The sequence below is a fragment of the Sus scrofa genome, chromosome 14, assembly GCF_000003025.6.
Source record: "Sus scrofa isolate TJ Tabasco breed Duroc chromosome 14, Sscrofa11.1, whole genome shotgun sequence".
NCBI lineage: Eukaryota > Metazoa > Chordata > Mammalia > Artiodactyla > Suidae > Sus > Sus scrofa.
The window spans coordinates 98,869,997-99,003,425 of record NC_010456.5 but is presented as its reverse complement, the minus strand read 5'-3'; the positions used below and the strand labels follow the sequence as shown (position 1 = coordinate 99,003,425).

The window sequence follows — 133,429 nt, the reverse complement described above, 5'->3', positions numbered from 1 at the left end:
CCACATATAAGTGGTATCACATGGTATTTATCTTTCTTTTTCTGATTTACTTTACTTAGTGATGACAGTAAAGATAATCCAATGCTGTTTTATTATTGGAATATCTCTGGAGTTCCGCAGCTCTATTACTGTCTGCACATGCTCCTTGGCTGTGCTTGCTTTTTCCACTCTAAGAAATACGCTACCAAAGAGGCCCCCTGCTTCCCTCACTTAGCCAGTAGCTACCGCCTTTAGTTTCACATTGTTCCTCTGTGGAGAGTTTGTACAACTTGATAATGAGTGACCAACAAACCCTCTTGTCTTTGTAGGAATTGTTCCCTAATATTTTTCAATTACCTGAGTCATTGCACTGTCACGAGCATTCCCTTGCAACAGGGCATTCCCCAGGTCAGCAGCTGTGACATCTTCAGCAACTGGGCTGCTACCTCTTCGAGAGATATTCTGTGCCCTACTTTCTCTTCAGGATGGAGTCAACACTGCCATTTGTGTAGTGAGTGAGCCTGTCTTAACACCTCTTAATATTGCCTGTTTTCCTGGACCACTTCTGGTATCAGGTGTGTCATCCAAGAAATAGATACCAAGGTGAGATTAGATATGCAAGAGACTTCTTGGGGAAATTGCCTGTTGAGGACCTAGGGGAAGGGAGCAGAAGCAGGTTAGACAGTCTTCAGACTGTGGTGCAGATCTGACATGTGCCAAAAAAGAGAGGGAGGGAAAGAAGGATTGCATCAGGAGATCCAAAGACCTCAGTGAAGTCTTGAGAAAGTCTGGGTTAGGCTGGTAGGGAATCTCTGAGCAAATGTTGCTTAATAGAGAAGTGCTGTGCTGGGCAATGATGGCCTGGTTTTAACATCTCATTGTCTGGGAGCAGTCCAGGGGAAGTGTGGCCTCGTTATGAATGACATGGTGGAGTCAACCATGCTTGCTCTCCTCTTAAAGAAGGTCTGAGTGGCGTCCCTCCATCCACCACAGTGGATCCACATCAGCTCTGGATCCAAGGTGCCAGGGCTTGAAACTAGGCTGTGTCACTTTTTTGCTATGTTATTATTGTCAAGGTAGTTCATTTCTCTTAGCCCTAGTTATCACATCTTAACTCATGAGGTTTATAGCAACTATCTCACAGGCAAGCTATGAGACTTAAAGGGAATAATAATTAGTAAATGAATTGAACACAGATTCACATACAGAATAATAAATGGTAGGTAAACAAAACAGGATTGGTGGATCTAGAACCTGTTCTCATCTTTTCCTTGAATCTACATATTGCTTTTGGAAATATTGCATGGTGTCCACTCTATTCCTATTTAGTTATTTCACAAGTATTTACTAAGAGTCTCTGATGCACAGCATGTAGTGTTGCTAATTCTTGCAGCGCTATTTTAGAATCTATACAGCTCAGGAGTTAGTTCTCTGAAATCCTCATAAACTTGAACTGTGTGGCTACACAGGGTCACTTTTTAGTTCTTTCCTTCTATGGTCGTTATAAGGTAGAGGAAAGTCTCATTTGTGTACGCCAGCACCTCTTGTAGTTCTTTCTGAGTTTGAAATTTAAAATTGTTTCTACCTCCTGATACTATACAAATCCATATTAATTCATGTGTATTTTATTTCATTCCTCAAATGTTTATTGAGCACCTAGTTGCTGATGAAGCAAATGAGGATAAAATATATCGTAAGATGATGATTGAAACACTCAGAAGCCCTAATCTCCAGGGGAAGATGGATAAGGGGATTACTCACAATGCAGTCTGAAAAGCCCAGTTAGGAGGTAGGAAGAGCCATGAACAAAGCCAAGGAGATGTAGTGAGAAGTTTCTTAGGAAACTTCAAGGAAAATAGGGGGCAGGGACAAATCCAAGATCACATTTAGAGAATGTCAGGAGACTGCCCGACTGAAGTTCAGGCATCTCAGAAGCCTTTACAGCAGTAGCAAATTCCTCTTAATATATTTTTTTTCCAAAATCTCTTTGCAAATAGTATCCAGGGAACAGTGCTGCGGATGCTGTGGCTTGCAAAGAATACATAAAGTGTCTCTGATAAGAGGTGAGGGTCATATGTGTAAATAGATGTAACATAATATAGCAATACAAATAGTATGTGCTTTTCAGGTTTGTTGGTGATATTGAGCACCATTTTAGCTCTAAATTATTAACCAGTCATCCTGCTATCATTTATGCAGAGGTGGAGTAAAGAATTCCTTGTTAGAATGAACAAGAAATGAATGCAAACCATCTTACACCCAAAGCTGGCATGGAGTAGCACTTGTGGAAATGATACTGCCATAGATTAATAATAAAGTCCCTGGAAAGGAGTTCCCACCCTGGTGCAGTGGGTTAAGAACCCAACTGCAGCAACTCGGGTCACTGTGAAGGCAAGGTGTTCGATTCCCAATCCGGGCGCTGTGGGTTGAGGATCCATTGTTACTGTGGTATAGGTTGCAGCTGCAGCTTGGATTCAATCCCTGGCCTGGGAACTTCTGCATGCTGCAGGTGTGGCCAAAACAAACAAACAAACAAACAAACAAACAAACAAACAAAAAACCCAGTGAGTTCCTGTAATGGCTTTGGGATAACAAACCAAATTATCCAGAAGGGTATAGGTTTGATCCCTGGACTCAGTGGGTTAAGGATTTGGTGTTGCCTTGAGCTGAGGTGTAGGTGGCATATTCGGCTCAGATCTGGTATTGCTATGACTGTGGTGTAGGCTGGCAGCTGCAGCTCCAATTCGACCCCTAGCCTGGGAACTTCCATATGCTACAGGGGCAGCCCAAAAAGACAAAAATAAAATAAAATCCCTGGAAAGCACTGAGTTCTGTGCCAGATATAGGCTTTTTACTTTTCCTAACTGGCCCAGTACAGAGCAATTCTCTAATTACATTACAAGGTAAAGGGGCCTGGGCAGGGCATTTCTTTCCATTTCAAAGGAAATTCTAGATAGATATTCCTTAGGAGAAAGAAATAAATGAGGACAGGACCCTGAACAAAATTACTACATTCACACGATTATTTTCATTCTTCTAGATGATCAGGTTTTTCTTGACTCAAAGTGTTAAAAGATGAATTGAAGCATTTTTATAATCTTTTTGACTTTTTAAAGTTGGTTTTATTTTTATTTTTTAAATGATTTCATTTTTTCCACTATCGTTGGTTTACAGTGTTCTGTCAATTTTCTACTGTACAGCAAAGTGACCCAGTCACACACGCATATATATACACACACATTCTTTTTCTCATATTATCCTCCATCATGCTCCATCACATGTGAGTAGATATAGTTCCCAGTGCTATAACAGCAGGATCTCATTGCTTAGCCATTCCAAATGCAATAGTTTGCATCTATTAATCCCGATTCCCACTCCATTCCACTCACTCCCCAGCATCTTTATAAATTTTTAGCATTTATTTGAGCAAAAATTAATTGGAATTGTGCAGCACAACACTGGAGATGGTTAGGCGCTCTCTGCCCCCCAGGGGCCAGGAGAAAGGCTTACAGAGAGAAAGTCTGGAAGGAAATTATTTGATTGTCTACACCTTAAAGCCTGGTTGAGTGTTTGTAATTGGTTCTGTAAGTTTCTATTTCAAATCTAGGCATTTATAGCCTTAGATTTTGGTTGGCTTACGTAGACCACTATAGCATTAGAGCACCTCAGTCCAATGGCCTCCTTGTTTAATTTAGCAGAGAAAAATTTTACTTCCAAGGTGTTCCTATTGGTGTTTTTAAATTTGAAAGGTACCAGTCTTCAGGAAAGAATCACTTTTACACTAATCGTGGTCTAGATCACCTGTGGAAACTACTAGGTGTGTCTTTGAAGAGGTTTCTTAGTTAAACTGATCTTTGTTGAAGTTGTTCACAAATTGGAAATGCCTCTGCAAGTACTTCAAAGAGCAGTTGTAATACATAAATAAAATAATTTAAGTAAAACCATTTGGCAAATAATCTAGGTAAAGGAGATGCCCCAGAAATGCTAGTTCCATTCCATTTGATAATGAACATGGCAAAATCTTGGCTAACTAGAATCTAGCTTCCCAGAAAGCTCCATTAACTACATCCTCCATCTTCATTTCATAGAAAAGCTTATATATGGTATAAATATTAGTTTATAATGTTCAAGCCCAATTTTATACATTCTAAGCTTATGTAATTACCAAAAGAAAGAAAGAAAGAGAATTCTTGTTGACCATGGAATCTTTAGCACTTAGAACTCTCTGGCACATAGTAGATGCTCAATAAATATTTGTTAAATGAATAAGGACCCAAAACACTTCAAAGATACTATTTTTTAGGAGTTCAGAGATGCCATAAGTCAGCAAAACAGAAAAACTCATTTTACAGAGGTTTTCAATGAAGTGTTGCAAGTAAAACAATTACTGGAGATTTCTCTGAGTTTCTCTGAAATGCTTAATTTAATAGGGCAACTCATCGGTATTCAAAAAGTCATCAGTGTTTCTCATTTAATTACTTCGTGCAAAACAGAGCAAGATATATAGTCCCTTTTCTCAAGGAACTCAGAGTCTAATGGGGAGGTAGAGCATGGGGAGGAACAATTGAAATGTCAGGTGTGATTGAGAGACAGCAACGTGAGAGAATGAATGAATATGAACCAAAGACGCAGAGGTAATGCAGTAGAATTCATTCTTAAGGAGAGGCAGAGGGTGTTCTTTGAAGGGGAGATTTTATTGCATTTGAGTTGAACCATAAAATGGTAACTTTTGACAAGTGATAGTGACTAAAATGATAAAGAAGGAAAAAAGGGGGAGTTCTTGGCTCAGTGGTAGCTAACCCGACTGGTATCCATAAGGATGAGGGTTCTATCCCTGGCCTCGCTCAATGCATTAAGGATCTGGCGTTGCTGTGAGCTGTGGTGTAAGTCGCAGACAAGGCTTGGATCCTGATTGCTGTGGCTGTGGTGTAGGCCCGCAGCTGCAACTCCAATTAGACCTCTCACCTGGAAACTTCCATATGCTGCAGGTGCCCTCTCCCCCCAAAAAAAGACAAGAAGGGAGGTGGGTTGGGAGAGAAATTCCAGGCAGAGGACAAAGTGTGGTGGGTAAAGAATCAGAGAAAGTTTTCCTAGGGGTTTTGAAGAGCTAGATCCCAGAGGAGTGTGTGAGAAAATAGGACAGGTGATACTTTTTGCTAAGATTAGTGTAGACTTTACATTTGAATGCCCTTCACTTGGGAAATACAAAGAGTGAAACTCCTTACACTTTGCTTCTTGAGTTGACTCTGCTCTGAGGCTGAACTGAAAGGGACTAGATTTTATCAGGGCAAAACAAGAAAGAGGCAATAAAAATAGTTCTTATCTGGGAATAGTGCCCCCATATTTGTAGCCTAAACCAAAGGCTGTTGGTAGAAGAATTTCTGGCCAGACACAGATGTCATCTGACTCCTCTCAAGAGTTTAGAACATGGCAAACCAAAGCCAGTCTTTGAGATAAGCTATTTAACTGCAAAGAAAAGGTTCACTCTATTTTGGATGTTAAATCTTTCTAAATTAGATTATGTATTTCCTTACTTGATTAAACATAGGACTCTAAGAATAATTTAGTTGATCTTAATGATGCAGAATCATCATTATGGACATTAATTATTATGCCAGATCACATAGAGTGAGACCTTTGGAGTTTAAAGTGTGTCAGACTTTTTGACCCTGATTAATGGTACCAACTACATGTTCAAGTTTTTAAAAATTATTATTTTGCTTTTTAGGGCCACACCTGTGGCATATGGAGGTTCCCAGGTTAGGGGTACAGTTGGAGCTACACTGATGGCCTACACTGCAGCCACAGCAATGCCAGATCTGAGCTGCGGCTGCGATCTACACCCTAGCTCACAGCAACACCAGATCCGTGACCCACTGAGCAAGGCCAAGGAGCGAATCCACATCCTCATGGCTCCTAATCCAGTTTGTTAACCGCTGAGCCACTATAGGAACTCCTAAAAATTATTATTAGTTGTTCTTTTATTGCCTTTCTGCTCCCAGCTCCTCATATAAGCAGTTAGAAAGCTCGTTTCTAATCTTCCAATGGTCATTGTTGGGCTTTTCTCCAAAGGAAAGCAAAGGGTCTTTATTGTCATGGTTTGTATTTCAGAGGCTCTAATGGAGGTAAAAGTTGTTTCTGTTATGGGTAATTAATAATGGAAAAATTAATTGGTGCTCTTCTCTAAGACGGGCTTTGGCCTTAGCCCTTTCCCTAGTTACTAGCTAGCTTTTTGGCATCACTTAACTTTCCTCTAATTTCCACATTGAAAAAAGAGAGAAGGGAGTCCCAATTGTGGCTCAGCAGGCTGCAAACATGGCTAGTATCCATGAGGATGCGGGTTCAGTCCTGGCCTCATTCAGTGGGTTAAGGATCTGGTGCCTCCTCAAGCTGTGGCATAGGTTGCAGACATGGCTTGGATCCTGTGTTGCTGTGGAGGTTGTGTACGCCAGCAGCTGTGGATCTGATTAGACCCCTAGCCTGGGAACTTCCATATGCTGTGGGTCCAGCCCTAAAACGTGGAAAAACAATTGTTTTGAAAATGTTTTCTCTAAAGTCCCAGAATGATAGATGCATTATGGATGCAGGAGTTGGACTGTATTTACAATTGCTCACTTGCAAGCTTGGCACGTTACTTGGGCAAGTTGTTTAAGGTCTATGCCTCCTTCTGTTTCTTTTCCATTTTGGTGGATAATAATATTGGTCTCACTGTGGAGTGTGGTGCCTGGAACCCAGGGAAGAATGCTTGTTAGTGCCTCTTCCCTTTCTTCAATTGCATTCTTTTCAGCAAAATCAAGTGCCTAAGAGGTCATACAATTCCCCAGGCTATTTGAAAGTCTTCAAGTGTTATTAGCCCAATAGGCCACTGGATGTCACACTTGATCTAAGCTACCACATACACCTTGCCCAGTGCACTTTGGCTTGGACAGTCTTCGGCTTTTAGAGCCGAAGTGGATGTTAATGATCTTTGACTCAGAGTTAGAGCCAGAGTCTGAAAACTGCAGGCCACAGCCAAGTTTGTTTGGAGCACGTTTTCTTTTGTTTCATTTTAATGGAATTTGAATGCATTCAGGCAGAGGGTGGAGTGTGTGCCCCTCTAGAGTCCTGCTTGGGCCCTTCACTCAGCAGGATGCCCACCTGGCACTCAGGACAATGGAGTGGAGAACGCCTGGTCTCCTTTTATAGAGGCAACTGACCACCCAGACACCTTACCTGTTTGACCAAGGACACAGGTGAAGTTGGCAGCAAATCTGGGTCTAGAACTTGGGTCACTTGACTCCCTGCTTGGTCCCTGTCATTGAGCCAAGTATGCTAGAGACACATCAAGATAATGGCCCTTTAGGAAATTTCTACTTTACAGAAACAGATGCGAAGAACACTTATCTGGCTCCAACTCTCTCCTAAACTCTGTTCAATTGCAAGCCTTGAATATTTTGACTTCCACAACAGCCCTAGAGTCAGAGTTTTAACTCATGAATGTTTTATCTTGAGAATTTGCTTGGGGGGTGGTGGTTATTGAGACTGTGGTCGGACACTGGAACATGTTTCCCAAAGCACTTAGCAGAGACACATTAGGCTAACAATAAAGTCCACAACCTCTAACAGGAAATCGGGAAGACAAGCCAAGGGTCATGATTTATCCCAGCTCTTATCAGAAAAAGCAAGCCAAGAGAGCTCACCCTGAGTACTAATAAGTTATAATGTAACCACACACACACACACAAACATGCACACACGTGGGAGTTTAAATTTTTGTAACTACCAGATGGAGGATATAAACTAATATTGCTCACATGCTATTCACCACCTTTGGAAAAACCAGATCAGAGAGGGTAATTATCTCTCAAATTTAGATTTCCCTGGTTGTGTTCTCACTGAAACAGCAGAAGATTACTTCTGGGTTGATATCAGCAGGATTGCAGGCCTGCAGGAGATACCAAGATAAGAATAAATCAGGTTTCCCTTGAATATTTTTTTTACTGTCTCGGGCACTTGTTCTGAGATCCTTCGCAGTTTGGAGCCGGTGTGGTCCCGTCCTGGGACCGAAAGGGTGAGCATGCCTATCTTTTCAGTTGGTAAGGATCTTGAAGGTTTTTAAGGAAGCTCACTGGCCAAGTCTACTTTGAAAAACCTGGATGTTAGAGATCAAAAATAATCGCATAGGAGTTCCCATTGCAGCTCAGAGGAAACGAATCTGACTAGCATCCATGAGGACACAGGTTCGATCCCTGGCCTCTCTCAGTGGGTTAAGAATCTGATGTTGCCATGAGCTGTGGTGTAGGTCACAGATGCAGCTCGGATTCAGTGTTGCTGTGGCTGTGGTATAGGCCAGCGGCTAAAGCTCTGATTCAACCCCTAGCCCGAGAACCTCCATATGACGCAGGTGAGGCCCTAAGAAAACAAAAAAAAAAAAAAAGAAAAATAGTAGCATAGCCTGTTAGAAGTGGAAGAAATGTTGAAGAGCATCAAGTCCAACCATGTGCACATCACAGAACCAGAAATGGGAGCCCAAGGGTGACAGAGTACTTGATGTTTACACAGCAATGTAGCTGTACCAGTACTTTTTTCCTTCTGTCACATGCTTTTTTGGACCCAGACAGATCATCAAAATCCTCATCTTTCTGATTTCTTTAATTACCCTGCTTGCTTTTAGTATTTAATAATTTTTTATTGATGTCTTATTTACATATAATAAGCTACACATAAAAAATTGTACAATATGATACATGTTGCTATATATACTCACAAAGTCATCACTGCATTGGATCCACCACCCTCTGAAGTTTCCAGCTGAGCTGCTGTTGGGCAATCCATCTCTCCTGCTCCTCCCCCAGGCAACACCTGACTTGCTTCTTCTCACTGCATGAGAGTTTGCACATTGTGGAGTTTTATGTAAATGAATCTCTTTTGTCTCTTTTACTTACTGTACTTATTTTGCGATTCATCCTTGTTGTAGCATGTGTCAGTTGTTCACCCTATTTCCTGCTGTGCAACCATTCCTTGTATGAATGTACCACAATGTGTTTAATCCATTCATTCATTAATGTTTGGGCTTTTTCTGGTTATTGACTGTTACAAATAAATCTTCTATGAACATTCATGTACAGATCTTTGTATGCATATGTACTTTGTTTCTCTTGGATCAGTACCCAGGAATAGAATGACTGGATCATATAATAGGTATGTATTTAACTTTTGAAGATACCCTCCATCAATTTAAGGAAGTTCTCTTTAATTCTTAGTGGGCTGAGCATTGTTATGACTATAAGGTTTTCTTTTAAACGTTCTTTTTCTGATGCTAGTATTGGGGCAAGGATGGCCTCAAAGAATAAGCAGGGAAATGTCACCTTCTTTTCAATTTTATGGAGTAGTTTGTATAAATTATTACAAATTAAAATAATGTAAATTGAACTGGTATTATTTCTTCCTTAAATGTCTGGCGACATTCTACAGTGAAGCCATCTGGACGTGGAGTTTCTTTGTGTGCAAGTTTTTAATAGCTACTGGGTTATTCCAGTTATCTATTTCTTTTTGATTAAACTTTGGTAGCTTTATTGATTCTTACCATGTACTCTTATGTACATAATCTCAATTCTCATAGTAACCATAGGAGGGGGACATCACAGTTTCTCACTAATGGATGAAGGAACAGAATCAGGTAGTTTAAGCCATTTCTCCAAATTCCCAACTGTTAGTAAGTGGCAGAGCAGACTTAGTTCTGACTGGCTCCAGAGCTTGTGTTCTGAGTGACTCTGCAAGGCAGCATGGGGTTAGAAAGAACGATTGGTTCTGTGTGTAGGGTACCTTCAATGCTAGAGTAGAAGATCTCATTCAACAAACAAAAGCACTAAAGAAAAAGAAAAATAGTTTTATTTTTCTGTAACTCAGCTTGATTTTTGCCTGGGCTCCCATTTTGTAGGATAGCTTGCCAAGGTTCATCCTCCCCTTCCTGAGATTCTGCCAAATCTTTGGTATCCTATGCAGCAGTAGGAATGGAGGCATTGTCCTCATTACTGGGCCACAGATATAACTTCTGAGATGTCCATTGTTTCTGTTGCTGTAGCCCCTTTCATTTACTTTGAGAAGTCTTAGTTTCGTTTGGGGCATGGGTATGTATTCAAGCCTGCCTGAATTTGCTCTGCAGCCATTCCTCTCTAAAATCTCATTACCTTCTGGCAGGTGTTGCTTGGATGCAGAAACCAAATTCCTTTTGTCCTTGATTTTCCAGATCTTGTTATTCTCTGTTTCCCCAACTCCATTCTCCTTTGGAGATCAGGGCACACATCATTCCTCTTTCTTCTCTGTGATACTCTGTCTATACTAAGAATCACTGTCTCCTACTTTCTAACTTCCACAAAAAAAAATCCTGTAAATTTTTTAAGTTGATAAAGCTTTTGGAAAACCACAGCCATAAAACCTTGCATGGAATTTCTGGATGATGTTTGGCCAGATACCTTTATTGAAGCCATGGTAGACAGAGAGACCTGCTGAGAAAGGGGGATGATACAGTGAGAGTAGAAGTAAGTTGATATCGTCCTTTCTCAGAGTTTCTTGGTCGCCTAGCTGGTTAAGGATTCAGCATTGTCACTGCTGTGGCTCAGGTCACTGCTGTGGTGCTGGTTCCATCTCTGGCTGGGGAACCTCTGCATGCTGTGGATGTGGCCAAAAAATATCTTCCTTTCTTTCCCTTCCTCGATTTCTCTATCTCTCCCTCTCTCTCCCTTTCTAGTTTCCTCCATCCTTCACTCTCTCCCTTCATCCATCCCTCCCTTCCTTTCTTCTTTCCACTCAACCAGCATTTTTGAGCACCCTCTATCACGTATCTCCACCTTCCTTAGGTTTTACCCTCCCTGGTATTGGGCATATGCGTCCTGCATAAGGATATCGGTGACAGTTATTCATTAACTCAAGAATTGAGTTGGTTTCTCTGATTTTGCATAACAGCTCCAATGACTCTCAGATAATAAGCACATTTGCATTCACTGTAACTTTGTAACTTTTCACTGTTTTATAAATTATCTATTGCTTCATAATAAATTATCCCAGACTTTAGCAACCTAAAGTAATATTTATTACCTGATGTGGAAGAGGAGTCCAGATTCAGTTTAGCTGGATCTGCTTCAGAATCTCTCCTAATCTGCCATTAACCGTGTTAGCCTGGGCTGTGGTACTGTCAAGGTTCTATTGAGAAGGAATCTGCTTCTGGGCCTGTGGTTCTTGGCCCGGCATTGTTCCTCACAGGCTGTTTGGCTGGAAGCCACCTTCAGTTCCTTGCCATATGGCCTTCTCCATAGCACAGCCCACAACATGCCTGCTGGCTTCATCAGAGGGAGCAAGCAAGAGGAACTCGCAAGATACCAGCAAGATGGAAATCGTAATCTTTTATAACTTTATCTTAGACATGCTATCACATATTCGATTTATTAGAAGTGAGCCACTTGGTCCACTCTGCACTCACAGTGAAGGGGCGATTTACAGCGTGAATACCAGGAGGTGGGATCAGTGGAACCATCCCTACCACAGCTGTATGTTCAATGGCTGACAGTACTTCAAGGATTCTGAGGTAAATTGACAAGTTTCTTTTTATTTGGTGAAGGGGAGAGAACCAAGATTCTTAAGCCTCCAGCATGTGCCAAGCCTAGTGCTGAATGCCTAAATAAGTCCCTTACTTATTTAACTCTCACATCTTTCCTGTGATGGAGGTATTTGTGGCAGATTCCATTAGCTTTCTCTCAATATTCATTCTCCCCTTCTTTCATAATGAATTTAGTAAATAATTTTTAATGGTTGCCCAGATGAAGACTGCATTTCCCTCCCTTTCTTGCAGCTAGAGGTAGCCATGGCCTAAGTTCTAGCCAGTGGGACGGAAGCCATAGCATTGTGTGGCAGCTTCCAGTAAGTCTCCTTTAGGAAAAGCTAGTAGGTGTCCTTTCCTCTTCTTCTTCTTTGTCCTTCTTCTGTCCTTCTATTTGGCATGTAGGTGCCACCATTTAAGATCATGAGATTGAGACCATGCAGGTAAAGCAGCAAAATGAAACCTTCTATTCATGACACTGTGAAGCACAAAATTCAGGTACGTACTGCCTTTTGGGACTTTTGGGTGAAGAACAATAAATTGGTATCTTAAACCACTTCTATTTTGGGTATTACCCCTGGCAGCCAAACCTGATTCTAAGTAATTCAGAAGCTGGTGCCTAGAAGTGGGATGCTACCTGTAGAAGTCAAAATGTGTGGTATTCACTTAGTGCAGGGTTGGCAAATTTTTTGTAATGGGTAGGATGGTAAAATCTGTAGTCTTTGTGGGCCATCTATGGTCATTGTCACAAATTCTTCCTTTTTTTTTTTTTCAAAACAACTTTTTTTTTTTTTCTTTTTAGGGCCACTCCTGTGGTATATGGAGGTTCCCAGGCTAAGAGTTGAATCGGAGCCACAGCTGCCAGCCTACACCACAGCCACAGCAACATCAGATCTGAGCTGCATCTGCGACCTACACCACAGCTCATGGCAAGACGGGATCCTTAATGCACTAAGTAGGGCCAGGGGTTGAACCCGCAACCTCATGGTTCCTGGTTGAATTAGTTTCATACTGTGCCACAATGGGAATTCCAAAACAACTCTTTAAAATGTAAAAACTACAACAACAACAACAAAACTTAGCTCAGTCCTTTAAAAATACAACAAATACATGTAGCTTAGGGAAGAATGAACAAAACAGAGGCAACTGGATTTGGTCCTCCAAGGATGGTTTGGGGACCTCTGCTCTCATCCATTAAGGGATCAGCAGATACCCTCAGGATAAATGTTGACTTCAAAGCCCACTTACCTTTCTGGAGCCGTGTTTTCTCATTATTTTTTATTTCTGAGTATTCCTCTTATTTTCTCTATTGATTGGAAAATAATGGATTCAATCATAACAGTTACATTTACTCTCAGAAGATACATCAGAGGGAACTTGCATAAAAAATGTTAATGCAAAGAAGTCGCCTAAAGGACATGATCATTATGGATCATTAATATTTAGATATTTACTGGAGTAAAACTAGTTTTTAGGAAAGAGAAAAAATGAGTCAGCAACACATGTTGATACTTTTTACAACTTTATAATGGTGCTTGAAAGTTCAATTAAAATCATTTTCCCATCCTGGAATTACACTAGTCATCACAATATTGCATTATTTCTCACTGCATGTGATTTATGATTCTACAGTGCCCATTATATCTTCCAAACCAATGATTATTTTCTCAGTGAATGAGTGTTGTAATTTTACTCAGCATATTTAAATAGATCAGAGTTTTATACATCATCGTACTCAAAGTACAAAAATAAGTGCTTCATGCACACTCTTTAATACTGTTTTTGTTTCTTTTGGTACCTCAGCTAACTAATGCCACATAAATAATGTCAATAATAACAAAAAGGAAAAGAAGCAAGAACTTGTTTAACACCTAGAAACTAGAGATGCATTTTGCTGATAGCATGCTTTTCATTTAGAGATAACACTACCTGGCTATGCTGCAGTCAGAAAAGCAGGAAAAAAAAAAGAACTCATGAAGAAATAGGGATAAAAATACCATTAATTACATTACATATTTAAACTAGTGATGATGACATTGATGTAAATAGACTTATCAGCAGCCAGTGAGCCCCCAAACACCTTATGAATTATTATAAAAAATAAAATTTACTGTTGAAAAAGGATATATATGTCTTTGTAAATCATTTATTGCAAAAATATAGGTATAGATAAGGCTTGTTAAGCAGACTTTTAATGTTATAAACACAAGTATGCTTAGAAAATAGAAATAGTTAATAACCAAAATATGTTTTTTTTGTCTTTTTAGGGCTGCACCCACGGCATATGGAGGTTCCCAGGCTAGAGGTCAAATCAGAGCTGTAGCTGCTGGCCTACCCCACAGTCACAGAAACACTGGATCCAAGCTGTGTCTGTGACTATACCACAGTTCATGGCAACGCTGGATGCTTAGACAACCGAGAAAGGCCAGGGATGGAATCTGAGTCCTCACAGGTGCTAGGTAGATTTGTTTCTGCTGAGCTATGATGGGAACTCCCCAAAATATTTTTAGGTAAACAAAAAGCATGGGTTCCTGTTCATTAACATCATTAATCAGGATGTGAATTTGTCAGCTCCATGTGCTAGAGCTCCTCTGAGTCTCTAAAATTTTTTTCTTCTTTTTAAATATTTGACTAATCTGTTATATTTCTCCTGGGGAAAATATTTGAAAACTCATTTTACTTAAGTAGCAATAATAATACATCAAGAGTTAAATTCATCTTTAAAAAGGCTTCCTGTGACTACTTAGTGTTTGGCAGTAATAGTGGAAACAAAGTTTAGAACAGAGATGATTTATTTTGGGGATTCTGACTAAGTGACAAACCTACCAGCTGATGCACTTAAATATGTGCAATTATATTCAGTTTTTAAAAATGCAGAATGGATCACTCGACTGTGTACCCCATTGAGGAAAGAAGTTAAAAAAATGTATTCACAGCTTCTGGCATAAGAGAAGGTGTAGAGTAAACACAGACTGATCATACATTCTTTGAAGAATAGTTTTTTGGGTTAATAGCAAGAGAGACTGTAAAACTTGTTTAATTTTCAATATTGGTAAAGTGAATAAAGGAAGAGTGAAAAAGGAATTTCTATTAAAAAGGACACCATCTGTCAATGTTATTTTCCATTAAGAATAATAAAGCCTTCATAGGAGATTTTATAAGGATTTGGGGTGAAGAATAGTTGAGCAACCATAATGGTTAAATGCAAGGGAACTGGTGTTTGAGCAAATTTGTAAAATACAGGAAGGGAAAAGACAATGTGCCTTTTAATGTGAAGATTTACGTAGGAAGTCTTTTCCGATTTGAAGTGTAGATCAAAGGTTCAAGGAAGAAAGAAATCAGCAAATGCTCTAAGACCCTACTAATGCTCTGTGTGTGAATCTTGACAGCACATGTCCGCATGAGCTATTTTTCATCTTTTCTTCAGTATAACCTGGCCCAGTGGCTACGAGCTCTGTTAAAATGAAGGCAGAACTCAGGACCCAGAGCCCAGGGGCAGTGGGAGGAAATGTAGGACCAGAGAGGGGCTATAGATGGACAGCTAGAGGGGGAATGGATGGAGGGAACTCATGGAGGAGAAGATGCATTCCTCTGTGTTCACCATGTGTCTACCTCAGTCAGAAAGGAGTGGCTAGAGAGAATAAAGCCAAGTCTACAATGTCAAAAAAACAAGAGCCATCAAGATAAAGCCAATACATAATCTGTTCTCTAAAATGAGACACGTTTGAGAGTAAGGGGGACAACTGTTCATTTTAATTGTTGATTGTTAATATTTACAGTGGGACAACAGATGTAAGCTGTTGCTGTCTTTGCAAACCAGGATGTATTGTCACCTCAGAGCCATGATGTTAAATCATGAGCAGGGTGGGGCTCCCCAGTCTCCAAGAAGCAACTTTTGGCTGCTGATTTTTTTCTCTTAATTGCTGTTTCTTGGTATTTCCTCTCCCCTTAGACAAAGTAACGTATATGAAGAGAGAATGTGGCATATTCTTTTTCTTGATTTCTCCCTCAAAATGGAAAAAAAGGCCACAAAGGAGAGGTAGATGAAGAAGTGTTCTATATCATATTCCAGGCACTTTGGAGTGAATGAAGTCTTCTGTTTTCCTAATTACTTTTTACTTCTAGATTATTTATGAATTTCTCTTCACTATTAACTAACATACAAGGTGGGGATGCATAGAGTCTGCTGTCTCCTATGAATAAGTCTCTGTGTTCAAGGTTTGCATTGCTGTCCTTCTGAAACCTGCACATCCTATATTCTGTATTAACATTGTAAGAAGCTGGCTTATAAAATGTTGGACATTTGGGGGGCAATAGAATATTTCATATCTATTTTTTTTTTTGGGTCTTTTTGTCTCCTTAGGGCTGCACTGTGGCACATGGAGGTTCCCAGGCTAGGGGTCCAATCAGAGCTGTAGCCACCGGCCTACACCACAGTCACAGAGATGTGGGATCCGAGCAGTGTCTGCGACTGACACCACAGCTCACAGAAATGATGAATCCTTAACCCACTGAGCAAGGCTAGGGATCGAACCAGCATCCTCATGGATGCTAGTCTGTTTCGTTAACCGCTGAGCCATGATGGGAACTCCCGTGTATTTTTTTTTTTTTTTTTTTTTTGTCTTTTTGCTATTTCTTGGGCCGCTCCCGCGGCATATGGAGGTTCCCAGGCTAGGGGTCTAATCGGAGCTGCAGCCACCAGCCTACGCCAGAGCCACAGCAACGTGGGATCCGAGCCGCGTCTGCAACCTACACCACAGCTCGCGGCAACACTGGATCATTAACCCACTGAGCAAGGGCAGGGATCGAACCCGCAACCTCATGGTTCCTAGTCGGATTCGTTAACCACTGCGCCACGATGGGAACGGCCCTTGTATCTATTTTTTATTGAGTAAAGATAAAGGATATGAGGGTCAGAAAAAAAATTATTTTCCTAATAGTTTCAATAATTGCAGCAGGACTTGCTTTGCTTTGTTCTAGTGTTGGTGAATTCAAATATATAGGCTGGTGGATAACTTACACTTTCTATGAATATATTCTTATTAAACTGAGATCATTTTAGAGATGTCAGTAATAAAGTGAAATTTCAACCTCAGCTCTGACCATCAATTTAGCAAAACCCAGCAGATGGCTATTGCATGTCAGGTAGGAATGTTTGTCACCTCGTTTCTCTTTCCATAAGTATATTAAAATTCCTAAATTGTGCTACTCATATTTTCTCTTAAAAATATTTGGAGCAACATTCACTTGTGGTGTCATATTTGAAACTGAATTTTGTCTTTAACTGATGTCTCTACTATATGTAAAAAGTGTATCTACAAAATATAAAAAATACCAAGTTTCTAGGTTTAGTTGTAGCTATGTTTTTACTCCCTGGAAAAGTCTATAAGACTGCAAATAGGAGATACACGATTGTGGCTTCGTGTGAACATTGGGGCCCCTTGCTCAGTTTTACCTGTAAGTTACTTTTGGGAAATCTAGGATTGTGCTGGTGTTGCACAATAACTAATTTTATCAAACTTTGTAGCTTTGAATACAAAGATAGCTTAGGGAAAATCCTAATTTTCTTCATTGACCCTTATTCTGCAAAGGAAACTTTCCCTTTTACCATGGATTCACACTGTGACCCATTTGCCCAAGAAAGAACTGCAGAATAGTCATTTAAAAATAGAGTGAACATTAGCATAAATTAGAAACTATGTTGAGGTAATATTTCTGGAAAGCTAATCTATGGGGTGGGAAGTTTTTAAAAAAAATCTTTTGAGAAAAACTAGAAGTAGTTTTCTGCTTAGCTATGATCAATACATAGCTAAAATTTAATTTCCATCCACCATTAAGAATTTAAGGACACATGGTTTGGAAATATGTTCTCATTTGTTAGGTATTTTTTTGAAGTAAATGTTTTCTTAACATGAGGTAGCTTTCTAGCAGCATTTTGGGTGCTGTCACCCAACACAGTGTGGTTTGGCATGATACCAGGTCTGGACAGGGGTAGATGGGTGTGGATGGTCATCAAGGAAAGTTATATTTTGTGGCAGTTAAAGATGGTCTTCTAGCTATGTTAACGAAGTGGGAGAGGGATACGGCAATTTAAGGAGAGGCAGCGTTTTTATAGGCAAGAAAATTGATATCTAATTTCACTGCTATTTCATTTCTTCCTAAGCAACATAGAGCTGATTTTAATTCTCACTAAGCTCTTAATTACCCAAATTTAGAAACCCAATTCTAATCTAATAGAGGTTTCTAAATTATTGGTTTGGGTATTTTGTTAGCATCACTTGGTGGGTTGACTCATTTTAATTTTGTTCTATTAAGCAATAATGTGAGAAATAGAAAAATTGATATTGTTGTACAAGGCATAATAAGTATTAAATAAGTGCTAATTTCTGAAGACGATGGAGTCGTCTTCTATAAGAAATTTTATACTCCTTGAAAAATAGAAACATCATGCAAAAAAAATCTTTGGTTCTACACTTGCTTTAAAAAAAAATCCCAATTTTTTAAAGTTTCAAACCCATCATAGTAGAATTTGCTCTACATCACTTAATTTTGGCAAAGGAAATGCAGACATATGGTATGGCAAACACATTGATACTTTCTATGATTTATATTCTAAATGGGATTCTCTAGATTTTATTAGAATAAAGTAAGAGTTCAAATATAAATAAACCTATATCTTCTCACTTGGATAAAATTAGTCCTTAGGAAGTAAATGCCATGAATAGTTGTGTTTTTCCTCAAGCAAATAATGAGATGATGATATTCCAGTGGTAATTTTCTTGATATTTTGGTATTATTGCATATTTATGTATTTGCTCTTGACCTTTTAAAAAAGTGATTATGATTTAATCTGGAATAATATTTTTTCTCATAAAAACATTCCTGTATTAACTGTTCATTTTGATTAGATTAAAATCTCCCCTGGATTATACCTTCTGTTTTGCATATACTAGATATGCAGAGTGAATGTTTCTGTTTATTTTCAAAGATTTTAAAGAACATTAAAACTTTTGTTCTTGGGATTTGGAAGGCTTCTTTGGACAGAGTAGAAATTTGCCTGCCCTTACTGTACTGACTCACCTTGAGTATGAAAGCAGGTCTATGGGGAAGTGTAAATTTAGGACTTAAGAATTTCTTAAGGAGGAATTTTTTTACCACTTCACATTTAGAATTTGTTTGGTCCAAGAATTAATTTGAAGCTAATAGGAATTGTATTCACATTCATATTTTCCATGAGATGAATGTATGTAAAAATGTGATCTGGCTATTTGTTATAACAGAGAATTTTTTCTTGCATTTTTCTATTTAATGAAAGTGAAATAAAAAAATATTAAGGTAGGACATAAGAACAAAGAATACAGCAGTTCCCAAACTTAGTTGCACATTTGAATCATCTAAGGATCTTTAAAAAAAAAAAAAATTGATGTCAGGTTCTGATCCCAAGACATCCTGATGTAATTGTCACGAAGTGTCATCTTGGCATTGGTGGTTTGAAAAGCTCTCCGGGTGTTTCTAATGTGCAATCAAGTCTGAGAAACACTGTCCTAGGAAATATGAAAAGCAAAACAGAAAGCACAAGGCCTTTCAGAGTTTCAGTCGTAGCCTTGAGGCTTTGATATCCTGACTGGAGTTACAGAACTGAAAGGTTACAAGGACTCTTTAATTGTTGTTGGAATTTGCCTGATTTTGATTGGAATTTGGCCTGTTTTTAGATCAAAATTCCATTCAAGAGTTAGCTAATTTTTTTTTCTGCTTTGGTATTTATGATTTCCCTTCCGTATGCAGAATTTTACAAAAGCCAAGGGGTTTTTAAAAAAGGAAATCTGGTACTATATTTCTTAAGCTACTAATGAGACTGGAGTGGTAAAAGATATTTGGGATTTAAACTGATTATTTCTGTTTTGAACAAAAAGCCATCATTTATAAGTATGAAAAGAAAGTGGTGCCTTTCACCCCTCCCCATCTCAGTTTTTGCAGCAACCTCACCTCAGATCCTCTAGAGAAGAGACCCAAAGCTCTAGGGGATTTTGACAAGTGACACTCTTGCTGAGTGTCTGAAGAATTGCCTCAAATAATCAGTGTGGACATGAGATTCTCCTGTGATAACTTCACGACCAAAGGACTCTGATATGGTAAAACTATCTTATACTTATTGAAAGTAAAAGGAAGAGAAGGCAGTGGATTTCCTGGCAGATTTAGTATAAGTGGGTTAGACAGTCCCAGGCTGAACCCAAGTTAATATAATTGTCTCTGAATGCTGGACGGTGGTCTGGGTGCTGCAAAAACAGCAACTAAGTGAGAATAAATCTTCACTTCTTCCTTTGTTTGAAATGACTTTTCAGCCAGTTTGCTGAATAGGAGAAAGTATCATAAATCATGTTCTGTAGATTTAATTTCTTACCATCTTAGAGATGAGTAAAATGAGATTGAGGTGAAAATAAATCAGTAAGGACAAGAAAAATGTTTAAAATAAGAAAAAGTCATTTCAAATTGGCATGATTATTATGTTGCGGGGATACTTGGGGAGGGTAGGAGTTCTAGGGGAAAAGAGGTGTGGGCTAATGAGTTTAATAAACAAGAGGCTTGGGTTTCTTATAACTATAGGTGTAACATGTCACATCAATTTCCAGTTCCTCGGCGCGGGGAGGGGGGGGCTGTAGGGAATGAGAAGATGCTGACCTATGACAAACTGACTGGTCAGAATCTCAGACCGAAATGATGCTGACTCCATTGTAACCTGGACGGTCCCTCACGAGCTCCAGCCTGTGAACATGCCCCATGCAGTGGGCAAAGGGAAATGTGTTTGGAGAAGCATCTTCTACCATCCCTCTGCCTTTTGTAATTTTTGAGTATTACAAAAGCCAGCTGTGAGTCAGGGGTTAAGTTTCTGGAATTACTTGGCTTCCTTGATTGCTACTGGCTGCCCAGGTCTGCTGAGCTCCTGAATGCTTGCTGGCTAAAAGATCCTTCTCCCCTCTGTCAGGGTTTGTAAACATACTCCCAAGACACTCAGGAACCTTGGAAGAACAGCGTTTGGGGGCAATTGCTCTTTAGCTTTCTGTTAGACAAATGGCTTACCATTTGATTTCATTAGGAATAAGATTCTCATGTCATGATTCTACAATTAGTATATGCTGCACAGTCTCAGGCAAAGCATCACTTTGGGAAGAGCATTACTTGTGATCAGTAGGGGACTGAGTTGGAGGTTAATTTCTTCTCGATTTAGTTTTGTGTGTTTTATTCTTAAATTACAAGGAAGATTTCTTCAGAAGGTTCCATATCCATCCCCTCGGGTGGTCACTGCAAAAGTGGGGTAGACCTCATACGTTGTATATGCTGCTAAGTCTTGTCCCAGGGTCACTGCTTGCTTCAGCTGGGCTGCGGACACAGATGCAGTTGGATTAGGGACAGCGTAACCTGGAGGAGGAGGCAGAAAAAAAAAATTCATGAAAGGGATTCAGATTTGTTTCTTTTTGGCTTATTATCTTCTTTGAGAAATATGAAAATTTAGCATCTTGCTTAACACCAAAAGTTAATATGTGCATTTAAAAAGGCACCCTCAGGGGATATCATATCTGGACTCATTGATTAGGAAATGGTGTTCCTTAAAGTGGGGTCAGCCACTCCTGTCAGAATTATTTCACTCTTAGAAAACTGGAAACATTGTTTAAACTCCAGGAAACCGAAATTTAACTCCAGGATGATGAGTTGACTGGAGCCAAACATTTAGAATTTTTTCAGAGGGTCTCAGAACTTATAAAGGAAGGGAGGTAAGTGATGAGCCGGCAAGGCCTGGGGGATGGGCCCTGTGGGTCTGGTCCTGCGGCACCTCCACTGCCACAGAAACAGAATGTTAAAAGCTATTACTTTTACTCAAGGAGGACTGTAGAGACTGGGTAGACCAGTAGAGAGAAATATTTAAAGTAGTTTTAGCATGTTTCTATAGAGCACTATAAAAGCAAATGCCTATTGTGGATTATTGTTTTTTTTTCTTTTTAGAATCACAGGTGCACCAGATGGAAGTTCCCAGGCTCGGGGTTGAATTGGAGCTGCAGATGCCGGCCTATGCCACAGCCATAGCAAGGGGTGATCCGAGCTGCATCTGCAAACTACAGAGCTCACAGCAAAGCTGGACCCCTGACCCACTGAGCAAGGCCAAGGATCTAACCCATGTCCTCATGGGTGCTGGTTGGATTCATTTCTGCTGCGCCATAATGGGAATTCCTGTGGACATATTTTGACTGAGCCAAACAGGGCAAAAATGACCTCACGCCACCATCAAGCTGTCTTAGGTGTATCTGGAGGCCTTGATGCTGGTCCTCGCTGTCAGAGAACTAAGGGATTTGAGTGATAAGGAAATCATCCTGGGCATTCACATTAGTGTTATGTCTAGTTATGTCTAGTGATTAATATTCACTTTTGAAGAAAAGAGTATAATAGCTATGATCTAAAAACAATATTTTCCTGTTAATGTTTTAGACCCAAACCCAGTTATTTCTAAGATGATCCCCAAATTGTGAAAGATAACAAGAAAATGGGGAATGTATACTTAAGCAATGGGGACTTGAAAAGCCCATTTGGTTGATAGGCTATGCAAGTCTGCCCAGCCCCAGACACATTGATTTTGTTTCTGGTGGCTTCTCAGGAAATGGTGGTGGGAAGCTGGCTGGACTAGTTTTTAAGAAATTGAATCTACTCCTTGGCTCGTGCAGTTTGGGCAGTAATGCTGACTAATGTGCCAGTGAAGTTTGGTGTGTTTTCCAAGGATATGAGAAATGTGTTAACAATTACTTTCATAATTTTGGAAATAGTATTTCTAAAGTTAAATGAGTAAGTAAAATACATGTGTGTGCATGCTTGCATGTAGCATAGATCTTATCTTTAGGGATTCTGAATTTTTTTTCAATTTGGCTAATATCTTAAGCTCAAGAGCATTTTTGTTTCAAATAGATTTTTCCCTTAGAGCCTATTATTGTGTTTGACTCCATAGAAAGTTATAAAAGATGCTTTCAAATTCTTAGGCATTCCCAAGACAGCCTTCATGTGCTAAATAATTTTTTATTTCTTGTAGGAGCAAATAAAAGTGAGGATAAGATAAAACATTTTTGGGTAAAAGCAAATCCTTTCCAATGTGAAAGCAAACTTTAAAATTCTCCTGCCAGTGGTTCATTTATTTTTATAATACATTAATTAGGTGTCTCTGGGGTACAGCTTTCTGTTAGGCAGGCACTCAACTTTCTCTAAGAACTGAGAAGCCTGTCACAAATCCCCAGAAAGAGGATGTGTCAACACCCAGTTGTATGGAAAGCAAGCACTGAGATGATGGCCCCAGCACAGTCCAGGAGGGACCTTGGCCTTCACTGGGCAGCTGTTGCCCTAGTAATCTTGAAGGGGGGGCATCATACATCTTTTCCACATTCTACAGGACAAAGCTGGAATTGAGGTCACATTTACATTCATGTGTGAAGCATGACTAGTTTCAAGTTCACTTGCCAACATGGAAGACATATTCCCAAGTTTTAAGAAATAAGAGAAAATGAGAGCATGCCCAGGTGTTATGGATGTGAGAAATACAGCAGTTCTTATGCCTAAACATGACCGATATATGAATTAATAAGCTGATAGCAATGTCCTAATTCTAGGTCTAGTCAGAACTCTCTGATTTGGGCTTATGGAGGTCTGCCAACATGATGACAAGTCAGAATGACAGATTTCTTTGAAAGACATAGACTTGTATTACTAAAAAAGAATGGAGTTACTCAAGCTAACTGCGGAGGGAAAGTTTCCAAAATACATTTCTTGTCTGGTCCTCTTTAATCTCTAGAAGATTCATCTTGAATTATTAGCATTTGTTGCGGGTTTATAATAAATAGGGAAAAGTCTTTTAAATGTGATCCTGAAGGCATGTTGATCTACTGATAGGCTTTACTCTTAAGTAATCAGCATATGCCTCCAACCAAAATTATAGAACAGATAAAGTAAGCCTGATTATCCACCTACTGAAAGGGCCTCTCCTCCTCCCCATCTCTCTCTGTCTCTCTCTCTCCCTCTCTCTCTTTCTCACACACACACACACACACACACATGCACGTGCGTGCATGTGCACACACAGTTTTTGACTTAAAACTTTCAGAAAGAAAATAGAATAAAAATTTTTAAAAAAGTAAAGAAAATAAAAGCAGAATTTGATTAGAACTGAAGGTTAGAATTTGGGAGGGAGTTCAGGGATTGCTTAAAAGCTGATCGACCTTGGCCAAATGATTACCTCTTTCTAGTACTTGGTTTCTTCATCTGTACAATGGGCATTATGGCAGAAGTGCTCACTTGCACTGTCATGGGCATTGCTGAGCTAGATGAGGGCCTAGCACATAGTAAGAATTCAAATAAACAGCAGCTATGAAGAGGCAATTCTAAACCTTCTTACCAAAAATAAACACCAAAACAAACCAGAGCTTGATTCATTCAGAGATCATACAGCTGCTTAACAGCTGAGCAGAGACTAGACCCCACCTCTGCTGCCAGCTCAATTCTCTTGCCTCCTGCTTTAATGGCTCACACATCAGGCAAATTCTTTTTGGCCACGAACAGTGTAAATCAGATTTATTGAAGGTGGAGTTCACGAACAACTCTGTGAGTCCACGGTCCCAAGGAGGGTTCTACCAAGCACACTGTACATGGTGCCTTTTATGGCACTATTTTTTCATACCTGGAAACGCGGCAGCAGAAGCTGCAGCCGCGGCTGCGGTTGAGGAGTCCGCCCCATCTGTGGGGACGCCCAGGGTCTGAAGGGTGTACTCCGCTGCATAGGTCTTTGCTTCATCCACGTAGGCACTTAGCTTCGGGGGTGTGAAAGGGTGGCTGGAAAGCAGAGTCAGGCAAGGGGGTTCATTTTAAACTTGTGCTGTGGAGTCAGATGAAAATCTAAAGGCGCTGTTCGCTTTTTAAGGTGATCAGATAATGGGAATTTTGTGTAGGTACTTCTCATTCTCTTTGTTTTGAAAGCTTCTAAATGTATATATGCATGTCGGAAAGTTTGTGAAGTGACCTGGAACATGGTCGCTGATGACATTCCTGGAACATACCTGTTAAGTCATTACCAGTCTTTTCTAAGGTACATATGAGACACGATGGTTCCTTATACACGTAGAAATGCAGGCTCAAGATAAAATTCAGAAGGCAATAACCACTAACAAAAAGGTTATAGCTTCGTGTCAAAATTTAAATGGCAGGGCATGGTGCTATTATGTATAAAGAGGCAATTTTGTAGGGTTCAACCAAAATAATATGTAGATAAGAGGGTGGGCTGTAGTTTTCATTTCTATTACATTTAACATTTGGCTGACTAGAGTACAGTTTTTATTGTCTATATGACATTATTAAGGGCTTTGATTTTTTTTTTTTTTTTTTTTTTTTTTTTTTTTTTTTTAGGGCTGCACCCATAGCATATAGAAGTTCCCAGACTAGGGGTCGAATAGGAGCTGCAGCTGCTGGCCTAAACCACAACCACAATAATGCCAGATCTTAGCCACCACAGCTCAGGCAATGCCGGATCCTTAACCCACTGAGCGATGCCAGGGATTGAACCTGAAACCTCATGGATACTAGTCAGGTTGGTTACTGATGAGCCACAATGGAACTCCTTCCTTAGGGGCTAGGGGCTTTGAGATGCTAGTCTCATAGCTGTCACATATATCCCAAATACACATCTCAATATTCACATTTAATGAAAAATTAGTAGGTAGTAGACTTGAACATTTATCATATTTAGATAGTGATAAAGTACACTTAATTTATGAGAAAATCTTATTGTAAAATCTAAATGATTAGGAATTTGGACAAGTTACGCACATGGTAGGATTCTGGCTGGCCAGAGCAGGAATAGTTATTTTGTATAAGAAGAGTTGTCTTTGATCTTGGCCAATGGCAGAGTGCAGCTGATATACAGGTTGTCCCCAGTTATTTTTCTGACAAATTTCTTCTAATATCTACAAAATTAAAAAAAAAGTGATTTCCTTTTCAAAGGTCACATTTGCATTATTTCTCCAGTTTTCAGGTTTTTAAACTTGAATCTTCAGAGTTTAAGCTAATATGAGATATAAAATGCCACATGCTTTAATGACTCATAAAATTTAAGATGAACTCAATTTGAACTCCATTTAAAAATGTTATTCTATTTATTCATAAAAATAATTTTCACACCATTTATTCTAACATGCTTTTCGTTCAGTCCATTAGCTCTAACTTTTTAACCAATAGTTTAATTTTATGATGTTTGCTATATTTATTCCATTTAAAAAAAATGATATTCCAGCACTGTGTAGTTGGATTTATTCACTGTTACCCTGAATCTTTCTATTTATAATGGTTTAGAGAAAATAACCTAAGAACTTAGTCTTATGTCATTTGTCATAGGATTTTAACCTCACATTTTCATACAAATGGAGTTAAAATAGTTTAATGGGTATTTATTGATGAACATTAATAGATGGGTGTTGACAGTTGTAATGTCTTTGGCAAAACACCATTTCTTGCTGTTTTAACAATGATCTGATTTTTAGAATCTTCCTGCATGTATCTTTTTCTTTTGTCATTACTCCAAACTGAATCTTGCCTAAAGGCACATATTTTCTTTATCCCGAAGCCATTTTTGGTGGTCCACAAGCCCTCATGCTCCCACTAGGCAGCAGACTTAGTAAACTGTGCAAAATAGGATGTAAGTCTGAGAAAAAAAAAAAAAAAACCCAAAACAAAACAAAACAAAAAAATAAATTTGGGGGCAGAACAAAGCCCCGGGATGAGTCCATGGAGCTTCTTATCTCATTCGCTCTAATGCTCATCCAACTGCAATAGCATGACATTTTCCAGTTCATTAAATTTATGGATTGCGCCTATTTTCTCTATTAACTTTTGCTTTTTGACACTCTTAGTTTTGTAGCATTTCTTGTCATCTACAGTGTGTTCTCTAAAGTTCCTGGAAAATAGTCAATTACGTTAGAAGTCCTGCCTGCTCATTTATGCCTATTGTGTAAGCACATGTAAAGGATTCCATCTCCAACTACTGGCTCCACAGGGAGGCACTTGTACCTCTCCTCTTATTTTTTTTTTTTTTTTTTTTTTTTTTTTTGTCTTTTTGCTATTTCTTTGGGCCACTTCCGCGGCATATGGAGGTTCCCAGGCTAGGGGTCTAATTGGAGCTGTAGCCACCGGCCTACGTCAGAGCCACAGCAACGCAGGATCCGAGCCGCGTCTGCAACCTACACCACAGCTCACGGCAACGCCGGATCGTTAACCCACTGAGCAAGGGCAGGGACCGAACCCGCAACCTCATGGTTCCTAGTCGGGTTCGTTAACCACTGCGCCACGACGGGAACTCCCTACCTCTCCTCTTATTGTTGGAAGTTTCTACTTTTCCCCTAGAGTTGTTGAGGCTCCTTTTAAACTGAATAGAGGTAGCCTGGTCTTTAATTTCTAAGCCATGGTTGCAGAAATTCAGAGACATACGAATTAAAAATCTTTCATTAGTTGACAGAGATTACTCACATGTGACTATAAAGTGTGCCCAATTTCTAGCCTGGGTTTCATATAAGCAGAGAATATAACTCATGCTATAGCAGCCTTAGAACGCTGACACAGAATTTATGACAATGATTCCTTTTTATCTTCTTAAACTATTTCTGGGCATCCTAGTTCTTCAATTAGGTTTCTAATTTTAGATTTTAACACAACATGATAAAGATGTGTTTTCTGAGCAAAGCTCCATCATAGCATGTACTAGATTTTATTGTAGTTGTTAATGTGTCAGGATCCTCTCACTGGATTGCCATATGATTTTCGACGACAAGGATTGTATTATATTCCCTTTTCCATCCCAGCACCTTGTGCAGTACTTGGCGCATAATGGATATCCCTACAATGGTTTTTGAACAGAACAATGGTTACTGTTTACCACTCTGATAGGCATCCTTTAAAAAAAATTTGCCTGGATAGGATTAGCAGAAACCATAGATGAACTAATTTATGTATATAAGAAAGCCATTAATCCTACCCAAAACAAAGAAACCAAAAAACCCACTCAAGATGAGCTTTTAGAAAATTGAGTTTTCTACTTGATTGTAACCAGAAGGCTACTTCCATAAATTTGGGGCTTGCGTCTTTTGGGTGGGAGCAGGGATGTTTCCTTTAGGATATACAAACCATAACTCTGAACAACTGGATATTGATTATTGAGTTAAAAGGTCTCTGCAGAGTTCAGTATGTACTGCACATCCATAGGGCGTAGCCTAAGGGTTAACACAGATCCTGTTTTATTTTCAACTCTGTAATTCAGTTCACACTGGAACAACTTTTATAACTTAATTTTCCAGTAATAAAAATCATAGCCTTATTCAGAAACATGGAAGCTTCAGAACTGTGAAATGAAAGCAAAAAAAATTTACTGTAATGCCATTGCTCCAAAATAATCATTATATAAGGCTTGATTTGTTATGACTGATGGCATCTCATTGTTAATATGAGTAATGATACCCCTCTGTTAGCATGGTGTTTTCTCTTAGCCTCAGTGTTTCTAAGAAAAGACATTCTAAGTGATCTATTCAAGCCCTGTCATGAGTGCTCTTCATTTGCCAACCAACCTGGCTCACCTACAACTGGCATTTATTCTGTAGTTGGGTCTCTGCTTCATTTTATTCTCATTTAAGGTATTGGTTAATAATTCCTAATAGTACTCAGGATCTTTGCATTTCAGCGGAAGATTAAAGTGTCAAACTTCTTAATAATAATAAAATAAAGAGTCTATAATGGAACAGTGGCACTCAACACCCACAATGCCCACTGTTTTCTCACAGTACATTATATTGATTGGCTACTTTATTTAATATAACAAAATAAGACAACAGCCCAAGTAGAGATCAAGTCAAATCCTTGGATGAAAGGTGAATGATGATCTTTGGCCCAACTTTAACATGCTATCTCTGGAATAATATTACCCACCTGGGGGGCAAGTTTAATTCCTTGGGGTTTTAAAGTGACGGGATTCATTGGGGTGAGCTCCATCCCAGGTAAAAGATCATAGAGTTTGTCTTCTCTCTTGTCTCCTTTGACCTGGTATCCACGGCCCAGGCCTGTGTAAGCCAAGTAGCCGCGGCCGCCCAGTCCTCTCACTCCCGCAGCCCCTACAGGTACATTCATGTAAATTTCTAGGAATGTAAGAAGGCATTAAACTGAATCAAACCACCAGAAAATCACCCTGAATCTTACTGTAATGGAAAAGTTAGCCCAAGTCACATTGATTATTGCCCTGAAGATGGGTAGAAAACTGTAGGATTCTAATGTAATGAAACTCAACGTAAGGTAGAGTTCACCATAGGTGTCTTTTTTTTCCCCCCCAACTATCTATGGAGAAAGCAATACTATCAAATTATGGGTAAGTACATGTGCAACTTTAAAACTTTGGTACAGAGAAAAATTTTGCAATTTTCTCTCTTTCATTAACCATTTGTTGATATGTTTCTACAGATTAGTAAATGTTGGGAAGGTATTATTAAAACATCCCAGCATAATATGACCACACATATTTTAAAAAAGTCTTGCCTTTTTGTCATTGATCAGTAAAGCAGAAATGAACTCTAGCTTCCCTAGTATTCCATTCCTAACAGTATGTTGGAAAACCAACATTTAGAAAACGTGTTTTTAAGTTCACCATTTTCTCTTTTATATTCTATCAATGCAAGGCTTAAATTTCCATTGAGTTTCATTAATAGATTCCTTTTGATTTTTCGTTTTGCCACATTGCTACCTTGATTTCTTATTGGTGGCATAAAGAGATAAAAAATTAAATTGATTACCCTTCATCCATGAATATCATTCATTGATTCCTTTCTTGTTATAAGACAGGTATTTTTTTTCCCTTGGAGTGAAGTTTGTATTTTTCCTACATTACAACTGGTTGGCAACTTAACGCAGGGGTTATTTAATGATGTTATTTTAGATTATGAATGCACAATGTTTTAATGACATAATTTGTCATCAAATCTATAGACAGATTATCCTGAAGGAAATCCTGAAGATTTCTTTTCCATTACAATTTTGGGGTAGAATGATTGTATTATGAGTATGGAATTTTAAGGCTGTTGAAGACTAGGGCTCCTAGGATGGTCAATTCAGTTCTCCTGAAAAATAGTAAAACATAGTAAGACAATTGTTTCCACAGTAATCTGGACATGCCCCTTTGCTTCTAGCCAAACCCAAGACTAGATTTAAATACACAGTATGTTATTGAATTGCCCAGATTGGTGTCATACTTGAAAGATAGAACTGAGATTCAATTGGCATTGGGGAAATCCTCGCATAACCACTCTGAAGGATCCCCTTAGGCAGAGACAAACTAGTTTCTTGAAAATAAAATAAAAAAAAATGCCTTCCTTATCTTTTATAGTTTTCGAACTAACTGAACTCAGAAAACTGCTTGAGTAGGTGGAATTCCTATAGGATTCAGTAGGAAAGATTTATTGTTTGGCAGTAAGATTGAGGGTTTTTTTGTTTGTTTGTTTGTTTGTGGGTTTTTATTCTTTTTTTTTTTTCCTATTTGGACTTTACTGTTTAGTTCCCCGTATCCTGGAGGAACAAATATATTTCATTAATAATGTGGCTTTTTAGAAGGCATAGGACGAATTTCTTGGGGGAGGTCATCTGAGAGCATCTCACATATCTGTTAGCATATACTTATGATAATTTGTGATTTATATATGGATGTGATGGCACTGTATCACCACTGACTACACATGTATCTTGACATGTTTTTGCTGTATGAGGTAATCACTTTCCACTGAACTTTACTGCTCTCAGTTGGAAGTCTTGTATATGACTCATATGACTGAAATATGGGAAGATAATGATAAGGGAGAAATTAACAACTATGGACCTGAGTTTTACTTTGTGCAAATTTTATAGGCCCATGCAAAGATCAAATACGTGCTTTAGACTCACTCACGCTATGCTCTGGATAATTTTTTTCAATAACCAGTTGTAATGTGAAAAACATTCCTATGGAAGGAAAACTATTGATAAAAATATTCAATTTTCAATAAACAATTTTCCAGTTCTTTTCCCCCCATGGACCCATCCAGTTTGTCTAAGGCTATTACAACACAAATCATTTCTAAGGCAAGAGCTGATTAGTGTTACCTCTAACAGAAGGGGCTCGGATGATGGCCCTGTTGCCAAGATGTCCTTTGGTGGTTGGGAAATGAAGGCTGGGGATTGCTGTGTAGGCTTGGGGGGCATAGAAGACAGGAGCTCCAAGGTAGGCTGTGGTGGGATCATAAACATGGCCCAAAGAGTAGGTGTACTCTCCTTGCAACATGGTGCCTCTTCCACCTGTCCCTCGGGTGTACCTAACATAACTGTCCTTGTCCACTGGTTTGGCTAAGGTCACCTCGATGGGGGAACCATCCAGCACCTGTTGTAAAGAGCGAGGAAAAAGCAATGTGAGATGATATGAAGACAACCAACTGTGCCTGATCCCCAGTAACATGTCTTCTTCTCAGTGTGAGTCTATTTGTTGCTATGTTTTTTGACTGTTCACTTACATATATCTTATCTTTTCATAGGTTCTTGTTTTGGGTGCCAGTTGAATTTCCCTGAGTGGTGGGAAATTGCATACAACCTGTCAGCAGGTTTGGCAGTGAAAAATTAACCACTAGCCATTGACTTATTAATTGCAAATTTATTAAGTGAATGCAGTCACTGAGACAGAATTATGCAATATTTTTATGTAATAGGTCTTTTTTAAATTACATATTTATATAACTTTGTAACTGAGAAATTTCAGGTTAATTATGGGTGGAATATAATCTCCAGTACCTTGCACAGTGCAATGAAAATGAAAGAAAACCAACAAAGAGATCCTGTTGATTTTTAATACCTGGGCATGGGCAGCCAAGCCAGGCCTTTCCAGCTGCCATCCAGCTAAGTATCCTTCTCCACAGAGCAGCTACACGATAGGTAAGTTTTTACTGGAAGAGAAGAGGGGCTTGAAAGTGGGGGCCCTACTAAAGGACGTGAGGGTGCTACATTGTCTCCATTGGTACTTCCTTATGAATCAGCCTTTTGATCTGCTACACAGTTGGGAACAAACAAGCAGGGATGAGAGTACTGAATTTTCTCAAGTCAGGCACTACTTAAAACTTGTGCTCAAGAACTGACATAAGTTTTTGACATTTTGCAGCCAGATTCAGATATTGAAGATAATGCTTGTTTGTAGATGGACACATGTCACTTGCTTTTGTGTGTTGCTTGTATACATAACAGACAAAGATAAAGATGGCTCTCAACAAATACTTGATAGATTGATGTGTTTCTGATCAAAGGGGCAGGATGTATTGAGGAAGCATTTGTGGCTTCTTTCAAACAAGAATATTCTTTTTTATAAAGAAAAGAAATGGTGTGAAGTGTCTCTGCAAAAATTCCCTTTCACAGCAGCTCATGAGTTCATGAGTGATTCAGTGGTCCCTGGATTCAGTGGACCATGTTTGTGCTTTATGATCACCCTGATCATCTTAATCAGCCTCTTATTCTAGTTGCATTTATCTACCCACTTTTTAGTAGCAGAAGTCGGTATCAAATATGTTAGACGGAACACACTGAGAGAGAGAATTGAGCTGATAATTCAACTATCTCAGATTGATGTTAATGTAATTAGAAGAAGCAGACTTGGAGTATTAAAAGGAATGAGGTGCCCTTGGATGTAATTCTTTGTCTTTGGTCCTGTCTTGAGGAAGATGAGATCACCAAATAGGCCTCTGCTTATAGGCACTTCCATATCAAGAGATGTTTTTAATGGGATGATTTTTTACTGCAAAATCAGATGTCTTATTATAACAGATTTTGCCCTGCGTTCCTCTGGCCCTCTCACAGTGTTTTAAACCCAGTACTGTATTTTACTTATTTCTTTAGGCATTTCAAGATATAGGACAGTATCTTATTAATCTTTGTCACTCCAAACTCGGCAAAATTTCTTGCACATTGTAGACATTTACAAATATTTATAGAATAAATGAATAATCACATGCAAAGCTCATTCATTAGCCTTCTCTCCAAATAGGCTTCTTTTCCTGACTTCCCTAATAGCATTATCCTTGACTCCTATATTGAAAATTGATAATGACTTATCCTTCTATCTCTTTGCTATCTCCAATAAATTCCTAGGTCCTTTGGATTCACCCCTCATAGTCCTGTGTAGAGCTCTTTCTCCTACATTCCATCCCCACCTTCATTCAAGCTCTTATTTCTTCTCATTTGGGTGACGACAGTAGTTTAACTAGTTCCAATTATGTCTCTCTACCTACTCTATGATACTTAAATTTTTAATAGATTAATTTCTCTAAATTGTTAATGTGATCATTACTCCACTGCACAAAAAACTTCAAAGCCTCACCTTGTCTAATATATCAAATATAAATATCTATCTCATAATCTATCATAAACATCTACCTCTCTTTTGAGTATATATGCTCAAAAACCTTTATAGTTCCTAGGCAAACTTACTTTTGATTTCCTCATGGCATATTATAGTTAAATATAATTATAATATTTAGTATATGTATTTAATTTATAGTATAAATATTTAGTATATATATTTAATAATAATATTAGATACATATTTAACTACATAATGTATGTGTACATTGCTATAAAAATATCTAGTTATAAATATATCATCTGTAAAAATTTGGAACAGATGGTATACTTTTCCATTATAGTTTTGCCAGTGTAATTATTTAGCATTCACTTTATGAGTGTCCCTTCTTGTCAAGCATCATGTATCCTCAGGCAGGTTTTCAAATTGAGAAACTAAACTTCAAACTCTTTTCAAAGTAATCACATTTTTAATGATACCAAATGTAATCATCCATGAAGAAGAGATGTTTTGCTTCATAGACATGTATTTAAATATGCATTCATTTTTGCCTTGCAGTTTTCTGTTTGTGTTTCAGAGTCAGCACTTCGGTTTCCCCCCAGGGCTCAAATACTTCTGCAGGCCAGGAGTAGCTCATAGGGCTAAAGGACCTGTGCTAGGACCTGTGCTTAGGAGACCCCTATTTGCCCTCCAGATCCACTCCCCACCTGTCCCAGCCTCCCTGCTCCAGGAGGTAGTTCTGCATGGAGTCCCCTGCAGGGCTCCTGGGCCTTCCAGATCAGGGCTGGATTTGGCCAGTGGGAAGGCCTGGCAGGAGGTCGAGGGGAGAGATGACAGTGAGTTAGGGCTGTTTCTTCTCTTGGCTCCTCCTCTGCAGGTTGCCTTGGCCTGGATGTGTCCACTGGCCAAAGGTCACTACTTTCTCAAAGAGACCTGCTGTTTACAATCCTCCCTCCTTTAGATTTCCTGTGGCTTCTCCAGTCCCTGCCCCCTTGGCTACAGGATTATGTGAGTCCCAGGTTCCTGCACTGTTTCTTTTAATTTCCCTGCCGGACATGCACACCTTCGTAGTGAGTCCTTTTGCTGTCTGCTCCTATTAGGACTGACTGATGCAAGGACCAGGTGGGTGAAACAGCCCTATGTGTGTTAGGTTTGTACCTTTCACAGTTCAACAATCATATCTTGCGCTTGCCAAATTCTGTGCCTGTCATTTCCATATTTTCTCTTTTGGAATTCTGCCCAGTTTTCATAGCTTCTGTTAAAAATTGTCTTCTTATATTCATGAAGATTTTCTGATTCCTTATGACCCACTCCTCTTTCCTTCAAACATTCTCACCACTTCTTTTTTTTTTTTTTTTAACAAAACTTAACTGACTGGACTTTGCAATGGTGTTTGCCTACTTGTCTTAATCCTCCTGCTGACTTTTAGCCCCAGGATAAACATCCTCAGTTTGATCCTTTTTGTATCCCAAACATTATCTAGCATGATAAGTGGTATACAAAAGCTTTTTAATATTTATTGGATTAATAAGTAAGTATTGCATTGGTCCCTATGTATAAATCAGAAATAAGGCTATAGAAGCGAGTTTCCCCTCAGACTTTATTCATGGCAAGGTGAAGAGATTCCATGTCTTCCAGGGTTGGAAGATCAGAGGGCAGGATGATAACCTTGACATCTTTTCTCATCATCAGCCTCTGAAATAATGCACTACAAAGGTGATAATATCTTTGAAATAATGAGAGAAAATTGGAATTAGGAAAACCACATTGGAATAATCCATTTCAATTCCTTCTTTCTAAAAGGAACTGACTTGTCCACATCAGTCAAAATGAGAGATAGCATTGGACATATGAACCATATCTCCATTGTCGTACCTTTCATCACTCCTCTTTTGTTCATCTTGGATGGACGGAGGCAGTCAGAGATGGGAAAAGCCTGAGTGAGATGGACTTGCAGGACTGCTCCCTTGAATAAAACTTCCACACCAAACTTTGGTGGAATCTGTACCCATTTTTCCTTTGTCCTACATTACCTTCCCATTTAAAGCTTTCATCGCCTCCACTGCATCTTCTCGGTTAGTGAAGTGCACGAAAGCATAGTCTCGGATTTTCTTCACCCTCTCCACAGCACCTGGGAGTAGAGTGAGAGTAGCCCCATGAGCAAACCTGAGATAGTGCTGAACATGATTTGTTTCAGCATTTAGCTTCGAAGAATATTTGATCTTTTTTTTTTTTTGAGACTCAATATTTAAGTAAGGAGTTCATTGAACATATCTCCTGTGTCCAGGTTTAAAAGAATGCACAATTCAACAGAAGAGTTTGCTTATAATTTTTGTTACACTAATATTCTTATTATAATTAGTTATGGATTTATGTTTTCACTTCTAGATTATAAGAGTTTTGAGGGTAGAGGAGTTATTTTGTATATGACATAATATTAAAGATATTAACTTATACATGGTAAAACATTTGTTGAGTTGAACTCAATTATTGATATTATTATAGATATATATATATTTAAGCAACTATCTTTTAAAATTTTATGATTTTTTTCCCAGAAAAATACTTTGTCTCTTTTGATTTATATAATAAAGTTTTAGAGTTAGGAGAGACTTTAACAATAATATACCTTAATTTCTAATTTACTTTTATTTATTTTTGACTTAAACATTCAGAATCTAAGTTTCTGACAAAGTAAGTAAGATTTATGAGTTCACACAGCTAGGAACTAGATAGAACTCAGATCTCCCACCTACTTACCTCATTCTTTTGATTAAACTTTAAGTTTCTGAGAGAACATCAGAGAACCAAGATTGTCCCTTACCGTACTGTTCATAATACCTAAAGCTTGGAAATGGTGTAGACATCCACTAATTCTACCTTGAGGAATGCCTTTTATGGAAGCATTCACACATATGTAAAAGGATCGTGCATAAAGACATTACACCAGCCAGTTAAAATAGAAAAATAAAACAACTTAGTATCAATTATCATGAAGTGATTAAATCTGGTATGTTCATATTAAATAACACAAAGGAGTATTTAAAGAGAATGAACAGGCCTATATATACGTACATGGAAAGATTCAAGACCTTTTTTTTTAAATTTAAAAAGTTAGAAAATAATAAATACAATACCATACCATTTATGATTTTTAAAATCCCAACCGATATACATGTGTACAAAAGTATTTACACACATACACAGAATAGGAAGGATAAAGATCAGACTCTTAGAAGGGGGTACTTCAGGAATGGGGAGAAAAGTTGGGGAGAAGAAAGTGGACTTTCATATTTTAATTTATATTCTCTAGTATTTATAAATATTTGCAATGTTTGTTTTATTTGTGCAATAAAAAATGACAAATGAACCTAACCTATTTTTATGTAGAAGGATTGCTGTATATGCTGATGGTAATGTGTAAAAATAGAGTTCTTCCAAGATGGTTTTTTTATTTATTCATTTATTTATTTGTTTAATTTTTTCTATGGCTATACCTGCAGCATATGGAAGTTCCCAGGCTAAGACTTGAATCAGAGCTGAAGCTGCCGGCCTACATGCTATAGCCACAGTAACACCAGATCTGAGCCATGTCTGCAACCCACACCAAAGCTTGTGGAAACTCTGGATCCTTTAACCTACTGAGCAAGGCCAGGGATTGAACCCGCATCCTCATGGATACTAATTGGCTTCTTAACCCACTGAGCCACAGTAGGAGCTCTAAGAGGGCTGAGCTTTATATTTTATATTTTATTGCTAAAATGTCATTGCTTACTCAATTTTAAAAATAGAACATTTGCTTGGAGTCAAGGTACGATGGAAACTTGTTTAACATTAACTTGTTAGTTTAGCATTCAAATTATCCTCTTTAGTTATATTCACTTGGATGTAACTTGAGAGACCAAGTTTTCCTCTAAGCTTAGTTTGCAGAGACAACTTAGGATGGGACCCTATGCAGGAAGGATCAGAAGAGGAGAAAAGTCCTCTCCTTTTCCCCTCTCCCTGTCAAAGTTAAGCTATCTATTCTCTTAGATTCAAGGTCACAAAGGCAATTAGAATTTCTATTCTACCATATGGTTCAATGGGTAACAGCTATTTTCCTATGGAATGATGGCAGGGCTCTGATGCAAGGATAATTTAAAAACAATGTAATTCTCTTCTTTCTCCCCTCAGCATCCAACCCTTGATTTCTTGTGATAGTGGTTTTACAGAGCAAAAGTGTCTGGCTAAGCTGAGAAAATAAATGCAGGCATTTGAGACCATGAACCGTGGGACATGTAATTAACTGAACTTCCAACATGGTCTCTTTATTCCTGCAGTGTCAAACAGGGTAATTATTGTGACAACCTCATGGTGTGTCTTGGTAATTAAGACTTAAAAAGTGGGACAGTGAGGACCTCTACCTTTCCAGTCTTTGCTAACAGTTCATAGAATTAATGTTCTGCAGAACTGGTTTTGGGAAATGCTTGTTTGAACATTGTTTCTTAAAGTGCTTTACTTGTTGCAGTGTTGCAGTTTCTATGTGAGAAAAAAGATATGGAGTCAATCTTATGGGTTAAAAAAATTGATAATGAAAAGTATTAAGATGAGCAGCAACTAATTATTCTCCTTCATCTTCCTTTTCCTTTCTCTTCACCCATATTAGTTTCCTAGAACTGTCACCTCTTTACGTATATACCTAAAGTCACAGTCATATTCCACTAGACCAGTGGTTCTCAGCTGGGGCCAATTTGTCCTTCCAGACATGAAAGTGTCTAGAGACATTTTTGGTTATTACATGTGAGCCTGAGATGCTGCTAAACATCCTGGAATGCAGAAGACAGAACCCAACAACCAAGAATTATTTAGCCAAAAATATCAAGAGTACTGAGGTTGAGAAACCTGCATTAGACATAGAGTTATGGCTATGCATTCATTAACACAGCAAATATGAGCACCTACTTTGTCCCAGGCACAGAGACAGGGGCTGAGGAGACGGTAGAAACAAAAAGAACTCATGGAATTTATAGCTTAGTGGAGGAAATAGGTATTCATTAAGTAATCCCACAGAAACATGTAAACTTAGAGTATTGATAAATGTTATAGGACTTTACATCCCTATTTTCTAATTCAAAGGTAGGAATATAGTTTTAGTAGTCTGTAGGCAATTATGAGAATAATAAATGAAAACTATCCTATTTAAAGTTATGGGAAGTCATCCCAAGCATCAGTGTTTTTAAAGTACATTTTGAAAAAGTAATCTTGTCTGGGATGTCCCACCTGGTTTAATATTGTTGAATTCCTTCTCAATCATCTCTTCAGAGGTAGACAGCATGAGGTTTCTTACATACAGTATTTTCACTGAAGACATTGTATCTTCATCAACTTCCACTTCTGGTTCTGCCCAGTCTACTGCAATAGGATGTCCCCATAACTGAATTCTTCCTGTTGAAAAGGATCACAAGTATGATTAATTATACAGAAATCAGGACAATATCATGTCAGTTTACACTAATGGTCTTTTCAGTTGAATTGACTCTTGAGGATTTGGTTGAACAAGAAGACAAATATTTAAAAAGGTGATTATTGATTTTGAGACATTCCAAATAAGAACTGGCTAGAAGGGAGTCCTATATGACAAGTGGTGTATTATAATGATTGGGTATAAGGGGAACTAGAATGTGGTTTAAAATGGAACAGAAATGAGACAGTGGTGCTCATACTTGGGTCTTAGAACAGTTCTCACAGGGTGAAGGTATTCATGGAAGATGGCAAAAAAGGGAGAGGGGAAAATAATGGATTTAGAGCTCATAAAGTCTGACTTCAGGAAGCATTAGAAAGGTCATTATAAAGTATATTGGCTGCTATTGGAATCTGTGTAGCCAGGTGCCACCACTGAGCTGTCCAAAAAATGTAGCATGTGAAGAGTGATTAGGGCTCAGGTACACCTCGTTTGTTCTCTGTCCCTTTACTCTTGGTCAGAGCTCTGATCAAATCTATTCTCACCTAGTTCTCTCTTTGTCAGAACATGGACAACTCAGGAATCTGGAAAAAAGTTATTATTTTTTTTCCAAATTAAGGCCAAGGGCAGTTCAAGAGTCTATGATGAGAAATTGAACTTATCTTAAAGGGGTAGTTGTTGGAGTTCCTGTTGTGGTGCAGTGGGTTAAGAACCTGACTAGTATCCCTGAGGATGTAGGTTTGATCCCTGGCCTCCCTCAGTGGGTTAAGGATCCAGTGTGGCCATGAACTGTGGTGTAGATAGGAGATGTGGCTCGGATCTAGCGTTGCTGTGGCTGTGATAGACCTCTAGCCTGGGAACTTAGATATGCTGCAGGTGTGGCCCTAAAAAGAGAAAAAAAGGGTAGTTGTTATCCATGACTGCATATATTTTTGCATTCCTATAATTGAAATTTATTGAGTGTCTTACACTCTGTTCCTTCTCACAGTCACTTGCCCAGCTCTATTTCACTCTCCACTGCTCTCTTTGGTTTTCTTGTTACTCAACCCCGGTACCCCCTACCCACTGCTGGTCCATGTTGAAGTGATAAGAGGAAGGTGAGGGTCAATTCAATTTCTAAATTTGATCAGAAATCATGTTTATTTTTTATTGTTTCAGAACAAGTTATACCCTGGAAGCAATAAAAAGGTTGAAGAGAAGAAAATCAGAAATTCTCAGTATTGGTGAGGGTTTAGCTGTTTAATTATTACACATGAGAGGCAATTACTTTAAATGAAAAAGCATCTTTTTAGTCCTTAAAAAGTGGTTAGCCAAAGCATCTGTGGCATTGATATTCTAAAATACAAACAAAGAATAGACGTATCCTAATGAGTTAGTGAATTTGGGGGGTGGGGTGCTGGCTCCTGCTATGCCAGATGGCCAGCTACCTTGTTCTGCCCAGAGGATAATTTTCTCCACTACTCTCTCCCCCACCTCCACTTTTCTTCTACATCTTCCTTCTCTTTCCTTCCATTTCCTTCCTTTTCTAAGCTTTCCATTGACTTTGCCAAGGGTCTCATCCCCAGATCCCTAAGGCTCCCAGGTGACTCTGGTTTCTGTAGCAGCGCTTCTCAACCTTGACTCCACATTAGAAGAGTTTTAAAAAATATAGGTTCTGTCAGTAGTGTGTTGAGCCCACTTCCTTTCTACCTGCAAGATTAGACTGTTACGTTTTCAGAAGTTTGTCAGACAATGCATGTCATCTTGGTAGCTTGAAATCAGCCACAGTGGCAATGTTAGTATCTGCAAATGCTACAAATCAGAGCGTTTGATTTTTTTCCTAGGAGTTGGCTGTTAAATATCATCACTGACCCCTGGACTCTGCTTCCCAATTCTGATATAAGTTATCTAAGTCTCAGGGTTTTTAAAAGCACCTCAGTTAATTCAGCCAAAATTGAGAACACTGTTCTAGCCCATTGGTTTTGTCTTCTCAGGCTGGGACCACCGTGGGTGATTCACAGGCCTAAAGATCTGCAAAAGGCTAAAGTGAATAGAAATGAAAAGTGGCGCAGGAAACAGCACGTTCCATCAATATCCCTGTGAGAGTCAGTGTTGGAGAGCTATCTGGGAACATGAGCTTTGAAGTTAGATGAGTTTAAATATCAGATCAATGCTCCTGGTTAGGAAACCACCTTTCTAAGCATCACATTCCTCCCCATAAAATTGGGATAATAAAAATATTTACGTATTAGGTTGCTGTGACGACAAAAGAAGAGGATGCAAGGAAGGAACTTTATCACTTTTAAATAATTCAATAATGTACTTTCCTCTTGATAAGTTTCTGCCTGTTTTTTGGTATGAATAATTTCCTCAAAATATGTATTCTTTGAGTCTGATGTGAATGGTGCCACACACTCAAATTAGGTCTTATTTTTTGACTCTCCCTTGACATTTAGAAGTAATGTATAGATGCCTAATAAGTGTTTCCCTACTGGGTGATTCCCCAGGTGTTCCTATCTACCTCCCACGTAGGCAAATGGCTAGTATCATTAGTCAATGGTATATTTAGCAGTGGATCACAAAGTTTGGCTATACAGTAGAATTATCTGGGAAAATTAAAATATTAGTGCCCTGATAATACACCCTAGAGAGGAAGATTCAATTGATTAGAAGTTGATTTGGGTACTGGTGTTATTTAAAAACCTCCTCAGGTGATTCAGGTTTATAGCCCACCATGGATAATCCTTGATTTAGATGACCAAATCTCAAACTCATGGTCTCAGGAGCAGTTGCATCCTGGGAATTTGTTATAAATGCAACTAGTCAGACCCCCACAGCAGATCTACTGAATCAGGAACTCTGGTGGTGGGCTTTAACAAGCCCTTCAAGTGATTCTAATGGAGATTAAAATTGAAAATCATGGGTGGGTCTTTTTCCCGAGCATCCTTAGAATGCTTTGGTGATCTCTGAACTGGGAGCAATGACGTTGTTCCATTTTTCACCTCAGCAAAGATGCAATGTCAAGAGGGAGCTGCCACTGTTAGATGAGGTAGGTGGTGGGGGAGCCAGTATACCACTTTCGACAATTTTCTCTCTGTCTCCAAGTCTGGGTCGATTAAGAAGCGAAAGCTTCTTGTGGTCCTTGCTTATCAGGTTTCTTAAAGATCTCCTTTCTCTTTCAAATTAGACTCTCCAGAGAATTGCCCATTACTGAAATCCTGTGTTATTGTTTAATCTATGGGGGAGTAACACATAGGATGTCTAGGTCTGTAACGGATTTTACTCTCAGACTTGAGTAGAAAGAAAACAGTTTGCTCTGGCTGGCTCATTCGCCTTTGTGCCTCATCTTGTTAGTCTGCTGACAAGGCAGTCTGACAGAAATCCAGCTGACTGAAACTCAGCTGGGACCAACTTAAAGGGCCGCAGGCAAGGAGGGCTGCCTCAGATTGTGGTGAAGATGGGCAATGCCTGGGGAGAGTGAGGCACCCTATACATTGCTGCATCGTGGGCAGAGAAGCCCTAAGAGAAATTCAGATTCTTGGGTGGAAGCATAACACAGTGCTTGAGAATTCTTACAGACTAGCCACTCAGCCCTGCCTGGCCTGGTCAGCTCATCTCAGGTAAAGACAGAAGCTCTTTCTGTGGGTTAATGTGCTATTTATTTATTTATTTATTTATTTATTTATTTAAGAAGGGAAGCTGAGGGAAGTTGCAGTTCCTTAAGAACATTGATTATCTGGCCCCTGGCAACTCCTTCTCCTGTTTTGGACCCTCTTGCACTAGCATCCTCCCCCATCTCCCAAATGATCATATTATATACATCTGTTTTTATAGGCACTGAAGGAGGTAAGTTATGAATGTGGGCTGAAATGGTGGAACCTAGTTTCTCAATGAAGTTGGGGCTGACCTGGGGCTTTGAATGCCATGCGTCAGTAGAGAGGGGGAGGGAGTATGTCATTCTAGTAGGGATACGACTTTAGGAATAGAGGATACAAAAATGATGGAAGCAACCTCAGTGTCCATCATCAGAGGAACTGATAAAAGACAATGTGGTACATATATTCAATGGAATATTACTCAGCCGTAAAAAAAATGAAGCAGTGCTATTTGGAGCAACATGAATGGACCTAGAGATTATCATACCAAATGAACTAGTGAAGTAAATCAGAGAAAGACTAGTACCATAGGCTATCACTTATATGGGGAATCTAAAATACCATACAAATGAACTTATTTATAAAACAGACTTATTTACAAAACTTATCTACAAAAGAGATGCATAGATGTAGAAAACAAACATTGTTACCAAAGGAGGCAGGGAGGGAGGGATCAATTGGGAATTTGAGATTAACAGATAAACACGACTATATGGAAAATAGCCAACAGAGAGGAACTACATGGCACAGGGAACTCTAATCAGTATCTTGTAATAAAAAGAAATGAGCATGTCATTGCCTAGGACATGGAGGAGTTTGTCCTTATAGAAAAGAGGATTTTTTTGGAGGGGGGTGGGGAATAGAAAGTAAAAATATGGCTGAAAAGACTGGGGCCCTGAATGAAAGCATTTGAATGACAGGCTCAGAGGTTTATGCTTTATCTCACATGCATCAACAAGTCAATGAAATATTTTTCTTCTTTTTGTCTTTTTTTTTTTAGGGCTGCATCTGTGGTATATAGAGGTTCCCGGGTCAGGGGTCGAATTGGAGCTGCAGCTGCTGGTCTACACCACAGCCACAGGCACAGCCATGCCAGATCCTAGCTGCACCTGCAATGTACACCACAGCTCACGGCAATGCTGGATCTTTAACCCACTGAGCAAGGCCAGTGATCGAACCTACATCCTCATGGATACTAGTCAGATTCATTTCCGATGAGCCATGCCGGGAACTCCTGATGAGTATTTTTGAATTAATGGGTGAATAACCTTATTAAGCCTATCAACAAGGAGAGATTAAATTCCTACTATTTGGAAGAACTTGTAGAAAGGATGATGTGATATTTGGGGAACAGTAATCTGATGGTAACTGTTCAGGATGGAGTAGGCAGAGGGTGGGGTGCATCACAAAGAAAGCAGAGGCTGGGAGACTCTGGAAAAATAAGATTGGGAATACTTGTGTTTGGCCTACAGCGGCGGCCTGAGCGCAAGATGGATATGAGAGACTCTGAGATAGCAGAATTGTTGGTGTTGAAGAGGATTGTGAACTATTAAGTTCAGGCCACTGAGTGGCTAGGTACGCAGGTGAGGAGTTTTAGTGATTCTACACACCTGTAAGTCAGAGGACATGACCGCTGGGTGGTGAAGAAAGGGCGAATGGAAGCTTCGACAAGGAAAATACCCACCTCTTAGAACACCCAGTTTTTACTGTTGAAACTTTAAATATTACCTTCATCTTCCCAAATCTTTGTAAAATTTCTATTTCCTGTGTTTTATAACCATACTATTATACAGGCAGAAAATTTATTGGATATGAAAAATAGACACCTCTCTAATAGATTCAGCAATGTGGGGGGGCTATGTCAAATTTTTTCCACTGTAAGCTGCCCTCATGAAAATACTAAAACATATTCACCAAGCTCAGAAGCCATTGTTCCATTTTGAAAATTTATAGGGGGCCAATTCTATTGGTTTTATTTTGAAGAATGTATAAAATGGCAGCATAAATCTAGGTGTTTTTATTGCTGTTTCGCTTTCCTGTGTTTTTAATTCTGGTGCTTAAGGGAAGAGTTGATTTCAAATGGGTTCAATCTATCATGATTGAAATCCTTATCATTTTAATATTCATTTTAACACCACCTTTGTGTACATTTTGGTGACTATTTGAAGGAGCAGAGGACTTTCAACAATTTTTCCTCAGTTGTCCTGACTGGGGAAGTGTCTTCGTGGAGTCTTCTAAACGCGGTGTTTGTTTTTGTTATTATGTTTGCAGCACCTAAATAAGGCAACTTGCTATAAAAAGCTATGATCCTAGTTCCTAAAATTGGACAGAAATTATTAGAAACTAGGTAATAATAATAAAAATATCATTTATGGAATTCCCATTGTGGCTCAGCGTTAATAAATCCAACTAGGAGGATGCAGGTTCAATCCCTGACCTTGCTCAATGGGTTAAGGATCCAGTGTTGCTGTGAGCTGCAGTGTAGGTCACATGGGCGGCTCAGATCTGGTGTAAGCTGGCAGGTGTAGCTCCAATTTGACCCTTAACCTGGTAACTTCCATATGCTGTGGGTGCAGCCCTAAAAAGACAAAAAAAAAAAAAATCATTTAATTGTGAATAAGGATAATGGATCACTTGCAGGATTATTCCTACATTGTAATGGATAACATTTTATTTCCAATAAGCCTGATAAGAAAAACTATGTATAAAGATAACTGTTGATTGCTAAATTTACTTTTAAGAAGATTCTTCAATTTAAGGATTCAGTACAGAATTGTTATAGCTTCGAGTTCCATATTTCTCCTGTGCATGTACATTGGACTTGATGCACAGAATGAATAATCTTCAGAACCCACGCTATGAAAACTTCAGGGAACTGAGCCAACCTTGAGATTAATAGGAAGGATGAAGAGTTTAAAATCTAACTATATATAAAGAGCAAAAAAAAAGGAGCAACGAGTTTTGCTGGCCTTGATACGGAGCACAGCAGCCTAAGGCAGGTGGGACAGAGTGGAGAAGCCTCTTCTATGAGGAAGGGGCGCAAACCTGGTAGAAGCTTCCTCCGGGCCATGGCAGCTGCCCGATGACTCTCGTACTCCACAAAGGCAAAACCCCGGTTTTTGGTTTTATCTGCCGCACTGGGGTAGACGATGACATCCACAACTCCTTCCGTGACCTTTTTCATTTCTGATAAGATTTCTTCTCTCTTTTTGGTTTTCGGGATCCCTCCAACAAACAATCGGCAGTTGTCCACGCTGGCACAAACCCCTAAGAGACGCCCATTTCTGCCAAAAGAATAGGCATTTTGATGGGTGAGAATCCTTGTGTGATTAAGGTTTTAGATGGTAATTGAACAGATATGGCCCTGGACCTGATAAAGATTGCAGATGTGGAATGTTTGTTCATCTTAGTGTTGAAACTGGTTTTGGAGAGTTGGAGCTGCTTTTGAGAAATGGAAGCTCTGTCAACCTGCTCTGCTTTTTTAAAAGAAAAAAAAGTATTTGAATCTGAGCAGCATCTGCTGTTTTTAGACTAGATGCAGGTTTTCCCACCTGGCCCAATCTACTCATGTAACTTGCGCTGGAGGTATCTGAGATTGCAACTCTGATGATCCCTTTCTTTTCCAACCACATAGAGAAGCTATTCAGACATGATCACTGTTCAGGTTAGTTCCTTATACAGAACAGATTTCCATGTGTTATCTTATTCGACTGATACAGGGAGGCTTGAGATTGGCAGAATAGGTATCATTTCCATTTTACAGTTGAAGAACTTGAGACTCTAAGGAACTGACTTGCTGAAGTTTTGTTTTTTGTTTCTTTGTTTGTTTGTTTTCTTTTGGGACACACCTACAACATATGGAAGTTCCCAGGCAAGGGGAGTGAATTGGAACTGTAGCCTCTGGTCTAAGCCACAGCCATAGCAACGGCAGATCCAAGCCTTGTCCAAGACCTACACCACAGCTCACTGCAATGCCAGATCTTTTAACCGACTGAGTGAGACCAGGGATTGAACCCGCGTCCTCATGGATACTAGACGGGCTTGTTACCGTTGAGCCACAAGGGGAATTTCCGCTTAAGATTTTTTAAGAGATAAAATTGGTCTCTGGACTCAGTTCAATCCCTGTTTCTTCCACTGTACAGTGTTGCTTATTAGTGAGTTGATAGATACCTTCATTGGCCGGGTGTAGATTGGTTCAACTTTTCTGGGGGGCATTTGGCAAAATGTATCACGAGTCCCAAGTGTGTATAACCTTTTGCCAAATAATGGCCTTCTGGATGGTGTCTTTAGAAATAGAAATGAGTACCAGCATTTTTGTGTAAGGTAGTTGAAAATGAGCAAAATATTCCATCATATAGGATTAGTTTAATGTATCTCAGCTGAGATGACATTGACTCTGGGACTGAATATTTCCTCATTGTATGCTATGGTAATTTTGTCATCCCTGGTTCTTGCCCACTAAGTGTCAGTGGCCACCCCCTGTCATCCCAAAATTCTTCTTCACCTTTCTCCATGTCCCATTGGGAGGACAATACTGCTTCTGGCTGAGATTCACTGGTAAATAAAAGATGAGTGTTCATAACAGAATGCTTTGTAGCCATTAAACTTAGTTACATAGAATATTTCCTGGTAAAAAAGAAAACCAGTTCGCACTTTGCTCCTGTTTTTTTTTTTTTTTTTTTAAGGCTATAAAATGAGTCTGTAAGAAGGCCATTTTGATTAAAACCATATAGAAAATCTAGAAAGACTATGAAAAATCAGCATAGCGATTACCTTTGGGCAATAGGGTAATGAAGGAATGGCTTGAACTTTTTTATTACTTTTTTCTTTGCTGTTTTTGTGCATTGTGGATTAGGCCATGTGACTTTTGTTACAAAGCAAAGTGAGTGAAGTTCTCTTAACAGAAACTATTCATTTATCATGAGTAATAAGCACTTGGCCATGTGACGGGGTGATTGTTCTGATTCTTTGGAAATAGTACCTCTCAGTTATGCGGCAGCTATTCTGACCAGGGTTGAGCCACTGTCCTGGTGTCTTCTATGCTCTGATGGAGACCCAAGGACCACATATTAAATCTGGTTCAGGTCCCTCCCCATTTGGTGAACACTGACCTGGGAATATGTGTGTGTGTTTTTATTTTTTTAATTTTATTTATTTATTTTTTGTGTGTGGGTGGAGGGAAGGATTGATAAAGTGATTTTCGAGGGTTGTATTTTTTTTTAAGCTTTTATTCCAAGATATTTATTTAGAGATTATATTTTTGATAGTTACAGGACGGGTCAGCTATCAATGACCAGTAGGGGGAGCCTGGAGCCTCCGTATCCTGTAATTTAAATGTGTGTGGTTTGTCAGGCACCAGAATCGCTTGGAGACGAAAATCTCTCTCTCAAAAGCTGAAGGCACAACTTTAATGTCTCTAGGAGCCAAGCATTTAGATGATGCTCAGTGAATATTTGATGATGAGGAGGATGATATGACAATTGTGGGTCTTTTCCAGATAAGAATCTTATCTATCCTCTGAGAAATAGTGGCTGAACGCAAACCAAGTATTGTTCTCTACTCTACCGGGAAGGTTCTTTCTCTGGCAGGATTGATCCAAGGCAGAGTAGAATTAGGTGAGGTTGTCTCTGGGGTGTCTCTTCTATTTCACATTCCATTCATCCTACGCCTTAAAATTTCTTGTCCTGTCTCAGTGGTAACAAACCCCATCATTATCCATGAGGACATGGGTTCAATCCCTAGCCTCACTCAGTGGGTTAAGGATCTGGTGCTGCCTTGAGCTGTGGTGTAGGTGGCAGACATGGCTCGGATTCCATGTGGCAGTGGCTGTGGTTTAGGCCAGCAGCTGTAACTCTGATTCGATCCCTAGCCTGGGATCTTCCATATGTTGCCGGTTCAGCCCTAAAAAGCCAATAATAATAATAATAAAATTTAAAGTCACTCTGTGCCTGCACCTTGCTTCTGGCATCTAACCTGAACTTTGGCATTTTGGCCACCAACTTTCTCTTCCCAAATGCTTTGTCATCTTTCTCCTCTTCCTTCTCTCCCTCATCCCGCCATAACCAGCAGCAAACATTTATAGACCATCTGATATGTGTCAGGCACTGAGCTTTACATGCAGGATCTCCTTTATTTTTCTTAATTCCTCCTATGAGGAAGGTATGTTTTTATCTCTATTTTATAGAGGAAGACACTGAAATTCACAGAGCACAGTTATTTTTTCAGTGGATTGTGTTCATTGTTCATACCCTATTTTCAAAAAGTATTGACAGGGTCCAGTGAGTAACAATGCGTTGATTTCCTACATAGCCATTCTATATCCATCTCAACATAAAAGCTATTTTGGGATTGTTACTGGGATATCTTACTCTTAAGATGTCTAGATTCCATGAAAAACCAAGGAATGGAGAATCTTCTAATTGTAAAAACATAATTATAATATATCTTAAAGTTTTTACAGCCCAATTTAGCATATATTACTTCATATGATGGATGTTTGGAATACCTGTGTGATCAGGTGATAGTATTAAAACTGATGCTCAAAGAGGTCAAAGGATTTGTCCAAAGGAGGTAGACCTCAGATCTGATTCTCATACCAAAAAATTCTCCACATATTAGAGCTCTTTTGCATCCATAGCACCATATGTGAGAGGGAGGCCTCCTTTATGTTTGTTTTTTCCCCCAAGACTCTGTTTCAGAATCCAACCTAGGGACTGAATGGCTAGGCTACTAGTAGTTGCTAAATCCAGTGAATCTTTTCTATGGCTAAAAGCTTTAAGAAAAATGACCCAATAAATTGATTGACTTACAGGATTACAAGGATCATGCATGACTTATTTTGAGCCTATGGGAAGTGAGAGAAAAATAAATGTAGGAAAGCTGCTCTCTTTGCATTAATCAAATTTAAGATTCCATTAATTTCAAGGTGCATCTCTGTTATAGAAAGGAAATATACCTGAAAAACTGCATCTTAGAATTAATAAATATGCTAATATGTAAGAATTCTATAATTTATTGACCTATTACTATGCTCCAAACATGGGCTGAACATTTAAGAATCTTGATAACATCCTCACCACAAACCTATGAAATACAATTATTCCTACCTTACTGATGAGGAAATTGTGGCTCTGAAAGGTCAAGTCACTTTTTGGCACTTGACAGCTGGAGCCTGTCTGACCCCAAACTGTTGCTTTTTCATCTAACACACTATTCTTTCTTGCATGTAGCCCTGGGCTTCCTTAAAAAATTTACGGCAGTTCCTTCTCAAAGTGAAGATTTTAGAACTCAGACGACTTCATAAAGCTGGTCCTGTTGCCAGTTTATAATACCAGTTATTGATTGTATAGGGTCAGTTATGTTCTGGAACCCTCTGCTAATCTCATGGTTTTAAATATTGCCTGTATTTGGCTGAACTCCAAAAGTCTGTTCTAACTGTGACCATTCTCCAAACTCTTATATCATACAGTCACTTCCTCAGCATCTCCCCTGGGAAGTCTAATGTGCATCTCAAATACAGATTGCTCTAAACAGAACTCTTATGTGTCCTGCTTTTTTCCCAGCCTTTTCCATCTCAATGACACTGTTAAATCCACAGATCCTTAGACCAAAATCCTAATTTTCTTCCCTGAATTGTAAAATCACTCACAATCCAAATCCGATATTTACGCAGTTTTGTCTATTCAACTGCCAAAATATATCCCAAATCTGACTCTATTTAACCACCTTTACCACTAAGCCCTTTGTGTAGCCACTGTCATCCCCTGTCTAGTTCTAAACCAGAGTGGCCTTCAAACTGGCTTCCTCTTTCAGTCCTTATCCTGCTTCAGTCCATTGTTCACTCAATAGCCAGAGTCATGTTTTAAAAAGCATGAATCCAACTAAAATCCTCCTATGATTTCCCCTTTTTATTAGAATAAAATCCAAATTCTTAGTCATGGAGTATAAGGCTCTGCAAACTGTAGTGCCTTCAATCTTCCTCTCTTTACTCTGTTCCAAACATAGGTTATTTTTTTTTTTTTTCTGTCCCTCTAACACATGCTTGTTCTCATTTTGAGATCTTTGAACTTGCTCTGCTTTCTTCCTCTGAAATAATCTTCCTCCAGTTCTGATGTTCATGGAGGATTATTTTCATCCAAGTTTCAGATGAAATTTTACTTTCCAGAAGGGTATTTTCCTAAATATACCAAGTTAGAGTAGCAACCGCCATATACAACTTTATCTCATTTCCAGGTTTCATTTTATTTTATAGTATTTATTTTATTTTATCATCTCTTTAGGGACACACCCATGGCATATGGAGGTTCCCAGGCTAGGGGTTGAATCAGAGCTGTAGCTGCTGGCCTATCCCACAGCCACAGCAAAGCCAGATCCAAGCTGCATCTGTGACCTACATCACAGCTCATTGCAATTCCGGATCCTTAGCCCAATGAGCGAGGCCAGGGATCGAACCTGCATCTTCATAGATGCTAGTCAGATTCTTTTCTGCTGAGCTACCAATGGGAACTCCCATTTCCTGGGTTCAATTTTAAATACTCTTATACATCCATTTGCTTACTGTACCTTGATACTTGTAATATTTTGAACAGTGCCTAGCACATATTTATGAAATGGATAAATGAATGAATCATTTGTTTGAACATTTCGCAGAACTTATATAATGCTGATTAAATATTTTGTTAAATTGATTTCCAAGGAAAAGAACTAACCTTTTATTTTTGATTTTGACTGTCTTTTGCATATACTATACTAAATAAACTTAGAATAGATAGAACAGATAAAGATACATTGTTTGATTTACCTTTAATCTAGAAGAGATGGATCTTACCTAATTTCATAATTATTAAGTTGCTTGATTGCATTCTTGGCTTCCTGTTTATTTGAGAAAGTTACAAACGCATATCCTCTATTGTTGCCATTAAAATCCATCATCATTCTCATTTCATAAATTTTACCAATCTACAAGTAATTTAAAAAAGAGAGAATTCGTATTTACACATCTGTACTTTCAAATGAACACATACACGTGCACATACAATATTTTCTGAAGTCTGTCTCTACCACATTTGTCATTTGCATCCCGTGTGGAATGGTTTGCATATTTTCATGCTGGGTTCAGATCTTTTATCTGACTTACGGGCAAAGTCAAGATAAATAAAGAAAACGTGTACAAGTGACACTTTAGCCTGACTTGCCAGGATATGTTTTTGATAGAGCAAGTGACCTTTCATCACACAATTATCTGGGGATTTATACAATGCGTTGGGGACAAAAAAACACTCGTCATCAGAAGTACAATTTCTTGATAGATTTGTCCTTGCCCTCTGCACCGGACTCTGAAGTCTCCGTAGTTTTATCTTTACTTGGTTATACTCTACCACTGATGTTTAAAACCCAAACCAGGAACACTCCTTTGGAACCTTGTGAAACTGATTTCTTAGCTGTCTTTTACACCCACCATGACATGGCATAAAGGTGAACACAGAAGGCATATTTCAGTGGACAGTCTGGGTAACCCTGTTTTTTTTTATCCTTAGACTGAAGATGAACACTAGTCTTAGTATAACTGATCCAGGGCCAGGACCTCCATGGCAGGAGGGCATTCAGTCTATGCCTCTCACCATCACTCCTCTGCTTTGGTTTTATAGTATTTCCTCTTGCTACCCCAACCGTTCTCTATAACCCAGACACAATGATTGAGTATTGCTGGCTGCTGTAATAAGAGTGGCCCACATAAATGAGGGACACATGTAGGGAGAAGAGGCAGGTGCTATTACCTCAGTGGTGGCTACCCTCCAGCTCACCTTTTCCCACACCACCCCAAGGCACTCCATGATGGACACCTGTTTTCTCTGGGCTCATTAGGAAAGGGTTCAAGTGTGTTTCAGGTCTGCATTTTAAGTGTTTCTTGGAGCTCATTTTCATGTTCAGTATATAAGATTGGATTAAGTCTTCATAATTTGTGCACATGCCAAGTGAGGTTGGTTGTGTAAAACTAATAGCAGTTCTGAATCTAAGGCTGAGTTACACACACACACACATCTGATTTTTGCATTAAGGGAAAGAAACAGACTTTTTTTCTTTTTGTCTTTTTAGGGCCACACCTGCGGCATATAGAGGTTCCCAGGCCAGGGGTCCAATTGGAGCTGTAGTCACTAGCCTATGCCAGAGCCACAGCAATGCAGGATTTGAGCTGCATCTGCGACCTACACCACAGCTCACGGCAACAGGAGATCCTTAACCCCCTGAGCGAGGCTAGGGATCGAACCTGCAACCTCATGGTTCCTAATCTGATTCATTTCCTCTGCGCCAGATGGGAACTCCTAGACTTTCATTTTTACTAAGTTTTCTAGAAATGTGATTGTTCTAAACACTACTTGGTAAATCATCAAAAATGTTAATTTTGTATTTTGTAACTTTGGGTTTAGTAGCAAAATATCATTTGGAATTAAAACTGAGGATGTTTATTTCCCAATCATATAATGACTTTGAGAAATTGTGTTAATAATCTTGATTCATTAGGGAGGACAAATTCAAGTTTCTAGAAGGAAATTTCATTCTGGGTCAATATGTATAGGCATACATTTGAGCCATGACAAATAGACACACTTTTTAAGGTGAAAACATTATAAAATCATATTAACATTTCAGGTTGAAGCAATACCTTATTTAACACAGGTTTTTGTAGTAGTATTCTAGCTTGAAAGACACATAGAGTTTGCAGTAAGATCGCCAGGCCAGTGGAATCAGGGGATTGAAATATAGGTTTTAGTCATTAGCAAAAGTAATTTCAGCTGTCAGGAACAGGACAAAGATCTGCTTCAAGCCAGTGATAATTAGGAGGACAATCACCAACAGCTAGGAAGGTTTTACCTTTGTCCATGATTGAGAAATGGCAATTGGAAGAGAAGCCATCATTGACCAGGAAGAACAAGAGGGAAAGCAAGGTGAAGAGTAGAATTTTTCCTTGAGAGAGATTAAAAAATTATGGTTCGACTCACTTTTTCACATAATGGTATAAGTTCATCTTCGAAAAGGTCTCGGGGAAGTTTTCCAATAAAAATCTCACAGCCCCTTTCTGGGGGTGCAGCATCCCAGCCAGGTGGGGGACCACCATATTTTCTTTGTCCGTTTTCCTGCAAATCCCATGTGGATGGCATGAAGGAGAGAAGAGAACAATAGCATCTTTAGTTTGAGTTCCTCCATCATTTTCAGAAATCATAACAAAGATACTTATTGACAAGGAACAATTGACTAGTCAGACTATAAAAACCGAGGTCTCTTTTATGTGGATTTTGATACCATGCTCTGTGTGCTTCAGTGACTTGCTGCAGAAAAGCTGTGAAAACTTGTAAAGTGCTGGACAAATGTAAGGGGTCGTTAGTATTTTCTGATTGCCATTCAAACTCACTAGTGCCTGGTCATCAAAGGATTGGACTATAATTTGAATCTAGGCTTCTGATTTAATGTTGACGTCTATGAGGGTTCTGGTGCTGGATGGCTTGGCTCCATGGCCCACCAGCTGTGGGGCTTTGGGCAAATGACTTGATTTCTCAAAACCTCAGTGTCTTCATATACAAAGGGGGGATAATATCAGCTTTTGATTATAGGAGGTGATGCATCAATATGCATGGCACAAGTTTGGCATGTGATATACATTCAGTAATTATTAATGCTCTTCTTGCCTCCCTGGATTTAGACTGTTTCAGGTGCCAAGTAAGGCAATATGAGCCCCTAAAAAGAAACATCTGGAGGTTAACATTTGAAGGAGCAACCTGGCTAATTTGGGGGGTAGCCAGTGAAGGATTTCAATCCATCTTCAAAGCTGACAAGATGGTGAGAGGTGTTTACTAATGTTGGATCTCTGTGGGGAACAATGCTGTTCTGAGTCCAAATAGAATCAGCTTGTATTTTTTTTCTTTGTAGTAACAGACCCTTGGTAAATTCAAAGTCCTTTGACGGGAGGAGCTGCACTGGTACTTTGCACTGCTGTCTTTATTTTTCTGAAAGTTAATGACCTAAAAGTAACTTCAAGGGCCGCAAAGTGAAAGATAGGCCTAATCCACCACGATCGAGCTGAAATAGTTCATTTGCTCAAGAAGGATAATTACTTTCTACTTTGGCATAGCCAAACTCTTTGTTAATATACTTTATTGTGATTTTTTTGGAGAAAGGAAAACATAAGGGACTAAATATCAGTATTCATTACTAACCTGTGCAAGTATAACTGCTAAAAAGTTTTACATCATACAATGATACAATGTATAAAGTAAAAAGAAAAATTTTCCAGTGCATCACTCTATGCATATGCAGTAGTAGTTACTGTTATCTGCCTTTCCCACATATTTTTTCCAAAATATTTTTCTACATATATTTTTAAAACACATTAGTTAAGACATTGTTTTGCATGATATTTGTTTGTTCAAGATCAAAGTTAGGCAACTTCTAGTTTCACTGTTAAATCTTTATGCTAATTTGAGACTTTCTCAATTATTTTATGAGTAGTACCACAAAGGCTTTTTGGATCATGGTATTTAAATGATGTAAGTGCAATAACTTTTCAAATTCCTCATGATCTAATCATATGTAAATTTAAAAGAGGTCATATGGGTGTTCTACCTTGCTTGATTACTTTTTCCTTCAAACAAGTAGTGCTTTTCATTTTTCTAAATGCTCAAATATTTGCCTCAAGTGTTATTATATATTTTTTTCCTCACATATATTCTTGCAGGATTATCCAGCCAAAAAACTTTCACTGAGAAATCTGAGAAATGAAGTGTTTTCTACTTATAGGGAAATAACCTGAAGAATTGCTCAGTGAGCTATATCTCAACCAAGAATTTCCTTAAGATGAATTTAATATTTTCAGAGATATAGTATGAAATTTTATTTACTTAACACATACTTACATAGCACTCCATGTCAGACACTGTTCTAATTCTCAAACAATATCATGGGTTAAAGACTATTACTATCCTCATTTTACAGAAGACCTTGAAGCCCACATTGTTGAAGTAATTTGCCAAGATCACGTGGTTAGGAAGTGGAGAAGTCGTGATTGGAAGCCAGGCAATCTGGTTTCAGAGTCCATCAGCTTAATTCCTACTCCATTCTGTTGTATTGCATAAAAGTCTAATCCCTCATAATAGATTCATATTTTTAAGTACTTATTTATGAAAAAATTATCAGGCTCACTCTCTGCTGCATTTAAATCCTTTCCAATTTCCAGTCATTTTATTACACAAATCTCATACCTATTGCTTACAGAGAGGCATATTTCTATTGAGATACTACAGTCCACTTCTTTGGACCGACTGTCACCACTTGGTTGATGCTGATCCCATTTCTGTAGAAATTAAATGTCTGGAGATATACTATTCAGTATTATTGGAATACCTTTAGGATAAACTTTGCAATGTTTTTACTCTTCAGGTTGAGGAAACTAAGCTTTTTTTTATTGCATAATAGTAAAGTGGCTATTCCAGAATTTCTGTTTTGACCAGCTTTGTCTGATAGCTTGAAAATAAATAGGAATAGGATTGACCTTTAATGATTTCCCTCAACTTTCTTTCTCTAATTACTAAAAACATCACCAAACTATTTCATGCATATTTTATGCATAGGAGGAGCCATCTATTCATGAGCCAAAATAATTAGGTAGGAGAGATAATTAATTCTTTCTGTTGTTTCTATAAACACTTGGAATAAATTCACCAAGAATATTTTGGGGGATGACCAAGAGTCTGACTGGCACAGAGACGCCATGAAGTTTAGACCCTAAGAGAGATTTGTCCTGTGAAAAAGTCACTGGGCTTGGAATGCAGTGCTGGAGGTCCAGGCCCATTTAAGATGCCCTGGGCAATAGTTATGGGGCTAGAATAGTTGTTCATCACTCATAAAGGATGGTTGGGAGCTGGATTGCTGGTATTTTAGGCACTATTTTTACAGTTGAGGAGTTTAAAATAGATAAAGCCCGGTTATAATTGTTCTTTCCTCTCCTGATCGATGTTCTTCTTGTGGGGTGTATTCCCCTCAGCAGCACAGATGTATTACTAGTTGAGAGAGAAAGAGTAAAGGTTTTTGTTTACCATGAGAAAATATTCATTAAATTCTGGGATCTGTGATTTTTCCAATCCAGAACTTGGAATACATTTATTCTCTCTAGCCACACATCAAGAGGTGAAAACTTTCAAGTATGTAAATTAAAAATTAAAGACTTAATTCTAACTATAACTCCAGTGGCCTTAATTTAAATACTGGATCCTGAACCTATCCAGTCACTCAGTTTATTTGTTAAGAATATTTGGAAATCCCTTCTGTCACAGATACTTTAAGCCTTAAAGAGTCTTTAAGAAATTTTATATACCATCTTCTTGACCTTGGATAAAACCATCCAATCTTTAATAAATGGTTCTAAGTTATACATCTTAGCACGAAGGACACATAGACAGTTACTTTTGGCCATGTGGCATCTGATCTTTTTTATATATCTGGGAAATCTGGACAAAACTGCCTTTTTCCTACAGGAGCTAAAGATGCCATGCTTGCTTTCCTACTGCCCCTTTGGGGCAATCATTGGTTCTAATAAAGCAAAATTAGGTCCTAGTGCAGAGATTGTCAAGGTGGTAAATTTAATGTTGAGCCCTCCATGGTGGAGGATACATTTTCTCATCATACCAGATTTGTGGTGTGGTTTGGGGTTTCATTCCTAAAAGCTTATTCTTGAATCTAGTTTTCCAAATCCAAAATTTTCTGTAAACTAGTACCCTTTTAGTAAACTCCTTTTCTGCTTAAACTCCTTTCCTCCCTTTCTGCTTTTCTCAGTCAGAGTTTACTTCCATTGTTTGCACATAATAGTAACATCAGCAAGAAAGAACAGCTAAAACAACAGCCAACCAAGAATCAGATACTGGGCCAAGTGCTTTCCATGTATTAATCCATCTAATCTTCTCAACAAACATGTGAGGATGATACTATAATTTTTATTTTGTAGGTGAGACACCTAAGGTGCAGAATGTGCCCGAAGACATACAAGCAGTATGTGACAAAGACAGAATTTGAATCCTGAGTCTACGTTTGTAGTGACAACATTATTTTCCCTTGTTTTTTATTTTAGCCCAATATGCTCATTTTACAGATGAGAAAATGGAGTCCAGAGATACTATGTGACTTTCTTAAAGTTACATTGGTTTAATTTATTGCTGAAAACTCCAGGCTAAAGGACTTTTGATTCTCAACCTGGTGAATTGGGCATACATACTCTTCAACAGTCATGATGACTTTGCTTCTCAGGCTTCCCAGCCTCATCATTCTGTATGTTGTGTGTCACACATAGTTTTTTGTTCAATTTCATCCATCATGGACACCAGATGGTTGATTGTCTCACATAAATGAGCCCATTCATAAACTAGGAGGACCTTAATTAATGAGCCCCTCATTCAGTCTATTTTCCTGAGTAGTAATTTCAATTCCTTTTTAATGGTTCTTTGGAAATTTTATATTCCAAATCTGTAATCATCTTTGTAGCTCCCTTTCATCCTTTGTTTTTATTGCCAAGAGGGAAGAAATTGTGTATTTCCTTACTAAACTGTTTTCAGATGTTCTCCTACCCATTTTCCACTTGACTGTGTTTGTATTTATTTCTACTCCTATTTGCTCAGGTGCTGCACAGTTTACCCATGCTTGGTGGCATTTCTTAGCCTTCACAAGCATACCAGTCACCAGTGCTATACCAAGAGCAATGGTTCCACAGCCAAACCCTCGTGGTTTCTTCTCACAGTTGATGCCAATGCATCAAGAACAGCTCTCTGGACTGTGTCTATTGCAGTTCATAAATTAATACCATATGTTTTCAGTGGTTGATTTGTGAGATTGAAAAAAGTTCTTTATTAAATATTATTTCTGTTATCTTCTACCTGTATACCATCTATATAACTCAATATGGGATAGGGTTCAAGAGAAATCTAAGGGGCCTTAAATAAGAGGTACCAAAGAATCATCACAGATGTGCTTTTACCTTTGGTCTGCTTATGACATTATTGTTGTTTGAGACTGTGCTATAGTGAATGTTCATTTTGTTAATTCTGTATAAAAGGTAATAATCTATTCTGCATATTGTTCGTTTACCTATGCATGTTATCAAGATCAGTGACTTCATGTTAATAAAATCTGTTTTAGGCTGAGAATTATTAGAAGGCAGAACTTATTTAATTTATGTGCTGTGGAAGTTGGCATTCCCCTTATTAGCTAGTTTTTATAATCTTTGCAAGTCAAAGATATTTTTCTAAAAATAGAGCAATAACAATTGTAATATAAAGACAGTGAGGTAAGGTATTGAAATTTGTAGAAATGCGGACCTATGGTTAAAGACAAAGAAAAGCTGAGTCGTGAACATAATACATGAAGGTAAATTTAACTTTATCTTCATACAGCCTAGAGTTTCTCAAAATGTATATGTGAGGTGATATTAGGTAGTTTATAGATTGGTGTTTTATTTTAATAGTTTTGCACTTATTGAACATTAGAAAAATATAATTATCACACAAAACCTTTCTATTTATACAAGATAAAAAGTCTACTTTTAAAAATGAGTATTTCTATTCAAGTTATTTAATGAATTCAAATAAATATCATTGTATTATGTGTTTATGGCAAAAATATCAAACATGAAAATGGATTTCGGCTCTTGAAAATTTTGTCTATTTGTGTCAATCTTCACAGAGCTCCCATGTTTGACCTTAAACAAATATATGTTATGGTTCATCCATGAAAGTAACTATTAGCATATTGTGAACCATGTCCCTGTATCACCTTGGAAGACTGACTGTTGAAGTCTAATGGTCTAGGAAAATAGTCCAAATTTCATTTCAAGTAATTAGTTGTCTTATGGAGGCAGAGATAATCTGTTATCAAACGATGCATTTAATAGTATCATCTAATATTTTTCCTTTATGTGTAAGGATTATGTGTGACAACTACCCTTTAGGAATTCAGTATCTTAGTGGCTCAAGTAGTTAAAAGCAAACAGGCTTTAAAAACAACTTGTATTTTGTAAAGCTTCTTATAAGTTTTTGTCCAATTCATGTAGATATTAAATTCAAGAATATCTTTATACAAAATTAGAAATCACAAAATATTTTTTTTACAGTATGTATGTATATTTTACATAAGGCAACAGGTAAAATGCCAATTAACTTCTAAGACCTTCTGTTCACATTTGTGATGGAGTTCACTAATGATGGACTACAAAGCATATATTATCTAAGACCAGGGTTTGCTCTGTTTATGCTCCCTTCTGGCTCTGGGCACATGTCTTGTTACACTGCTGCAATCTACAGGAACCTGTAAGTTGCATCTAAAAAATAACTAGATGAAAGCTTTGGTGAGTCCTTTCTCCATTTTGAGCTTGTACATATATATATATATATATTTTTTTTTTTTTGCCTTTTTGCCTTTTTCTATGGCCGCTCCTGCGGCATGTGGAGATTCCCAGGCTAGGGGATGAAGCGGAGCTGTAGCCACCGGCCTACGCCAGCGCCACAGCAATGCAGGATCCGAGCCGCATCTGCAACCTACACCACAGCTCATGGCAATGCCAGATCCTTAACCCACTGAGCAAGGCCAGGGATCGAACCTGCGACCTCATGGTTCCTAGTCAGATTCGTTAACCACTGCACCACGATGGGAACTCCTATATTTTTGGAACATGTAATTTATTCAATAGGCCCATCCAATTTCTGATTACAGATACACTTTGCCTTTTTGAATTGACTAATATTATAGTAGTTGGAGATCTGGTTAAATGACATAAAGCTGTTCACATGCAGATAGACATTTGGTTTGGGTTAACTGCTCTTCTATCCTTTCCTAGTTCAACATATGCCAAGAAGAATTCCATCTAATGTGCTTGTTTTTTAGCATGTGAGAAATTTTATATAGTAATTATAGGACTCAGTAAGGCACTAAATCTTTCCGGACTTGAAGTTCTTCATTTGTAAGGGAATAGGGTTGACTAGGTAATTGCAGAGGTCTTGGAAGGGTATCAGGATGCTTGTGAAAAGGAGGCTGATGTTCACCATATTTAAATATGGAAAAATGTTCATTGAATTTTTTTTTTTTTTTTGAGTTAGCCAATGGGATCCTCAAAGGAAATGTAAGGATTTTTAAAATCAGTGTGTCCCTAATTGCATATACACTTGATACCTAGTCTGTTAATGACTTCATGACTTTTTTTTGCATGGATTCATTTTCTTAAGCTTATGCAAAAAAGAAAATAGCCTTCTCATAAGTGGAGTATCATTTACCTCAAAAGGAAGGTCATTATAAAATAAACTGCAAAAGAAGGAAACTCTGATCAAATTCTAACCCGACATTGTTGTCTGCTAAAAGCTCTGAGCCCTAAACTGCTGTGTGTTTAAAAAGAATTAGCAGGGGCTGAAGAGGTGTTTGAGATGTATCTCCAACAGCTTCGTACATCAGAAAGCTTAAAAGAGAATTGAAAGTGGAATAATTCTCTCACTATGAAAGTCAAAGATATAATGTCCCAACAATGTACATTTAACATCCTTTAACATCATTTCAACTCTCTGCCCTGAACCCTTTAAAAAATTCACAACTGGTAAAGTCCCACCTAAATTCATGATGACATTGTGATCTCACTTTTTTCCCCTTAGTCTGTTAGAAAGCTATCTTTGCACATCATAACAAGATTTTAGTTTCTGAAGATGAAGAGCCACTTAATTTTGGTTGCAGATTAGTATTTAAACCAACAGATAACAACTTAAAAAATCCTAAAGTTGCGTGCAAAGTCTAAAGTCCCAAACTGTCATCAGTGCTTCTGGGTACTTGAGTCATGAAATTTTTTTCAAGTTTTCAGCTGATAAAATGGAAAACCTCATGTGCTTCTTGTTTAGAGGAAAGCAATATAATTCTTATTTTGCAAAGATTTTGAACCTTATATTGAAGGCCTTGTACATAACCAACTCTCTATGAGGCTATTTGAGGAGAAATTCATTGTTGGAAAACAGTGCCTGGAATGTATTTCTATTTCTTGGGATCCCGACGTTCCCATAACATTCCAGGTACACACACTTTCCACAAAATTATTCATAAAACTGCTCCTTTGTTTGGAATCTTTAGCACCAGGCTATGGCGTTGCTGGCTAATAGAAGTGAGGCTTCTTAGGAACATGAAAATGGAGTTAGCCTGTGGGTGGCTGGAGTGAGAAGCTTAGGGAAACATATGCATGTGATGAGCTACTGGTCCCATCCTGTTTTCATGCTTAGTGCTGCCTATTTAAAGAATTGGTGTCCATGCACTTGATGAATGACTTAAGTCCTTGGATAGCAGGGATGTGAGCAGGTGGCAAAGACAGGCAATAGAAGGAAAAGTTGAACTCACGAGCTATATTTTATTATGAAGTGAAATTCATATTTCTGTCCCTAGGATTTTCTGTGTGGTGGTTTGAAAAAATGTCAATGTCACAGTGTTCTTCCATCTGCTTCTTGCTGAGCAAGTCTAGTTGAAGTCCATTATAAACTCGGGGATCCTAAGTTACTTATTTTTTGTTGTTGTTGTATTATTTGTGGAAAAAAAATTGCAATTTGAAAAATACCCAAGGAAAGTTACTAAAGCACATTATACTAAATCAGAGAAATAGGGGAGTTAACTTAATCTGAGGCACAGTGAGCAGAGACATGGTATCCTAATCAGATTTATGCTGATCTAGTGCCATCCTTTGGCTTGTACTGATTTATTGAGGAATTGAATACGTTAGAATTAAAATATATGACTGAGGTGAAACTCCACATCAGAGAACATGCCTTGAAAGCAAAGTTAGAAACAGGAATTAAAGTCTGTATTTTGTTCCTGATTTGAGGGAATGGTTCCCAGTCTGATGGCTGATTAAGAAAAAGGAAGATAAGGATGAAGTGCACTGATTTTTTATTTATCAGTTTCACTCTTACTGGATTTTTGAAATTAAGACCCAAAAATGTCTTCCATGCTGAAAGGGAAGACATTTTATAAATAATTTGGTCAATCCAAGTGGTGCTCTCTGCTAAGGATGCTGTTTTGTCCTTGGCTCTTTGCAATGTTTGTTGCCCACATCATCTAAGTCTCATCTTCAATGTCATCTTAGAAGACCACTCATCATTTTGTCACTCCATCTGGTTTATGACCTTCATAGCAGTTACTATGATCTGTCACTATTTTGTCTCTCATTTATTTTCTGTCTTCCCATGAGTAATTTTCATGAAGGCAAGTGCTATGTCTCTCTTTATGGGATCAATAAATGAATGCATAAGTGAATGAATAAGGGTTCAGTCTTGAGTGGGTCAGAGAAGGTGGGGTGCTCCCCCTACCTATAAGGAATCTTAAACACTCACCCATGTTATAGGAAGTTTTCTTTAGAAACTCTGAATTAACTTCTAACAGAGCAACAGAAGGATAGGAGTTGGAAGTCAGCAAACTTTTTCTGTAAAAGGCCAGATAGTTGATAATTTAGGATTAAAAAAGAAAATCCTTTAAAATTGTGAGAGCCACTCATAGCCTGCAAACATAACAAAAACAGGCTGTGGCCACATTTGAGTCATGGGTCATTTTGCTGATCTCTGGCTTATATCTCTACTGAATTGTATAATTCTGGAGCTTGTTTTCCAACTGCAAAATGAAAGAGTTGGATTATATCAATATTAAACATAACAAAACAAATATATAAAGAATTAGAAAGACTAGCCCAATGAACTCAAACACCTGTCATCCAGCTTCAACAATGAAGTTTTCTTCGTGAAATTTTTCCAACTTTCCTATTCCTAATTGAATGCTTCTTAGAAATTTTTTCTATTTCATGAGATTTCTTTTCCCTAAAAATAAGTAAAAACTTAAAATAATCTCTACTATTAACTTTATAAAGTTTGGAAAATAAGATGAGCCCAAGAAAGAACAAACTACCCTCAGAAATTATATTTTATTACCTTCCAATATTTTTGTGTGAATATTTCTTTTTCTTTTTTATCTTTTGTCCTTTGGGGGGCTGCCCCTGTGGCATGTGGAGGTTCCCAGGCTAGGGGTCTAATCAGAGCTGTTGCTGCTGGCCTACGACACAGCCACAGCAATGTTGGATCTGAGCCATATCTGTGACCTACACCACAGCTCACAGCAACGCCAGATCCTTAACCCACTGAGCGAGGCCAGGGATCGAACCTGCAACCTCATGGTTCCTAGTCAGATTCGCTTCCGCTGCTCCATGATGGGAACTCCATGTGCGAATATTTCTTAAACTATGATTTGTAAACTGATATGTACAGTTTTGCATTCTGATTTTTAATTAAATATTAAAATTTGCACATTTCTCCATGTCTCTGAAATCAGTTTTACGTGACTATATAATTCGGAAATATACAGGTGACATATTTTATATTACCAGTAATATTTTATTGGACATTTAGGATATGTCCAAATATTTTTAAGCTCCACTATGAGGAACATCCTTATTTCTAAATATTTGTCTTCATTCCTTAGGTTAGGGACTGTGGGCAGTTTTAAGGCTCTAAACAGAAAGGTAACACACAGCTATATTGCTCATTTAATGCAGTCTTAAGTTGTCCTTTTAAATTCTTGATAAATTAATTTTATTGCAGCTATATATGCATTTTAGGCCAGCTGCTACACTATATATTTCTATAATCCCAAGGCCTAACACTAACTTAAAAATAGGAACTAAGGAAACCAAACAGAAAAACAAAAACAAGAAAGCTGTTTGTTGAGGACAACCACTGGGATAAGCAAGCAATAGGACTATCATACCACATTGTCTTGTAATGACTTTTAGAAAATAAGTTATATCCATAGGGTAATTAGACAGTGTTAATACACACCATATTTCAAATCACTTAATATATAAGTATCCTGAGTCTACTTTTAAAAGTTTTGAGGGTGATCTTTATTAAATATATATTTAGCTTTAGTTGTAGTAGAATTAAAAATGATGTAGACTGACTCAACATTGGTGGAAAGTTTTCCAAAAATGTTCATCTATGAAAATGTATTTTCCTAGTGTTAAGGAGAAAATTCCAGATGGAAGGAGCATCACGTGTCACAGATGTTATACCCCACATTAGTAATGCATTGTGGAGAAAAGGATCATCTAATGGGATTTTTTTTTTTCCTTTTGACTCTCAAATATATGGTAGTAGAAAATCTAGGAAGTACAGTTAAGAGTGAGAGTGTAGAGGGATAAAAAAAGGCCCCACACACAATTCTATTGCCTGGAGACAAAATCTGTTTACAAGCTAACATTGTGGCACACTTCCCAAATCTATGTGGCATAATGCAACTAAGTTGAAAGTTTAACTTGTCAACATTACACAATTTTTATCAATAACATTTATTGACCTTCTATATGCAGAGTATAGCATTAAGGTTCTTTTATCCTTTAAAGAACTTTGGTAAAAATTTTAGCTGTCAATAGCTAAAGATATCCAATTATTATTAAAAATGACATCACAAAGCATACTTTCAAATCCTCACAAGCAGGTTTTATTGCATCAGTTTGGATATAAAAGGCTGGCCCATGTTATTAAGTAACTTGCAAAATTCTATTTTTGACAGCTGTATTTGTCCTGCTAGTGATAAGAAAGCACAAATCAGTCACCCTCTATTTTGAATTCTTGTTTTGCAAGTATTCAGTATTCAATATCAGAGAAAGCAAAGATACAGCAGAAGCAAATCCTTCAACCCTATAACTTGCCATAACTTTTAAAAATATCATTTATGGGCAAGTTCCCTGGATTGTAGTAATATAATTATCTTTATTTTTGTGCAGATTTTTTTTTTAAGTAAACCTGATATTCTTTTTTTAATGATGAGACTCATGTTTTCTCTAATCCAGAATAGGAAAACTGAAATACTAAGAAGGCTGAAGGATTTTCCCTAAATTGTAAAGAATTTGAACCTGTGTCTCAGTACGCATTGGTTTCCTCTTCCAGTTAGCCTAGTTTTCTAGCTAGATTGAGCAGACTGAGTCACAAAATCTTGAGTAAGAGTGGAATAGGTTCTAGCCAACCTTCTGGGAAACTAAGGCCAGGAGCAGTTAAAGGACTTGAATTTGGGATTAACATATAATTACAACTATATTTAAAATAGGTAAACAACAAGGACCTACTGTATAGCACAGACAACTATATTAAATATATTATAATAACCTATAATGAAACAGAATCTGAAAAAAATATGTATACATAAGAATATGTATACAACTGAATCAATTTGCTGTACACCTGAAACTAACACAGCAATGCAAATTAACTATACATCAATTTTAAAAAGAATTAAAAAGAAATTATACTTGTGTGTGATAGAGACTAGGTTAAACTATAGGTCTCTGATTTGAAGTCTTGGGTGATTTTGTACTTTTTAGCCAAAATCAGAAGGGATTTTCCAATTCACTCAAAATGATTGAACCAAGTCCTGTATATATTTCCGTCTTGATTAGAGGCTTTAGATCTTAATAGCTAGGTTTCAGAATTTTAGGTTTCTGTGTTACCAGAAAATTTATGATTCAATAGTTATTCTCTTAACAGATAAGAATTACTTAAGGTGAATCATGTTGCAAAGTTTAAGCTCAACAAAAAATTTTTAGTATGCTCTGGCATGTTAGTCTCTAAAATTGCATTCTTAAAGATAACATTCTAACAGTTCTTAGTTCTATAAATTTTGCCAGAAGTTTTGGCCAATCACAGTAGAATTATGGCGTATGACTCTTGGGCAAGCTACCTACCCTCATTGGGCCTTGTTTTCCTTATCTGGAAAGTGGAGATGATCATATTAACTACTTCATAGTGTTGTTATTAGAATTAAATACATTAATAGACACAAAGCAGTTAGAAGGTATGTGTCCAACAAATGTTTACTATTTTGTAATTATTTTTAACCTGTGACCTAAATCCTCATTATTAATATTTTCTCAATGTAGTTGAATATATAAGATCAAAGTAATATGCACATTGACTATATATTTTAGGGGTATTTTAGTTAAAAACATTTTAAATTATAAAGGTAAAATAGCCCTATTGTTTTTTTTTAATGCAAATCTTCTTCAATTATTAGATTTATGAAATGATCCCCATTGCTCCTGGAGTCTCTTTTTAAAATATATTATTTGCAAACTTTTCACTTAGCTTTAATATGTTAAAATTTTATGTCCTGCAGATTTGTCTAAATGATCACTTAGTGACTGAATGCTATTTCATTTATAACAGGATTTTAAGATGGAATGGAATTCTTTTGGCCTCTGGTTTGGATGTGAAACTGTCACTGGACCACCAAACAGGACAAGGAGGTAGCGGGAAATTATGTAACTGTTTGACATTCTTAACTGAACACCTTCTACCCCTCCCCATCCCTAAGTTAAAAAAATATATATCAAAGAATTTTAGAGGAATTTTTGGAGTTGATTCAGAGATATTTGAAGTTCACTGATGGTGTGTTGTGAATCGTAGTGTCTCCTAAGTGGGAGGTATTTTTAAGGTGTTTTCAGCTCCCCTAGAGCAGGGGAGAGGAGTAAGGAAACCACTCAGAGAGCTTGATATGTTCTCCTTACAGCTGGGAACACAGGAGGCTGGTGGGATAACTCCCTCCTAAAATATGTAAAGGTGAGCCATTGTTGGCCTAATACTTTGGTGTCCGTTTGAAGGAGAGGTGCTTGCTTTGTGTCACCTGCCCTTGCAGATTTTACTGGGTCAGAATGTGTGTTTCCAGGGGATGAGAATTTGGCCACATGTAGGAATTGGGGGTGATCTTCCATTTCTTCCAAGAGGGATGCTTGGAGTGTTGAAAAAAGCTCTGCAGGGAGTTCCCATCCTGGCTCACCGGTAATGAACCCAGCTAGTATCCATGAGGATGCAGGTTCAATCCCTGGACTTACTCAGTGGGTTAAGGATACAGCATTGTCATGAGCTGTGGTCAAAGGCTCGGCTTGGATCCTGAGTGACTGTGACCGGCAGCTACATCTCTGTTTTGAACCCTAGCCTGGGAACTTCCATATGCCATGAGGTTTCCGGTTCGATCCCTGGCCTTGCTCAGTGGGTTAAGGATACAGCATTGTCATGAGCTGTGGTCAAAGGCTCGGCTTGGATCCTGAGTGACTGTGACCGGCAGCTACATCTCTGTTTTGAACCCTAGCCTGGGAACTTCCATATGCCATGAGGTTTCCGGTTCGATCCCTGGCCTTGCTCAGTGGGTTAAGGATCCGGCATTGCCCTGAGATGTGGTGTAGGTTTCAGACACGGCTCGGATCTGGTGTTGCTGTGGCTCTCACGTAGGCCAGCAGCAACGGCTCTGATTAGACACCTAGCCTGGTAACCTCCGTATGCTGCTGGTGCAGCCCTAAGAGGACAAAAGACAAAAAAAGAAAAAAAAAGCTCTGCAGAAAGAGATTGAAGCCTAGGAAAGTGGCCTCTAGCCAGCACAAACTGTAGCCAGGTGAGGGACCATTGGCAGTGGAATTAAGGACTTGTGTAATGACCCTCCAAGGATCTCAGGAGCTTTTACACCTGCCAGGCTTTTACACCTGCCAGGCCCAGGACCAAGATAAGCCAAGTAAAAAGTTTCCTGTCCCCTCTTCTTTGCTTTTATCTCTCCCTTCTGCTTCAACTGAGGCAGGAATTCTAGTGCGTAAACGGGGGTAGGAAGCTGAACTTCTGAAATCACAGAGGAGAAACAAATAAAAGTTGCCCTCTGCCCTGACATATTTGGGAAGGGAAATTGCTTTAACTTTGAATGAAGTCAAGTTTTTATTATACTGGACTAGACATATTAATTATTTAGTGGAGGATCTTTTATTAGCTGAAAGTTACCAGAAAAATCATGAGACTTGCCCTGATTTTCGTCTGGGGGAAAAAAAAAGAACCAGTGCCTGGAATAAAATTAAATAGGCAATTTACATTATTTTAAGATTATTTCTCATAAAGTTCTTCTTGTTGAACATATTTAGATATTCAGTTTATAATTTCCTTTTATATATTTAGGTTTATGATATTGAGATATTAGAAATAGTGTCCCACTAAACAGATTTATATATGTTTTTGTCATTGTATTTCAGATCTTTAGAGATTTGTTTCTGGAGGGGGAATATCCTTGTGCATGAATATTGACAAATGCCTTTTCAAAAGGATTTAAATGCTTTCCACTACTATTGTCTTTTCATGCATGTTTCAGATACAAAAAAGTTAAAAAGATAAACTGATTTAAAATATTTTTGAGTTATAACATTTATGAAATTGCTGATTGCAAAAGGAAAAACCTTTGCAACTAACTGTACCTGAGCAAATATGAAAAAATTACTACGCTAAGTGTATATTTTTATAGAGTGCAAACTTCAAAGAATTTTCTCTATGGATTATGAAATACCCTTTTATATGAGAGAAGAGTGCATACAAACTTACAATCTGGCATTCATTTTGAAGTACATTAAATTTGCAGATCAAGGCATTTAAAAGTTTATTAATGATACCAAAATAGACTTTATTAAGTATTAAAAATTGATAATACATTAGTATCTCCCTCGACTTAAATGAAATGTTTAGAAGTCTTCCATGAAACAATACTTTCTGAAATCTTAAAAAGCTTAAATAAATATTCTTAATTAGGGTGAAAAATTATAAATATCTTTGAGCATCATATTATCTCTAACATAGAATACTATGCCTTTTAAGACTGCTGGAAAATATACATTTAATTTTCAACTGATCTGACAAAGGAACACGTCATAAAAGGCACTGTTGTATATTTTGTTATCCATATATGAGTTTCATATTCTTTTAGCACAGAGATTTATGTTAAGTTTGGAAAGTATGTGGGTGAGAGACAATAGCTAAGAATTAAAATACTTAGTTTTACTATGTAAAAGAGAACAACATTAAGAAGGCAACATTATTGCTTCAAATAATCAGTTTATATGTCATTCTAGTTTGCTTTTCAATGTATCATAAGCTCTCTCAATGAGGTTATCATAAAGACAATAATAAATTACAGATAACTCTTAAAAAAACCAATGGCTATGAGTAAACAGTTTTAGGATATTTTTTCTTCTTTCCTTTTCAAAAATCCTGAACATGGAGACAAATTTTTATATATCCTAACCTGATTAGGTAGGTGTTGTGAAAAAACAGCCTGGGGAGTTCCCACTGTGGCTCAGTGGAAACGAAACTGATTAGTATCCATGAGGACTCAGGTTTGATCCCTGGTCTTGCTCAGTGGGTTAAGGATCCAGCATTGCTCTGAGCTGTGATGTAGGTCGCAGATGTGGCTTTGATCTGGCATTGCTGTGGCTGTGGCATAGGCTGGCGGCTGCAGCTCCAATTCAGCCCCAAGCCTGGGAACCTCTATATGCCACAGGTGCAGCCCTAAAAGCCAAAAAAAAAAAAAAAAAAAAAAACCCAAAACCAAAAACCAAAACAAACAAGCATCCTAGAATAGCTAGCTAGGCTCACCAAATGGTCAGTCCGTGGATTCCTTATCTAGAAGTCATATTACATATACATTCAGAAATCTCTGGAAACTAAGGCTACTTCCTGCATAGTTTGTTTTCTGCAGAATTTTGGAACACCATCTTGGTTCTATTTCATTGAAAGTCCTGGGTAGTAAATTCCAGCTGCCTTTTCTTAGACGACACTGGCCCTTTCAAAACTGTGAACGTCTTCATGACTGTGAATGCTATTTCTGCTTCCGACTGACAAGGCAAGATTGAGTTGATAACCCAGAGGAGAAAGAACATCACCTGCAAGTCACCTACAAAACTGAAAGGATCCAGCTTTCTTCCCCCCTCCTGAAAAGGAACATCCATCTCAAGAGGTATACAACTGACCCATCGCATTTTGCACCTTTGGGCCACTAGTTGTTCCCATCACTCTGTGAATGCAGTGGTGAGTCTCAGCAGATGTCACAAGAAGTTCCTACCTGGACCAAGCTATATCCTGTGCGCTGGACCAGTGCGCGGAGGGCTGCTTCCTTCTGGGTGCCGCTCAATCCATCCCCGGATTTGTGATTTGATTCCATTGAGAGTGATTATCAGCAAAAAATCAGGTTAATTAGGGTTGCTCACTGAAACCAAATTTAAGATAAATTAAGTAAATTACTATTGCCAAGTCCAAATTTGTCCTTTTTATGAAGGACATCTTTAGGAAACATTCTCTATAAATGAGTCATTAAGTTTAGAGTAACTAACAGTCACCCGCTAACAAGCCCAGTTATATGCCCTCATTAAAAAGAGCTTAATTTTTTTCAGTTTTAGTTGAAATTTTAAAGTCAAAAATGAATGATATCTTTTTCCCACTTAGAATGAAGTCCAGTATTTCTCAATCCAGTTATTTTAGATTGTCATTAAATGATCAAAAACAAATTCATTCTTGTCAATTAAAAGAACATACAGAATGGTTCTTGTAGATGCGGAAAAATAGCATAGTCACTAAATCAAATCAGTGAGGATACTGTGAAAAGATTCCAAAGGGTTTTGCTTCATTTATCTATTCTCTGTGTTACCCAAGACATTTATCTGCTCATTCTCCAAAGGTAAATTTCTAAATCAGAGTGTGCTGGTATCAGTTATACTAAAGTCATCATGCAAACTACTCTGAAATGAAAATGTCACACATGGGTTCTCATAAAACAAGAACAGTGGACCCTCTTGAGTGGTGTTGGAAGGGTCTACTGGCACCTGGGTCATATACCACATAGACCACTCAGGAGAGGACATGAAGTCTTTTGTAAAATCTAAGGAATTCCAAATTTACACACATACACACACACGTAACTTCAGCATTTTATTATCTGTGTTTTCTACTTAGGAATATGATTCAAACCCCTATTCCAAATATGATGGTTGCTCAAATTAACAGATTCCAGGGGAAGGACATGTCCGTGGGGAAGGTCCCAGGCCATGGTGTTGCAAGGCTGTGGGGGCTCCTGTGTACAGAGGGGAGGGCAATGACCTGCTGGGTTAGGGTAGAAATGACTCAGTGAAGTTTCTGTGCTGGGTTTTCACTCTGCTTGATGTATGCTGCCAGCCAAGACAAAGGAAGCCTGTTTTGACAATGATTTGAATCATGCAAATTTAGTGTATTTCACTATAGGCCCTTTAAAAACTTTTCTGTCCTATACAATGGGATTTCCTATACTGCTTTATTTTTATTCAAAGATTCAGAATAAATAGACCATTAACAATGTAGCAAATGGTAAAAAACTGGGTGGCAAAAGTGGAACTGAGATTATCATTTCAGTACAATGCAGCTTCAAAGTATCCTATTATTGAAGTTAAAGAATAAAATGCTTCCCAAACTAAGAGACAAGCATCATCTAGAAAGTAATATCTTCAATATAATTTAGAATACCAAAGGGAAAAAAATGAGATTCCAGTGAGAATATTCACTAGCTCTTATAAGAATAGGACAGTTTCATGTTCTGCATATTTAAGCATGGCTGTTCTTGCCCTGGACATTTCTCATAATTCTGGCTTCTGACCCAGATCAATTCTGTTTTCACTCATTCTCCCAAGAAGTATTTAGTTAGTTCTGTCTGTGTGCCCGCTTCACTCTTTGCCTAGTTTTAGGGCACTGTGTTTTATGAACATTTGGCTAACTCAGGTAACACCAATTTCTGTGTCTGTTACTTTGCAAGAGGCATTGTTTTGTTTGTTTTCATCCTAATGTTGTATCTTGACTAAGACAAATTGAAAAGTATTTTCTAATTGTGGTGGGTTTAATAGATAGGTAGCAATTCAGGTTGGACATGTAGCTTTCCAGACACATTTCTAGTATTAATCCTCTTTCTATGGATACGACAAGATAGAGGCAAAATGAAACTTGTAGTCAATTTATAATCCTAAACCTCCGGTAAATACAGCCATAGACACGTCTATAAAAATAATATAAATCCTCTTTAAGAATAAAACTACAAAAGGCATTTTGAAGATTTGTAAAGAATATTAGCCTTTAAGACTAATTCTAACACTTTCACTTTTCCCAAATGTTATTAAAATTGTCTTTTCATCAGGATACTCTCAAATGCTCCCTCAGTGCTGGACTTAACCTGAAAGAGCAGATAGGCTCACGGACGGACTGGGGTTTGATGAGGTTAGTCTTGCGTGTCTTACAGATGTTCAAAGGCAAAGTCTATTATCTTCCAACCAAGTTGTAGATTTATTTTTTGCTGAACTTCATCTTCTCCATCAAGAGATAGCAATTTATGGTGAAATGACAGGCTTTATTTGCAAAACCTACCTTTAGTTTGGGTTAATTATTAGTAAAGATGATTAAAGATATTTTGACATCAGAAAGGACTTTTGATCACATATAGGTTCACTTTGACATTATTGAGAAAATCTGTACCACAGCTCAACATGGTATTAAGTCACCTGAAATCAGGACATAGACACAAAATTTAGATTTTTGCCACAATAGACACTTGATCTTCAATGTTGATTTCTCAAAAATAACCCTCTCTTTCAACACTGACCTAATCTAAGGGGGTGAACTTGAATCCAGGATAAATATTTTCTTAAGCAAGTCAAACTTTTATCAAAAAAAATGTGGTGAATTTGAAAAAAAAGTTTTGCACATTTAACACCTTGTAAACTCCTAAGATCTGAGAGTACTGCATTTTAGGTTTTTTTAACGGTCAAATTATTTCACTTTATGTTTTTATTTTTTGAGTGTAGTTAATTTACAGTATTATGTCCATTTCTGCTTTAGAGAATAGAGACCCAGCATTTTGAAAGAGTAGCTCCCAGTATAATTTATTGAGACAATAGAGTTCAGAACTTATACATAGCAGGCATTAAGGCCATTGGTGCTAAAGGAAAGTGCTCATTAATATTTATCACTTACTCAAAAGTTGTTTACTGAGTATTTACTATTATCCAAGACTACTTGAGACACTAGAGATAAAGCAGAGAGCAAGACGAACCCCTTTCGCCTCAAAATCTCATGGAGTTTTATAGTGGGTCTGAGAGAGAATAAACAAATAAGCAAAATGCACACTGTGTTTACATTAATTTCTGAGGAGAAAAAAGTAAAGAATGGAGGAAGAATGACGTATATGTGTTGGGAGGCGGATGGAATTTTAGATAGTGTGGTCCTGATACAGTGAACTTTGGAAAGGCTCTGGGTGAACTGAGGAATGTCTTTGGGGGAGAACATTCCAGGAGGACAGTCTGGCAAGTGTGAAGGCCCTGAGGTGGGAGCTTGTTGATGAAACACTGTGTGGAGAGGATGGAGCAGAGAATTGGCAGCTGGGGTCAGAGAGATAATGGCGGACCAGGTCATGAAGGGTCTTGTAGGACGTGGTAAGGGCCTAGGCTTTTGCCCTGAGATGTGAAGAATTTACTTAAGTTTAACAGGATCACTCTAACCACTGAGAACACATTGAAGTGGGTGGTGCAGGACTGGGACTTCAAGGGAGGCAAGGGAAGTAAGGCAAACGTGCTAGTCCTGTTTTTATTTACTTTTTTGCCTTCTGTTCACCATGGATTCTTTGCATTAATTTTGATTTAAAAAATATGGCATTAAAATATCATTTGCCTTTATTCCTGAGTTTTTTTGATGCCTCTTACATTTTGCATTGGAGGTGGTACCTCAACTCTAGTGGGTTGGAGGGGCCAAGGGGAGAAGCAGTGAGACCAGTTAGAAGACACAGCGACATCTAGAGGTAAGGGGTAATAGTAGCTTGGACTGGAGTGGTGATAGTGGAGGCAGAATGATCAAGTCTTGGAATATATTGTACAGATGAGTTGGATGCATTGTGAGAGAAAGATGAATCGAGGATGACATCCAGTTTTTTGACCTGGGCAGATAGAGGAATAGAGTTGCCACAGCTGAGACCAGGAATAGCAGGTTCCTGGAAGAAGAGCAGGAACTTGGTTGGAAGCAAGTTGATTTTTGAGATTTGCATTAGCTAATCAGATGAGGAGGTCCAGTGCACAGTTCGATATGAGTCAGAATTTTATGGGATATTTACAGCCAGCAGATGTTGATTTGGCAGCTACCTGCAGAGAGGTGATGGTTAAGCTGTGAAATTGGATATCACTTAGGTACTGAGTGTGAGAAAAAAAGGTCCAAGAACCAATCTCTGGTGTACTCCAACTTCTGGAAGTTGAGGAGACAAGGAGGAATCAGCAAAGGGGAATGAGATGAAGTGAGCAGAAAGATAGGAGGTAAACCCAGTGAGTGAGGTGGATTGGAAGCCAAGTGGGAAAAGGATTTGGAGATCGAGTAAGTGACAGAACACTGTAAACCAACTATAATGTAAAAAAATAAAAATCATTATATGTAAAAAAGTGGTCAGGTGTGCCAAGTCCTGCTAAGTCAAGTAGGATGAAGCCGGAACAGAGATGCAGCTCCTGAAACTAGACCTTGTTCAACTGTGTGCCCTGCAAAAGTTCCTTAACTTCTCGGTAACTCAGTATCTTCCACTGAGGAAGCAATAGGATTTCTCTTAGGGTTGTAATATTATATGGGTAAATGTGTTGAGAGGGCTTTGGAAAAGTTCCTGGAATATAGTAAATGCTGGATTAATGTCAGGCATAGGTAAATAAAATGAAAAAAAGAGAGGCAACCACCAAGGACTGCAACTTCTCAGAGACTGTGCCATAACAAATTCCAGAGGTTAGTGAAACAGCACGATTATCAAGATAATGAAGGCTGAGAGAAGAAAGGGGCAAGGAAATGGACGGTGGATGGAGAATTTAAAGAATCATGGGCTCTCCTCTCCCCATCATCTGTTTGCTCATTTGTGAATTGGGGTAACAGGCAAGCTGTGACATTGCTATATGTGAGAATAAAATAATAAAACACCTGTGAAGTATTTAGTTCTGCCCAGTATATGGCAGGTCCTCCCACCTGATTTCCTGCTGGTACTAATCACTCATGCTGGAGAAGAGAAGTGGAGAAGAGAAATAGCAAAAAGATGTCAGAAGGGTCCTGCTGGACACTGTGTAGTTTCCTTCCCTTCTTCTCCTTTATCATTTAAAAAATGGGCTGAGGGAGGGGCCGATAATATGAAAAACCAGAGGTTTCTTCCAGCTCTGCCAACTTTCATTAGTCTTCCCTTAATGTCTCCTCATCCCCTTTTTTCCTAGCAAAGAAGTACTTTGTTCAAATGTGTACTCGCCACCAAACCTGCTGTGTAGAAATGTTCCCCTCTTTTGTCCCTCTGCCTCCATTCAGGGGAAACTGAGTCTCAGTTTCCTAACATAAAATTTAGGAAAACATTATTTCCCACTTCATAGGGTTGTTTTTAAGGATTAACTATTTTAAATGTATTCATATTTAAAGTGACTCCTGACATTTAATAACTGCCCAGGAAGTGTTAGCTATTTGATTATTTAATTAGCATTTAATTAATCTCTAATTCCAAGGGTGTAGAATTGCAAAACCTCTTATAGGGCGGATGAAGTCCCAAGTTCTTAGCATGATACATCATCTCTTCTGGACTAGCTCCCAGACTCCCCTTCTAGTGTCGTTCACATACCCTACCTACCACTAGGAATTCCCATGTTTTCTTATACATCTGGGATCTCTGCTTCAAAGGCCCTTTCCCTTCTTTTCTTCTCTTCTCTTCCCTTCACTTTCCTTCCTTTCCCTTCTCTCATCTCACATCATCACAATTAGTAGTTGGCCCTGTTAATACTTCCTGACTTGATGGAAATGCTGTCTGCTTCGTAATGCTTCTTTTGATACTCCCTGTGGGTAATGTTAGATGCCACGTCCTTAATGCTCTCAAGAACGCTTGTATATCCTTTGGTTTTTGCAGGGAGCACTATAATTATTTGCTTACCTAACTAAATTATGAACTTCCTGATTGTAGGGACTATGCTGTACTCATCTTTGCCCAAAAGGCTTATCCTGACAGTACGCTAAGTGCTCAATAAATACCTGTGGAACAAACAGAAGACCTTGGATCAGCTTTTTACAAATTATAGTGACTGGATCAGAAGTAAAATGATTCTGCATCAAATTTCCTAACACTTATCATTATTCTTGTTCCACTCACTTCCTGCCAAGTTCTGTCCTAGAATGAATTTGCTTTACATAAGAAATTGATTTGAGTGATTTCTCTGCATTTTTGAATGTGCCATCATATTTGGGAGAGGAAAAATTTCATAAGAGTAAAATTTTAAATGCCAAGTGATTGAAAAATAGAGTTAACCTTTGGAATTTTTTTTTCTTTGCCTTTCTGTTTTTATATTTGCAAGGTTAGTGCCCATTCGATGAAGAAAAAAAGTGCCTATTTGATGGGGGAAAAAAAAAAGGTGTTGGGGGTTTAAGATTTCTGTCTTCCTGAAAGTCACTGGTGGATTGGAGCGAACAGCTCACCTCATCACTTGGCTGAGACTAATCAATAGAAATTTCCAGAGTTCACTATTGGGCAAGATCAGAGTTGCTGTTCCTGACCCTTGACCCTGATGGCGCCAGTGCCAGTGGGTCCTGGCTCAGAGAAGGTAGCAGGGAACAAAGATGAGGAAGAGGGAAGAGAGAAGCAGGTAGGGGGTAGATGATGACTTTTCCAAATGTAGAGCTATCAGGAAGATACTGTCTGCTGCTCTTAAATTATAATCCTAATCTATAAAGAAGAAAACTATACATAAAAATTGTACATAAAAATTGAGCTTATATTTCCCACTATGGCACAGTGGATTACTGCAGCTGTGAGATGGGTTGAAGCTGCCGCTCAGACTTGATCTCTGGCCTGGGAATTTCTATATGCTGTGGGTGCAGCCAAAGGCTCAAATACAGAACCAGGCTGTGGAAGGAAAAATCTGAGACTTTGAGTGCATTTTAGGTGATATTTATTATCTAGATGTGCCTGAAGTTATGGCAATGTGGGAAAATCTTAATGCCCTAGTGGAACATGAGTTGGCAGCTAGGAAACAGAGAGAGTGGCAAAACAATTTTTTTATTTGTTTGCTTTTAAAGTCTCTCAAAATAGTAAATTAGGCAAGACATGAGACAAAGGTAAGAGAAGTACACAGTGGAAAAATCGCACTTAAATAGCGAAGAAAGAGTAGCTTGGAAAAGCAAAAGCTGGTTGATGGTGATTGATCGGCAGAGAAGAACCAGAAGGAGATGAAGGATAAAGAAAGAGAACTAAGCTAGATTTCTTGTTGGAAAACTAAATGAAGTAATTATCCTCAACTTTAATAAAAAGCTCAGCAAATATTTAATATCTGTCATAGGTCACAATGGCAGGCGCTGTTCTAGACAATTTAGAGTTAGGAAGTGGAGTAGTGTTATTAATATTATTATTTCAATTTTATTTTGTTTTTTCCAAAGTGGACAGATAGGAATACTGAATGGGAAGTAAGGCTGTTTCTGACTTGGGAAGCAGAGGAGACGTGTTCTTTGTGAATGCGGAGACATGGGGGTCTACACTAGCAATGTACCCACGTGCATTTCAAATTGATGGTTGTAGCTTCACTTGCCATTGGGACCTCTCCAAACCAAATCCAGTCTTTCCCCAATGTCTTACTGTGCACTGAAGTCGCATGATGTAGGCTGAACATAACTCTTATGCAACATGCAAGTTGAGCAAGTGGTTTTATCATGAATTTCAGCCTTCTAATATCGTCTGAGAATTTTACACAGAAGTTCTGAATTGTATTGAAATGGTTTGTGAAGGATTTATGACCAAAGTTTACATATTTACCTAATGAGGTGAAGTAAAAATTACTTTGTATTGATAAAAAAAAATATAAACTAGCTCTAATGTCCTTTTTGGAAAAATGTTTACAATCAATCCTAAGCTCATTTTGGAAGTGAATTAATGTGATAGCTCTTTATTTGACCATGCTTCATGAGCTGTAGCAAAATTAATAGAAAATATACATACATAAAATTCCAAATTGTAGCCGTAAAAACATCACCCAAAGTCATAATATGTGGCATCTTATTTTTATTTTTTATTTTTTAAAATTTTTAAACTTTTTTTGTCTTTCTGACTTTTCTAGGGCCGCTCCTGAGGCATATGGAGCTTCCCAGGCTAGGGGTCTAATTGGAGATGTAGCCACCAGCCTACGCCAGAGCCACAGCAACGCAGGATCCGAGCTGTGTTTGTGACCTACACCACAGGTCACAGCAATGCAGGATCCTTAACCCACCAAGCAAGGCCAGGGATCGAATCCGCAACCCCATGGTTCCTAGTTGGATTCGTTAACTACTGAGTCACGACGGGAACTCCATGCCATCTTATTTTTAAAAAGCAATATTTATCAGCAAAAAAAAAAAAAAATCAAATTAATCGGAATTTCTTTTATGTTATTCAGATATTAATAATGAGTCATGCATTTAACTGAACTGGTCAATTTGGACTTAGACAAGGCTTACAATAAAGAAAAGCTGTTTGTAGTAGATATATTAATTTTACTTGTAATTATTGACCAAGTTCTTCTATAGTAGGTTTCACATTTTTAGAGAAGGACAATCTTGCATTTAAATTTTAGTTGTGCCACCATGATTTTCAGTATTCCAAGACACTGTTTCCTATATAAGACTAGGAGCAATGATACTAAATGTTTTTTCCTTTTTTTTTTAACAAATGATTAAATAAATCAGATAATGGATATGAAGGCATCTAACAAAGTGCTTGGCATATAGAAGATACTTGGTAAACAGTATTTGTTCCTTATCTGCTGCTTTGGTTGATTTTTAGCCATCATCTGTGGTTCTCTGAATTGTTATTCTCCTTTCTAGAAACTGTCTGAAGTGAAAAGATGTGCAGTTTTTAATGTATTATCTTGAATTTCATATTGCTTTAGTAATATAATTATTTCATTTGTTTTCTTTTCTCAGTAGGAAAAATGTAAGGTCTTCTCTGTGTGTGTGTGTGTGTGTGTGTGTGTGTGTGTGTGTGGTGTCTCACAAAGCATGTTAATATTGTAATGAAGATTAAACACAATCTAAATATACAATGATAAAGAAATATATGACTAAGCAGTGGTACAGTTCAGAGAATAAACCTGATGTTCTAATAGAACATATTTAGGCAGATATTTGTGAAATATAACTAAGTAAGAAAAGACAGGTTACAAAACAATGTATAGCATGATTTCATAAGACTTATGATTTTATATTCATAAGACTGATTATAAAAGGATAACTGGTTGTACCTGGGTCATGCATTAACAAATTATTTTTATCATTCTTGCTTATATGACTTAGTTTTCCATAATATACATATACAGCTCTTACTCTAATCTAAGAAATAAGTTAAATTATGTTAATAAATGAATGTCAATGTAAACAAGTCATCAAAAACTGAGATGTGGTGAAGGTTCTGTCCTGAGGAAACTTGTTGTTTTCAATATTTCCTAATAAGTGATAGTCAATTGATTAAAGAGCCTAGGAAAAGACAAAAGAGGCTAAAAGAAATCTTGAAAGAGTTTTAAAAATAATTTTAAAAAGTAAATTAATAAAGCAGAAAACTCTGTAGTCCTGATAAACACATGTGAGAACTAATCAAAGAGATGGGTAAATCTCTGTCAATCTTGACGAGGTAAAAAGGAGAAAACTATTTTAAAAACAAAGGAAACAATGAATAAACCAGAGATCAAAAGACTTTTAAAGAAAAAAATTATATCAATAAATTTGAAAATTAGATTCAGTAGCCAATTGCCTAGAAAACTGAATTTTCAAAATTGCCTCAAGGGTAAATTAAAAATTTGAATAAAATAATAACTGTAAACTATGTTGAAAAAATTCATTGTTTTCCTCCCAAGTAACACAGGGTCCAGATGTTTTTATTGGGTGAGTTTTATAAACTTTTAAGTTTTCTTAAATGAGTTTTATATACTTAATAATTTTTTTTATTATAGAAACCTTTTGAAGCAGAGAATAACAGACAACTTATGAAATTTTGACAAGTTTAGCATAACTCTGATACAAAGCCAGACAAATATGTTACAAAACAGAAAACTATGAACCAATATCACAAGCATAGGTGTGAACTGTATATGCAAAATATCAAAAGTCTAATATACAATAAACATGATGCATTTATTATAAGAATACAGAGATTACTCTTAGCAAGTTAGAAATAGAATAAAAATCCTTAAACCTATGAGATTTTTGTTAGAAACATACAGAAAACATCATACTAAATAGTGAAATATTGTAATCATTCATTCTCATTAAAAATAAATAAATCAACCATACACTATTATAACTAGTAAAAGACTACTACAAGGACAGTTATAAAAATAGTCCCTAGTTAAACAGAAAAAATATAAAATGAAGGAGAATCTGAAAAATATCAACAAGATTTATAAAATAAGAGTAAACAATGTGAAGTATACAAAATCTGTATGAGGAAAATGTTAAAATTCTAGTGAAGGTTCTAAAAGCCTGGGTAGGGGAGTTCCCATTGTGGCACAGTGGAAACATCTGACTGGGAACCACAAGGTTGCGGGTTCTATCCTTGGCCTTGCTCAGTGGGTTGGGGATCTCTGAGCTGTGGTGTAGGTCGTAGACACAGCTCAGATCTGGTGTTGCTGTGGCTGTGGCATAGGCTGGCAGCAACAGCTGTGAATGGACCCCTAGCCTGGGAACCTCCATGTGCCATGGGTTTGGCCCTAAAAAAAAGACAAAAGACAAATAAAAATAAAAAGCCTGGATAAATGGATGTCTTACTATAAAGATCAGTTTTCCCAAAATTATTAAGCTAAGGCAATACCAATTTAAAAATTCCAATTAAATTATTCTGAAATTTGACAAACTTGATTCTTAAGTTCATCTGGCAGGAAAAATATCAGTAAATATCACATGCATTGAAAATATAAAATTTGGAACTAGCCTGATCAAAACTTAAAATTGAAACAGGCAATGACAATCATTTTGTAATATATAGAAATATCTAATTACTATGCTGTGTACCTGGAATTAACATAGTGTTGTAAATCAATTATATTTCAATAAAAATAAATAGGTATAAGAATAGACAAACAGATCAATGGAATGGAAAAAAGATTAGACCAATATTTGCATTTATATTGGCATTGACATTGGGGCAATAATAGGGAGATCAAAATTGAGAAAAACAATTGGCATACTATCTCACAACATATAATAAAATTCTAAGCAGATTAAAGAAATAAATCTTTAAAAGTATTGTATAACTGCTAGAAAAAATATGGGAGAACATTTTTTTTTGTAATCTTATAATGTAGAAAGTCTTCCTAACCAAGCACATCAAAATCCATAAATGAAAAGACTAACGGAAAGGACGACATAAAATTTACTTAACATCTGTAATGGCAAAATAAAGTTAAAAAGAAGCTGCAGACCGAAAGAAAATGATCGATACATAAATAGTAAACAGAGAATTATACAAAGAGTACTTTAAAATCAATAGTAAAGAGACTCATAAATCAGTGGACAAAGAGCAAAGGACATGAGCAGTCAATTCACAGAAAAAAAGTAGTTTATAAACTTATTTAAATATGTCATCTTTAACGATTCGAAAATACAAAACAAAATCAAGATACCTATTTGGCAAAGTTAGAATAGATTTCAAATAATATCATAAACGTAGCTAACATTAACTAAACACTTAGTATCAGCTATGTTCTAAAAACTTAAAATATAATTCATTTAATCCTTATAAAAACTCAGTGTGGTAGGTATTATCATTTCTATGAGATAGGTAATAAGCCAAGTTAGGTTAACATGCCCAAGGTTACTCCAGTGATAAGTGGCAGAACCATGATTTGAATCTAGGTGGCCTGGGGCCAGTCTGTGCTCTTAATTACTAAATTTGACTTCTCACCTTAAAAATAATAGACAAGCGGTGACAGGGAGGGAGGAGAGAGATCAGATTAGCTACACAGCTTCCATTAAAGTGTGAGGAACATATGATACCATGATGAAACTGATGGAGCTGGTACTGTATGTTCTCTTCCACAGGGACAGATGTTCTTGGTCATTGAAAGCAATATGCTAATTTAAGGACTACTTTATAGCACAGGGAACTGCAGTCAATATCTGTATAACTAGGTCACTTTGCTGTATACCTGAAACTAACCCAACATTGTAAAGTAACAATACCTCCATTTTTAAAAAATGGCTAAAAAAAGCACGATGGTAATTTAGTCACTTTGCTTGAATGAAAACAAGCTATTGTAATAACTCTTGAGTGTGCTGTGGGTGGATTGCCTGATGGTTCACCTGGATACATTCAGGATCTGACCCCCTTTGGACCTAGTCCAAAATGGACACATGGTCTTTGCCAGCCCTCTGTTATGTACTTGGCCATACCTCAGAGTCTTCACAGGTGACCAAGTGATATATCTTTTGACAGGATCTGACTTGAATTTCGTGTTAATTTCTATTATTCCATGTAAATTAAAGTATTAGTTCCTCCTCCCCACTGATCTTTAGCTCTTCTGAATTGTAGATAGCCAGAGAGGAGGACATCAGCTATGAGATACCTGGTAGAGTAGGGCAATGGAGGGTAACCAAAGCCTCAACTTCTCACAGGTACCAAACACAACTATTTGGGGATCAGGGTCTTCTCTCTTTCTCCCTCTACCTCCACCTTCAAATGTTCATGCAGTTGCTTTTTCCTTCTTCTCTTACTCTCTTCCCTTCTTCTGTACTTTATTCTCTCTCCTGCTCCTTTGGTGACACCCCTGGCTGAAGAAGTTACTGATTCCATCTGTAAAGTATGTCATCCTTTTAAGACAAGTTGTTAACAGTTGTGGAGAAGCAATACTAACGACACACTTTAAAGAAATGGCTATTTTTGCAAAGATGTATAGGACCAGCTGATACTTTGATTACTGTTTGTTGATGTTTAGATACATATAGCATCGTACTTGGAGTCATTCCTAGTCCTAAATAGAATGACTTAAAATAGCAAAACCTAAGATACTGGGGGAAATTGCACCATAGGAAAAATATCTCTAGAGAAAAATAAAATTATACCAGAGGAAAAATACTCTTAGAGGCTACCGACTTACAGAAAAAGAACAGGAGATGTATAATACACAAATGATTATATTGCAATTTTTGTATATGTCTGTGTATATACATATGTGCATATATATAAACATGCCTGGACTAAATCAGGGCATTATGAACATTCAGGGGATGAGAAGGCATGTCTTCCCCGAATTTTTTTTTTTTTTTTTTTTGGATAATTCAAAATCAGGAATCACATGCAATCTATTTTGAAAAGAAAAGTGTTCTCAGACTCTCAGGAAAGTTGAGCACATTCAGATCATCATTATTGTAAAACGATTCTGAGGTCTGGAAATCTTCCTTGTTTTGTTTGAGGAAAAAAGTAATTTCAAATAGTCAGAAATATTTTTTTTTTCCTATTTTTAGGGCTGCTCCCATGGCATACGGAAGTTCCCAGGCGAGGGGTTGAATTGGAGCTGTAGCCACTGACAACAACCACAACAATGTCAGATCTGGGCCGCCTCTGTGACCTACACCACAGCTCATGGCAACGTCGGATCCTTAACTCACTGAGTGAGGCCGGAGATTGAACCTGCGTCCTCATGAATACTAGTCAGATTTGCTTCCGCTGAGCTACGACGGGAACTCCATGAAATTTTTATTTTCATTTTAAAAAGTCTGTTTAAAAATGCATAATTTATGGTCCAATAGAAACACCTATTTTTTTAGCATATTCTCATTAAGTGAATATTATAGAGGTACATTTTATCTATTTCAAAAAACATTTCACCATTTATTTGTTTAAAATGCCCTTTAAATATCAACAAAGAGCCTTTAAATCCCTGGAATTTAGTTTGAAACTATAAATTACACACAGAAAAGCAGGAGAGGAAGCATTAACCTATGCATGTATTGCCAAAATAGGACGTTGATATTTAACTGCAAGTGTTCTGAAATTTTAGCAGGAATTGTGGGGAAAGAACACACTCCTTACCTGGCCTCCATGATAATCACCTGTACTTGGGTATCACCTTCCCCACCCCCACAGGGGTTTTGATTCGAGTAGTCTGGAGAGAGACCCAGGTAATGGTATGCTTTAAAGCCTCCTCAGGTGAACATATGCAGCTGAGTTTAGAACTGCTGCGTTAAGCTCTATTCTACATGTTAAATGTCAAACAAAACGAAACATGGAGAGTAATTTATCCCACATGCCAGTAGTTGGGCTAGATACGTTAAAAAAATGACTAAAAAAAAGAAAAAGCCTATAAAAAAAGGCAGACTATATTATAGGAAAAAGGGAATAATCCAAATTTTCTCTAATAATTGTCCTTTCTATATTTTTATCACTTCTAATCAGTACATGCTTTTAATTGCCAGCATTTAGAAATACTATCCTTGAAATATCACCCCAAAACATATTCTTTCTGGATTCTGGCATAAATGATTTGTATTCAACTCTCTTTCCATGAAGACCAATCAATAAGGTTTTCATATTACTGTCGTATGCCTAAAACTATTACTGTGGCTCTGTGTATGGAGGGGAAGTAAAAGCTGTGAGGCAGAGAAAGGATAGGAAGTAGAAACTAAGGATGGCTTTTAGAAGAGGGAAGAGCAGAGGTAGGAAGCAGTTGAGTCCAGTTAACAATGAAGCACCTTCATAAATCTATGTATCCCTACTGCTGGAGTCCTTATAGCTTCTTCATTCAGAACCACCTCTACTATAGTCTCTTCATGAAGTCTAGATCTTGACTTTTTCCTGCTGTCTGTACATATGTGACCTTACTTCTTACTTGTCTTACTTTTACCTACATCCTCCACCCCCTCCTCTGTTACTAGGCTTAACCTGAGCTAAGTCAATGCATAGAAACGAGCTTCACTTTTACTACCTCCAAGCATGACTTCTCTGCTCTGCATACCACTGATAGATCAATCTCCCTAAAATTTCCCTTGTAATATTCTTCTACTCATAAACCTTAATTGGCCTCATCATTAACTAGAAAGAAAATGTTTAGCTCCTTGGCCTATTCTTTCAGCCAAGAACTACATGTTGGCTCTCTTGGGTCTCCGTCTTGCCAGCTTCAGATCTTGGTACTTCACAGCCTTTGTAATCAAACAAGCCAATTCCTTATAATAAGCATCTTTATCTATTGATATATACATAGATAGGTTTATACATATCTTACAGACACTAGAACAATGGCAACACCCAAAGTATTTATGTATATGTATTAGCCAATTGGAATTCCAATTGGAGTATTGGTTCTGCTTCTCTGGAGAACCCTGGCTAATCCAAATACACAAATGGTTTTGGTATTTTCATCATTCTAGTACATGTAAGATCAGGGTAGAGATGGATATTGTATTATCTTTTCTCAATAATAACATTACCCCCATACCTGACTTTTTAAAAGATCCCTGGGAAAGAGAATTGGCAGAATTTAGACATTCTAGAATCACGTAGCCTAACAAGAAGTGTAGAATTTCTTTTCATATATGTTTAATTTCTAAGTTGACTTACAAACTGGTAAAGTGGTAATCACAGCATGAAATGTAGGTATCCTTCAGCCTAAGAGTAGATGTTTATTCCGTAGTCCTGGGACAGGTTTTTCGTATGATGGATTAGAGAGACCCGCTGAGCTGGTGAGGTCTGGTGTTATGTCTCTTTTTAGTCCCCTTGAGATTATCCTTTTGAACTTAGTTGCTACATCTAGTTTCCTCAGACCAATTTGGAAACATTAGGTTGAGAACTCAGTTCTCATTAAGGCCGTTAGTCACTGACTAATAGAATACATTCAATCCTGGAGTGTAGTTCACAAAAATCCAGCTATCTAAAGCTCCGTATTAACAATGGCCCTAAGGCAATCCGATACTTGTGATAAAAGACAGCCTTATATTTTCCTTAAAAAACCCTGATTATATAAATTCTGATTTTATGCTAACTCACATGCATCAGTATAAACTGCCCTTATTAAATTCTTTGCCTCATATTTTTTTTAGTCAGCTACAGAGGAGATACTTTCTTTTGAATTCCCACTGCCATTAATTACCATCTTTGCAACCATCATTTAATACCTAGATCATTTTTGTAACTCAGCCTCTGGTCTTTTCTAACTCTTAATACCATCTGCATAACACTGGTTGATTTTCTTAAATATCCACTTTATTTTACTCTTCTATTAAAATAATTTCAATGGCCTCATATAACTTTGCCAATTAATGTCAACTTTTCTATATTATTACCTATCACACTTCCCCAGTGTTGTACTCCATGTTAATTTCCCATTAATTTCCAATTAATGTCAACTTTTCTATATTATTACTTATCACACTTCCCCAGTGTTGTACTCCATGTTATGCTTTTCCTCTACTCAAGCCAGTTTGAAGGATGGCTAGGAGTAAGGAGAAGAAAGGGACTCTAGGGGACAGAGGTGTAAGTGAAAATAATATGGGTGGTTGAGAAGTTGAATACGGTTGGGATATTGAATGCAAACTGGGAGGGGGTTTCTTCAGGGAGGGAGGGAGAGTGACAGCAGATAAGGCTGATAAGGTAGGCCAGAATTAAATCAATATTGGCATGATAGATGTTCTCATTGTATTATGATGTCAGTGGGATCAGTATGGAAGAATTTTAACCAGACTCTGTGTACTTGAGAGAGATGACTCCATGAGTTTTGCTAAGCATAGCTTCAAGGCAGAAAGACTAGTTTAGAGACAAATGGAAAGAAAGAAGGGCAGAGCTATAATTGAGCAATGAATGTAGGATGAAGAGAGGTTGGGCCATAAATTTCCCAAAGATATGCACTCATCTTACTTCCAGCCCTTCACATTTAGCCTGGCGCTGAGTTTTCGTGTCATGTGTATTTGCTGAACAGAATGGGAATGCTGTGTGGCCCTGTGACTGCTCCAGACTTTATCCTATTTTTCCTGATTTTCTAATTCTACCACATGATATTAGAATACACAAAATTTTGCAGTGTTGTTTACTATTGCTTCACAAGTTTAAGGGTTTCATAGTCAATAATGAACAAAAACCCATAGGATCATGAATTCATACCAACTTAGGTTTGAATATCAAATTCCATCCCTTAAGAACTTTCTAAATTTGGGTCGAGTTATTTAATCAGGTGCTGGTTTCTTCATTTCAAAATGGAGGATACATGGAGTTCCCTGTTGGCTCAGAGGGTGAAGAATCTGGTGTTGTTACCGCTGTGGCTCAGGTTTGATCCCTGGGTTGGGAACTTCTGTATGCCATGGGTGAGGCCAAAACCACCCCCTAAAATAAAAGGAAGACAAACCAAAATTGGGGATAATGGCACCTATCTCACAGGGGTGTTACAATCATTTAAAGTGATTGGATGAGTGCACAGCACAGAGCTCGGTACACAGCACCTCTGGATGTTTTTCTTTACCTCTTTTTCTACCTCTTCCCCTTCTCTCTCCAATTAGCTGGGTATTTTATTCAGTAAACAGTATCGTATACCTGGTAAGTGCAAAACACTGTTGGGTGGGGGAATTGAAAAATAAATAGGATCATTTTCTTGCCTTTCAGGAACTCCTCATTTAACAAATAATATTCATTTCCAGCAATATAAGAGACCTTGAAGAAGGCAGTGATTAATTATGTGGGATTGCTATGTGAGCTCTGGAGAACCCTTCATGGGTTCCTTGATTTTACAGAGAAATATACAATGCATTGTATATCCAACATGGCATCTAGAATAATGCAAACAAAGGTACAATATATCAATCCCTTAACATAATAATCTTCTTGATATCCTTTCATCTAGCCATTTCCATTAAAATGGACACTGACGCCACACACTCCCTTCTTCTGTGGCACCCCTGAAGCCCATCTCTCCTCTGCAAGTAATTTTATCTTGGGGGGGTTGTCTGTTGCCATGCCTGTGCAGGGCACTAATTTGGGGGCAGTTTACATAAGCTCAGGCTTGCTTTTTTTCTTGTGCTAATAACCATACTCTCCTTCAGCAATCTGCAATTTTATAAGTGGGTTTGAATACTTTGAATACTTGGATGGGTTTCTTTGTTGTGACTGTGAAAGTAACAGAGCCTGAGATATTTGTACTCTGGGGTGGTTTCAGACCAGATTTCTAGTCTGCTTCCTTTGCTAATTACCCAGGTTCTTTTAAATCACTCTGTAGGGACCTAATTAGGAGGCTCTGCATGTGAGAGAGAATGTCTCTGCCTTGGAAAAACTTCCAGAGTCAGGGAGAAATTGTTCCTAACTTACACTGCAGGGCCAGTCATGGGGACAGTTAATTTCTAAGCCACTGACTTCCAGGCTAAAATACACTTTCTGCATGTTAACCTCATAGCCTCTCTCTCTTCTGTTTTCTTCTAGTAAAGTATCATGTAATCAACACAGAAATGAGAAGAGGATTATAGCTGCAATAGCTAAGGTTTATGCACACTTAACTTTTTCTAAGAACTTCATGTGTAATTTCTGATCTAATCCTCAAAACAACCTTGATTTTATGGCAGAAGAAACAGGTACAGGGAAGTTAATTTGCTGAAGGCCACACAGCTAGTAAATGGTAGAGCCAGGATTTGAGCGCAGGCATCATGGGTCCAGAGCCTTCTGCCTTAACATTGTGACCTGTTTCCGCTTGGCCATGCCAGTACTATGAATCAGCTTTGTTTCATTGGGATTTTGGGAAGCGTTTGAAATCTTGAATCATTATTATCAGAAGTAATAAACTGAATTATTATTATTATAGGAAATATTTGGTTTATGGCTTATTTTGAAAGGCAAATAAGAGTTTCTAGAGATAAGATTTTCTCTTTAATATTCTGTGGGACCATGTACTGGCATTCCCTAATTGATATCAATTTAAGTAAATGCATCTGTATCAAGTAACTTTTTTAAATAAGGGAGAGACTTGGAGGAATTATCTAGTAAATATGATGCTCAAATGATTAATAAAAAATCAAGAAATATTCAATAAGTGAATTCCTCAAAGATCAGACAGCTACCTACCATTCAAATACTTTATATTGTCCTCGGGTCAGCCATGACACTTCCACCCTAGGCCATCTCTCCTCTGTATCTTTTCTTATTCACCATCAAAACTTATCCTAAGTTTCATTTCCACAAGGCTTTACCAGGCCAGATAACCTGCCAGGTGATTTTAGGCTATACTGTTCCTAAATGTTAACACCTCAAAATTTCCATATCACATCCATTCTGTATTCCAACTCATTTGTATTTTTAAAAAAGGAACTTCTGGAAACATTCTTTTTATCCTAAATGAAGAACTCTATCGAGGCTGGTAGAGCAGCTATTTGGGTACATCTGGGTCTCCATTGCAAGCTTCAAATTAGGTCAGTTTAAATATGGGATTCCCTTAGCATTCATGGACCTAGCAACCCAATTTTTCTTCCCTGGGGAGAAGGGTGTGTCCTCCAGGTGGGAGGTGCTGTGTCCTCCTCAGACACTGACAAAATCCAGGTGTAATGCAGCCAAGTCATTCAGGACAATTACTTTGTATTTTCAGAGGTGGCTGTATTTCCTCTGCATTCTGGGCCTGGTAGTCTCTTCATTCACAAGATGAGTTGCCTTTAACTGAGTCTCTGGCTGTGTCAGTCTGTGAGTCTGAGTGTAGCAAGAAGAGTGGGACCCAGCATGAGAGGAATATTCCTTATAACCATGGAGGTCCTGTTCATCTGTCCCCCAGAATGTGTGTAGAGAATCAGGCTGAATTAGAAATACTGTTCAGTGGGAGGAGGTATAAAAGAAAGGGCCTGCCAGAGGGTCGGAGTCTGACACTTGGGTTCCTCCACTAATGAAAGTGTCTTTTATCCTTGGGAAACTGATTTAGTTTGCCTTTGTCAAATAAAGGGCCTCCAGGTTTCCTTCTAACTCCAAGACTCAGTGGTTCTCAGTGTTGCATTTACTCTTGATTTTCAGTGTTTATCTGCCAGACTACAGGAGTTCACTCTCATTTCTACCACTTACCAGCTGTATGATCTTGGGCAAATTTTTCCATGTCAATGAGACTTCACCTCTCTATTGGAAAAGTGGTATTGCACTAGTGGTATTCCACAGGATTCCAGAGGGTTGAATGAGTTAATCTATGTGCCTGGCATATGGCAGGAGCTATATAGGGATGCAAGAGCTATTATGAATATCATTGTTAGCACTGTCATCGGGTGTCAACTGGTTGGTGGTAAATGCCTGAATTGTGAGCACTGCTGGGGCTCTTCAGGAAAGAGGATTAGAAAGAGGGTTCCTGAGGGTGGGCATTTCTAGGTACCAACACAGTCTTCCCTTCCACAGTATCGGATTCTGCTTTCTGACTGCAACTGCAAATAATATGAAGTCTTAGGCTACTCCAGCCAATTCACTCCACACAGGATGCCCCAGCTGAGCAACTGAACACATACCTAATAGAAGAGCTGGGCAGAAGGATACCAAGATAAGTTAATAGAAATGAAAATCAATTTCATTTATACTGAATACCCTGCCAGTGCTCTGCCAATCTTTTCGGAGATGTTCTAGAATCTTCCTGTCTTCACTTCCTTCACTGTGTTTGTTACAGCACCTGCATGTGTTTAAATCTTTTTAGGATGGTTTTCTTCTGGGACCTGCATGGGACAGATTCTCTTCTCACCTTTCCTGTGGACCTTTATACCCTCTCTTCACAGTTTCATCAAACCTCTTAACTAATTCATCAACACATCAGTTACTATCCAGTACAGAAGTTGAAGGATCCTTACCTAGTCTGCACTATTGCTACATACACAGAGCTAGGTGAATGCCTCTTTCAACTAACCAGCTTTGTATGATTGGAGTGATAAATAACTACAATTACCTTGAAGAACATATGCTTAATAAGTTGATGAAGAATTTTGGTGTTAAAACATCTAAATTCTTACATATAAAATGCTTTGTAAACTAGAATAGCCTATCAAAATATGGTATCACAGTTATTAATTACTACTCTGTAACTCTAGTGTTCTTTAAGTCAATTGGGCATCCCAAAACAATGGTCTTTTTCTTTAAAAATGCTAGAGGAAGAAAAGACATTACTGTGTCATTGGAGGTGGGATATAATAGCATTGCAAACCAATTTGCCCACTTCGCCATTCTACCTAGCCTAACTGTCATGTGCTAATTCTCTTTTGCCACATTACTGACTGGGGCAGAACACTGTACATAACCTTGCCAGCTAGAGAGTTATTTTAATCTTTATTATGACTTTCTCTTACTTAATATTGGTAGACCCCAGGTCCTATTGGATGAGCAAATCTGGAGAATATTTTCCATATAATCATTAATCTCTACATATATAAAATTCTACATATGTATCTGAATAAGGAAAAAACAAGCATAGTTTATATATCTTTAAAAGAAAATCAAATTAGAGAGCTTAAGATACCAGTATATTTTAGTCAAGATAACCATTTTAATAAAGGGAAATATTTTCATTTTTTGGTTTGGACTGATGAAAAATATTTGTCACAAAGTTATTTTAAATAGTTTTTAAAGCTGATAACCTAGTTTGATTTCGTTTGTTGGAATAAAATGATAAACCAGCTTTTCTGATCTAATCAGCAGTAAATATTTGTTAGTTACTGCCTGGATTTTGTATTATCAGGCCAAGGAGCAGATGGGATTTAGATTTCTAATGTAAAATGTCACTGCTGCAGTGCTGCTCCTTTTCCAGATGCTTTTCCTGGGGGGAGTTTGGATTGTTGGGACTGCACTTTAGAGGAACCTGGTTACTGTTTCCATGAATGAGATAAAATGGTGTTTATCCTCCATGGATCAATACCATCTTGTTTGAACTTATTGAGTCATTTAGAGACACATAAGGTAATGAAAACCATTGTGCAAGAGTACCCAGTGTCCTACCCAGCATTCTGAGGGATGACAATATTTTTCAAAGAGAGTTATTGAAACAGATTTTTAATATCAACTGGCTGTGTGATGAAATGAACTCACACTGTTGACAGGGTGTCCTCTGGCTTTCAGTGAAAAGAGCATTGGGTTTTTAATGAAGAGCTTTCTTGAGCAACAGTCTCTAAAATAAAAAGTATATTATGCTTTTTTTTAGAATAAGGGAAAACAATAAATTCCTTTTTTTGGAATAAATGGAAATAGGGTTTCTATTTGTGACTAATCAAACTTCATTATTTATGTACAGTTTTTGATTTGAATGATATTAGCATTGTTTTGACAAAGAGGAGCTAATGGGTAAGTCTGGAAAGTTTTAGGAAATTTTCTGGCAGTTTTTACAAATAGAGAAATGGAAAAGGAATAGGAATTTGCTGAATTCCTGCTGTGTGCCCGGGACTGCGCTTCCCTATTTTGCTTTATAATCTCATTTAATCTTTATGAAATTCTGCAGGACAAATTTTACCCTTGTTTTACTTTTGAGGAATCTTAGATTCAGGGGAGTTGAATCCAAGGTCACAAACTTAGGGAATCTGGGAGCAAACATTCTGATCCAGCTCTGCAGGAGAAAAGTCCAGTGTTCTGTCTATAATTAATTTGGAGAGTCTCTAAGACTCTACGGGCCCTTAGAGGTTTTCAATCATGATGATTTCAGTAGTGATGTTTTCAATCAATTCTGGTTGTTCTGAATGCTGGACATGGGCTATAAAAATGATTTGTTCTGCCTTAATCTGTGTTGTGAGGAATATCATTTCTTAGAGATGTCAATGGAGGTTATGGAAAGGAGTTCTGTTGTAAAATAAACTTAGGAAATAAAACATTGACAGTTCAACCAGATATTCACAATGAATGAACATATTTACACGCAGAGTAAATCCAGTCATTGTGAGGACAGATCTCATGGTTCTGTGCCTGGGCTTTGGAGTCAGAACACCTGGTTCGAGACCTTGGCTCTGCCACTTCCTAACTGGGTAACCATGAGCTTCTTAGGTAACTTATTTATGCCTCAGTTTTTTTCTCATTTTATAAAATGTTATAACAGTACCTGTCTTATAGAGCTGTTCTAAGAATAACACGAGATACATGCATGAAAAATACTTAGAAGTACACGTGGCAATATGCTTAAGAAATGTCTGTTATTGTTATTATTACTCAAAACACTTACATAGTAAGAGACTTGTTTTTAACTTGTCCAAACACCATTTCCTCAACTTACTTGACAACAGAGTCCTCCCCACCCCTTTTTTTTCTGAGCCACATATATTCATATCCACAGTTTAGGAAACTTTGTATTTGAAATGACCAGACCAACTTGGTGTTAGCTCAGTTGCAAATAATAACTAAATACTCATTGTTTTCATATCCATTATGTAATTTTATATTTGCCCATAACAACTAATTTCTTTTCTTGACAATGATCTTTCCCCTTCTCTTATACTTGATAAATAATAAATCAGTAAACAGTAATAAAACACAGCAGTAAAATGTGAGAATTGTCTCAAATGGGCAATATCCACACTCTTCCAGAAAATATGACCCTTAAAAATTACCCTGTAAGTTATTCATTTATTACCTGTATTTAGCAGAGAAAAGCTTCAGCACTTTGGAAAGTGATTTCACTTTTATCTCCAGAACTATGCTCCTATTATATGCATCTCAGTACCTATTATTAAAGAATGTTGCAGACCAGATGAGCACATCTTTGATGCTCCTAAATTATAACTAGAGTTAAATTTGCCAATGCACATTTTGCAAAACATCCATCCTGCATAATGCACAAATAGGGCTGTTCATCATCATCTTGAAGATACAAAATATAGATTTGAAAAGTCCTATAGGAAAGAAACTTCTTGGACTTGGAACCCATTCCCCTTGGAACTTAACTTTGGTAATCATAGAACAAAAGTATTTCAATCAGTATTTAAGAGATTTCTGAGAGGCATGGAATATTCCTGATAAGGGCCGTAATAGGTTTCTTTTTTTTTTTTAACATAAAATACTATCATATTCTGATAATCCTTTTGGAGTAAACAAAGTGATTGCGTGAAATATAGCCACTGCACCACATTCTCCCAAACCATCCTGATAGGAAAAGTTCTAATAATTAGCCAGGTTGAGATTTAATATACTCAAAGCCAATCACTTTTCATGACTTTTTTTGTTTTGTTTTTTGCTAGAATGATAAGTGAGTGAACCAGGGCATTCCTTTTGTTAGTGTAATAATGGCAGAGGAGCTTAGCAAGAATTCACCAAGGTATTTTTTCGTTTTCTTTTTTTGTGTTTTTGGTGGTAGTATAGGATAAAGGAGGAGAGGGAAGGGGATAATTAAATATAAAAAGTCTAAAGTATGATAGAAATTATGACCCACACAGAGAATTCAGAATCTGTCAGTGATGTTAATGCTATGTCTCTTGTTAATTACAGTTTTGTTTTTTTTTTTTTTTTTGCGTTTCCTGGGATCCTAGGACCAGGACAGGCAGTCAACCACAACTCTCCCTGCTGCCTGGCTATTGCTAAATACATTTCTTAGAAACATTAACCTTGCTTTTGAACCTGAAGTGGTAAATGTACATTTTTTTTTTTTTTAGCCTCAGAAATTGATGAAATCAAAAAGCAAAATATGGCTGCCGTCTCGTTTTGAGATTATATCATCATTCTAATATTTTCTTTTGTTTTCAGGTTTCTCTGTTTGTATAAAAACAAACTAGCAAAGTCCCTGAGTTCAGCTCTAGAGTGGGAGAAGGTAAAAGCTTTTTTCTTTGCATTCCCACTGATCCACACTGCACAGAGTTGAAATAGAAAAAGGAAACACGCAGACCATACCTGAGTGATTTCAGGGATCCCCACCCGGAAAAGGTTTCCTTGATTATGGCGAATTCAACGTGTCACTCTGGTTATGCTCTAATCATCATATCAAACTCCAAAGGTTCAGCGGCTTTAGGTTTGGTTTACAATTCCTGGGAGTTAAACTTTAACTCACCCTGTCTCTTGCATCCATGCAGCCCTTTGACCAGACAGTTGGGTCACGAAAACCCAAGCAGAATCTACAAAACTACTGTTGTCATTGGTTTACAATATTGTTTTGCATTAAAAATCATTGATGTGAAAAGCATTTTGATGCTGTCTTAAATGGCATATATTTAAAAAGTAGAACCCACTGTTACTTGAGTAACTAAGCTTTTCTTTATGCTCCCTTGTTTTCTGCTAGGCCAAAATGATATTAAGCCTAGGGGTACTTATGAGTGTTTTCTCCCTTTTTTCACACTTCTTTTATCTCTGTATTACATGGAATAAAGTGTGGAGTTTCAGGTCAAGTATGTAGATAAAAGCTGGCATACAAAAATAAAACACACAAAGCATTTATATAACCAAGTAAATAGGGTCAGATCAGCTTGGGGAAAGCAGCCTTTTTTTGAATTACCAGCTGCTCTTTCAGATTTTAAGAGGGAGTCATCACTGTGAAAACATCATCATCAGCTATGTACTGAGGTTGTATGAGAGCTGAGGCTATTGTTCATTACTTGAAGTTTCAGTGGCAGCTGTGTTTCTTGAAGAATAGAGAAATGTTATTATCCAAGATAGGAACTTATGTTCTAAATTGTCTGATGCAGTCAGACAATTGTCCAGTCTACAAAGGAAATATCTAAGGCTCAAAAAAGCTCACTTCAAAAAAAAAAAAAAAAAAAAAAAAAGTGAGTTCCCATTGTGGCTCAGCAGAAGTCAATCTGACTGGTATCCAGGAGGATACAGGTTCAATCCCTCACCTCGCTCAGTGGTTTAAGGATCCGACATTGCTGTGAGCTGTGGTGTAGGTCACAGACATGGCTTGGATTTGGCATTGCTGTGGCTGTGGTGTAGGCCAGTGGCTATAGCTCTGATTAGACCCCTCGCCTGGGAACCTCCATCTGCCATGGGTGTGGCCCTAAAAAGACAAAAAATAAATAAATAAATAAATAACCTAAAACCCTCCTAATTGTAAATTGTAAGGGTTTATATACTACAGGCCCCCACACTGAAATTTGAGGACACTTACATAGCTTCAGTTCTATTAAGGGAATCTAATTTTGTAGGAACCAACTCTTAAGAGAAGTACTTGTTCATTCTGTGCTTTTTTTTTTTTTTTTTTTTTGCCACACCCACAGTATGCAGAAGTTCCTAGGCCAGGGATCAAACCTGCACCACAGCGGTTGCAATGCTGGATCCTTAGCCCACTGAGCCACCAGGGAACTCTTCTGTGCTTTTTTTTAAAAAAAACAAAAAATTGTTCCATAATATGGACATAGAGGGAGATAAGTCAGTTGAGCATATCCAGGAATATCAAACATGTTGTCTGAATGCTAGTTCTGCCCACAGTTTGCAGTTCTCAAATATAAGGAAGCCTTGATTTACCTAAACTCTTCCCAAAGCAGTGCCTGACCAGATTTCACAAAGACACTCCCAGAACAACTGTTTTGCACTGGAGTTTTGCCTCTGGAGTGAGACCTAAAGGGAAGCATCTGTGCCCCTGCCAGCTGGACAGCTGTATGAAATACGCATCCCCCTACCATGGCCTTGAGTGGTTCCCCCTCTCCAGGCAGTATTCTTGGTTTTCTTAGTGAAAACTCAGTCTGTGCTAACATAGTTCACAAGTGTGTGGGGAATTCTTAGCTTGAGTTCACTTGGTCCTGCAGAGAGCTGTTGCATATTATAAGACTGTCAGGTCCTGGGAGGATTTTATTGGTTGTTACGTATGGTAGGTGCCTGGATGGTGAGAAGTAGAGACAAAGAAAAGAAAGTCCAGGTTTTTAGGTATCTAGTGGAACAGCAAAACATGACAGTTAAAGAAAGCATTATATTAACTAGTTATTATAAAAAAAATTATTCGCCCCCCCCCTTTTGCCTTTTTTTTTTAAATCAGGGGCACAGATGCAGCTGAGGCATGTGAAGGTTCCCAGGCTAGGGATCAAATTGGAGCTGTAGCTGCTGGCCTACACCACACCTCACGGCAATGCCGGATCCTCAACCCACTGATCGAGGCTAGGGATTGAACCTGCATCTTAATGGATGCTAGTCAGATTTGTTTCCACTGAGCCATAATGGGAAACTCCCTGTTTTTCGCTTTGAGGGGTCTTGACATTCAGCAGGGTAGAATTATAATTATGTTAACACAAAATACTTGGGAATAAGTTAAAATAGCCCTGAAATCTGCCAATTCAGGTAAAACAATTTATATATGACTCCTAAGAGCCAAAGGCAGTAATGATTTTGGTGGTATAATTGAGATATTACTGGAAATTTTTTCCTTTTTATTTTCTAAGCTACATTGTTGCGATGATAGGGATCTGTTGGTCAGCAATACAAAGAGAAATAGAGGAGCAGCCTCTCTTTCCTAAGGCTACTTAGTGGGTAATTTGTGGCCTTGGGACAAAGAGGAACCATCCGAAACCAAAGAGAAACCAATTCGGAATGAGATCAAATTCATGACCTTGATATCATCAGTCTAATCAAGGGAAATAATTGTATCTAGAATGGCAGGTCTTGCTTTTACTTTGTAAAAATACACCTGGGGCCTCATAATCCTGGGAAAAACAAAGCAATAATCAAATAAACTATTATACTGTATAAACAAATACACAAGTTTGCTTATTTTTATTTTTATTTTTTGTCTTTTTATGGCCATACCTGTGACATATGGTAATTTCCCAGACTAGAGGCAGAATCAGAGCTACAGCTGCAGTCTAAACCACAGCCAACGCTACACCGGATCTAAGCTGCATCTGTGACCTATGCCTCAGCTTGTGGCAATGCCAGATCCTTAAGCCACTGAGTAAGACCAGAAATTGAAACCACATCCTCACGGACACTATGGCAGGTTCTTAACCCACTGAGCCACAATGGGAACTCACATTCATTTATTCTTCAATTACCTGAGAAACCTACTCTTTGCTAAGCATAGACAGCTGAATATATTACTAGGCTATAAAATCTGTAAATTGGGTGGTATCCAACATATTAAAACCGGAATAGATTAGAAAATATTAAGTGAATTGCTTCTAGAAAGGGTATGTAGTGTTCATGAAACTTTTGTTTCGGTTACATTTATGTGTGTTTGTGTTCTGGTTATGACGTAAATTTTATTTTTTATTGTGAAGCACAGTTTCAAAAGCTTGCAAGATACTGTGTTAGTCTTTAAGTGTTCTGTAGTTAACAAACCAGATACAGGGTATATGCATTAAGCAAATTCTCCCCCAATGATTAACTTAGTTACAAGTTTTATAAAGAAGTACGGGATGCTAAACAGAGCATAAAACACAGACACCTACAATTCTACTTCAAAAACAACTCAGAGAAAAAGAGTTTAGATTTGTCATTACCAGAGGCAGGGGTGGGGAAATTGGATGGAGGCAGTCAAAAGGTACAAACTTCCAGTTATAAATAAGTACCAGGGACTGGAATTACAACATGATACATACAATTAGCACTGCTCTATGTTACATATGAAAGGAGAAAATTTTTGTCTATTTCTTTAATTTTTTATCTATATGAGTTGATAGATGTCCACTTAGCTTATTGTGATAATCATTTAAAAAATGGAACAAACAGAAAAGTAACAACACAGGGAACTCACCTAGTGTGGGGACTGGACAGGAGTGAGGAAAATCTTCCGGAACACCACTTACTTATCTATTTGCTTTTTAGGGCTGCACCCATCAATTATGGAAGTTCCCAGGCCAGGGATGAATTGGAGCTGCAACTGCCAGCTTATGCCACAGCCACAGCAATGCCAGATCCAAGCTACCTCTGCAACCTACACCACAGCTCACCGCAATGCCAGATCCTTAACCCACTGAGCAAGGCAAGGGATCAAACTCATCCTCATGGATTCTAGTTGGGCTCATTTCTGCTGAGCCACAATGGGAATTCCCTGGAATACCACTATTTAAACTAAGACTTGAAGATGTGTGGGTGGAAGTGTGGGCATTCTGATAAGTGGAAATATCACACAAGGATGGCCTTAGTTTGAGTGAGTTTGGCACATTCAAATAACTGGTAGAAAAAAGGGGACAAGGGTGTGGGAGAGATGGACTGGGTGGGGGTTTGGGGTTGGTATCTGCACACTAATTGTATATGGAATGATTGGCTAATGGGGACCTGCTGTATAGCACAGAAAACTCTACCCAATATTCTGTTTTATCTTGTGGGAAAAGAATCTGAAAGAGAATGAATATGTGTATATATATATAACTGAATCCCTTTGTTGTACAGCAGAAATTAGCACAATCTTATAAATCAACTATTCAATAAAATTTTAAAAAATGAAAAAAAAGAAAAAAACAAGTAGCTGGTAGAAAGCCAATTGTGAGGGGCTAAAGTGGGAAAGTGAGGGAAACTGGCCCCTAGAGCACCTTGCAGGTAGTGATGCAGATGTCCAACATTATCCTGAGGCTATGGGAGGTCACTAACATGTTCTAAGTAGATGAGTCACGTGATCAATTTGTTGTATTTTGGGTGCAGAGTTGAGAACAATTGTTACGAGACGACATCATCTCCTTTTTTTAAAAAAATTGAGGTACGGTTTATATATATTTATCCTTTGTGAAAATCAATGTGTTTATTCTACAATTATTTTTTTCATGTATGTGTTCAAGTAAGAGTTAGTGGTTAAGAGATTAGACAGTGGTTAAGATTAGTGTGATGGCCTTGGAGCAAGAGAGAGTGTATGAAAAAAGAGGTTTGCACAAGGAGCTGTAGTAGTCAGGTCCATAGTGACTGCTCATTAAATGGCAGCCGTCATCAATTGTTTTCTCTTCAGCATGTGGATTTTAGTTTCATTTGCCTTTAATGTCAGACTGACTTTGCCACCTAGCAGAGCTGGCATGCTTGGGCAAAAGTCATTGATCATTGCTGGCCTAGGTAAAACAAAACTTTAAAAAAGTTAGAGTTCAAAACCAAAGGTTACTGAGTGGAAGAGGCTTCTTTCTCCGGTATATCCTCCTCCTCCCTTAATAAGATTCCTTCAGATTTTTAATTTCTTAGGAATTCAAAATTCTTTTGGGAAGTTTGATGGGCGGGTAAACCAGGGATATTTAATTCCCTGGAGGAGCATTCTAGATAACATAAGGGCTGTCTTGGCCACAGTCCCTAGGGCAAAAGCCTAATTCTCTTTGCTAATCTATCATGGTGAAAAAGCTTTGAGCCTGGAGCTGATAGCTGAGAAATCCAGGGCTAATGCTATCCCTTACAAGCTACCTAACCTTGAACAAATTTCTGCCTCTAGTCTAAGTTTGTGTCCCTGCCTTTAATGGGGCAAACATCTACCTCCCTTATCTACCTCCCTGATTATTGAGAGGGTCAAAGAATATGTGAAAAGGATTTGAACGTGGTAGAGTACTGGAAGAGTACAGAGTAGAATGATTTCAGAGCAAATTTAAATCTACACCCTTGAGGCGATGTCACTGCAACTTCTTGTTTTAATTTGTGAAATAAGGTCTTCTAGGATTTTAAGCCTGCTCTTTTAGAGATTCATAACATTTCACACCTAAAAGCCTGATGCTATTCTTAATGCCTGCAAGACTTTGGAAGACATCAAGATTTGATTCTGTGGGCTAGAATCCATCTGTGCTTTAATGTCACACCCCAGGATTTTAGACTTTTGACAAGGTATTGGTTTTGTAACTAGAGCCATCTAGTGTTGAATCGATTAAAACACACATACAAACACCATGCAACATACACACGCACTCACTCATTGCTTTATGCTTTAAGAAATTGCATTTGATTCTCCTGACACATTTGAATGGTGTTTTTTTCAATATCATGTAATTATTGCATTGAATGAGTACTTGAGAATTTATCTAAAGCACAGGCTAAACCAAAAAATCATAGCAACAAGTGGGCTGCTATCCTGGCCCTGTCTTTTAAACCATGTTCATTCTTTTGTGGAAATGATTGTTCTTGGAGTTATACTTTTCAAAGGTCATATTGCTTTTTTATGAAGCAATATTATTTAGTTCAAAGCAAAAGCAAATATCAATTTTTTTTTTTTTTTGGTTAAAAAGCAATTTTAGAAAAAGAAATCCAGGAGTTCCTGTCATGGTGCAGTGGTTAACGAATCTGACTAGGAATCATGAGGTTGCGGGTTTGATCCCTGGCCTTGCTCAGTGGGTTAAGGATCCGGCATTGCCGTGAGCTGTGGTGTAGGTCGCAGATGCGGCTCGGATCCCACGTTGCTGTGGCTCTGGTGTAGGCCTGCGGCTACAGCTCCCATTAGACCTCTAGCCTGGGAACCTCCATATGCTGCAGAAGCGGCCCTAGAAAAGGCAAAAAAGCAGACTGAAAATAAAAGAAAAAAATAAATCCAGTTGTCAATCTTGTGCTTTCCTTTATTGATATTAGAAAATACTGATCTTTGGGTCTTTAATCTGCTTAATGTGCTGTAAAGAAAATAATTTCTGAAGAAAAATTTCTACTAAGCTCTTAGATAACTTCTTGAGAAAAGATTATTGTATAATCTCTCCTTTAACAATCATGACACTACCTGTTTCTTTGAGTTAACTTTACTAAATTTTGACCACAAAAATCTTTTCAAAAGGAAGGAGATGTTCTGGGGAAAACAAAATTGAAGTGCGTTACACACATGTGTATTTGCACACACACACAAACACCCCAGACAAGATGATTTTGGAGTAATCACAATCTTTTTCCCCCTTTCATCAAATGTACCCCTACTTATAACCAATTGATATGCTGAATTCTTCAAGTTCTCAAAGCATCTGAAAAGAAATATATAGCAATTTGGGCAGTGTCTTGAATTTTTTTCCCCAATAAAACTAGAACTTGCTAATTTAGCAGATCAAGGTTTTCCATATACAAGTAGAAAAATATTTATCAACAAACTAAAAGGGAGACTTTTTTTTCTGATTTTTTTCTAAATACTCGAATAACTTTGGGGTTAAGAATAATAGAGACAGAATAATAAAATGCTAGTATTTTGTACATTTCCAATGGTAAAAGAAAGCTGAACTTAATGGTGAGATTGTTAGGAAGAGAACATTAACTTTTCAAACATAACTGAAGCTACAGCTTAATGGATCTGATTCCTAATTTGTGTTCATTGTGGTTTATACAAAATGGAAACTTGCATTTCAAATGCACTTTGTAGTTTCCAAAGCACTTCTAATGGGTCTTCACAACAACCATATCAGATTAGGACTTGGTGGAGTATAGTGTTTAATAACATGAGCTGCCAGTCTAGTTGCTTGGGTTATAATATCTACTAGCCACTCAGTAGCAACCTCCCCTCAGGCAAGTCTTCTAACTTCTCATCCCCTCTATTTTCACATCTGGAAATAGTGATGATACTAACACCTACCTTGGAGTTCCAATGAGACTCAAAGGAGAGAAGGCATGGAAAGTGCTTAGTCCAAGGCCAGGTTCTTAGTAAGTATTTACCTATTAATTTTATATTAGTTTAAAAGGAGCCTTGAAGTTTGTGTACTTCTTCTATTATCCCAGCAAAGAGAAAACTGTGACTCTATGTGGTCTCAAATGTACTGCTCTGAAAACTGGTGTTTCCTGTCAGATGGTCTGAGATCATCTGAATGGTTTGGTGAACACAGTGAATTTACAATGTGAAGTAAACAGTGCTTTGAGTATCATAGATTGCTCTAGGAATTAAGATGTCATATGTTTATGACTTTTATCCTTATAGCAGCTCTGGGAAGCAATCAAGGCAGGAGGGCAATTTCCTCTGTTTTGCAGAAAAGGAGGTAATAGGTTACATGTTTCATGCAAAGTGATCTTATGCTAGGAAACAGTGCCAAGGTGGAGCAAAGAGTATAGGCTTTTGCCATTTATTCACTGAGTGGCCTTAGAGAGTTCCCTAATGTCTTCGAACATCTATTTTTTTCTCACCTGTAAAATGGGACTGGTAATCTCTAATCTGAATATGTTGTTAGGATTAAATGAGTTTTGTGTTTGTTCTAGGCTTGGAACACAGTAAGTTCATCTTTGGGTCTCTTTCACACCATGATCCATCCATATCAGTGTTCTTGTCCTGGTTCTTCCACTAACAAAGCAGTATTTTTATTTAGACTCCTTGAGAAGCCTTCTGCTTCCCGATTCTAAGGATGGAAGTCTTTTTATCATTTCTGTAACATTCTTGATCATCGTTTCTTCAGATGTTGCTCCAAACACCTTCTCTCTAACCTTTCTCTTTATGATTAGTTGCACTTCAGTGATTTCTTCATATATACTTTTCAGTTCATTAATTTCCTTCTCAACATGGTATAATCTGATGCTTATCTTAACCCATAGAGTTTTTAAACTTTGTGAAACACACATACACATACGTATGTATGTATATATATCTCAGAAGTTCTATTTGTTTATTTATTCAATAAGAGTTGCAACATTTATTTCAGGTTCTCTTTTTTTTTCTTTTTTCTTTTTGACACACCCACAGCATATGGAAGTTCCTGGGCCAGAGATCAAACCTGCGTCACAGCAGCGGCCCAAGCCACAGTGGTGACAATGCAGGAGCTTAAACCCACTAAGCCATCAGAGAACTCTCCTATTTGTTTTTTTTTTTAACAGAGCTGTGCATTATTGTTTAATTTTCTTTGTTTTCAGTTTCATCTTTTATTTTGTGAATCATGATTAATATATTAGTTTATAATCTGTATGAAATTATAGTATTATAATGTGATTCATGTCCAATTCTTCTTCTTGTTGTTGTTGCCAACTCTCTTTTTAAGATGTCTTATGTCCTTGTAGCTTTGTCATTTTTATATTGCTATATTTAATATATAGGTTATTTAATATAGAAGTTATATTTCATATATGCTTTTATATGTAGGAATCCTGGACTGCTTGAGTTTGCCAGCTGAGTTATGTCCCTACAGTTTGCCAACTGAGTTATGCATTTGCTTCCCCTGGGGGACACTTTTCTATATTGTTTAGCTTGGTATTTATGATACTGTGCAATATACATACACTCACACATGCACACATGTACAGATACACATCATGTATGTGTGCTTGTGTGTACCTTAAAACTTGCATAAGGAAATATCAGTGGTTATAAATATCATAAGAAATTGTATCTCATTTAAATCTAAGATCAAGACAAATTCCATTTCATTTTCATTTGCCAGTGGGCGAGTATTTTCCCATCCACTCTCATGGCATCATTTGAATAGTGCAGTTACATTCAAGAGTTCTGGCTTTATATAGGGACTTAATGCCATTGCCAATACTATGCTTCTTTCAGATCCCAGATCCCCACCTGGTTACAAAGACTCACCTCATTTGGTTACTAATAATCAGCTTCTGCCCATCTTTGTATTTCTTAGTGTTTTTACCCTCTTTCTATTTCCATTCCTTCTTGTGAGATCATCTACACCTTTATACAAATACATTATATTCCATTCACATTTCTAGGTCTTTTAGTGGAATGTATATATAGTTGAATTAGGTTTGGATTCCTATAATAGGAAACCCAAAATAGAGTGATTTAAACAAGATAGAAGTTTATTTCTTAATTACAATTAGTCAAAAGGAGGCAGCGAAAGCTTCCAAGATGGCTATATAAGATTTTATCAAGGACCTGGGCTCCTTCCTGCCCTCTGCTCTGCTGTGACCATCATCTTCATACACCTGGATCCTGATTAAGCTGGTCTTCACTTCTGAAATCAAGATGGCAGAATACAGACGGAGGTTTGGAAGTTTTATGCCTCTCTTTGTGGGAAGTCTCCTCCAAATCATACTCAACACTTCTGCTTACATCTCATTGGCCAAAATTTGGTCATATGGCCCCACTTTGCTTCTAGTTGGAGGAATCATTCTTTCAAGGCTGTCCCAAATAAGGGGCAATAACCCAATATGGTTCTTCTACTATGTAAATACAAGTGCGGTGAACAACTAGTCTTTTCCATCACGAGATGCTTTGCAGAATGCCTACTTTACAGGATTGCACCTAAAGGAACAATGTCCATGGAGCATTTGGATCATGCTTGATACAGGGGTGATTGGAGCTAGCAGGCATGCTCTCTGCTCTCATGGGGTTTTTGTCTAGAGGGATATATTATCATATACATAATAACAGTTATGGAGAAAATTTCATGTCTCTGAATCTGTTTTCTTGTCTGAAAATTTATGTCCAATTTGGAGCTTTTGTGGTGGTTAATTTTATGTGTCAACAAGACTAGGCTTTAGTACCCAGATATTTTGTGAAATGTTATTTTAGATGTTTCTGTGAAGGTATTTAGATGAGATTAACATTTAAATCAGTAGACTTTGAATAAAGCAGATTACCATCCCTGATTACGGGTGACCCTAATTCAGTCAGTTGATGCTTTACAAGAAAAAGACCTTCTCCAAGGTAGGTGGAATTCTGTCAACAGACTGCTTTGGGGTTTGAAATACAACTATGCCCTGGGTTTCCAGCCTGCTAGCATGTCCTTCAGATTTCTCTCTCTCTCTCTCTCTCTCTCTCTCACATGCACACACTTGCCAGAGGCAGGCTAGTTAAAACCTACATTAGAAATTTGGTAATAATCAAAAAGGGATGATGAAGAAATGAACAATCAAAGTCAATAAGCCTTTGAGGAAAGGCAAATCTGTGAAACTTAAGCAACAAATTTAGAACATAGAATGTCTAAAAGTTATCATCCTCAGAGGTATTTGATAGGAGTTAGCATTTATAAATAGGATTGAACTCCTATAAAAAAGAAATCTTGGGCAGCTAAAAGTACTCACTTTAGTATTATTTGAATTTTGACAATAAGAATATATTTAGGAAGTGAATATATTTTGAAAGTGAAATCTGTACACTACTATTGTAAAGAGGGTGCTAAATAAATTGATTGGTAAAGAGATGCTTAATTTAACTGAGTTTGACATGTTGGAATGAAGTTGGGTCAAGAAAAGAGAAGGCTAGGAGGGCTCACTTTAAATTTTGTTCCTGTGATAGGAAGGGCTGTAAAGAAGGCTTTGAAGAGGGGTGTTGCCTTTACCACCTGATTTATCATCCATCCACACCCTTTAAGCACTGACTTTCCCTCCAGGAACAAAACTTTGTGATTCTTTTGTAATATGAGTTCCTGAGGGGTGAGTACCCTGATGGGATTAGAGTTCTGGTTAAGAAAGAAGCTCAGAGTAGACTTTCATGGGACAAACCAAATCAGAAGCTCTCCACAGGAAAGAATCAATAAAAGAGAAAATAGGAGATTTCACAAGTCTTTAGTCTGATGCTCTCTTTTTATAATTGAGGAAATTGAGTCCTGGAAAAAGTGACTTGGGAAAAACTGGCAGAAGGTTTAGGTTAGAGGAGAACATCAAGTCCTAGGATAAGCAACTCCCAAGCTTGAATTCCGACTTGAGAACTTGGGTCTAGGTTTGAGCTGGGAGGTCAGTACTGCCACTCATGGGATGACACGGCTGAGTGGTGATGCCTGGTGAGATGGTGCAGTCAGGCTCTCCAGCTTGATCTCCTGCTTATTTTAAACTATAGCTCTCCCACTCACAACTTGTGAAAGTTCAGTAAAATTATTTAAATTCTTGATGCTTAATTTCCTTCCCTCTAAAATGAGGTATTTTGAGAATTAATTAATATAATTATAGGAATTTCCATTGTGGCTTTGCACATTAAGAACCTGACTAGTATCCATGAGGATATGGGTTCCATCCCTAGCTTCGCTCAGTGGGTTAAGGATCGGCATTGCTGTGAGCTGTGGTGTAGGTTGCAGACATGGCTCAGATCCTTAGTTGCTGTGGCTGTCAGGCAGGCTGGCAGCTGCAGCTCTGATTCGACCCCTAGCCTGGAAACTTCCATAAGCCACAGGTGCAGCCTTAAAAAGAAAAGAAAAAAAATGTGTGTGTGTGTGTGTATACAAAGAGCTTTACCCATTGTCTGGTATACTCTAAAAATTCAGTGGATATTTGTTATAGATTATTAAATCATGAATTCCAATGATATGACCTGTTCACTCTCCAGAATGATTTACTAACAAAGGAGGAAGGGAAAAGGTCCTTTCTATTGTTATTTGACAGAGATATAAGAGGAAGCAATCACGGTATACTCAGTTTGTGTCGAAACAAGAATTAAAATGTGTGCTTGGTGTTCAGGTTCTTATGCCTGAATTCTGGGATAAGAGAATTGGAGAGGAAGGTTTAAAATGCATCCCAGGGTGTGTTTGCTTTGGCCGATTCAAATATTTCTGGATTTTGTTTCTGGAAATACTTTGACCTGTCCACACAAATTACTTCTACCCCATTAACTTCACACAACGGAGCACCACTGAAAATAGAACAACCGAATTTTACAACCTCACCCCATTCTGTCCACTCAGTTGGAAAATGAGCTCCATGTTCATGGCTGGTTATTATGGATCCCTCTTGCTGCAAAAGGGACATGCAACCAAAAACACCAATTAAAGGTACATTTAATTCAGCAAGACCTACTTTGCTGAGGTCCTTTGAGTTCAAACATCTGACTACCGATTTTATGCCAGAGGTGTTTTTTTTTTTTTTTTTAATTTTTAGTGTGGAAGTAGATTGACATTTTTACCATTCTGTGAACTTTATACATTTCTTGTAACTGTGGCTAGGACAAGCCTTTTTAAAATGATTTTATTTCATTAGGGCAAGGCTCATATGAAATAAGCAATCATTTCAGGTCATGCGGTTAAAACAGGGACCCAGAGATTTCATTTTAATGAGTCTGAGCTTTCGCAGGTCTGGCCACATATTCTCTGAGCTTTAGTTTCCTCATCTATAAAATAGGTGTTTTCCTACTTCAAAAGTGCTGTGAAGAAGAATTGAGATTATTTCTATGTTTTAAGAGCTCAGGTACAGGCACCTGATATATGCTAGTTCTCTTCTTGGACAGATGGAATAATGGTAGCATCTTGGATTCTTGGATGAAACACTCACACTTAGGGATTTTTTTTTTAATGTCATAAATTTTATTATTTTTTAATTTTTTATGATTTTTATCTTTTCCATTATAGCTGGTTTACAGTGTTCTCTGTTTTCTACTGTACAGCATGGTGACCCAGTTACACATACATGTATACATTCTTTTCTATCACATTATCATGCTCCATCATATGTGACCAGACATAGTTTCTAGTGCTACACAGCAGGATCTCATTGCTAATCCAATCCAAAGGCAATAGACTGCATCTATTAACCCCAAGCTTCCAATCCATCCCACTCCCTCCCCCTCCCCTTTCGCAACCACAAGTCTCTTCTCCAAGTCCATGATTTTCTTTTCCGTGGAAAGCTTCATTTGTGCCATATATTAGATTCCAGATATAAGTGATCTCATATGGTATTTGTCTTTCTCTTTCTGACTTCACTCAGTATGAGAGTCTCTAGTTCCATCCATGTTACTGCAAATGGCATTATTTTGTTCTTTTGATGGCTGAGTAGTATTCCATACCACATCTTCCTAATCCAATCATCTGTTGATGGACATTTGAGTTGTTTCCATGTCTTGGATATTGTGAATAGTGCTGCAGTGAATATGTGGGGGCATGTGTCTTTTCAGAGGAAACTTTTGTCTGGATATATGCCCAGGAGTGGGATTGCTGGGTCATATGGTAGTTTTATGTATAGTTTTCTAAGGTACCTCCATACTATTCTCCACAGTGGTTGTACCAGCTTACATTCCCACCAATAGTGTAGGAGGGTTCTTTTTTCTCCGTACCCTCTCCAGCATTTGTTATTTGTGGACTTCTTAATGATGGCCATTCTGACTGGTGTGAGGTGGTATCTCATGGTTGTTTTGATTTGCATTTCTCTAATAATCAGTGATGTTGAGCATTTTTTCATGTGCTGGTTGGCCATCTGTCTTAGGGATTTTATCTCCTCTCCCAGACAATGGCCTTGGGGTTGCCTAACTCAATTCAGTGATTCCAACATATTTCTGCTTAGGAGTCAACGTTCCTTTTTTTTTTTTTTTTTTTTTTTTAATTAAACCAGCAAAGTTTATCAGAATAAAAAATTAGTTACTCTTTAATGCGTTCAAACTCTACTCTTTCAATACTACTTCAAGAAAACTGTTATATACACCTGTATAAATCCAGAAGTTGGAAGTCAAATCTAGTAAATGCCTACTCCACTAGTTCCATATGTTTATCTTTAGGAACATTTTTTCTTTTTCTTCATCTTTTTTTCTTTTTAGGTTCTTACCTGTGGCATATGGAAGTTTCCAGGCTAGGGCTTGAATGGGAGCTGCAGCTGCAGGCCTATGCCACAGCCATAGCAATACCAGATCTGAGACGTATCTGCAACCCACACCACAGCTGGCGAGAATGCCGGATACTTAACCCACTAAGCAAGACCAGGAATTGAACCCACATCCTCATGGATACTAGTGGGGTTCTTAACCTGCTGAGCCATGACGGGAACTCCTAGCAGCACTTTTTAAAGTGTTGTTTACTTTTTTAAAAAATTTGAAACATGTTTATTAAAGTTTAGAATAGTACATTCTAGGTTTTTAAGAATAAACTTTAGAAGTTTTTAAAAATTATGAAGACAGTGCTTAGTTCCCATACCCAGCACCTAGTTGTCCCTATTAACATCGTACATTAGTACAGTACATGTATTGCAATTAATAAACCAATATTGATATGTTATTCCTAACTAAAATACATTCCTCATTCAGATTTGCTTAAATTTTACCTAATATTCCCCTCCTTTCACAGGTCTTATCTAAGATATTACTTTGCATTTAACCATCATGTCCTCTGAAGTTCTTCTTGGTGGTGACTGTTTCTGAGACTTACCTTATTTTTGATGACCTTGACAGTCTTGAAGATTAATGATCAAATAATTTGTAGGCTGTCCATTAATTGGGATTTATCTAATGTTTTTGTTGTGATTAGTCAGGAGTTATAGATTTGAGGGAAGATCACAGAGGTAAGTGCTATTTTAATCATATCATATCAAAGATACATACTATCGACATGATTTATGACTATTGATGTTGACCTTGATCCCCTGGCTGAAGTAGTGTTTGTCAGGTTTCTCTGATGCCAAGTTATTGTTTATTTCCGCCTTCCCATTCTGTACTCTTTGGTAGGGAGTCACTATGCACTATGCTCCCCCACACTGAAGGAATGGGGAACCACCTTCCCTATTATCCTCCTCCTTTGGAGTATAGCACCTATATAATCTATTTGAAATTCTTCTGCATGGGAGATTTGGCTCTTTTCCCCACTCATTTATTTTTTATTTATTTATTTAAATCTATATGGAATCATGGATATTTATTTTTTTATTGAAGTATAGTTGATTTGTAATTGTTTCAGGTATAGAGAAAAGTGATTTGGATATGTGTGTATATATGTATATGTATATTCTTAGAATATAGTTCCCTGTGCAATACAATAGGACTTTGTTGTTTATCTTTTTTTTTTTTTTTTTTTTTTTTTTTTGGCCATCCTGTGGCATATGAAGTTCCCAGGCCAGGGATCAGATCAGAGGCACAGTCAAGCCACAGCTGCAGCAAGGCTGGATCCTTAACCCACTATGCCAAGCTAGAGATCAAACTTGAATCCCAGTGTTCCCAAGATGCCACTGATCCCATTGCATCAAGCAGAAACTCCATTTATCTATTTTATATACAGTAGTTTGTATGTGCTAATCCCAAACTCCCGACTTTTCCCCCATTCCTTTCCTCTTTGGTAAACATAGGTTTGTTTTCTGTGTCTGTGAGTCTGTTTCTGTTTTGTAAATAATTTCATTTTTATCATTTTTAAAGATTACATGCATAAATGATATCATATGATATTTGTCTTTCTTTTTCTGACTTACCTCACTTAGTATGATAATTTCTAGGCCCATGCATATTGCTGCAAATAGCATTATTTCATTCTTTTTTATGGCTGAATAGTATACCATTACACACACACACACACACACACACACACACACACACACATCTTTTTTATCCGTTCATCTGCAATGGACATTTAGGTTGCTTCCATGTCCTGTCTATTGTAAGTAGTAATGTTATGATTTTAGGCATGCATGTATCTTTTGTCCAGATATATGCGTAGAATGGGATTTCTGGATCATATGGCAAGTCTATTTTTAGCTTTTTAAGGAATCTCCACACTGTCTTCCATAATGGCTACACCAGTTTACATTCCCTCCGGCAGTATAGGAGGACTTGATGGATATTTATTTTATACTTTGTGTTATAATCTAGTACAACTTTCTTGTCTTGCTCAAATTGTTCCAACTCTGGCCATGGGGAGCTCTTTTCAGTAAGCTGCTGTGCCCAGGTGCACCTTTTACAGTTGTAGCTTTCTACATATTTTTAATGATTCATTGTATTCATGTGGTTTCCTCACAAAATTATAAACTTTATAAAGGCAGGGCATGTGTCTTATTGAGTTGGGTTGTTTACTGTTGTATCATTATTTAGAAGAGAAAATCTCACCCCCCAAAATTAAATACCTAGGAATAAAGCTGACCAAGAAGTGAAAGACTTATATGCTGAGAATTAATAAAACATTAATAAAAGAAATTAAAGAGGATTCAAAGAAATGGAAAGATAGTCCATACTCCTGGATTGGAATTAATACTGTTAAAATGGCCATATTACCCAAAGCAATCTGCGATTCAATGCAATCCCTATTAAATTACCCATGAAATTTTTCACAGAACTAGAACAAACAATCCAAAAATTTACATGTCACCATAAAAAAACCAGAATTTCCAAAGCAATCCTGAGGGAGAAAAAAAAAAAAAAAAAAAAAAAAAAAACCAACCAGGAGGCATAAAACTCCCAGACTTCAGATATTACAAAACTACAGTAATTAAGACAGTCTGCTACTGGTACAAAAACAGACATACAGATCAATGGAACCGAATAGAGGAACCAGAAATAAACCCAGACACCTAATGGTCAATTAATCTTCCACAAAGGAGGCAAGAATATAAGATGGGAAAAAGACAGTCTCTTCAGCAAGTGGTGCTGGGAAAAATCTGGACAGCAGCATGTAAATCAATGAAACTAGAACACACCCTCACACCATGCACAAAAATAAACTCAAAATGGCTTAAAGACTTAAACATAAGACAAGATACCATCAAACTCCTAGAAGAGAACATAGACAAAACATTCCCTGACATTAACTGTACAATTTTTTTTTTTTAGGTCAGTCTCCCAAAGCAACATAAATAAAAACAAAAATAAACTAATGGGACCTAATAAAACTTACAAGCTTTTGCACAACAAAGGAAACCATAAAAAAAAAAAAAAGACAACCTACAGAATGGGAGAAAATAGTTTCAAACAACGTAACTGACAATAGCTTAATCTCTAAAATACACAAACAACTTATATAACTCAACAGCAAGGGAAAAAAAAAAAAAAACCAACCAATAATCCAATTAAAAAATGGGCAGAAGACTGAATAGACATTTCTCCAAAGAAGACGTATAGATGGCAACAGGCACATGAAAAAATGCTCAACATCATTAATTATTAGAGAAATGCAAATCAAAAGTACAAGGAGGTACCACCTCACACTGGTCAGAATGGCCATGATTAACAAGTCAACAAATAGCAAATGTTGGAGATGGTGTGGAGAAAAGGGAACCCTCCTACGTTGTTGGTGGGAATGTAAATTAGTACAACCATATGGAGGTATCTCAGAAAACTAAATGTAGAACTACCATATGACCCAGCCACCCCACTCCTGGGCATATATCTGGACAAAATGTCATTGAAAAATATACATGTACCCCTATGTTCATTGCAGCACTATTCACAATATCCAAGACGTGGAAAAAACCTAAATGTCCATTGGCAGATGAATGGATTAAGAAGATTTGGTATATATACACAATGGAATACTACTCAGCCATAAAAAGAACAAAATAATGCCATTTGCAGCAACATGGATGCAACTAAAGACTCTTATACTGAGTGAAGAATGTCAGGAAGAGAAAGACAAATACCGTATGATATCACTTATATCTGGAATCTAATATATGGCCCAAATGAACCTATTTGCAGAACAAAACAAACTCATAGACATGGAGAATAGACTTGTGGTTGCCAAGGGGGAGGGGGAGGGAGTGAGATGGACTTGAAGTTTGGGGTTAGTGGATGCAAACTATTGCATTTGGAGTAGATGAACAATGAGATCCTGCTATATAGCACAGGAAACTGTATCTAGTCACTCGTGATTGAACATGATGAAGGGTAATGTGAGAAAATTATATATATGACTGGGTCACTTTGTACAGCAGAAATTGACAGAACACTGTAAATCAACTATAATAATAAAAGAAAATCATAAAAAATTAAAGTGTGACTGGAATGTATTAAGTGCTCAATGAATACTGAATGGGTAAATATATGAATTAATGAGTAAATGAATGTATGAGACACTGTGTGAGACACATCACACGTATCCTTCTTAAACTTCAAAATAATTCTTAAAAGGAGGCTTTATTATTCCCTATTTATGGATGGAGGAAATAAACTCAGAAAAATTGAGTAACTTGATCAATGTCACACAGTTGGTAAGTAAGAATATGAACCTAAGATTGCCTGACTTTATGCACGTGGGCAGCCTTGAACATTGCTCTTGTGAAATATGTTAAAGATTTTCCAAAATCTAGTTATATGGTTATATATGTCTGTATTCTCTGCTATCACTATTTCTCTCCTTGTTTCTTATTCTTTATATTTATATATAACCATATATTTTCTACTTTTGTAAATGGAAACAAAAAATGAGTATAAGTTTTAAAAAAATTTAAATTTTACTAGTGCTTCACTCAGTGCATCAATTATGCATCTCCCAACCATTCCTCATGTATCGTGGTTTGCAGGAAGAATTCCAAATTTGAGTAAGCTGTACATTTAAATCAATATAGGTTACTCCAATATTCTGGTGAGAGTTGAATAAACTATTCTTCCTATCCTCATGGAAAGGCTCAGAAGGGACCCTGGGTTTTATTTTATCATCTTATAAATTAATAACAATAGGCAGTGTGTGGAAAGCAAACAGACTTAGGGGATGGAAAGACCAGGTTTGACTCCGCCATTTCCAAGTGAAAGACCACAGGCAAGTTCCCTGAAACTTCAAGCTTGTTTTCTTCTCTGCAAAATGATGGTATTCTAAGTGCCCACTTCCTAAGTGAAGATTAAATTGGGTATTTATTTATTTATTTTTTTTGTCTTTTGTCTTTTCAGGGCTGCACCCATGGCATATGGAGGTTCTCAGGCTAGGGGTCTAATCAGAGCTGTTGCTGCCGGCGCCTACTTCAGAGCCACAGCAACACCAGATCCAAGCCACAGGTCATGGCAACGCTGGATCCTCAACCCACGAGCGAGGCCAGGGATCAAACCTGCATTCTCATGGTTTCTAATGGGATTAGTTTCCGCTGCGCCAAGATGGGAACTCCAGGCATTGGGTATTAAATGCATTAATATAGTGCCTGTAACATACAAAGAACTCACTACATGATAGCTCTTGCTTTTATTTTTATTATCATTGTTTTCTTCTCTGGAGATTAAAACATACCGGAATGTTTTTTTCAAGTTGTTTTATGATAAAACTGATACAGAATAGAGGGAGACTCAAGCTGAGAACTTATTAACTACACTTGACAGATATTGGAGGATGTTTAATTTCAAGATAGGATTCTATTTTCCTGGCAAAAATATTATTAACTTGAATATATTTACTTTTAAATTATATTCTAATTTATAAAGATGGCTCTATGGCTCTGTTCAGCTGCCACCCCTCACATTCTTTGATACTACACTATTTTTGACGAACACGAGCACAGACCGTTACCTACTGCACTTACTTAGAACATTGTTATCCTCTAAACCAATGGTAGTAAATCCCCTTTTGTATTATGATAAATAATGTTTAATTCCACTCAGTATGATTGGTTGTGCTAGATAATGAATTATAATGTGAATGTAATACCTATTGCCAGCTGGTTTCCATGCCATTTAAGGATTGCTTTCTAATACTGTGTCAAGTTGCACGAGTGGCTTACCACTCAAGCAATAAATCACTGCTGCCTTATAGAATCCTTCAAACAGACCCTGTTTTCAGTCCCATCCCTCCAGTTAGTGGTTGGACCTGATTCTCAAGGAGTTAGTCAGTGATAGTGAGAGGTTGGGTGGCCTCCCAGCGGGCATGGTCTCTTGTCAATGCTTAGAGTCCACTGAAGCAATAAGGACATTTACTGGCACATATACTGTATTAAGCGATTCTATGATGCACATTTTCCCTATTTTAAATCTCTGTGTGTCTTACAGTCACTGTTGACTAGTCAGTGGGTATAATGTCATTTCATGTCAATATTTACAGAATGGGTGTTATTGAGTTGGAAAGAAGTCCTGAAGGTAGTAGTTGGACCACTGTCAGTGTCTGTAATGGAATAGAGGAGGGTAGTATATGCATGGGAAAACCTTGATTTAAGGAGATCCAGACTGGGTGTGAAGAAGTTTCGAGATGACCTTAAATTTGTTTTGCATGCATCTTTTATTATTATAAAAGGAGATATAATACACATCTATGCCCAAGTAAGTCTAAAATATTTTTCAAAGTTAAAAAAAAAAAAAAGACAACCATAAGTGTAAGAAAGTATTGTGTCAATGAAACAGGGTTTTTTCCTTAGTGGTGCATGTAATAATGGCATGTCTTACAGTGCATGGCATATTAGATTTGATAAAATATGGCAGCTGAAAACTGTCAGGCAGCAGAGGCTTCAGGTGTGTTATAGAACTTCTGACTCCACTTTTCAGCTAACTATGAAGGGTTTAATGTGTCAGATCCTCATAGTTAGTTAGGTTCAGTCCTTATATCCTCACACAGCAAAATCTAGAGGAAAAGAAAGATTTTCATGGGTTCACTCTTCAATTAACCTCTGTGAGGAAAAGCTATCCCTTGCGTGGCTTAAGTCTGTTTTTTTAAGCCAATTACTGGCAAAGGGGAATTACATTCTCATGATTAAGATTAATCAGAATCAAATTTGAAAACCACATGAGCTGGTACACTAAGGGAAAGGTGGAAAGAATGTTGAGAGGCAGCCATACAGGGTCCACAATAATGCTTCTCTTCCTCTTTGATTTAAACAACAAGCAAGAAAAATACATTTTTGCAAGGCATATTTTAAAAGTTTAATACTACTTTCAAACCGAAATCTCTTCCCATTACCTGATTGAACAAGCATCAGATTTTCTGGTAAGTATTTGTACAAAGTTGTAAAAGACTTTCTTGGAACAAACATGTACAGTATTTCAGACTTACCTGTCAGAATATTCTAGTACTTGAATATTTTTTCTTACATCGCAAATGTTTTCAACATTTCAGAGAATCAAAGTTGGAAGAGGATAGGAGTTTCCACTGTGGCTCAGTGGGTTAAGGATCTGATGTCTCTATGAGAATGTGGCCTCACTCAGTGGTTAAGGATCTAGCATTGTTGCAGCTGTGGTGTAGGTCACAGCTGCAATTCCAATTTGATTCCTGGCCCAGGAACTTCCATATGCCACAGGGGTAGCCATTAAAAAAAGAAGCGGATTGAGGATATTTTAACATAGGGCTATGAAAACTGAATGCTGCTCTTTGGGAGGGTGTTTGCCTAAAGTTGACTAGAATCATACAGCTTGGGTGATAGAACAGTTTTCATTTCCAGGATTTGAGAGAAGAGCTGGAATCTCTTCTATATACCCTAGGGGTATGTTTTAATATATTATCTGTTTTACCTCTAGGAAAGGATTCATGGAGACACTGTTGGTGATTTGTAGATACAGAGAAGCAAGGTTGTTTCTCTCTGTTTTTCTTTCTGCTTTCCTTCCTCCCTTCCTTTCTTTTTTAAAAATAACATGAAAGAATTCTTAAATTATGGGCACAATGGGCAATTGTCCATCAGAGGGGCAGTTAGACCTTCTAGGTTGGAGGTAAAAGGTTAGATGGTTGTTCTCCCTGCTGTGGTTGGAGAAGCAGAAAATGGGTAAATACATTGGAAATGGAACCGGGATCAGAGTTTGCGATCCAAACTTGTCGAGGCAAGAAAGCCTGGAACTGGGAACAGAAGGGGCAGAAATGCTGGGAAAGTAAGAGCAAAGCTTTCCTTGTTGACCAAAAAAACGGGTGTGAATGAATCCCACCTGGGATTTCAATGAAGCAATGTTAGCCAAGCAGTTAAGATGGTAGCCTGGTTTAGGTTAAATTCAGCTCAGCCACTTACTAGTTGTGTGACTCTCAACTAATTGCGTAACCTCCAAAATCAATGTCTTTGTAAAATAAGAATAATAATGATACCCGCCTCATTCTCCTTCTACTGTATTTCTTTCTTAACTTATCCTGGTCATTACCTATTTCATTTCAATTTTTGGTTTTATTTATTATCTTTCCTCCTGAAGATAAACTCCATGGTGATAGGCATTTGTTTGACTCATTCACTATTGAATTTCAAATACCTGGCACAGTGACAATATAAGAAAATAGGGAAGTGACTTAAGGAATAATGTCTTTGAATAGACAAGAGGGGGTGGAGTCAAGGAGACAAATGTAAAATACTGGAACGAAGAGGCAGACAGCTCATTGCTTTTCTAACTTAAAGTGCATTACAAATCTCCAAGGGAGCTTAGTAAAAGTTCAGATTCTAATTCAGTAGGGCTAGGATGAGACTTGAGATTCTGAATTTCTAACAAGCTCCCAGGTGATGTCAAGGCAATATTGCTGGGACCATGATTGTATAGCAGGGTCTAAAAAAAGTATTGAGTCAGACCTTGTAGGAATACAACTAGGCAACTGTGTTTTTAATAAACTCCCTGGGTGATTATGATGCATATCAAAGTTGGAAAACTACTGGGCTTAATAAAAGAGGAAAAGAGACTTTAGAAGGCAAGGAGGGACAGCTGAGTTGGAATCAAGTGAATATTTAGTGACAAAGAGGCTAGGATTAATGTATGATGATGCTTAAATGGAGTACTGGGATCATCTAATGTAAGTTTTTATTATATTAAAAAAAATGATACCTTTGGCACTGATTTCAACATTGCTAAACTTCATACTGCTTAAAATGAGAAATTATATATCCCATCCAATTTAATGCCTGCATATTCTGGTTTAACTTGAGCGCCTCTGAAATTATGGGCAAACACTGAAGACAAATTTAAAAGTTATTTCATAGCCGGTGCCATTTTTAAAAGAACCAACTAGCAAATGGAATTTGCCTCTTTGGCAAGGTATTGGACCCCTTATTGAAAATAATGAGAAAGAAGGGGCCAGCATGTGTTTTAGCTTCAATAAGCTTTGATTCTTTTTCATATTTGCAAATTAGTTTGCAAAGTTATATTTAGACTGCAATATCAGTGGCTTAATATCAGTATTAAAAAGGGGAAGAGAACATCTTAGGAAGTATTTGTAAGTTTTTGGCCTTAGGCCACTGCTATGTACTATTTTTACAAGACTTTAATGGTGGAAAGGGAGAGCGTAGTCATTAAATCTGCAAAGTTGGCAGAGATGGTATCTCACGGATGGAATCTAAAATCAAATTGTATTTAAGGTGATACAGAAGTGGTTTCTTATTCACTCAATAAGTATTTTATTGTCTGATTATGTGTCCATCATGTCTGAAAGGACTTCCAGCAGAATCAACAAAGATGAGTGTCTTCTGTGTGGAGGCAGTTATGCCAGGTTCTTGAGTGCTGACTTCAAGGTGCTTGCAACCCCAAGAAGATAAGACAGAATAGCTATATAGTAAGGTACCTGAGTCACTAAAGCAGGGTATAAAGGGATGCCTCCTTCCAGAGGTGTCAATAGAATCCCTGTGGGAATTGAAGATGGTGGTGAGAGTGCCCATCAGCATGGATTATATAGACTTGATTTTCAAATTCAGAAACATTATTCAAATGCAAAGTGCACATGAACTTTGTGCTGTCATAGAGTTTACACTACATCCAGGTGCTGATCCAGGTACTGTGGTTTTTTTTTTTTTTTGTCTTTTTGCTATTTCTTGGGCCGCTCCCGTGGCATATGGAGGTTCCCAGGCTAGGGGTCCAATCGGAGCTGTAGCCACTGGCCCAGGCCAGAGTCGGTACTGCGGATCTTAAAGCCTCTATAATTTTATGGTTCTCTCTTTAAGGAGAAAAATACACCAAAGGACCCATGAAAGGGAGGGATGTTGATCTTCCTTTTTTTTTTTTTTTTTTTTTTTCTTTTTGCCATTTCTTGGGCCGCTCTGGCGGCATATGGAGGTTCCCAGGCTAGGGGTCTAATTGGAGCTGTAGCCGCCGCCCTACACCAGAGCCACAGCAACATGGGATCCAACTGTGGCGTCTGCAACCTACACCATAGCTCATGGCAACGCCAGATCGTTAATCCACCGAGCAAGGCCAGGGATCGAACCTGCAACCTCATGGTTCCTAGTCGGATTGGTTAAGCACTGAGCCACGACGGGAACTCAGGGATGTTGATCTTTGAGCCTCATTAGCTTCATTGTAAATTGCCTCTGAATAGAACTAGATGTATAATTCCACGTTGCTTTTAGTAGCAAAAGGCTGGACTAATCAAATCATTCATTAGTAGATACTGGTTAAATAAATTATGATATATCTCATAGTGGAATATTATACAACTGCCACAAGGGATGAGGAAGATCTATTCCTAGGAACAATCCCCAAGTTGTTATTAAGGGGACAAAAGCCAAGTGTAGAGTAGTGTGTGCATTGTGCTATTAATTTTTTTCCCTTTTTTATTTTTTAAAGTTTTATTGAAGTGTAGTTGATTTACAAGGTTGTGATGATTTCTGTTCTACAACAAAATAGTTCAGTTACACATGTAGACACATCCATTCTCTCTCAGACTCTTTTCTCACACAGATTATCACAGAATATTGGGTAGAGTTCTCTGTGCTATACAGAAGGTCCTCTGTTGGCCAATAATTCCATATACCTCAGTGTGCATATGCCAGTCCCAAACCCCAATCCATGCTACCATTTTTTTTAAAAGCGGGGGAACATATATACACAGGGATCTCCTTATAGATGCACTGAATAACTCTGAACTGGTAGTGTTTTTGCCTCTGGGAAAGAGTGCAGGTTGGGGGTCAGTGATGGAAGGCGGCATACTTTATGCCTCAGGCCCTTTTGCATTGTATGTATTTACTGTGTGCATTTACAACATTAAATGAATGATGTTAAAAAGCAGCCGCAACAACCAAAGTAAAGAAGAAAATTTGAGACAGTCCATGGAAGAACACAGCGTGTAGATCTATTTGGCTGTTTCACAGAGTAAAGTTGGGTCCTGGTGTTGAAGAAGCTCCTCCATGGAGCTGTCCGGGAGCCACCAGGCAGAGGATTTACCTGACAGTAGCAGAGAATGTACACAAAGTCAGTAATGATGACCTTTCTGATTTGCAGTGCTGCCTACTTCAGTTCAAGGATATTACACTTGAGAGTGGGGTGATCTTGATTTGGGCTGGATAAAGTGTTTCCCCAAATGGCATCTAGGACCACTGGAAATAGAATTAGTTGAGAATGCTTGTGAAAAATCAGATTCCTGGGATCCACATAGGCCCCAGCTAATAATAAACTCGGGAGGGGATTAAGGAGGAGTGGCTTAGAAATGTACATTTTGAATAAATCTCCCTGATGATTCTTTTACTCACAAAACTTTGGGAATCATTGCCCTTGTGGTTTAGGATTTCTCTCTTCTTCTATCGCTCCAAGTGTCCTTTCATTCCTGACCTTTATTTCTGCTTTTAAGCCAGGCTGTTGTGGGTTGGCTGCCCATCTTCTGCTCCTACAACAGAAAGGCTTACTTCCGTCACAGGTCTTATCACACTTTCTTCTAAATAAGCTTACTTGCATTAGAAGGTGCATTCTTTGGAGCCGGGAGCTATGTTTTCTTTTTTTCATTTTTAAAAATTAAAGTATAGTTGATTTACAGTTTTGTGCCAATTTCTGCTGTACAGCAAAATGACCCAGTCACACGTATCATAATTGGTTTTTTTTGTTTTTGTTTTTGTTTTTGTTGTCTTTGTGCCTTTTCTAGGGCTGCTCCCATGGTATATGGAGATTCCCAGGCTAGGGGTTGAATCGGAAAGCCGTAGCCACCAGCCTACACCAGAGCCACAGCAATGCGGGATCCCAGCCACATCTGCAACCTACACCACAGCTCACGGCAATGCTGGGTCCTCAACCCACTGAGCAAGGCCAGGGATCAAACCTGCAGCCTCATGGTTCCTAGTCAGATTCGTTAACCACTGTGCCATGACAGCAACTCCTACATTTCTTTTTGTATATTTCATCATGTTCTATCACAAGAGATTGGATATTGTTCTCTGTGTTATACAGTAGGACTTCATTGCTTATCCATTCTAAATGTAATAGTTTGCATCTACCAACCCCAAACTCCCCTCCCTCACCTTGACAACCATAAGTTTATTCTCTATGTCTGTGGGTCTGTCTCTGTTTTGTGGATAGGTTCATTCTTGTCACATTTTTTAGTTTTCATATATAAGTGATATTATATGGTATTTCTTTCTCCTTCTGACTGACTTCACCTAGCATGAGACTCTCTAGTTGTCGGAGAGTTCTTGGCATTGAATCCCTCATCAAAGATCTCAATCACAAAGAGTTGGGGTGGAGAGATATGTTCTCAATACCAGTGCAGAGCTCTGGCTTTCAAAAGTGTTGAGTGGAATCGGGTTAGTTCAGTGATTTTCAGATTTCCCCATAGCCTTGTGTGTCCTCAGCAGGAATCTGGTGTGTGTACGAGCTCATTCATGGAGGCTGGTCATCCTTGCTTGCATCTCTCCCAGGCATCCTTTGCCCCCAGCCTGTTAGGTTTTACCCTAAAAACAGGCCCGGGAGTTCCCGTCGTGGCTCAGTGGTTAATGAATCCAACTAGGAACCATGAGGTTGCGGGTTCAATCCCTGGCCTTGCTCAGTGGGTAAGGGTCCAGCATTGCCTTGAGCTCTGGCGTAGGTTGCAGATGCAGGTCAGATCCCACATTGCTGTGGCTCTGGCTTAGGCCGGCAGCTACAGCTCTGATTAGACCCCTAGCCTGGGAACCTCCATATGCTGTGGGAGCAGCCCTAGAAAAGACAAACAAACAAACAAAAAACAGGCCTGTTTGCAGAATTCAGATATGTAAAAGAGAACAGGTGAAACCTAAGCATCACACAAAAATAACTCCAGAGCACTGGGCTTAGCATTACCTGCCTATACCAGAGTCGTGAAAACAGGTCAGTGACAAATTTAGGTCCTGATCTAATCAAGTAGTCTGGGAGGCAGCCAGGAAGTCAGGACAGCTCAGAGAGCAGAAAGCATCTTTCCCCCCGAGAACAGTTTGCTTGCAGGAGCTCAGCCTCTGTCTCTGCCAGAGCTGCTGAGTACTTGAGTGGTTTACAAAGCACTTTAAAATGAATTCAAATCAGGCTGTAGGCAACTGCGATGAAAGTTTTGAACCAGTGTCAAACAGTGCCCCAGAATCATTTCTAGGATATATTTCTCTCACTTTGTCCCTTCAAAAAATCAACTGGTTTTCTTCATAGTCCGAGGTTTTGTGGGATGGAAAAATGAGGAACTGAAATAAGCAAGCCTTTGAAGTGTCCCTTGCATGTGGAAGTGCTCAGAGCCCGTGGTAGGCCAGCTTCCCACACCACACAGGGCCAAGTTCTGGAATCTGGAGAAAGAGGATGGCTTGGCACTGCGGCACATGTGGTGAGTTTGGGCTTCAGCTCTGAGCTTCTGTAAGCTTAGGTGAAGCTGAATTTCTTCTCTCCTCAAACCTCCCTTAGGGCTTCAAGCCCACCACCCTCCTGCTCTGATGCTCACTCAGAGTTCTGTCTTTGCATGTGGATGGGATGGGGGTTCAACTAATTTTTCTAAGTAAATTTTATTGGAGTATAGTTGACTTAGGAAACAGTGTTAGTTTCAGGTGTTCAACAAAGTCAATGAGCTATACATGTACCTTTATGTGTATCTGTTCCTTTATACATGTATCTATTCCTTTATACATGTATCTTTATATACATGTGTATACATATATACATATGTTTATACATGTATATTTATACTTGCATTTGTTCCTTTTCAAATTCTTTTCCCATATAGGTTATTATACAGTATTGAGTAGCTTTCCCTGTGCTGTACAGTAGGTCCTTGTTACCTATCTATTTTAGATATAGTAGTTCCTGCATGTCAATCCCACTGTCCTAATTTATCCCTCCTGCCCCACATTTCCCCTTTGGTAACCACAAATTTGGTTTTAAAATCTTTGAGTCCATTTCTGTTTTCAACTCCTTATTAAACATCCTTTAAACCCCTGGACGAGCATACCCGAGTCCAGGAACACACAACTTAGATGCGATTTGTGTCTTTCAACCCTTGTGAAATCCACAAGGGGAGGGGAGTGTGTGAGGGGCCCTGCTACCCTCAACCACGTGTCCTCCAACCCTCATTGAGTGCAGGCCACTCACAACTCCCACACCACAGTTAATTACTCCTCTCCAGGTCCTGGGGGAAAATTTTCCATGAGATGCTTTTACATTTCTCCCTCCTCTGCTCTCTTGGGGACTCTCTCTTAAGGCCTCTCTTCTGATGTTGGCTGTCAATCATGCAGTTCCATCTCTTTCATCTGAGTGGACCACGGTGGAGAACAGTACCAGGGAAGAGGCTTAGAACCTGCAGGATTATTATTTTCATAAGGGACATAGGAAAAAAAAATCAGAAGAGAAGGCAATGTGATGGTGGTAACAGGGAGAAAAGGTATTTTGATGCAGAGCTATGAGCCTAGGAACAAGGACAAACTTAAGAAACTAGGGGAAAAAAAGCAAGGAAATGGACTTTGCCCTAAAGATTCCAGTATGACTAGCTTGCCCCAACTCCTTGCTTTTAGCCCTGGAGGGCTCATTTTGCATTTTTGGCCTGCAGAACTGTGGGAATAAATTTGTTTTGTTTAAGCCACTAAACTGGTACTAATTTATTACAGCAGCAGTAGGAAATGAATACACAGGGTATGAGTCATGTCTGAGAATTACTGAACCTCACCAGTGTTGTTGAGGGAATTAAATAAGGTAACTGATATGAAAGTGACTGGCTTTATGGTGACATATATATAGTAAGGACTCACTAAAGGGTGTTTGGTTATCCTTTAAGAAACAAAAGCAAACATTAGGACAGCTGTATGCTTGCCCCATTGCTGGGGCTGTGTTTTCTGAAACAGTATGTCATCTTCATTATGTAAAATTAGGAAAAAATAATTGTCCTGGGAGGTTATACATGATCCTTGTTTGCTCTCTGTCCCCTTGTTCATGCAGACTACTCAACACTTCCCATGAAGAACATGGTTTGATTTTTTGCTGCTGCTTTAGTTGTTTAGGTTTTCCTTAGCTTTACTTAGAATGGAGTTACTATTATTTAAAACACACACACACACACACACACACACACATTAATTAGAGCTGTGCATTGGTTTGATACATTTTCTTATTCTGAATTAGGATTTTTCAAAACACTTTATTTTTGGATTTATATCACCTTTTGTATCTCGAGTTTATTTTCCTTTTCATTGTTTTAATCTGATCTTTTGATTTACTTTATCTCTTATCTATTGTCTATTTGAATCTTGTATTTTTCTCTTACTATATTATAATTTAACTGTCCTGATTCCTGTTTTCTTTTCTTTCTTTTTTTTTTTTTTAATGCTTTTCAGGGCCACACCCATGACATATGGAAGTTTCCAGGTCAGAGGTCGAATTGGAGCTACAGCTGCGAGCCTACAGTACAGCCATGACAATGCAGGATCCAAGCCACATCTGCGACCTATACCACAGCTCATGGCAACGCTGGATCCTTAACCCGCTGAACGAGGCCAGGGATCGAACTTGCATCCTCATGGATCCTAGTCAGGTTTGTTAACCGCTGAGCCACAAAGGGAACTCCCTATTGTCTTTTCTTGTATGTGTGTATCTAATAGAGAGCAAGGGGTACAAGATGAGATGGGGATGTCCTCCAGGTACTGCTGGGCCAGAACCACTTTCAGTCCATCTCCATACCTGCAGGGCACTACTCTTGCATGTTATAAATGTCCTGCCTATGTCTGTGAAATGGGTATGTAAAAATTAACAAAAAACACCTTATCAAACTCCCTCATTTGACAACTTTTCAAATATGTCTCTTGGCCACATAGGGGTTATTTCATTTAGTCAGTGTACTTACTGAGCATCTGCTCTGTCCCTGATGTCAAATTAGGCCTCAGCAGCCCAGTGCGAAAGAGGTGAAATAGCCCATTGCTTTCCAGTTTGGTCTCAAAACTTGATTCTGCCACTGACTAACTGATAAAAGGATAAAAAAACCATCTGATCACCTGTTTTCTTTTTAATGATAATATTTTTGCCCTTATTTTGTTTATTGTCTTTTGTACCCTGGACTTTTACCTATAATGAACTTATCTTTGTTTTGATATAGTTCTCATTTATGTTTTCCCTCCATTTTATTTATTTTAATTTTTAACTTGTTTTTATAATTGTAGCAGGAAGTCTGGTCTTTGTAGTATAGGTGAAAAATTCCACCATAAATGGAAAATTTGTAGCCTCTTTCCCTCTAGCCAGTTCTGTAGGGGTCACGCTTAGTAAAAATTATATTATACTCAATGTTGGCTTCACTAAGTATATTCAGAAACACATTTGAAGGAAAATCACAGATCTTCCTGACAGATGGAGTAAGAAATGAAACTATTTGCTGCTGTCATGAATGACCACTTGTTCTAAAGTTTTTGGGGAAGGGGACTTCCTGTTCTCAGAAAGGGGGGCAGCAGAGAAGCTTGGAGCAGCTCAAGGAGGTCTCTGTTATATCTCGCAGTGCCTCCCAAGACTAATATTCCTCTCTTGGGTGAGGCCAGAAGGTATTGTAGAGTTCCATCTGTTCTTCAAATGTTCCACCTGGTTTTCCAAACTTTATTTTCCAGGTTTATATGAAATCTAGACTTCTAAAAACACATTTCTTCACATTCAAAGTTTTGACTCTATAAGTCAGATGTCTTAGTTGTGATAAATAAAAACAAGCTCTGATGAATCAAAATCAGAAAAAAATTATTTGAAATATGCTGGAGAGAACTCCCAGTAGCTTTTGAAGAACTAGGCTCAAAACACAGGCAGGACCAAGGGATACAGGCCATTGGGGATTTTCATCCAAGTTCACACCACAGAAGCACTCAGATTTGGGAGTCCCCACTGGTGATAACTTCACTAACCTGTGTCTGCTAAGGACTCTGTCACCAGTAACTTTAGTGCTGCCTTGGCACCCCACCTCTTCAGTCCCCAAGATTCGAAAGGCTGTGTAGAAGCATTCAATTGGCCATGTGTTAGCTGAGGTCTCTTACTCTGGCTGCTGCTAGGGATGGCTAGAGGATGAATCTCCCTTTGACTTTCATAGTGGGAGACAGACTCCTAAAATAGGAAGGGTGTTCAAATGACGGGCAGTCAAAATATTACACGCGGACACCACACATACTTCTTCCTCCAACTAGGCATGAAAGCAGTGGGAGATATTTGAGGTAAGTTCCTATCTTGTGCTCTTCGAGCCACACTGTATCAGTAGTTCTTCACTCTCACTATCAGTCTGTCTTATTGGGGCATCTCTTTTTGAACTCTCTTTACTCTTGGTCCTTAAAATCAAGATTTGCAGTTAATTTATTTATCAACTGAACAACTTTCCTTCTCTCCCCCATCTCTCTTTTTCTATTGACTCATATATTATTAAAACTGGAAGGGGTCTTAAGACGACTGAGAATGACATTTTTCAATAAGGATGATTTTGACCACCAGTTACTGAATATCCCCCCAAATAGCTGATAAAATGAGAAATTATTTAATGAAGTCTAATGTTGGTAATTCAGCAATTCAAAAGTGAGGAGGGGCTCTGGGCCAGATTCTGTATAATCCTCTTAGCTTCCATATCACAGTTTCATGACAGCTACGACAACTCCAAGTGTGAAAGTTTGGAGGGAAACATAGGAAGGAAATTTATTTCCAGTAGTGAGGAAAGCCTTTTCCAGAATACCCTGGACAGAATAATCACTTTCCTTTGGCGAAGACTGTTCAAGTGCTCATGTCCTAGATACATAGGAGGTGAGGTGATCTTGTTAGCTTTATGTTGGGAGATGGTTCTACCAGCAAGAAAGGAGGGGAGAGAAGGAATCCTGGAAACCAACACTGTTTGCTTTAGTATCTTACTCAGCGCTTGACTTTTGAGGAAACCGAGCCCAGCAGGAGTTCAAGAATTTGTCCAAAGTCACAAGATTTGTCAATGATGGATCTAATAATAGACTCAGGGAATTAAGTTGAGTACTCCTTCTAACTTCTTTACTATTCCTCTGATATTCAGTACATTCCTATTCAGATAGTTGCATCTGAAGAAAATAATACTTACTTTAGAAGTCTTCTAGGTCATCCAATGGCATCATTATTAAATGAGATTTGGGATATAATCATAGGATGGTCAGATTTGTGGACCAATAGGACATTTCATAAGGGAGTTTTATATTAGGGTAGATGATTTTATTTTCTATCTTCCATGGCATACTTTCTTGGACCAATGTCTGTCCTGTGTGAGAACAGTTTGCCATATGTGGCAAAATTTGTTTTCCCTCAACAGCTGAGGTTAGGGTTAACATACTGGTAGGGTGGAGAGGGAGAGAAAGGCAAAGAGAGATGGAGATTTAAAGAGACCAGATAAGTATTAAAAAAAAGTTATATTGTTTTGAGGCACAGCCAGTCCATTCTTGTAAGTTGAAAAGAGGGTAGTGTAGAGGCCCCTTGGTTCCTCTCTGGATCCACTGTAAAAGGCACTTATAGGCATCCCATCCTCCTTGCCCACTTGTGTCTATGGTACTCAATATTACGGTCACAGTGTGCCACAGCAGATGGAGATAATTTGAGCACCCTCTTATCGTGATTGCTGTACAAGTGGGCAATCATGGTCACTAGTTGATCCATGTGGATTTTGCTTTGTTTCAATAACTAAATAGGTTCTGAAAGTTGAGGGCTTAAAGTGAAAGATAATGAAAGAGATGTGGGAGGCTAATAAACAAATATGAAATGGATTTGAATCAAGAAAATCTGTAATAATTAGGAAAAAGAGAGGAAGGGCTGACCATACTGTATAACAACTTATAGATTCTTCAAGGTAGGTATATAGAAGTTGAGTCCATTAATGATGCTTCATTGCCTGCCTTATCCACAGACCTAAAATGTTCTGCCCTATCCAGATCCCACATATACAGCCCTACATATTTCGGTACCTTGATACTTTCTGGACCCAGATAATTGGGCCAGGAGTAACCACCTTATCCAATATCTGCCTATACACTGGTTAACCAGTTAATTTTATGGCTTGGCTGAAAGAGATGAGCTGGACCAATTAGACTCTGGCTTGTATTTTCTCCTTGGGTTCCTCTTTCATATTTGAACTGAGGAACTAAGACTAGTACTGTTGGTGATGGGGAGAAGAGCTGGAACTTTATGACATCGAGTTGGGACTGCTGGTCACATTGAACCATGTGCAGGGCAAAGTAAAAGAAGCTGGTTGGGAAAGGAAATGGACCAAACTCAGAGGAACAGAAATGAGAAAACATGTAGTCCCTAGTTTTTAGTTAAAATTCTACCAAAGACCCATATATACTTTATTTTCTGTCCTTGAAATGCCTGTACCCTTATCATCAATCCTGTTTTGTATCTATGCTAGTGTATTTCTGCTTCTTGTAACCAAAATAAATGGAAGATACTAGGTAGCTTGATGCCCCATAGCCTGAAATTCATTGCTGAAGGCTTCAGACCTTGAGCTAAACTTTATCCTCTCCAAGGGTTCTCTGTAAACATTGTTATTCCTTGAAAGTCAATACTCATATGTCATTACATATCTTCTATCATGGTAGATTCCGTCTGTGGGAAAAGGTGAACTTAGGCAAAGGGACAGAGAAGGAAAGGAGAAGTTAGTCATGGCCTTAACATAAATTGAATTATTTTTCAAGTGACTTTGTACAGTAGAGCCTTTGGAGATGGCAAAGCCCTGAAAGAGGGAGAAGGCATTCCAGGAACAAGTACTGATGACCTTATTCTAAGGAAGGGTGCTAATCAGGGTAAGTGAGCTTTAAGACTGAGCTGTGGTCTTTTAAGTAGGGATGAGGTTAACATTGTACTCTTAGATTCTATTAAAGTGCTTGGCCTCTAGCAAACACTGAACAGTTCAAAATATTAACTGACAATAGAGAAAATAATGTATTGGGTATAATTATCATTGATGCATCACAAGAGTTCCCTGGAACCTATAAATAGACGATGACCCTAGGAACTGTTTCATGTTTTCTTGTCTTTTTCATAGTCATCAAATTTTAAATAGCAAAGGAAATCTTTATAAAATATTAAGCCATAGGTCAGGGAATTTCTATGTGAAAATCTTCCTTTAACCATAGAAGTAAGCTGATATTTAACAAGATTTGCTGCTATTCCCACTTTTTCTACCTTTAATATATAGAGGATAAGGTGGCTCCTCAAAACAAAAGATTAATCTGGATCATTCTGCAAATGGCATAGTAATTACTAAATTTTTTTAGAGCTTTGGTGTTCTTGGCTTATAAAACTTTTTATCTAGGCTTAGAAAAGATAGCAGCAAGTTTGGTAGTATTATTAGCTCTCCACTGCAATCTCATGTTCTAAAATTATGGTTCTAAAATTACTAGTACAAAATTTAGGACACTGATGAGATTTTAGGTCATTCTTCCCTCCCTGATTGAGAATTCTTTCTCTAAGAAATATTAGCAGCACAGATTTCTGTAAGAGAAAAGATAATTTGGGCTGGAATTTAGGTATGAGTATGTTTTCAACACAACAACAACAACAACAAACACGAGCACCACTTTCTATAAAATTTTCTTTTATCCAAAGATCAATCCTATTTATACATGTTTATTCAATCAAAAGGCATCCGTTTTGGGAATGTTGGCTCAAAATCACTCAAGGGGATAGATAAGGAAATAAAAGAAAGCTGTATCTCAGCCAAACCGGGTTGATTAGTAACAATCTACCTGTAATTGCACACACTTGGCTGTGATAGACTATTAAAAATATATCAACCAAAAGAAAGTATACTTTATGAAATGATGGGATTTTTATTTTCACAAGAGCTCTCACATTCAAAAGCTTTCCTGGGTTGGAAGTGGTAGGTGTAGGTAGGAGACCTACAAACTAATAGGCTTCCAGGGACTTTCCCCAAATTTTGAATTCTCTGGGATCCATGGAGCCTGCCTTTTTATTCTATAGAGTCAATGGGGTAAAAAGAGACAGGGTTGGTGTGGTATCAGGGCCCATAGAGAGATGTGAGATAAGGGGGTACCAACATCAGAGGCTCAGACTACTTTAAAGACTATTGTGATGGTGTGCGCAGCTTAGATGAACTTGTTTCAGTGCATCCTCCATGGAAGGGATGGTGGGAAAAAAAGAGAGTAGCTGATGTAGCTACCTTTAGGAGGAAAAGAGAATGGAAGTCACAGGTATACTAAGCTAAATCACATTAGGACTGGGGCTATCTAAACTATAAAGAAATCTTAAGCTCTTTTGGAATGATCATATCACTAGCTTAATTTAAGGTGATCATTCTTTTAACCAATAAAACAATTCCATTTGTTTCTGGATTAGCCACTTGGGAATTTTCCACCATGGATACCCACTGGTCAAGTAGCAACAAACCTGCCAACCTTGAGTGATGTCCATGCTTAAGAAAAACCCCTTTAGCCTTTCCTGTTCAAGAACCACCTGTTTCATCTTTGATGATTTGGCTGTGACTCTGATTTCAGACTGTTCTTTTAGATTAAACAAACTCTCTAGACATCTATGAAGATGCTCTTTGGCATCCTTGGTTTAATGCTTTCTATTTCTTCTACAGGACTTTTAGTCATAGAGAAAAATTCGAAAAGTGATTTGTGTAAAGATAAAGATGACCTTATGAATATTTTATTGTCATATTTGCATTTTAAGGTATATATGGGGATAGAAATCTAATTGAATAAATGATAGGATTTTAACATTTGGGTAAGTTGAAGAATTCATGACATATAACCCAGTAGTTATACTCTGATGACTTGTCATTTTATAGGGCTTTGGGTATCCCTAGAAAGGTAATACCCTCTGGAGAAAAGAAAATTTGTTAAATACCTACTAAGTTCTAGCCCACTATTTAGAGGATTTATAGAAATTATCACAATTATTCCTAATGACAATCCTTGGAGGGGGTAATAATTATGCTCATTTTAGAGATGAACAAAATTAGAGTCCAGGGAAATTAGGCAACCTGCTAAAGGTAACAGAGCCTGGAAATGGAAAACCTGGGAGCTGAATTGGGGTCGGTTTTGTTTTTTCATTCATCTGTTCACTCACTCACTGTGTGCTGGGAACTTGGGGGTACAGCAGTATTTGAGAAGACACAGTTTTGCTCTCACAGACTTTATGTTCTAATAAGGGAAACAGACAATATCAGCAGCAGCTTAAATTCAAACTGAAATCTTTCTGACACTCTGCTTTTTCCACACCATCTAGAAGAGTGGCTTATTTTATCAGACCCAGAGAATACGTGTATGTATGTGTCATAGATGATACACCCACACACACACACACACACACGCACACACAAATATGTGTAAGTAGATAAGAAATACCTGCTATGTATAAAATATAAGCAGGATAAGGGGAAAGAAAGTGACCAGGTTGGGGCAGAGGTACTATTTTAAATAGGGTGGACGGAAAAGTTCTCTCTGAGGAGGTAGCAGTTTCATTGAGACCTCATTGAAGATCTATGCAAAGATTTGGGGCAAGAATGTTCCAGGCAGAAGGAATAGCTCATGCAAAAGCCCTAAAAAAGTAATATGCTTAGTGAGTTCGAGTACAAAGCCAGAGTGCTGAAGCAGAATAAGCCAGGCGAAAAGTGGTTGGTGCTGAGGTTGGGGAAAGAGAGGCAGGGGCCAGAGCACCCACTTTATAGATGACTGTAAAGAGTTTGGACTTTATTCTGATTATGATGGGAAATCAAGGGTGTTTTAAGCAGACTGTGATACAGTCTAATTTCTGATTTCAAAAGATCAGACTCTGGCTGTTTCGTGAGGAGTTGACTTTAGGAAGACAAAAGAGGAAGCAGGGGGATGAGTTAGGAGGTAATTGCTGTTAAATTGAGAGATGATAGTGGTACTAATTAGGTCAGTATTGGGAAAGTTGTGCTGGGATTCGTGACTGATTATTCTTCCAGGAAGGAGAGCGCTCCCCCAGCCACAATGGACCTTCCTTTTGTCTTTCTGAGATTCCTGTTCCTCTGTCCTTGGAACTCATGGGAGAGACTGAAGCAGGTAACCAACCAGTCCAAGGCAGAGAGTAGGGACTGGGCTCAGACTCTCTTTATCCTATGTAAATATCTAGCAGACCCTGGTATTCTAATAAATTGTCTTTTATCCCATACAAGTGAATTTATTTGCAGAAAAGAAACAGAAACTTATAGACTTTGCAAACAAACTTATGGTTACCAAAGGGCAGAGGTTTTGATCAGGATGGACTGGGGGTTTGAAATTAGCTATGTGCACTGAGGTATATGGAATAGTTGGCCAACAGGGACCTGCTGTAGAGCATGGATAACTCTACCCAATATTCTGTGTTAATCTCTCTGAGAAAAGCATATGAAAGAGAATGGATGTGTGTACATGTGTAACTGAATCACTTTGTTGTATAGCAGAAATTATCACAACCTTGTAATTCAGTTATACCTCAATAAAACTTTAAAAAATGGGAAAAAAACTCTAATGTTAACCAATAAAAATCTTAGCAATTCTTTAAAAAAACGTTCTTTCCACATCAGTTATCACTCTACTTTTGACTCTAGATGTTGGAGGATTAACACTTTTTAAAAAACATTTTGGGTTTTATACCACTTTCTTTTCCGAATCAGTTTTCAACCCGGGTCATCTAAGCCTTTGTCTGTTCTGTGATTTCAAAACAGACTAGGATAGCATTTAGGTGAGAACTTTGCCGCCACTAGGGAATCTGAACTAGCCGTTGTTGGCCTGAGAATGAAATGTGCTCATTAACAAAGAAAATTGGAAACTAGGCAGCACTTTTCCATTAGTGCTTTGCTTTCTGAAGCATTAATGGACAGATCTTGCTACTGTTCCAGAAACTATTAATAATTTTCCCTATGGTGCACAAATATGATACTACTGACCCACCCAAGTAGGGTGTGAGATTTTTAAAACATTTTAAAAATTGTTTTGACAGTGCTGGTGATGGATATTATATTAATCAACGTTATTTGAGTTCTGAGTAACAGAAACCAACCTCCACTAATTTAAACCAAAACAATAAATACAGTCCAGGCAACTTGTTTTATAAGTTTATTTTGAGTTACTAAAAGAGTAGGGTGCAGCTGAAATGAGAAATCTGGAAAACATTGCACGCCCAGGCCATTTTCTTTTTCCTCTTTTCATTGCTCTTCTGCCCAGTTTTCAGCAAT

General features: G+C 38.0%; 1 protein-coding gene and 1 long non-coding RNA gene across 10 annotated transcripts; one reads left to right on the top strand and one right to left on the bottom strand.

The window, feature by feature from the left end:
* A1CF (APOBEC1 complementation factor) lies at positions 13,064–94,841 on the bottom strand. 9 transcript variants are annotated; one of them, XM_021072458.1, is made up of 13 exons: positions 94,722–94,841; positions 72,317–72,450; positions 69,999–70,142; positions 53,045–53,179; positions 50,872–51,002; positions 45,090–45,328; positions 38,229–38,393; positions 35,003–35,100; positions 30,737–31,010; positions 28,544–28,749; positions 25,403–25,539; positions 24,261–24,412; positions 13,064–20,971 (listed from the first exon to the last, which is right to left on the bottom strand). In XM_021072458.1, the coding sequence occupies exons 3-13, from the start codon at positions 70,095–70,097 to the stop codon at positions 20,820–20,822; spliced, it is 1,788 nt and encodes a 595-aa protein (XP_020928117.1). In that variant the 5' UTR covers positions 70,098–70,142; positions 72,317–72,450; positions 94,722–94,841; the 3' UTR covers positions 13,064–20,819. The 9 variants fall into 9 exon arrangements, with proteins under 9 accessions (XP_020928117.1, XP_020928120.1, XP_005671308.2 ...); XM_021072461.1 differs by having other exon boundaries at positions 28,544–28,725; XM_005671251.3 differs by lacking the exon at positions 72,317–72,450 and having other exon boundaries at positions 94,722–94,838.
* On the top strand, positions 39,205–59,341 carry LOC110256620. Its single transcript, XR_002338379.1, has 3 exons — positions 39,205–42,008; positions 43,517–43,627; positions 57,037–59,341. It is a non-coding gene; the product is annotated as an uncharacterized LOC110256620 (long non-coding RNA).

Coding starts and splice junctions, on each gene's coding strand:
- A1CF (XM_021072458.1), bottom strand. CDS start 70,097: ATGGAATCAAATCACAAATCCGGGGATGGATTGAGCGGCACCCAGAAG. Junction 38,394..45,089: donor CCGGAGGAAGCTTCTACCAG/GTTTGCGCCCCT, acceptor CCTTTTCAACAG/GAAGAATTCAGTTATGGGGA. Junction 25,540..28,543: donor GAATTAAACTTGCCCCCCAG/GTGGGTAATATT, acceptor TTAATTTTGTAG/ATATTAGAAGAAATTTGTCA.